General features: G+C 51.4%; 1 protein-coding gene across 6 annotated transcripts; it reads left to right on the top strand.

Moving 5' to 3' along the window:
• The first annotated feature begins 24,365 nt into the window (after window positions 1-24,365).
• On the top strand, window positions 24,366-119,992 carry Scn5a (sodium channel, voltage-gated, type V, alpha). Of its 6 annotated transcripts, none has more exons than XM_006511997.1 (28): window positions 24,366-24,547; window positions 40,718-41,044; window positions 43,016-43,134; window positions 51,321-51,410; window positions 52,662-52,790; window positions 60,206-60,297; window positions 63,642-63,872; window positions 65,711-65,774; window positions 66,815-66,956; window positions 67,386-67,583; window positions 68,662-68,841; window positions 69,362-69,733; window positions 73,307-73,439; window positions 74,246-74,484; window positions 80,745-80,918; window positions 82,026-82,382; window positions 85,605-86,048; window positions 87,332-87,493; window positions 90,295-90,415; window positions 91,101-91,255; window positions 101,601-101,774; window positions 105,193-105,315; window positions 107,608-107,889; window positions 110,282-110,335; window positions 111,210-111,347; window positions 111,831-111,935; window positions 113,377-113,647; window positions 116,578-119,992. In XM_006511997.1, the coding sequence occupies exons 2-28, from the start codon at window positions 40,772-40,774 to the stop codon at window positions 117,816-117,818; spliced, it is 6,063 nt and encodes a 2,020-aa protein (XP_006512060.1). In that variant the 5' UTR covers window positions 24,366-24,547; window positions 40,718-40,771; the 3' UTR covers window positions 117,819-119,992. The 6 variants fall into 6 exon arrangements, with proteins under 6 accessions (XP_006512060.1, NP_067519.2, XP_006512058.1 ...); NM_021544.4 differs by lacking the exon at window positions 60,206-60,297 and adding an exon at window positions 59,981-60,072 and having other exon boundaries at window positions 24,380-24,547; window positions 116,578-119,988; XM_006511995.1 differs by lacking the exon at window positions 24,366-24,547 and adding an exon at window positions 39,898-40,109 and having other exon boundaries at window positions 87,335-87,493.
• Window positions 119,993-120,368: the final 376 nt, after the last annotated feature.

Genomic DNA, 120,368 nt, shown 5'->3' with positions numbered 1-120,368 from the left:
CTCAGAAAGCCGCATTGTTAGCCGGGAGGAAAATAAAGGTTTTTATTATGTTTAGACTCTGGTAAGTTAAGAATGTGTGGCTTAATTACTAGAGTCACCACTAGCGAGCAGGGCGAGTATATAATTTCCAATAAGACAGGGAGGAGTACACTAAGAAACAATTAGAAAAGAAGCTTACAGGGCTGGGAGATGTCTGGGGGATAAATGGCTTGCCATGGAAGTGTGACGACTGGAGTTTGATCGCCCCAGCACCTACGTTAAAAAAGCTCCAGGCATGGTGGCATATGCTTGTGATCCCAGCAACCGGGAAGGAGAGATGGGGGACAAGGGACAGCCTGGGGCTGGCTGAGCAGTCAGCTTATCCTAACCAAATGAGTAGTCAAGGTGAGGGAGCCCGTCTCAAATCAGAAGATGGAGAGCAACTGAGGAAGACACCGGAGATTGATCTCTGGCCTCCACACATATGTGCACATATGCACACGTGCACTTTCACACACATGAACACACACACAATATGGTAAAAAGAAGAGGGGGATACATTAGAAACACAGAGCAAGAGGAACAAGTAGAAAAGAAACAGTCATGTAGTGTGGTGGTGGGTACTGCATGTGCATGTGGTAGGGGCAGAGGTGCTGTGGTGCACATGTACTGCACATGTGGGGGGGCAAGGTGCTTTGGTGCACATGTACTGCACATGTGTGGGGGGGCGAGGTGCTGTGGTGCACATGTACTGCACATGTGGTAGGGGCAGAGGTGCTGTGGTGCACATGTACTGCACATGTGTGTGGGGCAGAGGTGCTGTGGTGCACATGTACTGCACATGTGTGGGGGGCAGAGGTGCTGTGGTGCACATGTACTGCACATGTGTGGGGGGCAGAGGTGCTGTGGTGCACATGTACTGCACATGTGGGGGGGCAGAGGTGCTGTGGTGCACATGTACTGCACATGTGGTAGGGGCAGAGGTGCTGTGGTGCACATGTACTGCACATGTGTGTGGGGCAGAGGTGCTGTGGTACACATGTACTGCACATGTGTGGGGGGCAGAGGTGCTGTGGTGCACACGTACTGCACATGCGTGGGGGCGGGCAGGGGTTGACATAAGGTGTCCTCCTGCCTTAGTTAGAGTTGCTATGCTGTGATAAAGCAACCAAAGGCAACCTGGGGGAGGAAAGGGTTTATGTCTCTTACAGTTCTATACCGTAGTCCGTCACTGAGGAAAGCTGGGGCAGGAACCTGAAGGCAGGGGCTGATGCAGAGGCCAAGGAGGAGTGCGTCTTCCTGACTTGCTCCCCATGTATTGTTCAGCTGTTTCCTTGTGGCACCCAGGACTACACCTCAGGAGCATCCCTGCCCACTGTGAGCTAGGCCAGCCCACACCAATCACCAATCCAAAAAAAAAAAAAAGGGGGCACCATGGGTTTGCCTGTGGGCCAATCTGGTGGCAGGTAGTATGGGTTTGCCTGTGGGCCAATCTGGTGGCAGGTAGTATGTTCTTAATTGAGGTTGCCTCTTCCAAAATAACTATAGCTTGTGTCGAGTTAACACAAAACCAGCCAGCACCCCTCTTCAGCTGTCTCTACCTTACTTTCTGAAACACGGTCTCTCAGTGAACCTGGAGCTCACTGGTTGGCTAACCTGGCTGACAAGCAAGTCCCAAGGATCCTCCTGTCTCCACCCCCTACCCCCCTGCCAGTTTGGGGATACACACCAGGTGCACCTCTCACATAGGCCCTGAAGATTCCAACTTGGGTCTTCAAGTTCACACAGTCACACAGCAAACACCTTACCAACTGAACTATTTTCTCAAACAAATATATATATGCCAATAATGCCAATAATTCCATTACATAGAAAACAGATTAAATGCTCCAGAAAATAGGCAAATAATGTCAGGCAGGACCTTAACACTTTAATTATAGGGGGTTGAAGAGATGGCTCAGCAGTTAAGAGCACTGGTTATTCTACCAGAAGTTCTGAGTTCAATTCACAGCAACCACATGGTGGCTCACAACCATCTGTAATGGAATCCAATGCCCTCTTCTGGTGTATGTCTGAAGACAGCTACAGTGTACTCACATACATAAAATAAATAAATAAAATCTTTAAAAATCACAACAACAACAAACACTTCAAACATAACCAGGCATACACCTTTAATCTCAGCACTTGGGAGGCAGAGGCAGGAGGATCTCTGTGAGCTTGAGGCCAGCCTGGTCTACAGAGTGAGCTCCAGGCCAGCCAGGACTACACTGAGAAACCTTGATTTGAAAAAAAACAAAAACATTTCAAATATATAATTTCTTTAGAATGCCCACTTACTTCAAACCTAAGTTTTCTGAAAGGCTGCACATAAGACTAACGGAATCCTATAAATATCAACAAGTAACTAAAAGAGCCAGAAGAAGGGTTAAGGCTGGAAAGCGCTGCCCCCTAGGCTCAACACAGCCTTTGTGAACATGAGCTCACAGCACAGCTACCTGCACTGGGCCCCCACAAGACTGGCCCTGTTGACCATCAGTCATGGAAGGGGTGTGGCCTGTGGGCTGTACTCTTCACTGCTGGACTATAGCTTATTGATAGATATTGGGAAATCATCGTCTTCTGTTGTGTATCCACTGCTGAGCCACCAGAATCCAGTGGATAGCTCCAAACCCAGGGTCGCTCAGACAGCCCTGTTTAACCTGGTGGCTCACAAAACAACCAATAGGCATGTGCATGCGACAGAGATGCTTAGGAAGATAAGAGAGGCCTGGTCTATCAGGAAGATGGGAGAGCATGAGAGAAGAGTGGTCAGTATGCTTTATGTACATGTGTGGTACTGTCAATGAACAAATTTAATTAATAAAATAGAAAAAAAATAGATTTGAAGAGGCTCTTCATAATAGAGGAAATCTGAATAACTAATAAACATATAAAAGGGTGCGCAACCTAATTAGCAATCAGGAAAAATATGCAAATTAAAACCACCGGGAAATACCATTATGTGTCGGCCGAGTCTACAAAACAAAAATTAGAGTCCAATAAAAATCAAATGTTGGCAACAATGAAAAAAGACAAGCACTCTCGTGCACTTTTGGAGAGCGAGTAAATTGATACAGCCAGTTTCAGAAAACAGCATCACTTTAACTAGAGGAGTTAAAAGCACACAAGTTCATTTCCATTCTGGGAAGGCCACCCAAACAAATCTATGCACGTGAGATTCAAGAGCCATGCACACTGTGGTGGTTTGAATATGCTTGTCCCATGGAGGCGGCACCCTTAGGAGGTGTGGCCTTGTTGGAAGAAGTGTGTCACTGTGAGGGTGGGCTTTGAAGCTTACCTTTGTAAGAGTTGCCTTGGTCATGGCGCCTCTTCACAACAATGAAACCCTAACAAGACACGCATCATGACTTCTTATGAAGCCAGGCACAGTGGTACATGCCTGTCATCCCAGCACTACCAGAGCTGAGGCAGGAGGATCAGGAGTTCAAGGTCATCCTCACCTTTAGGGTTTAAGGACAGCCTGAGCTCTGTGAGATCTTGTCTCAAATACAAATAAGCTAGAGAGATGACTCAGCGGATAAGCCCATTGGCTGCTCTTTCAGAGGGCCTGGGTTTAATTCCCAGCACTTACATGGCAGCTCACAACTGTCTATAGCTCCAGGTTCACCCTCTCTGGCCTCTGTGACCAGGCACACATGTGGTACACAGATATACATGTTGGCAAAACACGCTATGTGTAAAAAAAAATTTAAAGTAAAACAAAAAATATTTCTTATGGATTTAATAGACCCAAATTAGAAATAATTCACTGTCTATCGGCAATAGAATAATTTAATAACTTGTGTCATTTTAAGAGTGTAATCTTATGCAGTAATAAAAAGACAATTGAGAAATAGCTCCCCACAAGTCTATAAATGAATCTTACAAGAGCAATATTGAATGAGAGAAGCCAGATACCAAACTATCCTATAGGACTCTAGGTGATTCTGGAACCGGCTGAATTAACACATACAGAAAAACAGAGATCAGTTATGAAAGCCAGAAATGAGTTCCTGCCAGGCAGAGGGGAGGCTGATGACCGCTGGCATCTGATTACACCTCTCTGGGAGCGCCTTCATGTCAAGCATGTTTGTCTAGTGAGTTTTCTGTATTTTTACTTCACAATTGCAAAAGAAGAAAGAAACTTCAAGCGTCTGAGCCTTAGCTTCTCCTCCTCCCTCATCACAGAAGTAATTAGCATCCACCTTCTCCATTGTGGCATTTACATCCCGGACTTAGGTCATCTGCGCCTGTGGGGTGAGTAGGAGTTCAGGAGTGGGTAATTAAAACAGGAAATTCTCGGGAAAGTGAATCAGAACTGCATTCAGCATGGGAGATGTGCCGGCAGCCCAGCCGACGCTGCTGTGAAGCAGGCATGGCAGAGGGAGGGAGGGAGAGAGAGAGACTGGGTAGAACACTCCTGGTGGGGATGAAGTTTGGTATCCCTGGGTTACTTCAAACAGCATGGCTGCCTCAGGGCTTCATTCTGAGAAGCCATCTACTAGCCAGGATGAGATCACAGGAGCACCTTACACAGCCTAGACATTCTACGATGGTTAGCTTCAGTTATCTGTTGACACAGTCCTGAATCACACAGAAGAACCTCAATAAGGGACTGTCTAGATCAAACTGGTCTGCCGGCATGTCTGTGTGGTGGGGCGGGTACTGATGTGGGAAGAGTCTACCTCGGAGCAGGTAGCACCGTTCACTGCGTTTAAGGTGCTAGACTGTGGAAATGTGAAGAGAACCTATCGAGCATGAGCAAGCTTGCACATTCTGCATTCTCTCTGTCGTTTTGACCGTGAGTGTGACTGGCTGCTTCAAGTTCCCGCCTTGACAGTGGTGGGCTGTAATCTGTAACCAAACAAAACTTTCTTCCTTGAAGTTAGTTTTGGCTCAGGGTATTTTATCCCAATAACAGAAACGACACTAAAGCACATTCTGACCAGATCTTAGCCTTCAGTGTAAGTGATAGGAATCAACACGCAGCTGCAGAGAGGGCTCTAAGACGACGAGCACTTGATGTTCTTGCAGAGGACGGGGGTGGGGGGGTGGGGGGGTGTCCTAGGACTCACCAACGCTGGGAGCTACAGTTCTAGCACATCTAATACCCTTTTCTGGCACGTGCACACACACACACACACCACCAAATAAAAAAATAAATCCCTAAAAGAAGAAATCCCAACCTAAAGTAGTTCATGGGGGAGAAAGAAAGGAAATATATTTTTTCTGACTAAATAAAAAAACCCCAAAAGGCAACTGATTCTATTGGGATCCAGTCTCTTCCTTCCTCTCCAGTGTACTGTATTCTACTTTCGCTCCATCCTCCGGTATCATGTCCGTGTGGTAGGAAAGATACTCCGTAAGTCATTTGTATCTGTGATCATTAAACGAAAATTTGACATTTTCCCAGTAACTCCAACCGAAACCCAGGGAGGTATTCATCATGCCCCACGAGTGAATATATCACAGTCCCCATCCAAAACAAATATTGTTCCCAGCACACCAGCTTTCTGGGATCATGACCTCATCCTGGGAATCCGGAGCTACTCTGAGAACAGTTCCCAACAGAAGAGTTCTGTGACCATTTGAAGAGAGAATGGATGCGGTATATGTTAAAAGAATACCTGCCAATCGACCCACCCATTGGCTGCCTGAGGTTGGTATACAGTCTCCTTACCAGACATGAAAATAACTTTCTAACATAACAAAGACAGCTATCTAAGTAAAACCACACTCACTCTCTCCTGGAGAGAGAGACTCCAGAGCCCTGTCCAATCGCTGTGTTTTCCTTCAAGACGGGCAACTCTGTCAACCAATCACGGTGTCTTTTTCTTTGAGACAGGCAACTGTGCCTTCCAATCACAGGCGGGAGACGCCAGATTCACAGCCTTTACAGAAAGGTTCAACACTATCCAAGTGGCCATCTACTTCCATGAGTAGTATTTTGACTTCTTTCCAACCGGTCCCATTACCACTCTTGTCTGCAACAGTCTATTTTCAAACAGTAGCCCCATTCAAACCTCACCGCGGCTTCCTTTGGTATTCTGAACAGCTGTCATTACGATGGCTTTACACATAGTCTGCCCCTCTCTCTTCTCAGACCTCACCCACATTCTTTCACCTTCCTCCTTCCTTGTTGGCTGTTCCGTAAACCAGACACGCTCTTGCCTCAGTGCGGAGGTCCTTGAAACCCACTACACCCTCAGCAGAAAATGCATGCCCCTTCTCCCACACTGTCTGTGGTTCCTTCATGACCAACCCCTCCAATTACAGGCATCTGCACTGCGCTTTTCATCTTCCCTTGAATAGCAGTATAGCAGTCTGTCTGTCTTTCCTGTTAGGACGTAAATTCTCAAGCACTCTGCCGTGCTCACAGATGTATCATTAGCAATAATGTCCAAGTACGTTCACAGACATATGTTAAATGAATGACAAATAGCTGGCACATAAATAGATCTTCACAACCCAGGCCCCAAAGGCTAACTATTCAATCAACATGCAAAAAAGTAGGATAAATGTTGGTCTTGCTGCATGGAAAAATGTCTCCTCTGTCATCGTTCTCGAGTGAGATGAGCACAGAGAAAGAGTGAAGAGGTTAGGGGTAGAACCAGAGGGAAGAGGAGAACAAAAAGAAAAGGAAGGGAAGGAGAGGGGAGGGGAGGGGAGGTGGAGAAGGACAGGGAAAAGAAATCTAACAAAAGAGAGACACTGGCTAGTCCCAGTTTCATAACATCACAGGTTACCAGCTGGATTCTTGCTTTATAAGAACCTGAATTCTGGCAACCATGACAAAGCCAAACAGATTGAACTCAGAGTGAGGGACACTGGGTAAGTGTTGTGCCTATGAAGACCGGAGCTGTGGCTTCTGTTTGGTTGGTTGTTTGGTTGGTTAGGGGATTTTTAGGATCTCAAGCAAATTGACTGAAAATAACGAAGCCTGCTCAGAGAGGATGTTCCTGGCATAACCCGAGGTGCCCACTCCTACATTCTTCTGTGCTGAGAGTCAAATCCTTTCCTTCCAGGTAAGGCTTCCCTGACCATCAGTCAGCAATGAACCCTGCACCACAAGATTATTCGTGCATCCCCTCAAGTGGAAATGCTCTAAAGTGTGCCCTCCTGAAGCACTCGAGATGAGTCAGCCCCAAGTGAGTCCAGGTAGAAAAGGCAGGGTTTGCCTGTACGCATCAAATAAGCAGCTCAGGCAGTCGCAGCTACTGTTGACCTTTAAACACTGTTCCAGTAGCACAACCAGCAACCAAAGTTGGCCACTGCCATTTGCTGGCAAAGATAACTGTGGAGGGCTGAAGATAGAGAAAGCTCATTTTCCAGAGTCAAGGCTCAGTTAATTGATGATTAGAAACTTGGCTGTTCTCTCTTCCTGCTTCCAGATGTAATTGTATTATAAAGTAAACTAGAGGGATGTGTGTGTATGTGTGTATGCATGCATGTGTGCATGCTGTGTGTGTATATGTGTGTATGCATGCATGTGTGTATGCATGCATGTGTGTATGCTGTGTGTGTGTATGTGTGTGTATGCATGCATGTGTGTATGCTCTGTGTGTGTGTGTGTGTGTGTGTGTGTGTGTGTGCGCGCGTGCGTGCGTGTGCTGGGTAGTGATGTTCCTTTGGAACAGGGAGCCTCAGAAACACTTGGCAGCTGAAGCTGTCTGAAGATGATACTACTTAGTTCATTGGCTGAGCACTGCAGTGCCCTGGACTCCCTCTGGGTGAGAAGGAAGAACGACACAGTTAGACTCTAGGCTTCAATCAGGACCTGGTCTTTCATTGGCTCTGTAATAGGAGTAAGAAGTCCTGCTCTGTCATCTTAGTCTGGTTTCTGTTTTAGTTTGCTTCTCTGTTGCTGTGAGACAACACTACTCAAAACCAATTCGGGGGAGGAAAGGGTTTGTTCCATCTTACAGATTAGAGTCCATCATCAAAGAAAGCAAGGACTGGAGCTCAAGCAGGAACCTGGAGGCAGGAACAAAAGCAAAAACCATGGAAGGGAACTGCTTGCTGGCTTGCTCAGCCTGCTCTCTTACAGAATCCAGGACTGCCTGCCCAGGGATGGCCCCACCCACAATGAGCCAGGCTCTCTTACCCTAATCATTAATCAAAAACTTCCTCCACACACACACTTACCTACAGGCCAATCTGACGGTGGCAATTCCTCAATTGAGGTTATCACTCTTCCAGTGACCCTAGTTTGTATCATTTCCATAAACCAAACAACATACCCATCAACGCACCAAAGAGATTCAAGGAAAATAAAACTGCTTTATAAGTCTAACAGGAGAAAGGAGGCCTGCAGATGGCTCCTCTGGTGAAGCAGTCACCATGTACACAGACCTGTGTAGAATATTTTAATGTCTTTCTTTGTCAGAATCAACTTAGCTATTTAAAAAAAAATTATTGATTCTTTGTGAATTTCACTTCATGTACCCTAATCCCACCCAGTTCCCTGCTCTTTCATATCCACCCTGTGCCCTTGCATCCACAGTCCCAAAAGAAAACAAAACAAAAGCTAAAAATTAAATTAAATTTAAAAAATAAAAGAAACAAAAAAATAAAACAAAACGAAAATTCTCGCTATTGAAGCTGCAGTGTGTCATGGTGCACCTTTTGCCCAAACATATACATATACATATACATATACATATACATATACATATACATATACATATACATATACATATACATATATGAGAGAGAGAGTTTATTCTTACTTTATGTGTCTGGTGTTTTGCCTGCATGTATGTTTATGTGAGGGTGTCAGATCTGGGAGTTACAGACAGTTGTGAGCTGCTGTGTGGGTGCTGGGAACTGAGCCCAGGTCCTCTGGAAGAGCAGGCAGTGCTCTTAACTGCTTGCAAACAGCTTTTCTTGCAAACATCCATTGCAATGAGTCATTGGTCTGATTCAAGACCTTTGGCTTCTGCTACCATCAATACTGGATGTTCACTGGGAGTCCTCTTGGATATTCTGTTCCTGACCTGTGTCATGGAGATCCTGCAGCTTTGGATCTGGGGGGCTGGCCTCTTCACACACTCCAGCAGTTCATAGATGGAGTAAATGTTGGGGTGGGCTAGCTCAAAGCCCTGGATCTGGGCCTGGGTGGTAGCTAAACTGGTCATCCCACCAGCTCTCCAGCACTGCCCCAGCTAGCTCACCCAGTACCACAGCCAGCAAGGCTGTGACTTAGCTATTATAAATCTGAGCCTTTCCATGTAATATGTAGGATAGGCTCAACCAAGTCTATGAAAACTTCCAGGATCTACAAGTACAATCTCTGTGTGAATGAATGAATGGGAGTGTGTGTGTGTGTGTGTGTGTGTGTGTGTGTGTTTAGTTGTGTGCAGATGCGCATAGGACCAGAAAAGGGCATCAGAATTACTGGAGGTAGAGTCGCAGATGGTTGCAAGCTGCCTGAGATAGGTATTGGGAACCAGAAAGAAAACTCCAGATCTGGTATAGTTGTTGCAATAAGCCTCTCATCTGTTTTCTAAAATGTGTCAGTTTCCCAGGCTGAGGTTTCTTTGGTTAGAAGGCATATGCTCTATTCCACTAGTCTTTCTCTTAAAAGCCTTGTAATCAGTTACTTTAGTAGCTGTGCACTACAGGAAGGGGAAGTACCGTTCAGTGATTAAAAGGCAAGGACTCTGCTTTTTGTTTGTGTCTTAGTCAGGGTTTCTATTCCTGCACAAACATCATGACCAAGAAGCAAGTTGGGGAGGAAAGGGTTTATTCGGCTTACACTTTCACATAGCTGTTCATCACCAAAGGAAGTCAGGACTGGAACTCAAGCAGGTCAGGAAGCAGGAGCTGATGCAGAAGCCATGGAGGGATGTTTCTTACTGGCTTGCTTTCCCTGGCTTGCTCAGCCTGCTTTCTTATAGAACCCAAGACTACCAGCCCAGGGATGGCACCACCCACAATGGACCCTCCCTCCTTGATCACTAATTGATAAAATGCCTTACAGCTGGGTCTCATGGAGGCATTTCCTCAACTGAAGCTCCTTTCTCTGTGATAACTCCAGCCTGTGTCAAGTTGACAAACAAAACCAGCCAGTATAGTCTTCCTGTTTGTTTGTGTGTTTGTGTGTTTGTTTGCTGTTTGGGGGACAGTTTCTCTGTGTAGCCCTGGTTGTCCTGGAACCAACTCCATAGACCAGGCTGGCCTCACACTTAGAGATCTGCCTGCCTCTGCCTCCTGTGTGCTGGGCTTACAGACGGGAACCACCGCGCACAGCTAACAGACACAGGACTCAGAGTGCTAGCACGGCCTAAGTGGGAGCCTGAGCACTTGTGGGGACAGGATGGAAAATGGAGCTATGCTCTAGCAAGTCACAGTGGAACACAGGTACAGTCAGCTTCCCCCACCACCTGGATCTAGATCTGCCACCAGCAACATATGATTATTTAAATTTAGGTTTCCATAACCACTGAATATTATACTTACTTATATTGTATTTGTTTAGGGGTTGGCAAACTATAGCATGGTAAATCTGGCCTATAACTTTTTTTGCACAGCCTGGTCTCAAGGACTCTACCTTCTAACAGAGTTAAAGAGAGGATGGGAGTGGAGGCGTACTTCAGTTATTTGAGTATTTGACAGGACGCTCAAAGCCCTGGATGGCTTCCAGCCCCAGCACCACACAAACTAGAAGTGGTTTGCCCACCTGAAATCCTGGCATTCAAGAAGTGCAGCAGAAGGATCAGAAGTTCAAGGTCTCGTGACACCTGGGATAGATACTTTTGGCAACAGGCAGAACCCCCATGTGGGATGCCAGGGCTGATGTTACAGAAAAGGCCAAGAGGAGGCCCCTGAGCAGCAGTGTTTTGCAATCTGAGCCGCACCCCATCTCGTGCAATAGCGAGGCCCATGCAGAAGGATCTCAGAATGTCTGTGGACTGCTGTGCCTGCCCAGGTAGTTTTCTAAATGCAGTATTTTGGAGGATGTAGCCTTGCTGATATAAACCAACATAGCCCCTGGCATCCAGACACAGGTGACTGAAAATTCCCTTCCTTCCAATCAAAAAGCGTCCTGCTTTTACCTGGTGTGACCAACATTATACCTGAGTAGCTTTGCTATCAAGCTCTTTAAGCCAACCTGTCTCTGCAAGGAAACAGTGTAAGAAATAATTACCTTACAGAATCTGTGACTACAAGGACACTCATCCACGTTGTGCTTTTCTTGATATTATGGTGATCGGATCTTATGATAAAGATGCAGTAGACTTTTGAGTTGCCTTGGGAATACAAATATGAACCAGAAAAGTGAATTATATGAATGATAGATGCCATGAATGCCAGGTGCCTGGCTCAGCAGTTTTAGGGGTTTGTTTATTTGAAGTATTTTAATGTATTATCTCCATGGTGAGATACTAGTAGAAATTTTCTTTAAAAGGTCCAAAAATGATCAGATACTTGGTGAATTTCATATATATATTGCTATGTATATGTACATATACATACATATATACACACATATACATACTGAACATATGTCTAAAGTACATGTCTAAGAACTGAAATTACTGCTGGGGAGATGGTTCAGTGGATAAAGCGCTTGCTACATAATAACAAGATCAGAACCCAGTAAACACCTGGTGGGCAAGGAGCCTGGCCTGCAACCCCAGCCTCAGAAGGCAGAGAGAGATAGGATCCCTGAAGCAAGCTAGCCAGGGAGACTAGTCAAGCCAGGTATCTCTGGGTTTAACTGAGAGACCTTATCTCAAAATGTAAGGTGGAAGAGAAAGAAAAACAGAGAACACACATGCATATGCACACACACACACACACACGTGACACACACACAGACAGGCACAGCACACACACACACACACACACACACACACACACACACACCAAAAGGAAAGACCTCAGTAAATGGAGACCTATAATCATGAACTAAAAGGCACAACACAGCTAAAAAGTCGATCCTTCTCTGAAATACTCTGCAGACTCAACAGCCAGAATAACAGCCAGCTCACGGTCAGAATCCCAGAACGGTGGTTTGGTTATTTATTTATTTATTTATTTATTTATTATAATTCATTGAGATCCACCTGAAAGAGACTATAGATGTCCTTAACTATAAAACCCAGAGTCACAAGCTTCATGGGACAGCACAGCTTTTAACCTTAAACTAGGCAAATCCTCTTAGATACACCATAAAAAACAAAGCCCATTAAAAAAAAAAAAAAAAAAAAAAGGACGGGGGGGGGGGGGCGTGGCTAAGTTGTTCGTTGTTCTTGCAGAGGACCTGGGTTCTATCCCCAGCACCCACATGACAGCCTACAACCATCAGTAACTCCAGTTCCAGGAAGTCCAACGCCCTCTTCTGGCCTCTGCGGGCACATACATACACACAGGCAGACGCTCATACACATAAAATAAAAATCTAAAAGAAATAGTTTAAAAATACTTGATACATTGACATTCATTAAAAATTTAAAATAAAAATTTAAGTGCTAGGCAAGGTGACACAGGACTCTAAACCCAAGTGCTTAAAGGAGCTGGGGCAGGGAGGTGACAACTTCAATTCCAGCCATGGGTACGCCTGCCTTAGAAATGACTAAATAAGAAAGTTTCTGCAAAACATACTGTTAAGAAAATGAAAAAAAAATAGAATTAAATGTAATGGTGCACACCTGTAACTCTAGCGCTTGGGAGGCTGGGGGCTGGGTCAGGAGTATAGCCTGGGTAAGGTCAAGACCAGTTTGGCCAAGGCCAGCCTTTGACTCTATCAAACAACAAGCGTGGACAAGTAGAAACAGAGAAGGAGGAAGGAAGAAGGGAGAGAGAAGGGGGAAGGAGAGGGGAAGTAGAAAGGAAGACACACAGAAAGAAAGCGCATTAACAAAGGTCTCAGAAAACACAAAGGATTCCCAAGGCTCTCCTTAGGTCTCTGGATGAGTAATACAAATGACACAATGTGGATATGAAATATGATAAATATAAAATCTATAAAGATAAATATAAAAAGCTAACAGAATTAGTGGGCAAAGAATCTGAACATTCCATACACTGAAAGTAAAAGCTAATGGCTGCATATTAGCCAGCCTGCTGGACTATTATATATATATATATATATATATATATATATATATATGTTAATATAATTCAAATCTTTAATTACTGACCTGGAACTCACAGAGATCCACCTGCCTCTGACTCCCAAACACTGAGACTAAAAGTATACATTGCCACATCCACATTTTTTTTTTCTGAAACAGGGTCTCACTTTAGCCCTGGCTTCTCTGGAACTCACTATGCAAGCTAAGCAGGCTGGTCTTGAACTCAAGGAAATCTTCCTGCCCGCATATTTCAAATGCTGGGATTGAAGGAAGGCATGAGCCATCACACCCTACTACGTAGGACCACGGTATTACAGACCAGACAGACATTTCTCTCCAGATCAGCCACTCAGCCAAGAGGAAAGCAAATACTTGTTCATTCAGAGACCTAAGGAGAGCTTGCTGTGAACAGAAAGGGGCCGCCTACTGGGGAGGGACATCACAGATGGGACGACTGCTTTGGAGCGGTGGTTCTCAACCTGTGGGTCGCGACCCCCATGGGAATGAATAATCGATACCCTGTGTATCCGATATTTACATTATTATTCATAACAATAGCAAAATTAAAGCTATGAAATGTCAATAAAATAATCTTATGGTTGAGGGTCACTACAACTTGAAGAACTGTATTAAAGGATCTTAATATTAGGAAGGTTGGGAATCTCTGCTCCAGAGGGAAAAAATTAAACCTTGAAGATGAAATAGAGCTATTCAGTAGGCGCTTCTGAAACAGCGAAAGCCATGAGCAGGGCTTCACAGAGTCCTTGGAAAGGCATATGCATAAGGTGTAGCCCTGTAGAGGGAAATGTAGCTAAGCTGGACCCCAACACTGCTTTATCAGGAAGGGACCCATAGCTGGTCCATTTCTGCTGCTTCGCTGCTGCCAAAAGTATTTGGCTAGGCTGACTGCACTCAATGGAGAGCTCCAAGGAGCTCCATATTCTGACGTGTCAAGTCAACTGCCCCCTCCAGGCCCTTCCCTGGGGTTCCCACCACAGCGCTGCCACTGATAGGCCCTGGGCGGTCCTCGCATCAGGGTGGTGACTGCAGTGTCAGCATATCTGAGCCCAGACGGGGCGGGCGTTGCGCGGGGAGAGTGGGAGGTAGTGCGTCTGTTCCTATCAGTGCTCACTTGAGGAGCCTCCTCTCCAGCCTCTGCTCTCATCTCCCTCACAGCCCGGTGCGCTCAAGACAAGAGGTAGCTTTTGTCATCCGATGCCAGTTTTGAGTGTTTTCTGGCTCCGAGCATTGATTTCCGGGGGCGGGGGGCAAAGTCGTCAGGCCTGGCAGCTGGCTTCATTCACTTCTTTAAGCATGCCGGCCCTGGGGTGGGAGGAGACACTCGGGACTCTTGACAGCACTAGACTGCAGAGATGAAGGAAGTGGTCCAGGAGCAGGGAGGACGCAGCGGAGAGGCCAGCGAGCCTCCTTCCAGTGTTAAGGTGACACTCTTCCTCAGCACTAGCTGCGAACAGCCCACTAGAGGATTTCAGAATCGATCGGCTTTTCCCTTAGGCACTGGGCCACAGAGGCCCAGAGCAGCCTTCCAGTGCTGCTGAGAGTTGATGGAAGTTGAAGGCTACGCCATGCACATTTGTCCTTCAGTGCCTGCCATGCTGGCTGTGTTTTAGGGAACTTTGGGTTCTGTGCTCCTGTGAGGAGCGGACACCTCACCAGCTTCCATCAGGGCGTGCCCTGGAAGGCAGGGACTCTGACACCCACCCTGGTCACCCATACACCCACACACTCTGACCAGAAGTGCCACTCCCATCCAAAAAGGCAAAAGTGCTCCCTGCTTACATGTTTTCACTGTTATTTATTTCTATTTTAACCGACATTCAGGCAATTTATGTATTTATGTATTTATTTTGGGATGTACATACGTCTGTGAGTTTTGAGAGATGCTCAGTAGCTTGCTCAGCATCCAGCCCCCCTAGTCGCTCCCCCAACCCCACGCCCAAGCCAGCGGTCCTGCTTCCTTCCACCCCAATCCCTGGCAACCGCAGAACGACTTCCTGCTCCACAGCTCCTGAGTGCGCAGGACCGAAGTCACATGCACAATCTTTCCGTGCTGGCTTCTTTCACCTAGACTTACACCTTTAAAGCCTCCTGTGTGTTCTGCAAAGACAGAAAATGTTTCTCTGTGTGTGCACATGTGTGCATTTGTGCTTGGACAGATACACATGGGTGTGTGAATGTGTATATATGTGCCTGTGTGGGCCTCTATTTGTGTGTCTCTCTAGCCATCTGTTTGTGTGTGTGTGTGTGTGTGTGTGTGTGTGTGTGTGTAGAACAGAAGTCAGTCTCTTTCGTCTTCTTCCTTCTTTTACCTTGAGACGCTATCTCTAGCTTGGAGCTTGCGGGACAGATTATGCTGTGGAGCCAGCAAGCTTCCAGGACCTGCCTCTCTCTACCTCATTAGCGCTGAGAGTCACCAGGTTAGACTTTTCTAGGTGGTTCTGGGGTCAAACTTAAGTACTTTACTGGCTGAACTATCTCCCCAGCCTCCCACCCCTTTAAAAAAAATGTTTCTTAAAGGTACAAAATAAAAAAAAAAAAAAAAAAAAAAAAGAAAACCTCTTCTTGGAACTCAGTGCCCACCCAGAATTTGCAGTCTCTGGCTTCTCCCTAATTTCTTCCCCCTTCTAGTTATCCTCAGCCCGGCCCCATTCCTGACCCTCTTGCTCTAATTGCACATAGCCTACCCAGAGCCCCAAATCCTCCCTCCCAGGACCTACCTGCTCTGAGTCTGAGTCTACTTCACATGGCCATACCAGGTACTCCAGAGTCCCCACAGGCAGCTGACCCCAATCCAGGAATAAGGGCCTGCATGGCCATTATGAGGTCCTACTAATAAGCAAATGCAATCTGAAGAATGCTCGTTGCAGGCAAAGCCAGTCACATGACCGTGCAATGTACCTGACACACACACCCTAGTACATCTGTGGGCTGAGTCCCGGCGCCAGCGCTCCATCTACAGTCTGACCTCTCACCCTGACCTCTTACTCCATGAAATGCAGCATTAAAGTGAAACAACACAGCGGGGCCACAAGGTGACAGAACTCCATGTGAGTGGCAGAGCTCATGATGGCTGTATGTCCCCACTGGAATGTGGGGGACCATGGGAACACAGGTGCCTAGCATGGGCTTCTGTGGGCTGTGATTGCGGGGAGGAGGGAGCCCTGGGAGAAACCAGCAATCTGTCCCAGCATCCCAGTGCGTCTCACCCGCAAAGCCAGGCCTGAGAGGCATTGCTCGATGCAGAACCATTTTCTGGTTAACCTTGTTCTTTCAGACTGTCGCCAGCAACGGCAGCTCAGCCTAACCCAGACAAGGGCAGAGGATAGGCTGTTGAGGGATGCTCAGAACCCTTGTTAGCATCCAAGTGCTGTGGGTCCTCCAGTCTTTAGCTGCCGGCTTCCAGATGAACCTCTTTCTTCACACTGCCCTTGCCTGAAACAAGCCATCCACCCAAAGTGACGGGCCTCATCAAGAGCATTGCATTGTGGTGGCACACGCCTTTAATCCCAGCACTTGGGAAGCAAAGGCAGGCGGATTTCTGAGTTCAAGGCCAGCCTGGTCTACAGAGTGAGTTCCAGGACAGCCGGGGGGCGGGGGGGGGGGGGGCAAGCATTGCACTGCCTGTCGGCAGGCTGCCGGAGAAGCAGAAAGCCTGCCCTGTCCCTCTTTGGCTTCTGTTGCACTGAGGGCTCAGCTTGACTCAGGCAGGGTCTTTCTGGAGTCTTGGCTGTTGGACCCGCTGGTATACTGAAGTGTTTGTTGACCTCTGCATCTTCCCAGCCCTGCTACCTTCTCGGCCTTGGGGATATTGCTTCCGAGTGTGCTCAGGAGAAGTCTCTGTATAATGGGCTGGGGATGTTGCTCAGTTGGTAGAGTGCTTGCCTAAAGCAGGTATAAAGCTCTGGGCTTCATTCTTATCATATCATAAAGCAGCCACGGTTGTACATACCTGTAATCCCAGGACTTAAAAGGAGGAGGCAGGAAAACCAGAAACTCAAGGTCACTCTCCCTTACATAGGAAGTTCAAGGCCTGTCAAGGCAACATGAGATCCTGACAGAAGAAAGGAAGGGAGAAAAAAAATAAAAATAAAAAGGTGGGGGGAGAAAGCTTACAAGCAAATCTCTCCCTGGGAGTCTGGGGTTCATTTGTTGGTTTGTTTATTGAGTGAACAGGCTTTAGGTACCAGGATGGTCAAATTTGACCTGTAAAACATGTATTCCAATATTTCACTGTCTTACTTCATTTTCTCTCACTGACTTGTGAGGCAGATAGACAATTACCCTGTCTCGTAAGTGAATAGAAGACACAGAAAGACCACGAGCCTGACATAAACTCACAGACCCTGCATAAGATAAACTGATCTAAGCCCCTGCCCTTCCCTGCCCCCGCCCCAAGCTCTGCGCTCTGCTTACTGCAGTAGACCAGCTAGTGGGCGAAGGACAGCACACGAGGCAGGTAAACTGAGGCAAAAGTTGGAGCCAGCTACACTAGTCGGTGCACTTCTGAAGTCAGAGCTTGTCTGTTTTCTCTGGTGTTCCCAGTGGGTCACTATGAAATCATGAAGAAGAGACATTCTCAGAGACAAATGGGCACCTCTAGACATGTGTACCTGACTTGGGGGTCTATAGGAAGTGGTTGCATGTTTCCTGCTTGACAATGGTCCCTCAGATAAAAGCAGACTTGTGTCTGTGAACCAGGATTAAAGGGGGGCGGTCAAACCAGCATTCCTCTTTGGCAGGGAGACATATTCCTGTCCTTGACTGTGAATCCCTGTTTCTTTCCCCCTTTCCCTCTCCTGACTGGGAATAAAGCAGAAGTTCGTTAGCCTGGGTGGGCAGCATCTGTTGACTATGTAATCTGGACTAGAAACTGAGAAGAGAGAGCAGCCTGCAAAATCAGTGGCATCCAGAAACCTCTCTAAGATGACAATGAAGTACGTTAACAACACACAAACTCTACATGGGCAAAACAAATCTGGGGACTGGAGAAATGGCTCAGCACGTACTGGCTGCTCTTCTGGAATACCCAGGTTCCATTCCCAGCTCCTGGATGGCAACTCACAACTGTCTGTAACTCCAGTTCCCGGAGATCCGATCTCCTTACACAGACATAGATACAGGCAAAAAGACCAATGTACATCAAATAAAAGTAAATAAATGACTTTTTAGAAACTAACGGATGAGAGGGCCAGTGAGATGGTTCAGAGCATAAAGCAATCGCTGCACAAATCTGATCACCTGAGTTCTCTCCCAGGAAACCCGGGAGAAGCAGGATGTAGAGAACCAACTCCACGAAGCTGTCCTCTGACCTCCACACATGCACTGTAGCACGGTGGCACCCACGCACGTCACATACACACCCACACACACTAGGAATAAATAAATTTAGAATTCTTTTGTGTATATGTACCACGTTGAATAAGAATGGAAAAATGGAAGCAGAACCAAGAGCAGAGGCAAAGAGAACTTTTTGGATGCTGGAGTGGGAGTCGATTTCCCCGAAGAGGGAGAAACGCTGGACTCCAGAATGAAGCTTCACAGTTCACTGTCAACGGATCAAGGTCTTTCCCCATCTCCTGGCAGGACCTTCATGTTAGAGAGGCGTTGTCAGCTCTAACCAGGAAGGACCTGCAGAGGGAGGGCACTGGCTCCACAGCTGAAGAGCTCTTCTGAGGAAAGCTTCCTTCCTGGCCATCCTCATGTTCCACGCCTGAGCTGAGTCCAGGGGAATCGGAGGGTCGAACTCCAGACGTTGCAGCCTTCATGAGAGGCATGGGGAGAGAAAGCAGGGTGGGTTCTGCTGAGGGAGGGGTCACCAGCATTTCGAGGTCTTTCCCCTCCGCTGAGTTCTCAGCGTGAGTGTGAAGTGCATGTTAAGAACCAGAGTTCTGGGGCTGGGGAGGTGGCTCAGCGGTTAAGAGCACTGGCTGCTTTTCCAGGGGTTCTGAGTTCAAATCCCAGCACCCACATGGTGGCTCACAACCATCTGTAATGGAATCAGATGCCCTCTTCCGGTGTGTCAGCAACAGCATACTCATATACATAAAATTAATTAGCTAATTAACTGAAAGAACCAGGCTTCTAGGGCTGGGGAGATAGCAAAGAGGGTTCTGTGCAAGTGTGGGGTTCTGGGTTCAATTCCTAGAAACCAGGTTAAAAAACATAATAAAGCAAATGCAGTGGTGTATATTTGTAAGCCCAAGGCTGGGCAGGCAGAGACTCACTAAGCAACCAGTTCCAGGCCAGTCAGACATTTGTCTCAAAACAACAGCAACAATTCTGAAAGGCAGATGGCTCATGAGGAACAACATCTGAGATTGTTCTGTAGCGCACACACACACACACACACACACACACACACACACACACACACAGAGAGAGAGAGGGGGGGGGTTCTGGCACCCAAAAGAATTATGGCATTCGGAGGTCTTACTAAAATCCCTCCCTTCCGGGATGGCTCCTGCCTCTAAGCTACAGATAGCCTATCCAGAGCTCAGATCCAGCAAGCTTCACCTAGAGAGCCAATACCGGACATCAGGGTGGTGCAGCCAGTGCCTTGTGTGGACTCTGTCCTGGCCCCACCTCGCACTCCATCTTCCAAAGCACCTGCTAGGGCAGTGTTTGGGGTTCTCAGAGCCAGAATCCTCACTTCTTAGCCCTTCTTATACCTCTTGAGTTAGCAAGGTGAAAGAAACAGAGACCCAAGACTGTTGCTATTCTCTCATCCTCGAGACGGCCCGAGCCAAGCAGAGCCGAGCCTCCACGGGAATGGAGAGAGAAAAGGACATAGAGGATTCACATAGGGCACACTGCAACGAATGAGGCAAGGAGCTAGCTGCCCACACAATGCCACGATTGAGCTCAAAAGCAGAACACACTAAAGAGTAGGGGTGGCTAAGAAAAGAATGGAATCTTGAACAATGCCCATTTATATAAATGAAAAGTTCAAACACACAAATGGCCAATAAACCATGAAAAAGTGCTCAGTTTCATTAGTCACCAGGGAAATGTCAATTAAACCACCATGTGAAACCTCTGCACACCCACTCAAGAGACTAAAGCAAAAAAAAAAAAAAAAAAAAAAAAAAAAAAAAAATTACAAGAATGCCCAGTGCTAGAGAACATAGATGAACCAGAGGCGTCACTGTAGTGGCGTGGATGCCAGCAGAACCAGTTTGGAAAACCAGCAACGTCTACAGAAGGTGGACACACTCTACCAAAGACCCGGCAACTCTCGTCGGGTTCAAGGGCACATGCGCTCACCTCAGTTCATGTCCCAGAATGTTCATAGCACGCTATTTATGCTAACCCTAAACTAGCAACCACTCAAACATCCATTAGCGGTACAATAGAGAAGAGCCAATGGGCTAGAACAAAGACAAAACAGCCACGTGGACGGACTGACAGATACATACTGAAAAATGAAACATAAAAGAGTTTGCAGTTTCTGATTCCTTTTTAAATACAAAGTCAAAGCAAGCAAACTCAAGGCCAGTGCGGTGGGTCCTCAGGGGAAAGGCATCAGCCAGCAACCTGAGTTTGTCCCTGGAATCCACATGAAGGTGGAAGGTGAGAGCCAGCCAACTCTAAAGTGTGCCACTGACCTGTGCAAGTGGGTCATGGCGTGGGCACCCACAGGCACACTCCATCTTCATCAATAAACATATTTAGAGCAAGCAGAACCAACAAGATGTTTGGGTAGGTAAAGACTCCTGCCTGCCACCAAGAATGGGAACCCGAGTTTAGGCCCCAGAACTCACATAGTGGAAAGGCAGAACTGACTCTTGCAAGTTATCCTCCGGCTTACAAACACAGACATTGACATATGCTCACGTGCGTGCACGCGCACACACACACACACACCACAAATGAAATGAGTAAATATGTAAAGAGGGAAAAAAACCAAACAAACAGGCAAATCAAATCTAGCCAAGAGAATTTGATGTCGTTAACCCTGGGGCTGGAAGTGGTGACATTAGAGCTGTTAAGGGAATTCTGGACTGTGGTATTGTTTAGTCTCCACGTGCTGGTTATAAAGATTTGTTTGAGGGAGCCCTAATATTAAACATTTAAGACACGTGTACTTTCCTATGTGCAGGTTTGATAGAAGGGAGGGGACACAAAAAAACAAGAGCCTAGAGCAGTCAGAGATAAACCAGATGCCCGGAGCATGCGCCCTAGGGTGTGGACACCTCTTTACAGCATGTACTTCCCTGGGAACTCCCCTTTCTATCAGGAAGGATGCTTGGTGAATAGGGACAGCAGTGGGCTGGTGGAAACAGGGGAAAGAAGGGAAGCCCTTAGTTGGTTACTATTCTTATTAATCTGACACCCAGAGGACGTACTTCTGGGCATGTCTGACAGAATTCCTAGAAAGATCTACCCTAGATGTAGACAGCATTCTTGCATGGGGGTTGGGGGAGGGTCCTGCAGTGAATAAAAAGAAGAGAGCAAGCTGAACACCAGCCTCACCCGTCTCTGCTTCCTGACTGTGGGTGCAATGTGATCAGCCACCTTACGCCCCTGCCTGGGCCTTCCTTCCGCCATGGCCAGAATAAACCCCCTTCCTGAAGTTGCTTCTGTCTGGTGTTTTGTGTTTGGCTTTGGCAATGAGACAAGAAATCGACACAGTCATAGGAGAGAGCAGTCTCAGAGCCGGGAAAGACAATGTGTCTAATTCAACTTTGAACCTGGGGAGGGGGGGAGGACGGAATAAGAATGAAAAGAAAAACCTTCCCTGCCTCTAGCTGCTCTGTGCATATTCCTCGTTTACAAAATAGAGCCTGACAAAGAGGTACCCTGGATCTGGCAGGATTTCATAGTGATGATGGTACCGAATACTCTAGATGCCTGCTGCCCTTTCTCGCACTGTGCATCCTGTCTCAGAGTCCCAGTTGTGTGTTCATGATTGAATCTCCAGTGGGTATGGGTTTTCATTTCTCCTTTCACAAGCTTTACACACACACACACACACATACACACACACACACACACACACACACACACACACACACACACGGGGGGGTGGGGGGAGGAAAGGAGCTTAAGCCTAGTGTATTGATGCTCTGTGTAGCCCACCGCTCTGGTCAACATCCCCCGGCAGAGCACTGAGGAGAAAGGATTAGAACTGCTCAGAATAAAGAGTAAGGAGGACTTTCCCTCTAAGTCCCAGTACCTTTACTTTCAGCCTCTCTCCATTCAGAAAGGCCATTTACAGGTCTGAATCTGAATTCTGAATCCGGAGGCTGGTGGTTAAAGATTCAGGGGAGGGTGGGTCCTCTGGTCTTTGATTTGCCTCCTGCCTGATGGGTGTGGGCTTCAGCTGGGCTAAGGTGAGTCCCACAGGGGGAGATCTGCAACGGGATCGTTGGATGCACTTCTCATGTTGACCACTAGTGGGAGCTGCTGGCCAACCTCAGGCCTGACAGGAGCTAGAGGCCAGCCGCTGAGTGGTAATGTGGTTCCTCTGTCAGACCCTCCCGAGTTCATCCCATTCAGAGTCTGGAACAACACTGTATACTGACTTTTTATATATCCTCCAAGGCGTCAGAAATTCCTGGAGCCCCACACTCAAGTCTCAAATGGACAACACCACTGGCCCACAGCCACCTCTTCAAAATCCCAATAAAGAAGTTGCTGGGCAGACCATGATGGTACATACCGTTTCAGGACTTGTGAGGCAAAGACAGGCAGGTCGCTGTAAACTTAAGACCAGCCTGATCCATACAGCAAATTCCAGGTGACCCAGAGATACATGGTGAGACTCTGTCTCAAAACAAAACAAGTCTGCCTCTGGTATGTGTGTGCTCACATGCGTGTGTGCGTGAGCATGCGTGTGTGCATGCTTGCGAGTGTATGTGTGCACATGAGTGTGGGTATGTGTGAGTGTGTGTGCGCTCTGTGTGTGCGTGCGCGCGCTCTGTGTGTGTGTGTGTGTATGTACGCGCGCGCGCATGTGTGTGTGTAAGCACGCGTGCAAGTACATGTATGACCCATGCATATCCTGGCTCCCAAACCCAGAACCCCAGCACCCTTTGAAAGCCAGCACCAGCTTTACCTTCCCAGAGTGTGTGTTTCTAGCAGCCTGACAACGCTGCCGAGAAGGATAACTCCCGGGGAAAAGGACAAAGTGTGTGTGTGTGTGTGTGTGTGTGTGTGTGTGTGTGTGTGTACTTCTGTGTTCCTGCGATAGCCCTAGACTCTGAGGCGCTGTCCTTCACAATAGCCAATGGAAGTAGCCTCTCGTGTTTAACTATGGGAGATGTACTCCCACTGGCCCCGTGCCTTTCCCTTGTGGGTCTGGCTGTCGGTATGCGAATGTATGAATCTGTACCTACATGTACACGGCTGTCTGTCCAAGTGTATGAGTGTTCCGGACAGTATCCTTGTTGGACAGTCCTGTCAGTGTAGGACTTGGTATCCCTCTGTGGTTCAACTAAAAGGCTGAACACAGCTCACAAGGTGAGTGTACGGAGATGCTCGTGTCTATGGGTTTGCTGCTTGTGTTTAATACAGAGTCTGGCGGTGTGTTTGATTTCAGTCTGCTCTCATGTGTCAGCATGTCCACATAAAAATCTGCAATGCATGGGTTTCTGTACTGTCATTGTGTCTCTAGAAATGTGGTTCTAAGTGTCCCGGTGTCAGTGTGTCAATGGATGTGTCTCTAAGTCACGTGGTATCATTAGGTTTATCAGTATGTGTTCCTCAATGCCAGCGTATGTCAATGGTGGCTAATGTTCATGTGCATATCTGTGCGTCGGTGTCTGTATCCCTGTGTGCATGTGTGTCAGTGTGTCTCAGCATGGATGTCAGGTCATGCCCATGTCCATGCACGTGGATAAATGAGGTGTCTGGGGTAGGGTCCCCAGATCATCGAGGAGGGGTGTGTCTGTATACTCTGGTTTGGGCAGTGTGTGTGCCAACGTTTGTCCGTGTGTGCCGGTCCAGGTCTGCGTGGGTGGCTCTCTGTAGCGAGGCGTCCGCAGGTCGGCGTGCGTCCGCTTGTCTGTCTGTCCGTGTCCGCGTGGGCGGCCGTCTCCAGCAGGGCGCGCCCGGGGTCAGAGTGGTGGGCGTGCGCCCCGCCGGGCAGGGTGGCTCTCCTCGCGAGCCAGGCGGGCGCAGCGCCACGTGCGGAGCCCCGGGCGCGTCGCTCTGGGGCGGAGCCAGCCCGGGGCCCCGGAGCCCCAGGCCGAGCCCAGGCGGGGCCCGCCCCCGACCCCGCCCCCAGCCCGAGCCCGCGCCGCCCGCCGAGCCCGGGAGCCCGAGCGGAGCGGCGGAGCCGAGACGGCGGCGGCGCCCGTGGGATGTGGGGATCGCGCCCCCGGGGCCGCTGAGCCTGCGCCCGCTGCCCCAAGCCCTACGCCGAACCGAGCCCGCGCCGCGCTGCAGCCGCCCACCCCTAGGCGCGGGCCGGGGACTAGCAGGTGAGCGATCATCCCCCGTGTCCCGCAGTCCCCCGCTCCCCTCTGTCCGCCGCCGCCGCCCAACTTTCCTCCCCGATGGCCCGGAGCCCCCCGGCCGGGTCCCCAGCCCCCGCAGCCACTATCCCCGAGGGGGGAGGGGCGGGAGAGGCGCAGGTGGCCCGGGCCGGGGTTCCCCTGGTCCTCTCTGATCGCCGCGGGTCTCCTCCCGTCCCCTCTCCTTCCGGGTTCCCCGTGCGCTGTCGAGGGCCGGGGGATGGGGAGATTCGGCCCCGGCTCCGGGACCATCGCTGGCGCAGGCTCGCCGAGGGGCTGAGATTGGGACCCGGATTCCCGAGGCCGGAGACCCCAAGGTCAGAGCAGCGACAAGGCGCGCGGAGAATGTAGCTCTTGAGAGCTGGGGGTGAAAGGGCTGAGCGGGCACTGACCAGGGCTAGGGAGCAGGCCGAGCGCTTCTTTTCCCTGGGCCCCGGGGGTGGAGGAACCAGGCACCTGGGCTATGCCCTGGGTTAGACGAGATCTCTGCACCCTAGGAAGGAATCTGTGCGCTCTATTGGGGGTCAGATCTGCGAGTGTGCCTTGTCTTTGGGAGCTCCCACCACGCCAAGATCTTGGTGCCCTGTTGTCGCCTTGAAGCGGTCGCATCTCCTCCTGTGTCTATGCGCTCTGAGAGGGGAGAGGTCTCTGGACATGGAAATTCGGGAGAATTCTCTGCCCTCCTTGCTTTGACCTGTACAGACTCGCGCACCCGGACAGGAGAGAGAGGAGGTCCCGGACCTCTGCGGTATTTGATCGTCTTTGGAGGTGCCCTGAGAGGAAGTGAAGGTGCCTAGCTTTGTCTGAGTATTGGTGGGGACAGTGACATGGTGGGGACTAGCAGCCTTGGTGCTCATGATGGGAGGAAATGCTCAGGATGCGGCCTGGCTGTAGGCAGGCCTTCCAAACACCTGTTGGAGGGCAGCTTACAAAGATCAGCCATGGAACTCACTCTTGTCTCCGTAGCGACTTCAGTCTAGTGGGACCGTGGGATCAGTGTGCCCTTGGGACCCTGAGCTGCCCCTTACAGCTGTGACCCCCATGCACCATCTAGAGAGGCACAGAACAGGACCTCCATGAACCCCAGACCTTCTGTAGATTCACTGTCTTTCAGAACTAAGGCCCCGGCGCAGCCCAGCCCTCGACCACCCCTCCACTTCTCTACCTGTCCCTTCCCACTTAGAGTTGGCTGTGTGCACAGAAAAGATGGTAATACAGAGGAGAGTGAACTAAAGGCGGGACAGGCTGCTGCCGCAGAAGCAAGAGACAGCTGGGACATGGGACACTAACTAGGTCTTTGCTAGAATGTTGAAGGTTCTGAAACTTTCACTACCACCACATGTAATGAGGCCCATGGGGGGTCAAGAACTTATCCAAGGTCACACAGAATCATTGGACTGGGGAGAACTCTCAGGGTAAAAGTCCCTTGGAATCTATTTCTTGGGGGCCAAATTGGCCCAGAACTGACCAAAGAAGGTCTAAATAGAGAGAGAAGAGTGGCCTCAGGTGCTAAGAACCCATTTTCAAAGCCTGGTGTAGCATAGACAGCTGTCATCCTCTAGAGAGCCTAGTCCCTGTGTGTGGTGGCCATCAGAGCTCCTCTGGAAGAATTCCAGGGTTGACTCACTTGGCATGAAGAGCAAGCATGGAAGAACAGTGGGAAGTACCAGAGACAGCTGGGGATGGGGGAGTGGAGGAGGCTGGTGCCCAGGCAATCCACAAAGAAGAGACTCCTAGGGGCAACCTGCAGCAGTGAAAAAACCACAGTTCCTTTCACAGGAGACGCGTTCCTGTCCTTGAGAAAGCTTTTGGAAGAGTGCAATGGCAGAGGTGTCTCCCCAGAAACACAGAAGAGGTCGCAGTTTTGATTAAGAGAGTCAAGAGTATTGTTCTAGCCAGATATCCTTCCGTCTGGGTTTTGAAGCATGAACAGGAGTTTTCCTGGTGAGGATAGTGTAGTTCAGTCATCAACCAATCAGTACAAAATACAGAGGGATAAACCAACAGTTAGTTGAGCGATCCATTGGGTCCCATGTTGTGAGGAGAAGCGGAGGCCACAGTCACGGGGGGGGGGGGTGGGGACGACGTTTGCAAGCTCTTCTTGTGAATTGGGAATTTATCCTCAGTAATGGTTCTAAAAATAACTAAAAGGCACTGAGTGCTTTCCATAGACCAGACCTCACCAGGCACTTCGTAGGGTTCATCTCCCAGAGCGTCCCGCATCAGCCCACAGTGGGGACCTCAGTCACAACCATTCTGCAGATGATGAAGCTAAGGGCCGGGAAGGGAGAGCAGCTGGGTCATAGCACGCGTCTCCCAAGTAGCTGGACTCTGCTGTAGATAGGGCCTGTGCAGACTTAGAAAGCCCTTCAGCTGAGGGGGTGCACCAGGCAGGCCACTGGTGACACCCTGTGGTGTCCTCTGCTGAGAAACCTGCCAGTATGCCACCTATGCCTTTCAGGGCACCCAAAGCTACCCATGCTTTACCCTGTGTATACAGTGAGGGGCATGGGTGGGTGAAGTCTGGTGGTCAAGTTTGGTGTGAGCAATTTGACTTCAATTGGGCATTAGAGGGAAGGATCTGGGAAGGAAGCTTCCCGAAGGAGATGGGGCTGAGGTAGATGCTGCAGAAGGGCAGCCTGGGCTGTTCATTGGAACCAGGGCTGCCTGGCCACCGGAACATCACTCACCCGGGAAGCTTTACATAAAAACATCTGCTTGAAGCTCCGCCCCCAGGCATGCTAATTCTCTCTCGGTTCTGGGGCGGAGCAGGCAGTGTCCTTCTGAAAACAGAAGACAGGTGGTTCTGATGGTGTTAGAGGCTGGAGCCAGATGCTCAGAGACACTGGACAGCCTGGTCAACAGGGAAGCCAGGAGGGTAGGTGGTACTGACCAGAGGCAGAAAGGGCCCCTCCCCCAGGAAGGGGAAATCCCCCATTTCTGCTGAGAGATTTTTAGAAGGTACCGTCTGCGCTGTTCATGGACAGATGAACAAGAATGAATAATTTAGAGAGAAGTGCCCATTAGATTGAGCCGCAGTGAGGGCACCGGTGACCTCTTCAAGAGAAACGGCACTCTCTGAGCCCACGGGATGTGGTGCCCCGCGTGGATGGGTTCTGGTGAATGAACACACTTGGGCAGGCGAGCTGGTTTGGAGTGGGTTAAGGCACGAGCAGGAGATGACTTGGGGGAGCATGGGTGGACAGCCTTCTCGGGGGTCTGACGGCTGGAGAGGGAGAGGGGGCCTGTGAGGGATGGGTCCATTCTGGCTTTAGGTAGAACCTGAGTAGATGCTGTCAACTAGGCAGTCCTGCGGTGCATCATGGGCAAGGGCTTAGGAAAAACATCTCGAGTGAAGGACCAGAAGCCTGTGGCTCAAAACTGCACCTGAGAGGTACACACATCACAGTTTGCCCATTGGGCCGGTCAGGGAGGCCAGGGTGAGGTGACCTCTGCAAGGAAGGTCATGGCGGGAACTGATTCCCGCCTCTGCGTGCCGAGTGGGTCCTTCCTCTGGGGAGAAAAGGGAATCCCCAAAGCTGTATTTAGAGACAAGAGGCAGGATGGGCTTGCCTAGAGCAGGTGTCCATGGTGACAGAATTTGGACAAGAGAGGCTGGAACCAAAGTGCCACAGCTAAAAGCAGGTGGGGTGGATGGGGGCAGAGAAAGAAGAGAAGAGAAGACACAGAAGGAGGCTGGACATTTGGGGAGCAGGGCAGCTGTAGGAATGCCTGGGTCTGATAACCACCCTGTCTGCCAGGCCAGGCTAATCACACACCGAGTTCAGAAGCAGTAGAGCCCAGCCTGGAAGGTGGGGTGGGCAGCATAGAGTGAGTGTTCAGCATCTACTCTGTGCTGTGGAGGGTTCTAAGTATCCAAGAGAGGCACAGCGGCTGTGAAGTTTGCATAGTCGTGGGGAGAGAGACTGTATACCACGGAACAGGGAGAGTATAATTTTAGGTAGTGGCAAATGCAGTGGAAGGGTGAACGGGGATTCCTGGTGAGGGACAGTGAGTCCCGCGTAGCCTGGCTGAACCGGGAGCTTCTGAAGGAGGCAGCTAGCTGATCGGGACTTGAATAGCAAGAAACATGTAGGGAGAGACTACTAAAGAGAAAGCTGTCTGTGCAAAGGCCCTGCGGCAGAAACTAGCTCAAGGATGTCTACTGTGGCCAGAGCAGAGGGCTAGGGATGGGAATGGAGAGAAGGCAGGTCTCTGTTCTAGCCCCGCCCCCTCAGTGGACTGCCCCTTCTGTGTGCCTACACCACTCTCCTTGGGCTGGCGCTGGCAGCAGTTCTTGGGAATGAAGCTATTTTTAGATACGACTCTCCTCTCCTGTGGGCCCAGAACATACCGTGTCTTTTAAAGATGATCAATATGTGCTGGCACTATTTATAGAGACCCTATGTCAACTCCTGGGGCCTGGGACCCCCCAGACGTTGGGGATAGGCATCACAATACAACCTTAAGGATATTGACATAGATTCTTTAATCCAGTCCTCAGTCTATCTTCTACTCTTGAAGGGTACTGAGGACCTTGGAGCCTGCCTATTACCCCTGGGCCAGAAAGACCTGTCCAGGACAGATAGAAGACAAGCTTAGAATGGAGGTCCACACTCCCCTATGGAGAGTTGGTCAATGTGCAACAGCGGGAAGCCTGCCTGGTGGAGACAGGCCTGGAGGCTACTGGGGGGGAGGCTGCAAGGGAGGGCTGGGCTTGGTTCTCCTGGCCTGTAGTTGGCATTGCTCGGTAAGGAGAGGTGTTTATGCTCTGAGTCCTTTTTCTCTTCTCTTCAGTCTCATTAAGTCTCCCAGGGAGTCAGTGGAAAGTGGAGTCCCTCAAGGGGTGTTTGCTGATGGCAGGGGTGGAGCTGTTCTTACAGCGTCTGCGTGGCCCTGTGTTTCTCTTGCCCACTCAGAGAGCCCTGTGTACTGAGTACCAATGACTGCTCTTACACCCCTGGAGCCAGGGACAGCTCTGGCTACCCTGGGGTCTTAGAGCCACCCAGGCAGGCTTTAGCTGGTCAGGACTTTGGGCCTGGATGTCACTTTGTGAACAGTGGAGGCTCATCTTGGATAGGGAAGGTAGAAAACACCTCTCCAGCAGGGATGGAGTCTTGAAAGGCCCTGGCTTTGGAGGTGGTTTTCAAAGAGATTATAAGGCAGGCAGAGGCAGCCTGATAGCTTAGGCACCAGAGCAGTGTGTAGACTGCACCTGAAGCAGACTGGGTGGAGAGGGCTGATCTCAGAGCAAGGGTACCCTGCCAAGGGAGAAACTAGTCTCAACAGGGAGTCCCTCTGCCTGGCATTAGAACCCAGTCTTGTTGATCCAAGCAAGGGACTAAGACCAACCTCTTGGGCTACCCAGCTAAGCTAGGAAGCCCAGCTTATTTCTTCCTTGGCCAAGGCCCCACCCAGGGGTCATCAGTTGACACAGAAGTGCAGGGAAGTCGAAGGACTGAGGCCTGCCCACACAGCCAGAGACCCGAACGGAAGGCGGCCCAGGCACCCAGCGCCCACCCCACAGAGCGCTTGGGTCGGATGCAGCACAGACTGCCAGTTAAATAAAGAGACAGCTAGTTGCCAACAGCACTGGAAACCCAGGGAAAGCCCCCACTCGCTCACTGAGCCCGAGTGCCGATTAGATGTATAATTGCTGAGCTTCCGTTTCAGAATCTGTCCAAGGCAAGGAGACGAGAAAGAAAAGAAAAAAAAAAAAAAAAAAACCTTCCAAAGGAGCTACCACCGCCTACCATTCCCAGAGAGAGCAGATGTGGGGCACATTCTTGTCCTCGCCTTTATCTGTGCCCACTTGGGTCACTTCTAGCCTTAGTGCATAGGTAGTTTACTGTGTACTCACCACAGCTTGCCTAAAACAGCCCTCATGTTTTTGTGATGCTCTCCAAGAGGCCCCACGACTGTGCTAGGCATTAAGCAGCTGACTGAAAGGGTCAGAGAATGTCTTAGTTGGGTGGCAGTACATGCCTAACTGTACACACTTGAAGAGTGTGTTTCTTGAGTTTAAATTGTCCTTCAGTTGAGAAGTGCACTGAGTGCAGTATACGGTTGTAGTATGGCCTGGATGCCTTTGTGGCACAGATTCCTTGTCTCTGTGAGTTAGTCCCTCTCCCTCTGGGCAGTAAGACACCCCAGAGGGAGAGACTCTTGGGTTTCCCTGGGGGTATGAATAGCTCCTCCGATGTACACAGTAGGTGCCCCATAAATTCCTCGGTTGCCATAGCATCCATACACAGTTCCCCTGTGAAGGCTTTTTCAGCTCAGGTATCAGAAAGATGAGTTGGAAGACACTGGACTGGGCAGAGTCAGGATGCTGGTGGCTGTCTTCTCGCAGTGTGCACTTTGAGGGTCTGCAGGAGCTCATGCAGGGCACTGTGTGTGTGTGTGTGTGTGTCGGGGGGGTGGGTATTGTTCAGAGTCTGGGATAGATGGCCCCTTTGTGACTAAGCCAGTCCTCTAACCCTGTCCCTTTGTGGTCACAGGGTGTTAGGTTTTCCAATTACCTGCCCTGGAGATCCGGGGCTGGACAGTGTTGGGCCCTTGGAGAATAGCAAGCACACCAACACCTGTCTTAGAGATTCTGTGTGCATGGGCCTATGAGAAGGCTGACAGGGAAGGCTGGGCACGGCGGTAGGGTGCTGGGTTCACAGGGTGCTGCACAGAGTGTGTGTGTGTGTGTGTGTGTGTGTGTGTGTGTGTTTAGGGGGATCCTGCAGATTCTGTGTTTCCACATACCTAGCATCTAGATACAAGCCAGTACTAGAGAGTGGAGGAACCATTGCTCCGTGCTTTCTGTGGGGGAGGAGGGAAAGAAAAGGACAAGGTTTAGAAGAGGAACTCCTGGTTTGTCTTTGTGGGTGAATCCAAGGTAGGACCAGATGAGCCAGACCCCAACGCAGCCCAGTTCTATCCCTGACTGGGAATTCACTTCTGTGGAACTAACGCGGATGGGGTTTTCCTGTCAACAGAATTAGCTGGGTGTTGGAATAAATGAGATGCAAATGTGTGCAAATTAGGGCCTCCCCAGAAGCTGGGGTGGGCGTGTTCTCCTCGGGAGGGATGGGGGTGATTGGGCAGGCCTTCCCCGAGATTTCAGGAGGTGAGGGGAAGCGGTTCCGACCTGCCCCGCTCCTCCTCGGGGTTGGACTAGACAGGGTTAAAGCCTCTGCTGCAGCCTCAAAGGAGCGACCCAGCAGGGAGCAGGTTAGCTGAGGCTCGGGTGCAAGGACGTGTCAATGTGCCTTTGATCTGGGAACAGGGACCTCTGAATGCAGAGGCCGGGGCACCAGCTGGCACCCCCGTGGAGCCTTTGTCCGAACAGTTATCCTAGAGAGCTGGGATTGTACAGATAATTGCCTGGGCAGGAGGGATGGTGTGAACACTCTGTGGGCCCCACCCCCTCCCCCATTACCCCCACCTGTGGCTTTAGCTTCCGTGGCCACCCATAACCACCGCCAGAAACCAGGTGGCTACTTTCTGGTCTACCAATACAAGTCTGTTTTCAATCGCTTCTGTAGCTCCGGCCCTACCTCCAGAGGCCTGATGCCAGGGCAGGTGGGGCCATAGTAGATTCACTTTGCTAAGTATCGATCTCCAACCAAACTGGACAGGATCCCTGGATGCCAGCCACAGATCTCAGGGGTCTCTGGTAGTTACATTTTTTTGTGTAAAGTAAAAAGAAACGAGAAGTTATTTTAACATGTTTCTTTTGACCCAGTATTTTATCAAATTAAATATGCATTTAACGGTAATCAACATTAGAAAGGATCAACAGAAGGGTCAGCATTCTTTACCTCCTAAGCCTGCGCCATGGGTCACACACAGGGTCTGTCCGCTGTAGCCCTGTCCTCAGCCCTTAGAGCCACACACAGCGAGTGAGTGACTGTTGGGCAGCGCCAGAACCAAGAGGAAAACTGCCAGAGAGTCACTTCTGTCAGAGGAAGTGCCAACGCTGGGCACAGGCAGAAACCGGCCAAGTTTCCTTAGGCACATCCACCCAGCCTCCTGGGGTGAATCGGCCCTCTTTACACACACTCAGTCCCACTGATGTCCTTTCTCTTAGTCCTGCCCAAAGGTGAAAGAGACGGGTAGTGCAGTGGTTAGGAGCTTCCTAATGTCCGAGTATCAGATTTCTCACCTGGGAAGAAAGGATAATGCCCTCCCCGCTTCGTGGGATTGTAGCAAGGATAAAACACCATGCTCCAAAACTGCAGACACTGCTGAACATGTGCACGCAACACACACACACACACACACACACACACACACACACACACATGCACAATGACAGGCTCATAAAGAACATGAGACAACTCTGGCATGGCACCCCCATGACCCCATGACACCACCCCTGCCCCGAAGGAGCCAGAGTCAAGGTGTGGCTTCTTGACTAGACAGCATTTGTCCCTTCACCCATCCAGCTCATTCTGCTCTGCTCCGAGAGCTCGAGAGATGCTGGGGTGGGAGGTGTATGTAGAAACGAGTTCTCTGCCAGGTGATGTAAGTACTCAGGTACCAGGGACTGGACAGGAGAGAGACAGGCAGGGTGGTCTGGTGTGGAAGGATCTGAGCCGGGTCTCTGTGTGAACAATAACTTGTTGTGTAACTGTACACAATGATGGTGGGCCACACAGGGGACCATGGTCTCTGGAGATTCTGAGAGAGATGCAAAATACCTACCACCTAGTGATGCTGTAGCTATTGTAACATCTCAGTGCAGGGCTGTCCTTGTGTGTGTGTGTGTGTGTGTGTGTATGCATCACAGAGCTGTCCTTGTGTGTGATCATGCACGTGTTGATACATGTGTGCTGCTGTGGAAATGAACCTATATTGTGAGCATAGAGTATATGTGCAACTATGAGTAGTCTGTGATACTTGGCAACAATCAGCAACTATGTTATTAGCTTGTGTGTTGTTCCCTTTTTTATCATTTATTTGTATGGGTATGAGCCTATGTGAGATTGTGTTCATGCATGCAGGAGCCCATGGAGACCAGAAGAGGGTGTCATCAAATCTTCTAAAGTTGGAGTTAGAGGTGGTTGTGAACCACCCAACATGGGTGCCGGGAACCAAACCTGGGTCTGATGTAAGAACAGAGCATGCCACTGAACCAGCTCTGCGGCCCTGCTTTGTGCACTCCCTGTGCTGTGTCTTATTGTAATTTTAGAGTACGGTCCTGCTCAGGTGATACCGGTCTGTGTGTACAAGCTCACCACACTACACTAAGGCTACACTGAGTTCAGGGGTGTTCTGCGCAGGGAACTGTTGTGGAGTAAGTAACCATAGTGACTAATTGATAGTGACTAATTTGCATCCTATAGGTTTGTGTAACTGCACCCTCATGTTCACAGGACAAATGGCCTAGTGATGTAATTCTTATGGCTCTTCGGGATTAAACGACACATGGTAGTGACAGCAAAGACCACAAGGACAACAGCAGCTAGTGACCACTGCATTTGTATTGTGGCTAAGACCTGGGACAGGAAGAGCAGCATACTTACACACTACAGAACAACCCTCCAAATAGGAGTGTTCTCTCGCCTCCTCCCCACCCCTTTCCCTCTAGTTCCCTCTCTCCCTCCTCCACCTCCTCTTGATTTTTTGGGGATATGGTCTTACTAATTCACTATGTAGCTCTGGCTGTCCTAGAACTCCACATGTAAACCAGGCTGGCCTCAAACTCACAGACATCTGCTTGCCTCTGCTCCCAAGAGACCACACCTAGTCTCCAGGAAAAGTTTCTCCCCTCCACTTGACGCATAGAGAAACAGAGATTAATTCACCCTAGGAAATGTGGCAAGCAAGTACCAGGGCCCAGGTTCGCCTGCACGGGCTGGCTTCCAACCCACAGCCCTAACCACTTCCTCATCCCATATAAGAACAGGAAATCTCTAAGAAGGAAGTGTGGGGAGAGGAGCCATGGAAGAGGAGGCCGAGATGGATATGCGGGAGGCTCTCTGGACAGGGTCATTTCCTCATTAACAGTCTCAGCAAGTCCGGAGAGAAAAATGTCCTTTTGGGTTAGCGTGGAGTCTGTGCTGACGGGGCCCTTTTACCATGTGATCAGCAGCAGTTGATCTGAGAACCATGATCTGGGGAAGAAACATTCCCTTTGAAGCCATTGTAAGATCATGCATACACTGGGTGCCAAATGTGTGCTCACTGAGTCAATTCTCGAAATGAGTGAGTGGAGGTATTCATTGGTATGTTCTGCTGAAGGGAGAAACTGAGTTGCCTGATGCAGGCAGGGGCCACAAGTCTTGGGTGGCGGCTGTCACATCCCGCTTGGCCTGCACCACCAACCCGATGGAAGGTTGATGACAACCCGTGGAAGACAAAGGTCTGGATGGTGACATGTCATTGAGCCACGGTGTCCTGGCCTCCCTGTCTGGGGTGTAAGTTCCTGCTCTTACAGGCACCTTTCCATAGACCTCTTCCTTAGCATTTAGGGAAAGGCAGCAGGGGAGTGCCAGGGCTAGGAAAGGTGAACCTGGGTAGGTAAGATGGCCGCCAGGGTGGTGGGTCACCCAGCCAGAGGTCATGGCACCGGGAAGCAGGAGAAAGAAAGTGCCAAACAGAGGAAGCAGGCAGAGATTTCCTGGGAAGCCCGGGAGCCACTTCCACAGAGGGCTGCACATAAATTTACATGGCAAAGAATATTCTTTGCATGCTGGGTTCCAGAGACTCAGATTCCACAACGACCAAAATGCCAGACATGACTCAGGCAGGAGGCTGGAGTGAGCCTGCCTTCAGGCTCTGGGCTTGAAGTCTGCAGGGAGGGGCCGCACAGAGCTGGAACCCAGAGCTGTCTCCCCCTCCCCTCTCTGTGGTCAGGCATCCTGAGAGTTCACTGGTAAAGCCAGCCAAGTCCCACGCAAACCAGGACCCATGAAGCAACCTGACATTGGTCTCCTACCCTGAGGACAGGGGACATTAGCTGCAGCTGCATTCTAGGTTGCTAGGATGAGTGTTCATTTCAGTTGTCTTTGGCCGCTGGTGTGAGCCGCATCTATTCAGGAAGGCTCAGGAAGACCAGTGCACAGTGGGAGCAAGCACAGTATCTCCATCTTAAAGTCAGTTAGGGTTAGGGTTAGGGGGACATTTAGGGCAGAAGCCCTGACTTGCCCTAAGCTAGACATCTGGGCCAAGTGGGCAAGGCAAATTTATCCCCAGAGACTGAGTGACCAACAAAGTCTAGAAGGGGAAAGGGCCAGGTTGGAAGTGTGAAGGAGGAAGGGATGTAACACTGAACACAGGCCGTGCTCCTAATGTCTGTTACAGACTGGGGTAGAAAGAGTGGTCTGTGGCCGTGCGGGGGCGTGGTCATTGTCGTGGTTAATGTGTTTGCTGTTGTGATGATGGGTAGAGAAGCAATGGAAGGAAGGAAGGGGGTATTTTGGCTCACAGTTCACGGGATACAGCTCATTTCAGAGGGAAAGGAATGATTACAGAAGCAAGAGGTCACTGGTCACATTGCATCCGCAGTCAGGAAGCAGAGAGGGGCGGGCCCAGGGGCGGGCCCGGGGGTGGGGCTCCGGGTGTTCCCCGCCGGTGTTCAGTTTGCCTTTCTCCTTTTTATCTAGTCTAGAACTTTATCCCCTGGGGTGATGCCACCAGCTTTCAGGGTGGGTCTCCCCGCCTCAGTTAACTCAGTGTAGAAAATCCCTCACGAGTGTGCTCAGAGGCTCTAAACGCTGTCAGGTTGACAATATTAACCCATCACAGCAGCGATTCCAAGCAGGGGTTAGGAGCATGCCCAGGGCTGTGATATTGAGAAAGGAAGTAGAAACACTGGGTGAAGGTGCAGGGCACATGGCCAGAACAGGTACCAGGATGAACACACTAGTTGGGAGGAGGCCAAACCATTTGCTCCCGCTAACGCCAGAGTCAGTGGGACTTAGGAAGACATATTCCTGTGACCTGAGGTAGAGGGATGTAGTTTGGATGGAGTAGACTCCTGGTGGTGGTGGTGGGTTTGCCAGGACGGGGGGAGACTGCACCAGGCAGAAGGGGCAGCTAGGAGAACCTGCCCCAGTTTCCAGAGCAGATGGAGTACTAGTGTTGAGATGCCAACAGAGGGGAAGCTGTGTTGGAGCAAGGCAGTGGCATGCACACCTGTCCTGCTGTGCAATGGGGACTGCCATCTTGAAACCAAATCGACCATAACCTCCCAGCCTCAGGAGTTGAACAATGGAGGCTCAACTGTGTCTTCTTCCTGCCTTCCCCAGCCATGGATGTCCCCACACCCTCAGCACATTCAGACCACTCTGGGGCTCACCTCGTCCTGGCAGCCTGTAATCCTGCAGCTGGGCTATACCAGGCATAGCAGGGTGTGGGCTCTGAGCTACCGAAGGAAGGGCGGGGCCAGAGCCAGGTGCAGGCAGAAGAACAAGAGAGAAAGCTGATCCTGCCCGCCTACCGCGAGTAGCCCAGAACACAAAGGCCACTCTTGGCCAGTTTACTTTGGAACCTGAGGCTGCGGTGGCTGGGAGGCAGCGAAGCTTCATCTGGAATCCAGTTTCAGGCAGGCCTCTGATGCCAGGGGCTCCCGGGGTGTGAGTGCTAACCCGCCTTTGGGACCCACAACCCTTTGCCAGATTGGGGTGGAGGGGCAAGAGGGTGTGGCAATGCTTAGAGTCGGTCCTTTCACCTTAGGCGATTCCTGGGGTTGCTCCCCTAACGTACTGTCTCTCACTCTGGGACCCAGCAGGACTCAGAATCTGCCAAGGTCAAGGGTGGGGGCGGCTGGGCTCCCCAGGCTATGCTTCTCTCTTTAAGACTCAGCAGAGCTGATCTCCAACCCTGCCCAGGGATGTCCCCAAAGACCAGTGAGCCAGAGAGAGGCTGGCACCCACCACAGTGGATCCCAGGATGAATTGGAGGACCCTCCTACCCACAGCAAAGGAAGATGGACCCCAGGCTCAGTGACTGAGCAGCGGCTGAGCCAGAATCTTGGGGTCCTCCACCCACTGAGATCTCAGTGTCCGTTTTTAAGACATAGCATTAAAATGGAAATCAATTGTATTGAATAAAGCTGTTGGTAGACTTAAAAAACCAAATTTCAATAGTGTGTGGGCCTCTCTAATAGGATCACGCAGGAACTGGAAGCGTTACGACCTTGAAGTTGGGGGCAGCAGTAGTGCTGAGGTGAGCACCGTCGACATATGGAGCAGCGATGTGGAGACCGAGTCCCTGAGTCACTGAGTTACAGCAGTTCACGACACCTTTACAGATGAAGGAAATACTGCCATCCCTTCTCCCCTAAATCATTTCTCTGTCTCTCCAAGAACCTCCAAACTCTATAAACAGGCCTAACTCACCAGGGAGTGAGAGGCTCCCTCGATGTTGTCTTCTGGAGGGGCACATGGGGGTGAAGGTGTGTTTCTTAGCACAGATGCTCAGTGGGCGAGACTTCACCCACCTGTGCCTGCCCTGGCATCCATTTGCACGAATTCCCCCATTTCAATAGAAATTATAAACACATCTTTCCTGAGGCAGATGCATATGCGGGTGCACGCCTGTACACACACACTCCACCATTGTGTGCGTCCCTGGGCTTCCACGTGTCTCCAGAACCCTTGCAGGCGTATGGTCACAGATGGATACCCTGATCCAGAGAACACTATTTTTAGCAAATCATCCTGAGCTAAAGGGTGGCTTCCCCGTTTACAGAGGAGCAATTGCTCACCATGGAGAGGGCTGCCCCGCTGTCCTCAGGCTGGGCTCTTTGTTTCTTACATGAAGTGAGTAATGGCTGTATTGCTTTGCAAGCTCATCATAGCAGATTCAAGCAATGAGGGGAGGTGCGAAGAAAGTTTAAAAATGGCCCAAATTCTCCTCAGCTAGGGGAAGAAAAATCACCATTCATGTTTGCTGATAAGCGCTGCGGATAGACGCCTTCTGCTCAGTCAGAGGTGGAGGCTAGACAGGGAAAGGCTCTCATGAAGTGGGGACCTACTCTCACCTGCTATTTTTAACAAAGATGGTCCTTTAACTTTGTGTGACTCAAATAAGAAGCTGCAAAAGGACGGGGAGGTTGGAAAGGGAATCTCTGTCTTTCTCGTTCTACGGCATTCATTTCGTACTGTACTGGCCCAGGGATACACACGCACATGCAAACCACAGACACACACACACACACCATACATATAGACACATATACACCATACACATGAGCACACACACAATATACACACACATAGACCCCATACACACACCACACACACACACCACACATACCATACACACATACTAACCACACCAGCTTGCACACCCATCATATACACACAACATACACAGTCACACACCATATACACACACATCGTACAGAGTCACACATCATGTACACACACACATCATATACACACCATATACACTCATATACCATATACACACACATATACACCATACCCACATACCACACACACATCATACACACTCATATACCATGTACACACGCATACCACACGTGCACATACAAACCACACACACACACCACCATGCACACTCATATACATGCACACACATCATACATATACCATATATACACATATGCACCATACACACATACCACACACACACACACCGTACAACTATATGCTCATGTCTGTGTGTGTGTCTCAGTGCAGAGACACATATGTGCCAGCCATATGGAGGCCAAAGGTCAGCTTGCAGCAGCGTCATTCCTTGGGAGCTGTCCAACTTGTTTTCTGAGACAGGAATTCTCACTAGGACCTTTATCTGCCATCGGTGGTGCTCAGGCACCCTGAGTTGGGGTCCTTGTTGGCCGTGTGCTGGCATGGGTGTCACAGAAGCTTATAGGGGTCACTAATGACATGCCCCATGGAGTGAGCTCAGGGCAAAGCCCTTGGCTGACAGGAAGAGAGTGTGTCCCTGGCAGACATCTTCAGCAGGTGTCCAGTCTGCCCTCTTGAGCCGGTGCCCAGCCATTCCCGGTTTTGATGTGGTAATTAGCGGTGCAGCCTCCTGGCTTGGTGTCATAGTCAGGAGCCCTCTGGCCACATCCTGTTTTGGTGAGCCTGACAGAAATGCATTCTTCTGCCTTGCTGTCATAGACAGAGTGTGTTCGCACCAGGTTCTGAATCTTTTGAGGCCACCAGGGGCCACATTCTCCCTGTTTGACGTCACACACATATGCCTGTTGGAAGTCCTCTTCACCAGTGGTCACCGCCTTCCGGTGCTGGGGGGGAAAGAAAAAACAACCCTTGGGGTTTGCGCTTGTATGTCCCCTTTTATGGGAGAAGAGGGGACGGTGTGATGAGCCAGAGACCCACCTGTCACATTTCCCGTCTTTAGAATCAGTCTAGCTAGGGACGGTGCTGCACTCAGGGGATCCCTATGAGATCCTCAGATGGAGGTCTACACAGTTGGGCACACCAGATGCCAACATCTGGATGCTAGTTCTTGTGTTCCTGTCCGGCCGGCCGTTGCTGAAAACCCTGGATCCCTTGGGGGGCAAATGCTGCCTCCAGTTGCTGCCTCTATGCCTCAGGTTTGATTTGCACCTCTTGTGTGAGGGCATGGGGATTGTGGGGGCACTGGACACCACTCAGGCTGGGAATGTTCCCTGGAGAGGGGGGGTGGGACCCTGTCCCGTGCAGGGCCAAATCCTGACGTATGCATGCTTCACCTTTTAATTGGAGAAAAGCCCTTCTGTTTGAGTCTGGGATAAAATGAACGGCATCTCTTCCCATCCCTGCCCTGTGGAGGCCAGGGAGCCGGTTGTGGTGGAAATGTCTTAAAGGGGGTCAGTTGAAGTGTTTTTACTTTTGTGTGTGGTGGACAGGGTAACCCCTTCATGAGGACACACCGTCTCTTGATCACTGATATTTATGCATACACGTACACACTGGGGCAAGAGTGGGGGGGGTCACTTCATGGACCCTCCCCACACACACACACCTCAGTGGAGGCGAGCATCAGCGTTTACCCGAGCCGCTGTCAATCGTATGCGCCTGTGCAGTGGTTGGCAGTGGGGGTCGGGAATGGGGTGGGCTGTACACTTTTGCAGATTGTGTCTTTCCCCGCCATCGGCCTAGCTGGCTGACTACCCTGCCCTCCGGCCGTGGCACCCCATCACACCCTGTGTTTGTCTCCCAGCTTCCTTCCAGGCAGCCTGAGGAGAGCCTGTGCCCCCAGAAGCAGGATGAGAAGATGGCAAACTTCCTGTTACCTCGGGGCACCAGCAGCTTCCGTAGGTTCACCCGGGAGTCACTGGCGGCCATCGAGAAGCGCATGGCTGAAAAACAAGCCCGTGGTTCGGCCACCTCACAGGAGAGCCGTGAGGGCCTGCCAGAGGAGGAGGCTCCCCGGCCCCAGCTGGACCTACAGGCCTCCAAAAAGCTGCCAGATCTCTATGGCAACCCACCCCGAGAGCTCATTGGGGAGCCCCTGGAAGACCTGGACCCTTTCTATAGTACCCAGAAGGTGACTGCCGCCCCCTCAGCACCCTCCTCACCCTTTGGGTAGCTCCTGGGAAGGCAGCAGACAGATGGAGCTTTGCTCCTGTGGAGTTCTGTGTGGGGCCGGCTCCCCTGGGCTTTGGGGGAGTGATTCACCATTAATCTGTATTCCAATCACCTTAATTTTGGAGTTCTGGGATACAGACATAAATCACGCCGTTTGAGCCCCTAACATAGGGGTGGGAGGACCACTGAAATGTTACCTTCTTTTGTCTTTCTCCGGCATATACCTCTAGGGGATTCCTTCCTGTCCCCAGACGCGTGGGCGCTTGGAATGAAGCCCTGAGCGGTCCCCCTCCTAACTCCTGCATGCGTTCCTCCTGTCCCTCTGGCAGCTCAGAGAATTAGCCAGGCATCCTCCTCTGAGCCAGCTGGCTCAGGCTGAGCCACAGTAGAAGTCTCCTGGGCCTCGTGGCCTTCCCTGAACCACAGAGGTCATGGGAAGGCTGAGGGGTGAAGAGGGCGTGGCTGCTAAGGCATGGAGTGTGGGGAAGCCTTGTGCTGCCCTTGTTGCCTGGAGAGAGGGAAGGGAGTGTTGTGCTGTTTCTCCAAGAGGCCCTTCCCTGCACTAATGATGTGACAGGCACACAGGTCCCCTACAGAGGGACAGGCTGCTCACACAACTGTCCACTTCTGGACCTGACTGTGGGGGTCATGGCAGGAGAACAGGCTGGGATCTAGAGGAAGGCCTTTCCAGGAAGGCTAGGCAACAGAGACCAGGGTGGCCACGGGAGTCCCTGTGGCCAGCTTCAAGCTGAGCGCAGAGCAACACCAGCGGGACTGGAAAGATAAGTACAGTCAGTGTGGGGGTCTGGGTAGCATGTGTCTGTCGGTCTGTCTGTCATGGTGGTTGAAGACAATGTTTAAGAGACTAAGAGCCTGAGTGTGCACGTCTGTGTGTATGTGCATATGCATAGGTGCATGTGTGATCAGCTGTGGGTGCGAAGGGACACACACACACACACACACACACACACACACACACACTCACTCCATCTATACAGACAGTTAGCAGGAGAGACGACCTGGGCCCTGCTTCTAGGCTGAGGCTCCAGGACCTCTCCCTGGCTCAGGTGACTGGAGCAGGGTCCGAGTGGGATGTGAGCCTGAGCTGTGAGTGAGTGAGTGGGTAGGCTCGGGTCGTGCTTGCTCCGAGCTGACAGAATTGGGATTAGGGTTAGGGACACAGCTGAGGGTGAGTCTAGGTCATGGAGGGGAACAGAAAGGACTAGGCAGGACTCAGACGAGACCAGTAGTGAGCACGGCAGGTGAACCTAAGATGGAGTCCAGGCTGGCTGGGCTTAGGAGACCCCCCCCCCAACAGGTCACCAAGGACGCCATCTCTTTTCTTAGTCTCTATATATCTGGGGATGCTTGATGTTTTCCGGGTACCCTGGGTTCCATCCTGTTTCTCTTGCCGTCCCTGGCTACACCGCCTGAGGTCTCGCAGGCTGGCACCCCGTGGAACTCCTAGTTCTGACCTCTCTGCTCACCGTGTCCCAGCAGCCAAGGTTAAATAGGACTTTGTCCCATCCCCTCAGCCCGTGAAGATGGGTGACCTCATAGCCTGTGGCTGCCATGCTCTGGTGTGCTGGCTCCCTTTGCCTCCGGCTTCTGCTCTGCAGCCTTGAGATCTCACAGCTCCCCTGCCCCATGATGCCAGACAGGCATATCTTCTAGAAACGAAGGGAGGTCCTCAAAGCCCAGACCGTGTGTGCTATTCGGAGGCTGACCTTTGACCTCAGGCAGGGAAGGTCCCAGGGAAAGCCGTGGATAGCTCTTTAGCATTCCTTCCTCACCCATAAGTCTCTGCTGCCCCAGCTGTGAGCAGGGCTCTCTGTTGCAGCTCTATGCAGGGTGGGAGAGGGGGAGGAAACTGCTTGAGGGCTCCTAGATGACAGCCGTCTCCAGACCTAACAGTTCCCTCTGTCCACAGACCTTCATCGTGCTGAATAAGGGCAAAACCATCTTCCGGTTCAGTGCCACCAATGCCTTGTACGTCCTCAGCCCCTTCCACCCGGTGCGCAGAGCGGCTGTGAAGATTTTGGTACATTCATATCCTTTGCTCTTAATCCTTTATGTCTGCATCTGTCCTGGGGTACGCACAGGTGCTGTGCTCAGGCCAGGGTGGTGCGGGGTCCCCTCACTCCTTCTAGGACAAGCAGCATAGTGAGAAATCACTAGTGGCCGGTAGTGACCTCCACCCTCAACACGCTGAGTCAGCGCCTGCATTTTTCACACGATCCCTAAGGGTTCTTCCTGTGTAGGGAAGTTTGAGAAGCCCTCACATCTCTGCTTCTTCAGGAGGAAAAATAGCCTTGGAGTCAAGGAGCGGGGCTTCAGAAGAAATGATTTCCCCAGCATTCCCCTGTCTCTGGTGGCTCCACCCGCCACCACCCCTGAGCCCTCTACCCGCTGCTGCCTTGAGACTCAGCCTAGGAAAAGCCATTTCTTGGGATTTTTTTTTTAAGTCTCTAGTTTTTTCTCATGTGGGCCTCTTTCGAAGGAGGCAGCGCTTGCTTCTGAACTAGGTGTTGACAAATGTTTGCAGTTTGAGAGCTTCTCAAAGAACTCTGGTTAGCGTCCAATTACATAAACCGCGGCCTAAAAAATGCTTCCTGCCTGCTGACAGAGCTGTTGGAGTGGAGCAGCAGGAAAAGCAGCGCCAAGCCAGCTTTGGGGTCCTGGTTCAGGCAGCACCTGAAGGGCACCGCCTTCTCTGGGTTGCATTTTAAAGATCTATTATGTGCTTATTGGGTTTTTATGTGCATGGAGAGTGTGGAGGTCAGAGGGCAAGCTGCAGGACTCAGTTGTCGCCTTTTGCCTTGTGGGTTCCAGGGTGAGCATGCTTGACAGCATGTACCTTTGACACTGAGCCAACTCACTGGCTCAGTCACCTCTGGATATCACCTAAGGGACCAGAAGATGGAGTCCCAGAGAGGGGTGGTGCAGTCCACCAAGGCAGAGGCACGTGCACCTTACTGTGGAGACCTGGAAGGCCCCTTTCATGGTCACTGGTGACCTAGATGAGGGTGTGCTTGTAGGCCGTGTCCATTGTCCTTTGGTTAGTTGGTTTTGGCTTTCTGTTGTGGTTTAAAATTTTGCATTATTTTATGTATTTATTTATTGATTTGTGTATTCAGTTATTTATTTACTTGTGTTGTTGGGGGAAGCACGTACAGATCATGGTGGGTACGTGGAGGTCAGAAGGCAGAAATTAGTCTTCTTTCCATCATGTGGATTGGGGGATTAAACTCAGGTCATCAGACTTGGCAGCAAGCACCCTAACCCACTGAGCCAACCCCAAGGGCCAGAAGTGCCATCTTTAATCTCTGTCATGTTGCTGAGCTCCAAACGATGCTTGGTACTAGTTATGGGTATAGTGGATGGGTTGGACAGAGCTCCGGAAGCCCTTCTCAACCACCCCCACCCCCTCTCTGAATGGGCACGTCCCCTGCAGAGAGCCCCCTAAGAGTGATAAGTCGGATATGAAGTTGTCATTGCCTCCAGAGTGTGGTCACATCTTTGTAGAAGGAACAGAGCTGAAGCAGAAGGGAACCGGTTTCCTTAGTGCTGCGAGCTGGTCTCCAGCCTGCCACAGGGGTGTGGCCACCCTGAAAGCATGCTCCACCCTCATTCTGGGCTGCTTCTCCAGGTATCTAACCAACCCAGTGCTGTTTGCCAGCTACAGAAATCTCCAGAGATGCAGCCCAGGTCCCTTGGCTCTCTGTAGGCACCGCCTGTGACTTGCTAGGCAGATGAGAGGCTGGGAAGCAGGCGGATGAGGAAGACAGTGGGACACTGGGGTCCTCAGCTCAGCCTGAGGTGCACTGAGGGGTAGCTCTGAGGCTGTAAGTTTCTGGCTTTGTCTGGTAAGACCAGCTGTGAGGGCCCTAAGCTGCCTGCCTGCCTCCCCCAGGGCAGCCGCCCCAGGGAAGTGATCAGCTCTGTGAGGCCCTACCCTAGGCTCCCTGGCTGCCACAGCACTCCTTTACCTGGCGATGGGCTGATCGCCCCCGAAAGCGCCACCTAGTGGACGAGGGGGCTGAGATTTTTGTGGCCTTTGGAAGCCCAGCTCCCAGTTCTCCCAGCCCCTTGGTGTGATGGAGCACCAGGCCTTCCAGTATCATTAGGATTTTGTAGAAACTGCAGAACCTTAGGCCTACCTGGGAACCTGCATTTCGTTTTTCCACCTGTCAGGATGTAAGGGTCACCTCTGTGGCACCCAGGAAGTTTATTTAAAAGTAAGATGCTCAGGGCTTCCTAGAGCAGCATCACCAGCTGAAAACCCAGGGATCTGCAAGCAGTCCGCTGACTCCTGGGAGGATGCTGTCTGCCTCACATGCCACACGACACTGAGCATTTGCTTTTGTTATTTCTTAAATTCTCTGTTTCTATCTCCGTCTCTCAGTTCCTCGTTCTCTTCCATGTGTGTGTGTGTGTGTGTGTGTGTATAAGTGTGATTTGTATGTGTATGTGTGTATATGTAAGAGTGTGTATGTGAGTGTGTTGTGAGTGTATGTTGTGAGTATGTGTGTGAGAGAGAGTGTGTGTGATTGTATGTATGCATGTGTGAGTGTGTGTGAATGTCAGTATGTATGTGTATGAGTATGTGTGTGTGAGTGTGTGTATGTGTATATGTATGTGTGAGTGTATATGACGGTGAGTGTGCATATGTGTGTGACTTGTGTTGTATGTGTGTGAGAGACTTGTGATTGTGTGTATGTATGTGTGAGTGTGCATATGTGTGTGTATATGTGTGTGATTGTGCGTGTGAGAGTATGTGTGTGTGAGAGTGCGTGTGTGTCTGCTCTATGGGGGTAAGTGCTTGTGGATGTCAGGTCCGCGTGGAGCTCCCCAGTGTGAACGCAGGTTCTTTGCAAGGACACTATTCACTCTTAATTGCTGAGCCATCTCTCCAGCCCATACAACTTATTTTAAAGTATGTGATTCAGTGATTTTTTTAAGTGTATTTCTAAGGCTGCACAATCATTACTGCTACCTATTTCTATAAGATTCCATCAGCCCCCCCCCCCCCCGCCCAAATTGGGCTGAGCCTGTGCCCATTAGCAACCACAGTAAAGTTCTTTTTGAGACAGGGACTCATTAGGTAGACTAGGCTGGCCTCGAATTCATAGACATCCACCTGCCTTCCAGATGCTGGGATTAAAGGTGTGAGTGCCACTCCCTGCGACACAGAGCAGCTCTGCTAGGCTTTTAGCTTTCTGCTGAGGGTTTTACTCTCTATCTCAGCTTGACCCAGGACTCAGAGCATCCTTCAGCCTCTCTCATCTGTAGTATCAGGAGGTCGTGGGTCAATGTGCCTGGCTCAGCGTGAAGTCAGGACTCATGGACTCATGTTTTCAATTTCAGTAAAATTTCACTGTGTTTAAATTTCCACATCCATTCAAATACCCACTAGGTCTCTCCATGTGCAGCGTTGTATGTGACAGTCTTTGGAGGCTGAGCAAAGAAACTTAAAGAGGAACAAGAATGCATCCTGGTCTCCTGTGACAATTTAGGGCTCCTGGTGTGGCATGCAAGTGCCACCACTGTTTGGCTCTGGTCTTGGACCTGAGCTCGTAGTGTGTCCCTGGGAAATGGCTGGGAAAGTAAATACGGGCACGCAGAATTGATTCGTTCCTATGTACTTTTGTCATAATTCTGCAGAATGTGTTCCTGCCACGATTAAATAAAAGAAACTAATGGAACTCCAAATTCCTGTGCAGTCACATTCAGAGACCTGGTGTTCATGCCAAGAATCAGTTTGTGTTCTTTGGTGCCCAAGAGCTGCTCACAAAACCCTCCCACGTTTCTCTACCAGATTCAAATGGGCAATCAAATTAAGTGTGTGTGTGTGTGTGTGTGTGTGTGTGTGTGTGTGTGTGTGTGTGTACATGTTCATTGAACAGCATGAAACCGTGACAGTACCCACCCATGTTTAATTCCCTTCTCTTTGGGAGACTTAGTAGCTCAAGTGTTAGGCAGTCTCCATGTTTGCACAGGCAGTATCCTTGGTTGCACAGGCAGTATCCTTGGTTGCACACGCAGTCTCTGTGGTTGCACACATAGTCTCCATGGTTGCACATGCAGTCTCCGTGGTTGCACAGGCAGTCTCCATGGTTGTACACTCAGTCTCTGGTGGCATTTTAATTGTGAGGCTGGGAGTGGGTGTTTGAGACAATGACATGGCAGGGTTGAAGACATTCTGCTGTGCACAGGGCTATAGAGCTGGCCTTAGCCTCTGCCTGGAACCAACAAAGGACCAGCCTGATGTTGGCCTGAAACTAGCAAGCAGCACAAACAGATGTGTCCTGGCTGGGAGTTTAGGTGACCCGTAAGTCTGCTATTGGCCCATGCTGGGCTCCTTGGGAGTCTTGGAGTGCTTAGGGAGGGGGCCTGAAGGCCAGAGGCTTCGGCTAGGTGGGGAGAGATGTCTCGTCACACACAAAGGCTAGTGTTGGAGCGATCCCTAAAGCCAAGGAAGCAAGGTGAAGCTTCTGAGGTGCCAGACGGAAGAAGGACATGAGCCTGGTTCACCCCAGCTCATCTCCAGACCTGGGGAACCTAGACAGTGTTCCAGAACTCCCGCGTCTTAACGTTCAGGTTTGTGCTCATCTCTCTAGCCACATCCTGATGTGGATGGGTGTCCACATCAGCTGCCCATACAGCCACTCTCTGGAGAGAAGCCCTTTTCCTACTCTGAGGAGTTGTCAGTGGTCCACCCAGAGTAGAAAAATCCTGGCTTTAACATAGAAGTCTGTGTCATTGGGACTTACATGCCTCCTCCAGGAAGCCCTCCTGCTCCGCCCCACTAGAGGTGTAATGTCCCATTTTTGTTGTGTGTCAAGGACAGGGCTCTGCTGTCATGCATTCGTGGCCTGGTGATGTTTGCTCTTTAAAAGACACATAAAGGCTGCAGAGGTGCCTCAGTCAAGTACTTGCCTTGCAAGCACGGGGACCAGTGCTTATCTCCAGAATCCATGTAAATAGGCCAGGCCTGGTGGCACACAGTTGCAGTCTCAGCACTAGGGAGGCAGAGACAGGCTGGATCCCTGGAGCTCTCTGGTCAGCCAGCCTAATCTGCTTGGCAAGCTCCAGGCCAGTGAGATTCCTTCTCCGAAAGAAAAGGTAGAAGTTCCCAAGGAATGGCACCCAAGATTGTCCTGTGGTCTACATGTATCATGCATACATGCACATGTATACCTTCACACATATGTGCACACACAAGATGACAAAACTTCCTTGCCCTTCCTGTGTGACAACTCTCCTGGAACTTAACAGGGCCCGCCTGGTTTGATTTCCATCCGGTACCATGGGTGGTAAGCAACAGCATGCTTGTTGTCAAGGGAGGGTCAAGTGCTGTAGCTAACAGGAAGTCCTCCATTCCAGAGGCAGGAGAGTGGACCAGAGTACAGCTGAGTTCCTCCTGCTGAGAGACTGCTGCAGAGGGGTTCCTGAACCTGGGAGGGGTACCCATGGGGCTCAGGCCAGCTCTGTCCTCCATCAATGCTGTCCCTTGGGTAACTCCAAGTGCCACCGAGATTCACGGCCAGGGGCACACTAGCTTTGCGGAATGCACATCTATCATTTTACAGCTTGGGAGGCTCCCACTGAGCAGAAATCAAGGTATCTGCAGGGCTTCACTCCTTTCTGGAGGCTCTAGGGGTGAGACGGGTTTCTAGGTTTTTTTCCTCTCTCTGCAGTACTGTCTCACACTTCTGAGCTCGTGCGCTGTCTGTCAGGGAGCAGTGACCAGTCAGGAGCCTCAGACCCTCCCACCCGTATTTGTCGTAAAGACCCCGTGATGACTGCAACTAGTGCTTACCACCTAAAGTATTTAAGCAGGTCACATCTGCAGTGCTGTATCATGTTTGCGATTCAAATGCACAGTGGTGGCAACCAGGGGTTCAACAGCCGGCATCTCTGGGGCAGCATCCTGCCAGATGCGTGACCTTCAACTTGACTCACTTGTGCATCCATTTTCTTATCTTTTCAGATGGAGGCAAAGCTCACACCTCTTAGGGTTATTAAGAAAGTAAGGCTGGCTCATGCGCAGAGCCTGGCTCCTAGGAGGGGCTCAGCAGGTATCTGCTATGGGCACCATCTCATACATACTTCAAACATCTTCTGAGATCTTCTATAGTTCAGCAGTGGGTCCATGCACGTGGAGGAAGCTAGCTGAGGGGTTGGTAACCGGTTCACCCAGTGAGAAAAGTTTCATCCCAGAGCCTGGCGATGGAGAGGCATCGGGGAAAGGGATGGAATCCTTCGATGAGTGTCTGAGCCCTGGAAGACACGCAGGATGGTAGGCTTGACATGGTGACTGGTCTAGTTTGACTTCTGTTGTTGCGATAAAACACTGACCAAACACAGCATAGAGGGGAAAAGGGTTTATTTCAGGTGATGCCTTACGGGTTCGTCGATGAGGGAAGTCAGGGCAGGAACTTAAAAGCCTGGAGGATGTCGCTTGCTGGTTTGCACACAGGCTCTCACTTAGCGAGCTTTCTTACACAATTCAGGACCATCGCCTGCCATGGGGATGGTGCTGCCCACAGTGGGCTGGGCCCTCCTACATTACTGATCCATCAAGACAGTCCTCCACAGGCCCATAGGCCAGTCTGGTCTTGCTAGTCCCTCAGTTGAGGCATTCCTTTTATGGCTTGGCTGTGTTAAGTTGGCTAATCAGGACCCTGCTGCATGGCATACTGAAGTAAGGACCCTAGGGCCTGGAGCGATGCCCTCTCTGGCTGGGCAGTCCTGTAGGCCAGTCCTGAGTTGATGAAACAGCCTGACCTCCCCCGTCTCTTATGAGAAACTAGGGAAATAATTATAAAAGAGGCTGCTTTTCTAATTAACTGGGTTATCTAGGAGCCTGGAGGTAGGACAGATAGTCACCTGGCTAGACTCTACTCATACACATCCCAGAGCAGGCACCAGTAAGGGCCAGCCTGGGGTCAGGAGAATGAAACTGTATACGGAGGAAAGGGGAGGTCCTGAGAGCTGGGACTGCCCTTGGGAGTCACCTTTGGCAGCCACATGCTCAGGGCTGAGGCTGGGCTGTGGTGTCCCACAGCCTGGAGACAGACACAGGGAGTGGTCAGTGCAGCATCTCTGGAGTAGGGAGGGGAATCTGTGAATTCAGCCAGGTTCCTGGGGCACCCCAGTCTCTAGGAGGCCCAGGGTCTGATCCCTCCTCCTTCATCTTACAGACGCCAAGGGAAGAGCGAAGGGAGTCAGTCAGAGCTTTGTCCAGCCTGGAGCAACAGTTAAGACGCAGCCAGCGTTGGGGATGGTGGTTTAGGTAGTACCTGGGTTCCCACAAAGATACCAGGACACAATGGTGGTGTTTGCCCCTTTCTGGCAAGCAGGCAGATGGGCTGACACTCATTGAGGATCCACAGGCTAAAAGGGGGATGGCTGGCCTCTGGGGGTGTGGTGCTACAACAGCCAATGAGCTGAGGTGGTCCTTCCTGATGAGAGATTTTAAAAAGCAAGGAGCCCAGGGTGTGGGACTGGGGTGAGAGACGGGTGTAGAGGCCGGAAGCATACTGGAAATGCCCCCCTCCAACATGGCAGCTCACCTCCAGGTGTGCTTTGAAGCTAAAGCCTGGGTAAGGGAACTTCGGACCCTGCCGATCTTCCTGGCCGGCTCCAAACTGAAGCTTGACTCCCTCCCATGTGACTGTGAGCAGGAGTCAACCCTAAGGACCGGGGTGTCTCTCCACTCCACACTGTGGAAGATGTGGTCTCCAGTTTGTCTGGTGCCTGCTAAGCTATGGAACAGGCCAGGCTCCGGCAGCAAGTGCCTGGAGGACAAAGAGAGCAGACCCCTGGGTAGGGAGGCCTTGGCGCTAAGGCCTTGCAGCACCGGGAGTGTCTTCACTGATCTTGCAACATTTGCCTGGCAGTGACATCAGGCCCAGCCCCTCGGCAGCTATGGTGGCTTAGCTAACCTCCTCCCGTGGATTTGTGTGGCCCCTTACGCAGCTTTCTTTGGCCTCTCTGTGGATTTGTAGATGGGACCTCTATGGCTTCCTGCAGCCCCTTCTGTGGCTTTCTGATGGGGAGGCGTCTTCTGTGGCTTTATGGATAGAATTTTCTCGTGGTTTCTTGTGGCTCCTACCATAGCTTTCTGAGGGATTTGTGGGTAAGCCCCCCCCCCCAACGGCTTCCTCTGTGGATCCTCTATGTAGATTTGTCACCAGCTCCTCCAATGTCTTCCTTAACTCCAGCATCACGCTCTTCAGCATGCTCATCATGTGCACCATCCTAACCAACTGTGTGTTCATGGCACAACACGACCCTCCGCCTTGGACCAAATATGTTGAGTGAGTATCTCCGGGGGCCTTTCCTCCTACCCCATCCCTCCCTTTCTATCCCATGCCAGGGGCCTAGAGTTGACCAAGATGGAGGCTCTGCCCACGCCTGGAGTCCCGCCCAGGAGGCTGGCCTTTGCTCAGCCTCTGCCTGCCTACCATTCTCACGCCATATGCCTGTTGTAACTTTGTGGCCTTAGAGGTGGAAGCTCTACAAACTAGTAATGTGGGGTATCTTCCCAGCCACTAAAGAGAGACATGCCAGACACTGTTACAAGATCAGTAAGCATTCTCTCTGCTAACCCAGGGTCAGCAGGGTCAGCAGAGCCCTGTCCCAGATGGGAAGACTGAAAATTAGAGCCCGACTGACTTGACAGGCAGCTGGGGAAACAGCAGCAGGAAGGCAGTGGGGGTCACCTCTCTGCTCTGGTGCTACACTGTTGCCTTGGCCCCCACCAGAGTCCTGCCTCCTACCACTCTTTGAGGCTTTAGAACTCTGCCTCTTGATTCTTCCCTTCCTGAAGACATGCCTACTTCCTCCAGGTTCTAAGCAGACTCGGTGGGCCCTTACCACACTCAGCTCCCGGTTTGTGGAAACCTCTGGAAGGTACAGCTGTCTCTAAGAGTGGCTTGCAAAGAGGGCCAGGGCTGATGTTGCAGTGGCTGTGCCTGGCTGCTCTGAAGCCTGGGTCACTGCCTTTCCCGTGGGCCAGCCCCCAGGAATAGAGGCATTTTGGATTCCTCGGGCTGCTGTAGGCAGAAAGGACCTACCAGCCTTACACACTAGAAGATCTGCATTCCCTCTAGGCCAGGGTAGGCAGCTAAAGCCCGCCCTAAATACTTGTCAGTGTCCCTGTTCCCCATTGCTAGTGGCTGAGAGCCCACAAACATGACTAATGGTCAGTGAGTCTCCCTACCCATGGTGTCCCACTCTGTAGACTTGGTAGTCACCATATGCGTGTGGACACGCCCCACCCCCAACCTCCAAGCTGGAAGGAGGGATACATAGGGCTCTTCCAGCAAGGGTGAAAGTGGAGAGTTCCCCAGACACTTAACAGTCTCTCTGTAAAGCAAAGGGACAGGTAGAGTTGTTTGGCACAGACCTGCAGGGCCTATTAAAGCTTTATCACAGGGCACAGGCCACTGCGATTGATGACTCTGGTGTGAGGAGCTGCCCAGGGCTCACACCAGGTGGGAAAGCTCATGAACTGAGTCTGTAGGCTCCAGCCATCCTGACAGCCCCTGATGGCCTCTCCTCCTCAGGTACACCTTCACCGCCATCTACACCTTTGAGTCTCTGGTCAAGATTCTAGCTCGAGGCTTCTGCCTGCATGCGTTCACCTTCCTCCGGGACCCGTGGAACTGGCTAGACTTCAGTGTGATCGTCATGGCGTAAGTACACAGCTCTTCTCACCGGGACGCATCACACTAGCTATGCAGGGTCGGTTCGGGGCAGGGTTTTTGTGCCCCATGTCCCAGGCTGTCTGGGTTTCCCAGCTGTGGCTCACATAAGCCACAGTATGCCACAGAGGAGTGTCTGTCTTGCTCTGTGTGTGGCAAGGTGAGGACAGGATAGACTTACAGCTCATTCTAGCAAGGTGAGGCGGCCCATCAGGGACACAAAGTGTCTGAGCACCCTGGCTCATCTGGGGACCACGACAGCCCTGTGTTAAAGGAACATCTTTAATATCAATCGTCTTTATCATAGTGTTTGGGCTAAGGTCAAACGAAGAGTCTGCTTCAGGCATTTGGGAGACTAAGACCGAATGAAAGTTTGCTGTGAGTTTGAGGCCAACCTAGGCTTCATAGTGAGCACACGTGAGGTGAGCCTGATTTATCAAGCTCTGACCTCAGAAGACGGAGTGGGCTGAGGTGGATGGATTCTGCTTTAGCAGCCTCTGTGCTCACCAAGAAATCCAGCCCCAGGTCCCACTGAGACCAATGGCCTGGCATCCAAGGCCATTAATAGTGAGACTCCAGTAGAGAAGCCTGGGGAAACAGCCAGCTTCCCCTCGAACCTGTGCCAGGAGAGTTCCTGTCTAGCATTTCTTAAAAGCCACTGACCCAGCTCACAGGATGCTGGCCCCAGCAGAAGAGGTATGCTAGAGGCAAGCCAGCCAAGCCCGGTCTTTTGACATTGCAAGATGACACAATCATCTGTAAAGTACATGCCCCAATCCACACAGTCTTGATATTTTCAGCAAGCTCACAATTTTCTGTTGCGCCTGGGCCATGTGCCTCCTCATGCAGCCTCTGGGCTGCAGGTTAGATGTGTCCCTTAGTCATGTTTTACCAGCAAGAAAGACAGAGCTGGAAACTCGGGAGCCCACCACAAGGTGATCATGCCCCGAGGCCTGCCGTAGCCCCAGCTACAGCTTTAATTCCGTTCCTAGGGGACACGTGCAGAGTGTTAGGGGTTGAGGTGCTCCCCACACAGGGTGTCAGGAGCTAGGCACCTGTCTCTATTGAGACAGCTGACTAAGGCAGGGCTGCTGTACTGAAGTCCTGGTCAAGAATTGACCTAGTATACCCCTTCTTCCAGCGAGGACCCAATATGTGCTGGGCTGAGTTTTGCACCTCAGCAAAAAGCATTCTGGGAGTTGTAGTCCATTCCTGTGCAAGTCCTGACCTCCCCTGGTGGGATACAGGCTTAGTTCGGTTCCTACTTTCTTGGATTCTTGTATGTACCTGAGCTATGTTGTAGAGGAGAGGAGCTGGGAGAGGAGCCGGGCTCTCAGGGTGCCCTCAGAACACCTTCAGACTGAATGGAGAGCATGGTGGATGGACAGTCTACCCAAAACTGTTTCTAGGTATTTGCAAACCGACTCCAGGTCTCCCATTTTCCAGATGGAGAAGCAGGCTCAGAGACAATACCACCTACCTGAAGTGCAGACACACACCAGGGTGGAGCTGAGTGAGCAAAGGAAATGATGACAGGACATGAAGTTAAAGAGCAATAGCCAGGGGTAGACCTTGCTGTCTGGCCACAGAGATCATGTCAGAGCCAGGCAGGACGAGAACTACTAGGGGAGGGGAGCTGGCCAAACTTCGAGATGATTGAGCCACTTGTGGACCACGGGCTGGAGATAAGATGTGTAGAGATAGACAGGAGCTAATGGTCTACTGTCAAAGCCGAGAGAGAGAGAGAGAGAGAGAGAGAGAGAGAGAGAGAGAGAGAGAGAGAGAGAGAGATATGCAGCGTCTGAGCAGAGCGGAGGAGCCCTGGTCAGTGCTGGATGTTTTGAGGGTGACTGCCGGGTTTTGCTTGTGGTGGATGGCAGTACCATTTGTGGAGAGGGAGGCTCAGAGGAGGAAGGGAGTCAGAAGTACCGGGGATATCCTAAGTATGGAAGGGTAAGATACAGCAGGATCTTCCAGTCTGGAGTGTGGGCAAGTGACCCAAGATGGCCAAGCTGGAGGCACTGAAGTGAAGACGTGGAAAGCCAGATAAGAAAAGCCAAGAATGAGCATGGCGGAACACTCTGTGGGACACACCATTATCCTGAGGTCAAAAGATAATGGATGGGGGTGCTCAGTTGTTAAAAGAGCACTTTCTGCTCTTCAAAAGAACCCGCGTTCAATTCCCGGCACCCCTTTTGAGTGGCTTGTAACCACCTGCAGCTCTAGTTCCAGGGGACCCGATGCCCTCTCCTGATGTCCACACACGTGGCTCACATTCACACACCCAGGCACACACATATACATGAAATAAGCACTCTCTTTTAAGGAGTAGAGGATTGGTGAGATGGCTTAGTGGCTAAGAGCACTGACTGTTCTTGCAGAAGCCCTAGGTTCAGTTGCCAAAACTCGGATAGTAGCTCAAAGCTGTCTGTAGCTCCAGTCCCAGGGACTCTGACATCTTCTGGCCTTTGTGGGCACCAGGCACAAAAGTGGTGCACAGATACATTTATAAACAAAATACCCACATACATAAAATAAGAAAGGAGGGGACTGGTCCACAAAAAACAGAGGGAACTTGCCAGAAAGCAGGGTACACACCCAGGAGAGTGGTACCCAGAAGCCAGCAAGAAAGACTATTCAATGTAGAACATGCCAGGAGGAAGCCGGCAAGAGCGATGACAGCCGATGGCCTGTTAGAGTTTGGGTGGTTGCTGGTGCTCCCACTAAGGGGTCACAGTGGAGTGGGAGGCTCTGCATCCGAGTAGAAAGGGTCTGAGTTGGAGGAGGAGTTGCGAAATACAGACATCTCATTCTTGGAGTTCCTGTGAAACCATGCAGAAAATGGCAAGGTAGCCGGAGGGAAATGAGGGTCAAGGAAGGCCTTTCAAAGAAGAGAGACTAATGGAAATGATCCTAAGGAGAGGGGACCTCCAAGGAAGGCAGGAGGGGGCTGAGGGATCGCAGGAACAAAGCCCTCGAACGTCCCGACTGAGTGCGGCTCCGGGCACTGAGGTGAAGAACTGACCTTCAGCTCAGGGAAGGCAGAGTTCTGGCTGGAGGCGGAGGTAGGCTGACAGGCTGATGAAGAGCGAAGGGGGAATTTCTCCTCTGATTGCCTCTATTTTCTCAGTGAAATAAGAAGCAGAATCATCAGGGAGAATGGAGCAGGGAGGTGAGCCTGGGCCTTGAGAGGGAGAACTTGTCAGAGACTGCAGGCCGCACTGGCTGGGCGTTTGAGTGCGGTGGCAGGCCGGGCTCTGGCTCTGGGGTCTCTGTAGGCTGCAGGGGTAAGCAGTGATCTACCAACCGTGAAGAGGAGCGTCAGGCAAGAGAGCGGCCAGCATCTGTCTGGGCCTCACCTGACTTCTGCATCCTAGACCTACAGAAAGTTGCCATGGAGATACTCCTGCTCTCAGGAGGAAGCCATCACCTGGACCAGCACAGCCCTGGTGCATAGAGAGAGCACCCTCTGTGGCCTCCAGCAAGCATTACAGGGTCCTGTCCCCTTCCTCCAGGGGCCACCATTCCTACTCTGAACCACAAAGAAAGTGTGATGTGCCTCTTCCTAATGAGTCCAGCCACACCTGTGCTGAGAACAGGCATGGTATAGTGTCTTAGTCAGGGTTTCCATTCCTGCACAAAACATCATGACCAAGAAGCAAGTTGGGGAGGAAAGGGTTTATTCAGCTTACACTTCCACATTGCTGTTCATCACCAAAGGAAGTCAGGACTGGAACTCAAGCAGGTCAGGAAGCAGGAGCTGATGCAGAGGCCATGGAGGGATGTTCTTTACTGGCTTGCTTCCTTGGCTTGCTCAGCCTGCTCTCTTATAGAACCCAAGACTACCAGCCCAGAGATGGTCCCACCCACAAGGGGCCCTTCCCCCTTGATCACTAATTGAGAAAATGCCTTACAGCTGGATCTCATGGAGGCACTTCCCCAACTGAAGCTCCTTTCTCTGGGATAACTCAAGCCTGTGTCAAGTTGACACAAAACAAGGCAGTACACAGAGGGGCCTGACTCTTACCACAGCCACACCTCTGCCGAGAACAGGCATGACAGAGGGGCCTGACTCCATTCTTGGATAGTCACTGCATTTTGGAGCAGCTACAGAAATGGCCTGTCCACCTCTGCCAGGACAGAATGGACTGCTGGAATGGCAGCTTTCTGCCACTAGTCAGACCTGCCCCCACAGCATTGATTGATGTCCACTCTGCCGGGTGAAAACCAGTTAGCTCCCCACCTCAGAGAAATATTCTGTTAGAGAGAAATGGGTCCTCAGGATGATCCGGAGAGTCTTGGGCAGGGCAAAGTCGAATGAAGTGAAACTCACCATCCAACCTTCCCTTTTACCTTTGGGGAAACTGAGGCTCAGAGAGAAGCGACGTGCCCATGATAACAGACAGCATCAGCAGCGATGCTTGGACTGAAAGCCAGTGTCCTCGCTCCTCCTCAGCTGCACTTCTAGACAGATTTCCCTCTCACACCCCACTCAGTTTAGAAGCTGCTACAAGGGGTGCTGGGAACTTTGCCAGGCTTAGATCACAGCCCAGCATCCAGAGATTCTCCGCACCCTAAACTGGGCATTACCTGCCAGTCAACACAGCCTCCCACCTTCTGGGGTTGTTATGGAAACCAAGCCCAGAGGGAAAGGAGTGAGGACACAGAGGAAGGGACCAGCCACCAAAGGTGCTAACAGCATGGGTTCCACTGTCTCAGGATAAGGGTGGGGCAGAGAGAAGCCAGCAGGCCATTCCTTGGAGTTCCATAGCTGCCAGAAAGCCTCGTGTGTGCTGGAGCTGATACTCGGTGTAGGTCTCTCACCCACCACCCTCTGCTCTTTCTTGGCAGGCCTATGATCTTACCCATTTGCCTACCACCAGCCAGCTCCTTGGCCAGATGAGAGGTTGATTGGCTTGTGAGAGAGTTTTGCCCACCCCTTACCCTGTCTATCCATGTCACTCTGAAGACAGCTCTCTACCATGAAAGGGTCTACATTGTTCTGCCACATTCACTACCCTCTCCCCCAAGAAAGGCCTCAGTGGAGGCCTGGTGTTCCCTGGTAGGAATAGCCAAGTTCTATCTAGGTAGCCACCTTGTCTTGTCTCACCGTGGTCCCAGGCTACCTGTCATTCAGATCTGGCTCCTCCTTCCAGACTTCCTCCAACCCCCAGCTGGATGTCCAGCCAATTCCCACCAGGACCTAAGTTTCATTTCCAGCCACATGGTGGTGGCAAGCCTACCAGGGGCATAGCTGTGTGTCCCCTATGCTGTCACCAGCCTGTCCTCATCTCCTGGGGTCCTGGCTCCTTTGCGTTCAGCACTTGCAGCTGAAGAGGCAGCACCATCTCCTAGGAGCCTTGAAGGCAGGACAGGGTAGGCAGGTCGTGCAGGTCTTCCCTGAGACACCATCTGATAAACCAGGCTTTTAGGGGTAAGAGGGGGAAAGCAAGGTTCCCTGTACCTTGTGCTGCTGGAGCCATATTGAGAGCACTGAGGGGAGGGAGAGGAGCAGGCATCACAGGCCCCACCCGGAGACCAGCAATGCGGATCGGTTCCTCGGACATCTGAGCCGTGTCTTCCGTGGGTCGGCCATGTCAGCAACATCTCAGGTTCAACTGCACAGTCTTGAGGCACTCTAGACAGAGGCTGGGAACAGGATGGGGACAGAGGTCTGGAGTATCTGGGCCACCCAGGAGAAAAGAGGAACTCTAACACTGGAAGAGCCTACATCAAATTAACCATCATCTGTGAGCTGGGACAAGGTAGCGATTTCTGCCCCTCGGTGGATGATGGAATGGATCCAACGGCTGCACTGGAATTTGTAAACTGAGACAAGTCTCGAGGGTGGAAAGGAAGCCACGGAGAGGCCTTGGCGGGCCAGAGAAAGAAGACGTTGGGAATAATGCGTGCCTAAGAAGGGAGCAGACATATCCACAGGACCCTGTGATGGTGGATAGACCTCAAGAGTGAACAGAGCCAGGCCAGGCTGGCCCTGCTGGTCTCAGGATATGGCGTCCTTTGACAACCTTACCTGTAGACATCAGCAGACCATGGAGAAATTCAGAAATCCTGAGCAGTGTGAACAGAGAGACCCATGATGCTCTCTATGGGTCTGGACTGTTGGGTGGACTAAGCTAATGCAGGACTGATGACCTGGCCTGACACCCACCCAGACACCTGAGCCAGACACACTTGGTTAAACATCAGACACCCCGAGTTCTACATCCTTTGTTAAACATCAGATCCCTTCAGCTAAATGTCAGATGTCCTGCATGTGAGGCCTCTGGTTAAATATCACAGGTCACCTGCCACTGTCCCGATGGCCTCGGTCACGTACTGTGCATTCGCCTCTCCGATACTCTGTGGTCATGTGGCCTGCCCAGTGCATGCGTGGCCTCACGTTATGCTGGGCAGATCCCTGCTCCTTCTCCGGACAGCTGCCTCCTATGCCCATGGACGTCAGAGATGGACTGCGTCTAAGTTCAAGATGGGAGACTCATAGCCATTCGGCCCTGCAAAGCGTCCCTCAGACCAACGCGAGACAGAGCCGGTAGAACAACCTCCCTACTCTCTTCTAAGACCTCCTCCACCTCAGGACTGATTCTCCTTACGAATTCTCATGCTGTCTCTTGTGAGATCATAGCCCGTGATCATTCCCTGCATAGAAAGAGCTGTGGTAAGGAAGAGCAGGTGGGCAGTCTCCAGAGATCCAGTGGCCTCAGCCAAGGCTTCAGAGTCAGTCAAGTACACAGTGGTGACACACGTTGGAAGACGCAGAGAAGCCCTAGGAAGACCAGAAACCCACATACTTCCATCATTGACTCCTGGAGCCATTTCCCTCTCCACACTAATGTGTCCCCAGCCTCAGACCTAGTCTTGAAGTGTTATGTTCCGTCCCTAGAGTAGTTGCCTCCTAGCACCTGTTGATCTCGGGATCATCACGGAACAAGCCACCTGGGAGCTTGCTGTGGGCATCCTTAAGACGGCTAGGCTGAGATCTTGTGTTGAGAGGATGGGTCAGGAGGAAGGCCAGGGGAGGGCCCAAGTCTACCACCTCACCCCACAATGGGACCATAGAAGGGAGAGGGTAGAGGCAGGCACACTGCCGGGAAAGGGAGACGGGTGGGGCGGGCACCCCCCGCTTTGTAACTTGCGGTAACTGTGGTTTGGTCCCACAGGTATGTATCAGAGAATATAAAGCTAGGCAATTTGTCGGCTCTTCGAACTTTCAGAGTCCTGAGAGCTCTGAAAACGATTTCAGTTATTCCAGGTAAGGCCAGGTTTGCCTTCCGACCTCAGCCACAAGTGACTCTCTCTCTGTTTCCCCGCCCTCTCCTCCTCTGACCGTGTGTCTCCTGTTGGTGTGCTGTCACTGTGTCGTGTGTGAATCTCCCTTGTTACAGATACACAACTGAATTTGTGGACCTGGGCAATGTCTCAGCCTTACGCACCTTCCGAGTCCTCCGGGCCCTGAAAACTATATCGGTCATTTCAGGTGAAAAAATCAGGTTAAACGCCAAGGCTGGAGGGACACGCCTGAGCCCTTCCAGCCACCTGGGAGCCAAAGCTATCTCCCAGAAGGCCCTTTCGATATGCCTGTCACCAGAATACCTTTGCCAGAGCCGGGAGGCAGTGAAAGAATCTCCCTGGAACCTCAGAGTGGGCTCTGGGCTGTCCACCCCAGCCAAGCCCACTCTCAGACACCAGGAGTTCAGGGCAACCCACAGCAAGACGGAACTGGTCCCCAGTGCTTCCCCAAAATGCTCAGTTCTTTCTCCAACCTGAACTCAGCAGCTTTCCTAGTGAGAAGCTGAGGCTCCAATGACAGGAAGCGACAAACTCTGCTCTGGAAAACGAAAAGGTGGAGTTTGAGGAAACCACGGCACACCCCTAGCAGTCTTTCGCGACAGTGCCAGAGCCCAGCCTTGTGTCCCATGTGACTCGTGCAAAGCCTCAGCCCCCATCCCGAGACACAAAGCGTAGTCTGCTGACAGGCATCATCGGGCCTTGGCGTCTACCAGCCCTCGCTGCATGGCGCAGTAGAGGTTTAGCAAACCATGCATGGTAGCCTCGGGAAGAAATCCTCCGTGACAGATGTTGGCAACTGTACCAGGGAAACCTTAGCCTCAGCAGGAACCATTTCACTGGTCCACGCAGGAAAACACCCAGCAGCCCATTGGTACTAAAGGGGACACCACTCGCCCTGGCCCCTAGAGCTACTCACTCCCACCGTTTATCTCAAACTCCCCAGGTTAGCATGGGCTCAGACTCCTCCTATTTTATGGATTTGTTCTGGAGAAGCAGTGACCAGAACCCAGGAGCCCCCTGTGAGTCCACAGTCCTCAGAATGGGCAAGGCACTGAAGGTGGCGAGAGAGCTGGGGGCAGGGTGTGGCTCGGTGAAGAGTATGCTTACAATGCAACCTTGAGGACCTGACTTTGGATCCCCAGAAGCCACAGTGGAAAAGCTGGTCATGGCAGCATGTGCCTGTGAGCTCATGCTGGCGAGGCAGAGCTAGGAGGATCTTGGGGGATTCACTAGATAGCCTGTCTAGCAGAAAAATGGTGAGCATCAGGTTCCATGTGAGACCCTGGGTCAGAGCATAAGGTGACAGCAATAGAGGAAGACACCAGATTGCCTCTCTACATGTGTAGCTGCAGCGGAGCTGAGGAGCTCCCAATGATAGCCTCTACTCCTAGAGGGAAATGCTGGTGACTTCCAGGCCTGCTGCTGCCCTCAGGGAGTCAGGAGCCAGAGACCCCTGGCCATAGGCTAATTTATAAGTATAACTCCTCCTGGCCATTTTGTATTTAGACTAAATCTCAAAATGTCTCTTCTCACCTCGGAACCCACTTAGTATGTCCACAGCGAGACCATGTCTTCCCAGCGTGCCACACTAGCGTCCCAGATTCCTGCCACGACTGGAGCAACCCTCCAGTAACTCCCATGAAACAGATGTCACCGGCTGAGGGGAGTCGGCAGTTTCCGCTGCCTGGGAGGCTGACAGAGGAGACGGAGCCCGCCTGAGCTACCGAATGGTTCGAGGCCAGGCAAGAACCTTGTGTCACATTCTTTAAATACATAAAACAACTGAGATGTAGACAGGTATAAAAGGTTTGCTTAGGGTGTCCAAGACCCCTGAGTCCAATTCCCAAATCTTCAGAAGACACAAGACATTAACAAGCCTTTTGAGGTTACCGGCAGCTAAGAGAGGCCACGGAAAGCAGCCCCCAGGGTGGGCATAGAAAGCGGTGTTTGCATCTAATGGGGTGCTGCCTGCAGGAGTCCCCAGCGTGAAGTCAGGGGGCAGACTCCACACACCTGCAGCTTATCTGAACCCATTCTAGACATAAGTAAACTAACGCTCTCTCTTTGTTATAAGGGAAGGTTTTAAGGGGTAGGTGACCTTTGCTGCTGTCTCCACAGGCCCGAGCAGGATTGCTTTGCCAGCCCTGACTAGAGTATTTTGGGGCAAAGATCCTTAAGCCTGGCTGTTGGGGTACAGTCCAATGTGGGCATCCAAGCTTCAGTCATATCCCTGTCATGTACCCCCAAGATACATCGTCCTGCAAGCCTAGAGGCCTGCCACCACACACGTCTCTCAGTACGTGCTCAGAGTTCTGAACTGTAAGGGACACATGGCTCCCTACCCGACTCCCACCCACTGGGCAGTTGCCAACATGTGCCAGGATGATTTCCATGGAGTCCCAAGTGCCAGAGCCCTGGGCAGGCAGCAGTGATGGTCTCGTTGTGAGAAGGCCGTGCGCTTTTCTCTTATCTGTCCGTCACTGCTTCTCTGTCTCTGGGCCGAAGACACAGTAGTCACAGGTGCTCCTAACACACTAATGGGCTGGACAATGGATGGATGGAGCTTAACCTGAGATCTGGCCGCTTGGGGGGTGGGGCTGGGGCCCTGCTGCTGGCAGCGAGCCCCTCGCCTCTCATGCGCTGCTCGCACTTGCCCTAGGACAGTAGCTGAGGGTCAGATGGGATGTGTGCACACATGCTTCTCTGTCACTCTGCTGTATGGTGCTGGCTTCTGCAAGGAGTTGAACCGTGCAACTAACAGATCACGGCCACTCCGCTTTGGGAAAATGGGAGGGGTGGGGAGGGCTCCAAGGGTCAGCAAATGAGGAAGAGGGGTACAGCTCAACCTGGTGGTCCCTGCCTGTAACCTTCCCCAGAGATGGTTCTACGCTCTTAGGACATCACCCAACCCTGCCAAACCTTCCCCCAGAGCCCCATATCTGCCCTTTACACTAGCCCCCCACAACCCAAGCCCAGACCCTGACTTCCTTAGTTTCGTTCAAATGATTGAAACCCACTGTGTCTCCAAGACAGCTGGCCCCAGCGGTAGAGCAGCAGGAAGACCCCCCACCAGGAGCAGCTGTGTCTCTCCCATTTCCAGATCAAATGGAGGCTCTTGCGTTGACTTAGAGTGAGGCTGGACCTCAGCTTCCTCTGCCATGGCCTGTGTTACAAAGGCCAGACTGGTACACTTTGGAACGTAGCAGCCATGGTGGGACCTTAAGACATTTTTCATCCACTCTATGTCTTCCTGTGCTGGGCTGGTGGAGAATAAAGTGTTCTGACCTCCTCTGAAAACACAAAGCTGGGTGGACTCTTTGCCCTTGTCAGTCAGGAGAGATTCTGCTGGTCTTAAAGGCCCAGGAAGCCTCCTTCACTTTATCCATGTGTTGTGGTTACCATCCCTATCCTCAGCCCGTTTAATACAGGACTTGGGGAGGCCCAGTGCCCTTCCCCAGGCCCAGCCTCCATCCAGAAGACCATAGAGCAGACTATCTGTGGGTCACCCCATGTTCCGTCTCACTTTCCCAGGCCTGAAGACAATCGTGGGAGCCCTAATCCAGTCTGTGAAGAAGCTAGCCGATGTGATGGTCCTTACTGTCTTCTGCCTCAGTGTCTTTGCCCTCATTGGCCTGCAGCTCTTCATGGGCAACCTGAGGCACAAGTGCGTGCGTAACTTTACTGAGCTCAATGGCACCAATGGTTCCGTGGAGGCCGATGGCATAGTCTGGAACTCTCTGGACGTCTACCTCAATGACCCAGGTATGGGCTCACTATGCCTCTGGAGAGAGTGTTGGGAGACCATCAAAGCTGGGTGTCTCCCACCTAGGCTTCACTAATGGGTAGCAGGCAGGTCTCCAGGACCATCCAATTGTGGCTGGGACTCAAGGCAGGCTAAGGGTCTACCCCAGGCTAGCTGGAGAGATGGCATTCAAAGGATGGGGTTGGGGGTAGGGAGATGGTTCAGTCAGCAAAGTGCTTGCTATAAGCATGAAGACCTGAGTTCAACTCCCAGTGCCCGCATCATAAAGCAGCATGTGATAGATGATAAATAGATAGATAGATAGATAGATAGATAGATAGATAGATGATAGGTAGTTAGGTAGATAGATAGATAGATAGATAAATAGATGATAGGTAGTTAGATAGATAGATAGATAGATGGTAGACAGATGGTAGATAAATAGATGAGAGAGAGAAAGAAAGAGAGAGGTAGACCCACCACGGGGGTGGGGGGTTCGGGAAAGTCATGGAGGCTAACTTGTCAAGCAGACTATGCAAATCAGCAAGATCCAGGTTCAGGGAAAGACCATACCTCAAAAAAATAAGGTGGAAAATGATTTGAGGAAGATACCCGGCATTGACTTCTGACCCTTCCATGAGTTCTCGCAAACACATGTAAACACACACACACACACACACACACACACTTACTTTACAGATTCACAGTTTGGGGATGGGCTGAGTCCAGACAGCTGGTAATGCTGAGGAGACCAGCTTCCCTGGAACCTGTGAGGCTTGAGTGACACCATGTCTGAAGTAAGAACTTTCACCTCAGTGTCCGTGCTGAGTGCCCAGGCTGCTACTCCGATGTGCACACATGCCCTAGAACGCTTGGAGAAGGGTGAGGTGACCTGGCTTGTATGGGTGTGTGCACCCTCCATTCTGTCACCTCTTCAGACTGCTGGTCACCTCCTCCTTCAGTAAGTACCATCCATCCAGATCAAAGGAAGATCCTGGGGCAAGGCCAGATAGCATGCCCCAAGGATTCAGAGAGCTCCCCTGAAGTCAGGGCCTCTCACATACATGAACTAGCACCCACTGGAAAACAAGCCGACAAGAGATCATGGGTGGATATGGGTACGGGTCTGTTGTGACCTCATAGGAATGAATGACTCCAAACTTCAGGAGTCATCAGAGTCGCCTGAAAGGTTCCAGAAAACAGTCTACAGGCCCTGGCTGCTTCTGAATCAAGTGTAGCTTGCATCTGGGAAGCTATAGGCCAACCGCTCCCCAGACACTAACATTACCCACCAGGACCACACTTAGAGAAATGCTTCCCAAGACAGAGGTGGGTCATGGTGACTGATGGAGAGATGGTGAGGCAGGTGGGCCGTGCCTCACCTGGTCTGGACCCAGCCCCATGGGAACAGACCACAGTGTTGCCATGGTGACCGGCAGGCATCTCTTCCACCAGTTTATGTCATGGCAGTGGGCCACACAGTGACACAGCAGCGAAGTTGGAGCTCTGCCCAGACCCTTGCCTCCTGGCTCAGGGCTCTCTTGGCCCTGGCTGGCCCCCTGAGTGGTTTGGAGCTGGATGCAGAAGCTGCCTATAGGGACAGAGGGACAGCTGAGTCCTACCCAGGGCTTCCTGCATCTCCAAGAGTGTGTGAGACGCTGGCAGAGGAGTGGCAGTGAAAAGGATGGATGAGTGACAGAAGCATCCAGGGCCACCAAGTCCTGGCCAGGCGTAGGTGAGGATCGGGACAGTGGCCAAGGAAAGTGAACAGTAACGATGTCTTTTCCAGAACTCAGTGTGGAGCAGGCACCCCGAACTGGGCCACCCAAGCCACTCACACCCAGGCTTTTTCTTGCAGCCAATTACCTACTCAAGAATGGCACCACGGATGTGTTGCTGTGTGGGAACAGCTCTGATGCCGGGTAGGTGGGACAGTCCTCCCAGTGGCTTTTGGTACTTCTCTGATGCTGTGTCTAAGACTTTCCTGGCCAGAACCCTGAAAGTTTCCATACCCCCCTCCCCTGTCACATAAGAGAGAAGTGGTAAAGACAGACCAGGGACAGGTCTGGAGGGACAGGGGAGGCCTAAAGATGGGCTGGGGTAAGGAAGACATCCAGGATACCCCTTGGCTCCATCTCTACTGATCTGCCCTTCCAGGGTGAGTGTGGCCTCAGTCTTAGCTGGATTTTGTTCATGGCCAAGCAGGACATGAGCCTGCAGCCTCACGTGCCCTGTTTCCAGGGGCAGTTTCCAAGCCTCTGTGCATGGTAGTCTGGGACAGGATGAGGGGTCCCAGGCTCACCATGTGGCAGTTGGTTCTGGTGTGAGGTTCCCAGCTTACACTTTGCTGGCTCCTTCCACCATGGGAGAGATGTCTGCAGTGCCTTGGGTTTGAGGCACCCTTAGGAATATTCTGGCACTTGCCCAGTTTCTCCAAACAGATTTCTCTCTCCTCTCATCTTCTCTCCCCCTCCTCCCACATATACACATACACGCCCTGTCAAGGAGAGAGACTGAACAAGGTGTGTGTGTCTCTGTGTGTGCAAGTGCATGTGTGATAAATAGACACTTTTCCAGATGCAACCCAGTCCAGCCCTTCACCTGACTCTGCTCACACTTAGCCAAGACGTGCCCTCTGGAGCTCTGGTGTGTTCACTTCCCAGGGGATGGACAAGCCAAGAAAGGAACATGGGCTTCCTGGGGGGGGGGCAACAGTGAAACAGCCACAGCCACCAGGAAGGGTGTGTCGTGTGGACAGAGGGGAACTGGGCGTGGGCCTTCAAAATTCCAAGCAGGTCTAGGAGAGAGGAAGATGGAGACCTGGTCAGTCATGAATGTGGCAAGGACAAGATCACGGATGTAGGACCCAAAAGCCGTTGAGCATAGGCTGGGCTGCTCAGGGAAACGAACCAGGATCTTTCACAGCATGGGACAGAGTGTGTATGTGTGTGTCTGGCTATAGGACATGTCCTGAAGGCTACCGGTGCCTGAAGGCAGGTGAGAACCCTGACCACGGTTACACCAGCTTCGACTCCTTCGCCTGGGCTTTCCTTGCGCTCTTCCGCCTGATGACACAGGACTGCTGGGAACGTCTATACCAGCAGGTGCATGGGTTCCGGGGCCAGCAGAGGGGTGCAAGGCATGGACCCCCAGGGCAGGCTGCACAAATAGCTAGCCGGAAATGTCCCCAGTAGCTTTCCACTGGTGAGGGTTATGGAGGGGGCAGGGGAAAGGGCTGGTGACTGAGTTCCAGTCCCTTAGAGAGGACACTCTATTCTGTGGATGAGCTCGTCCGTCACCCTGTAGAACAGAACATCCTTGGTTGATGCAACAGTCTCCCCGTTAGGTGAGATACCTGCCTCCTTCTAAGTGGGACGCTCTCCCACGGGTTGACACATGGTGGGACATACTTTTCTCCACCCCACCCCCCAAGCTTTAGGACACTGAGCCTTTGGCATAGCCAGACCGGTGACTTAGAAAGACCCTAACCTGGAACGTCAGTGAGGGTGACCTCTGGCCCCTTGCTCCTCCAGACCCTGAGGTCCGCAGGAAAGATCTACATGATCTTCTTCATGCTTGTCATATTCCTGGGCTCCTTCTACCTTGTGAACTTGATCCTGGCTGTGGTGGCCATGGCTTACGAGGAGCAAAACCAAGCCACCATCGCCGAGACGGAAGAGAAGGAGAAGCGTTTCCAGGAGGCCATGGAGATGCTCAAGAAGGAACACGAGGTGAGCAAGCAGTGGCTGGAGGTGCAGTGCATGCTGGGAAAGGCTGGTAGGTGGTGCATGCTGGGTAAGGCTGGTAGGTGGTACATGCTGAGTGGCAGGCAGTGCCTACTGAGCAAGGTGGGCCTGTTGGTGTGGTGTGCAGTGGGTAAAACTGGTTCCTTTGCCACTCTGTTTTTGAGGCAAAGGTAATGCAGAATGGGTGGGGTGCAGGTGATATTGGCTCAGTAAGTGTGGCCTCTGTGGGCACAGCCCATGCCTGGTACAAGATCCCTGTCTGTGCATGTGACCTACTCTGATCGAGGGATAATTCCTAATGGGGTCGTGAGGAAAGTCCAAGGCTGGAAACTTGTGCACTGGCCCTTCTGCCCTGGCTCCCCACATCTGACAGCTTCCCTTGTGGTAGCTGTCAGAAACCGAAGGGGCTGGGGAACTGGATCAGTTATTAAAGCGTCTGCCACACAAGCATGAGAATCTGAGTTCAGGCCCCAGAAGCCCCACTAAAAAGCACCGTGTGACTTGTAATCCTACCACTGGGGAGGTAGAAACGGGGAGACTCCTGGGGCTCCTGGCCAGCCAGCCCAGACTAAATCAGTAAGTCCTGGGTCATACTGAGCTATGTCTTTAAAACCAAGGTAGGGTGTCCCTGAGGAATGCCACCCGGGGCTCACCTCTGACCTACACACACAAGCTCACTCACATGGAAAAGAGTAAGAACAAAGAAACCCATCTGGAGACATCTGTGTACGCTTTCTGCCTCCATGACACACACACACACACACACACACACACACACAGCCCTCCTTGCCAGGTGAACCTTCTAGAAGACCCCTGACCTCCATTCTGCTGTTTCTTCTGTTCACCAACACCCCTCTCTCACCCATCCCACACCCCGACTTGGCTACTTGCTCTCCCTTCCAGGTTCTTTGTCTTTCTCAAAGCATTGTGGGTCTGCCTGGGATCAACTCCATGAAGGCAGCACTCTGAGTCAAGCGTGAAGACTAATGGGGCAGCTTACCTAGGCCTGAGGCTAGCCAGGGTTTCTCTGTGACCCAAACACCCTTCCCCTACCCTTTTCCAGGCTCTCACCATCAGGGGCGTGGATACTGTGTCCCGTAGCTCTCTGGAGATGTCTCCTTTGGCCCCAGTAACCAACCATGAGAGAAGGAGCAAGAGGAGGAAACGACTGTCTTCAGGGACAGAGGATGGCGGAGATGACAGGCTCCCCAAGTCGGACTCAGAAGACGGTCCCAGAGCATTGGTAATCCTGACGTGGTTCTGGCCTCTGCAAAACCCATCATGATGGCCCCCACCCCACCCCCAGTGTGGTCACAGCCTTAAGCTTAGTCTCCAAGAAAGGCATGCTTGGACCCCTCTCATCCCTTCCAGTTTCCCTTAGTCATTCTTAAATTGGGGGAGAGCTAGGGCAGGTTTGTGTGTTAATGCTGCCTCCTACCTGGAAATAGTCCTCAAGTACAGGGACCAGCACTGGGAGTGGGGGCCTGTGGTGTGGGGTGATAGGGGCCCAAGTACTGGTCCTAGCTCTTCTGCCCAGCCTAGCCCCACCCCCAGGCCCAGAGCAGCATCAGAGTCAAACCCAGAGATGCAGGGGCGAAGTGAATAGAGGACCCAGAAGATGCAGGGGACACCCCATCTCTTCCTAAGCACCCACCCACCCCCGCTGTGGCCAGCAGAAGTGCTCTCAGAAGTGAGCTGAGCTGATACTTTGGCTGAAGCAGAGACCAAGCCCTGTGGGTCACGCACCCTCCCTGTGCCCTCAGAATCAGCTCAGCCTCACCCATGGGCTCAGCCGGACATCCATGAGGCCCCGCTCCAGCCGAGGGAGCATTTTCACATTCCGGCGACGGGACCAAGGCTCCGAGGCAGATTTTGCAGATGACGAGAACAGTACAGCAGGAGAGAGCGAGAGCCACCGCACATCGCTGCTGGTGCCCTGGCCCCTGCGCCGTCCCAGCACCCAAGGGCAGCCCGGCTTTGGAACCTCAGCTCCTGGTCATGTCCTCAATGGCAAAAGAAACAGCACCGTGGACTGCAATGGGGTGGTTTCCTTGCTGGGGGCAGGGGACGCAGAGGCCACCTCTCCAGGGAGCCACCTTCTCCGCCCTATAGTGCTGGACAGACCCCCAGACACGGTGAGCCACCCCCACCTGATGAGCACCAGTCCAGATCTATCTCCCAAACTGGTGATAGGTACCAGGCTCAAAACTACTTGCTAAATGTTGATCAAGCACCTACTGTGTGCCCCACTCCCAGAACATCTCTCCCCTTATAGTTTCCATGCCAACTGGGCAGGCAGTCAAGTCAAGAGAAAAAAAGAGAAGATGGAAAGAAAAGTGTCTGTGTAAACACATTTGGTGTAGTGATGAGAGAGTCAGATTTCATACCTGGTGCATTGTCCATGCTGAAGTGCCACAGCAGACCAGTGTCCCGGAGGCCACGTGCTGTATCAAGTGCCTTCTGCATCAGCCAGACAGGAACAAGCCATCCCGGCAAGCCTGGGACAAGGGCTAGGTGGCAAAGGGGCCCTCAGAGGATTCCAGACAGCACTCACTAAGTGAGTCAGAGATAGTCCAGTACTTTACTCACTTGTGATGGACACAGTGCCAGCCAGGGTCGTAAGTGTTGGGAGTGGGGAGCAGGATGAGTGGAGAGGAACCCCTAAAAACATATGTTAGGAAGCATTTAAGCAGCAACCACAAGAAGAGGAGCCAGGCTGCTTTCTACATCTGGAGGGCTAGTGTGCAGAGTGGTTAGTGCCCAAGCTCTCGACATTAGCCTAGGTTTGGATTCTAGATCGCAGCTTACCAGCTTAGACAGCTGTTGGCACGTCTTTTTGCTCCTCTGCACTTTAAGTGTCTCATCTGTATAATGGGCGAAAATTACCCAAAGTGGCTAATATAGACAGGACCAAAGACATACAGGAACATGGTCGGCACTGTTAAAATGTCACGGTACCATGCTTCCCATACCAAAGTGTGTCACACACAGCCAAAGGGCAGACAGCCCGGGGAAGAGCCTATCTGGCACTGTGAGGTCAGTGGGGCTGGAACAGAGGGAAGCAAGGTGTTTACAATCACGGAAGGTCTCTTGTGGCACACTGGTGACTGCCCGGTTGGCCCCTGCAAGTCCACATACCCTCTCAGGAACACATATACAGACAGGAAAGCCAAGATGGAGAAACCACTGGACAATGGGATCTTGGTCAGGAAGGTAGTGTGAAGAGGGAGGGCCCAGTCCACATGGCCAATAGCTGTGGATCTTTATACGGGCTAATCATCTGGAGCCACAATTTCCTGCAAAGTGGAAATCAGATTTAACACGTACGTCAGCATGTGGTAGTGGGACCGAGGGAGCTGAAACAGGTCCAGGGCTTAGGCCAGATCTTGCCACTTGAGCATGTTACTGGTTACTGTTACTAGGTGCTGTTGACACCAGCAAGTAGAGGCTTCTGGGATGCATTGCCAAGAGTCCAAGCCCTATATAGGGAGTGAAGGGGAAGAACTTCAAGACCCCTAAGGGCTGCAGAGTCGTCTGTGTTCTTTAGGACCTGTCACCTGGAGGGTAGGGTATCTGGCTTCCAGTCGGGCTCTGGATCCCCAGCCTTAGGCAGGCAGAGCTGGAGCGCTAATAGAATTTCCTAATCCCATTAGGGAGAAAATCATCTCATTGTGCTGCACATGTCGGGAGGAATCCAAGTTCACACACTTCATTACCGGGAACTCTGACTTCACCCATTCTCACTTCTGCAGGGCCCATTTGTAACTTTAAAGGGATTAGCTGGCCTAGGCGGAGTCGTTTGTAAGGTTAAAGGAATTAGCATCCAAGATGGAGACGTTTGAAAAGTCAAAGAGATTAGCCGGGCAGAAGCCCCTGGGAATGCCTTCCCCACTCTGCTGGTCCCCTGTGAGCCCTTTTCTAGTCTGCAAACAGGGCCCTGGGTTGGGTACAGGGCCCCTGTCAGTGTTGGGGAGTGGGGGTGGGGAGTGGGAGGAGGCCTCTCTGGTTCAGGGTGGGTTAGGGGAAGGAGCCTAGAGAGGGCACGCCTGCTGCCACCAGTTAGCCAGAGCTGTCTTTCTACTTGCTCTTGGTTATTGGAGAGCAACCCAAAGAAGTTGAAGCTCGAGAAGTGAGCAGGGACTGTCACTTTCCACTGTGCCTGGTCCCTGTTCCACAAGTATCTGCACGTTGACAATTGGGTATTCATTCTCCAGATCTTTGACTGGCTCTTACATCTGTCTCGGGGATATGCCCAAGGGAGTATACCCAGAGCAGCTTCTCACTGTTGTCTGTATCAGAGTTCAGGGTTGGGTAGAGCCATGATTGATTTTAATATTCTCCCTAGTAGGCTAGACATTTAGTTACGGGGAACAGTGCCGCAAAGCAAAGTCTCTCTCTCTGCATTCTTGGTGTGTGTATAAAAGTGTTTATGAGTCGGGCGGTGGTGGTGCACGCCTTTAATCCCAGCACTTAGGAGGCAGAGGCAGGCGGATTTCTGAATTCGAGGCCAGCCTGGTCTACAAAGTGAGTTCCAGGACAGCCAGAGCTACACAGAGAAACCCTGTCTCGAAAGTGTTTATGAGGGTGGATTGAAAGACAAGGAATCTCGGAATCATTTAAAAAATAATAAGTGGAGGCTGGAGAGATGACTCAGTGGGCACAAGCACTGGCTGCTCTTTCAGAGGACTAGAGTTTGATTCCAAGCACGCATATGGAGGCTCACAACTGTCTGCAACCCCAGTTCCAGGGATCCAGTCGTGTTTATGGGCACCAAGCACACACATGTGCACCAACATTTACACTCAGGCAAAACACTCACGCATATAAGGTATGGTTATTTAAAAAAAATGAAAGTTTTCTGATTTAGACCCAAGCATACCTCCTCTGTATGACATGGTCTGCCACTGTCCTCATCTAAGCACCGTGTAGGTGTCGTGTTTCTCTGAAGGTCATCCTAGAGCATGTCAGACCTTTTCAGCCTCTCCGTCCTTGACAATAGAGAGCTTTAGTGAGGATCACTGTTGTGTGTGCTAACGTATGTCGTGTGCTGGTACTGGAGGGGCCTGTGTGGTGTGTGTATGCTGAGAACAGGGAAGGAAGGAGATGGTGGTGGATGGAAGATGCAAGGATCAGGGAGTTGTCAGCTTCTCCAAGTCCAGCATTCCTTATCCCAGCAAAACCTCTATGCTTGGGGCTATGATGTAGCTCAGTAGGAAGAGAGGTCAGAATGCTTGTCTAGCATGCATGGAGTCCTGGGTATGATCCCCAGCAGAGCATGAACTAGACGTGATGGCACACACCTGCAACCCCGACAGCACTTGGGAGGTAAAGACATAAGGATCAGGAGTTCAAGGACATCTTCAGACTCATGTTAAGTTCAAGGCCAGCCTGGCCTACATGAGACTATATATAAATCAATCAATCAATCAATCAATCAATCAACAAGGGCTAGCGAGATGGTTACGTAGGCAAAGGCTGCAGCTGCCAACTTTAGAACCTGGGTTCAGTCCCTGAGATGCCCATGGCAGGGGAGACGGCCAATGCCCGCTGGCCAAACTCTAACCTCCACATGTGCAAACACCCACAAGAATGAATGGATGAATGTGTGAATGCATTTTTAAAATTAAAGACCAAAACACAGAAACAAGACTGCCACTCTGTCTTCCTGAGTCCTCCCGGGCTGACGCATGTCTCCTGGTTGCACGCAGACCACGCCGTCAGAGGAGCCGGGTGGGCCCCAGATGCTGACACCGCAGGCTCCATGTGCAGATGGCTTTGAGGAGCCCGGGGCACGGCAACGGGCACTCAGCGCCGTCAGTGTCCTCACCAGCGCTCTGGAAGGTCAGTGTCCCACTCTCCCCCTCCACCTTTCACCTCCAGCCCCTCAGCGTCATGTCTGCCCCCACCCCAGGGCCCCCCATACCTCTCCCAGGCATCTCTTCTTCAGGCTGGGAGTGTCCTTGCCTGTTCTCTGGTCTCTTCTCTGGTTCTGCTACTTCTTTTCCAGGTATCCCCACATCCATCCACTGCCCCAGGCCCTTCCCCACCTCATCCACCCCTCTGCCAAGCATACCTCAGTCTGTCTAAAGCCACCCTGTCTCCTGCCTGCCCTTCCTGTTCTCGCCTATTGTCAGCCATTCCCATATTTTCTTGGACTATTAATTATAGTAATCCTGGACCTGTACCAGCTGGTCCCAGCCTAGGCAATTCCACACACCTTCCAAGCCAAACTGGGTCTTGTGTCACCCTGCCCCAGATGTGAATGCTTGTGCTTTAAACCCTACCCCAGCACCTCAGCTCAGTCATATCAGAACTTGGCTGTTCTGCGTCCTGCCCTCACTTGCGACTTGCCCTGTCCTGCACCCATATCCATGAGACATAGTGGTCTGACAAAAACCTACACAGCCCTAATCTGCCGTAACCCCAGTTCCCTCCATCTAGCTTAGTCTCTTATCTTTGCAGCCCTTTCTTCCCACACTTCGAGAGTAAAGAACACAGGCAAACCACTTCCCTAGTCTCCCCTCCGTGTGCTGCAGCCACTTAGCACCCCGCTGTCCCCCCAACTCAAGTCACAAGACCTTTCTAGAATGCCACCCGATGCAGATGACTTGGTCAGTAAACCGAGTTAACTCCCTGGCTGTCCCCAGAGTTGGAGGAGTCCCACCGTAAGTGTCCACCATGCTGGAATCGCTTTGCCCAGCATTACCTCATCTGGGAGTGCTGCCCACTCTGGATGTCCATCAAGCAGAAGGTGAAGTTCGTGGTCATGGACCCGTTTGCTGACCTCACCATCACCATGTGCATCGTGCTCAACACGCTCTTCATGGCTCTGGAGCACTACAACATGACAGCCGAGTTTGAGGAGATGCTGCAGGTCGGAAACTTGGTAAGGACCACCTGTCCTCGGCGCTGAAGTGGGCATCCCTGAAGGGCAAGACGCTCATGGGGAAAGGATTCTGAACATCAAAGGGGCTCTTGAAGGGGTCAGTCCCTGGAGACAGCTTGAAGGAGGGAGCTTTGGAGTCTGGTTTTAGGGAGCAAAGGTGTCTGAGTGGGAGGATGGGGTTAAAGCTTGTGAACGTGCTCAAGTGCTACAATCAAAAGTCTGGCTGAGTGTGAAATGCGTGGAGACTGGCCAGTGGTGAGCAAATGTGTGGGGAAGCACACAGGGCAGGGATCGTACAGAGGAGCATCCAGTGCTGCTGAGTGGGGGGAGAGAGGGGTGAGTGGGTGGGCACAGGAGAGAAGGGAAGAAACAGAGATGAGTGGATTATTGAAACGTAAAGGATGGATGACTCAATAGAGAATAGAACAAAAGAGGTGGTGGGGAGATGGTGGGTGTATAAGTATGGAGGAGAGAGAGAGAGACAAATGGGGTGGGTGGGAGGATGGATGGGATGATAAGTGGATGGATGGGAGGATGGATGGGAGGAGGATGGGTGGATGAGAGGGTATAGATGGGAGGATGAATAGGAGGATGGATGGATGGATGGATGGATGGATGGATGGATGGGAGGATGGATGGGAGGATGGATGGATGGGAGGATGGATGGGAGGATGGATGGGAGGATGAATGGATGGATGGATGGATGGATGGATGGGAGGATGGATGGGAGGATGGATGGATGGATGGATGGATGGATGGATGGATGGATGGGAGGATGGATGGGAGGATGGATGGATGAAAGGATGGATGGGAGGATGGATGGGAGGAGGATGGATGGATGAGAGGATGGATAGATGGGTGGATGGGAGGATGAATAGGAGGATGGATGGATGGATGGATGGGAGGATGAATAGGAGGATGGATGGATGGATGGATGGATGAGTGGGAGGACAGATGGATAGGAAGATGATTAGAGAGGCGTGAATAAGACTAGAAGGGTGGACAGATGGATAATTGGGGGGAGAAGAAAGGAAGGATAAAAAGATAGACAAATGATTAGAGATAATGGAATGAGAGATGGGTGGATAAATGCGTCAATAATTAGATTGGGAGATAGAAGGTCAGAAGGGAAGATAGTTGGATCTGTAGGTGATGGTGAGTGGATGATTAGAGAGCAGCAGAGAGTGGGAGCAGATTGGATGGGTGGGGGGTGGCTATATAGAGAAGGAAGAAAGGAAAATGAATGTGTGGATAGATGGTGGCGGCCCGTGGGCGGGTAGATAGGTGATGGATAACCGAGTGTGCTTAGTCAGCTACCAACAAGCAGAGCCGGATTTGAATTCTGACTCAGCTCTTACAGACTGTGAACCTTAAGCAAATTACTTAATCCTGGTAATTGGCACCATGAGTATTTGCTGAATTTAATAAATGTAAGAATCAGACGATATGAACCTCATTGGAAGCTAATGAGGCTAAATAAGATAATGTCTGTAATGTGCCTCCCTCCAACTTGCATGAACAACCAGCCCTCAGCATACATGGTGGATGCAGTAGCTGTTGTTATTAGACAGACTGACCCCACATATTCACTTTACAGATGGAGAAACTGAGGCAGGAGGGGTGGCATGGTGGCAGTAGAATCAGGCATGCATCCACGGAATCATGGCACATGGACACTGCCAGCCTCTCTAGATGTCCTCAGCAGAGCAGATCAGTGGATCCAGCCAGTGGAGAGGACCCTGGCTGGGTCTCAGGCCTCTCTCTGGCCCAGCTGCTCCGGTGGCTCTTGAGGTCAGGTAGACCTTGCACACACTGTGAGCTGTGGATATTTTCTTCCTTAACTGCTTTATAAACCCGGGACTTTAAGTGGCCATTTGCAGAATTTATTCAACATTTTTCCAGGCGTTTAAGCCCATTTGGCTATTCTTGGATTTTCCTTCATGTAATTCAAGGGGGAGTGCATCTAACGTGCGGTGTCTCACGGTGCAGCCGGGGGTGTTTATTGAGTGGTCTTTGGTACATCTCGTCATGCAGTCTCCTGGTGCATCTGCAGATGCTGTGTGCCCATCGGATGGGCATTGCAGGATTTAAGTGTAGTTTGCTGGGTAGGACTGGGCAGAGGCTGGTTGTGATTGGAGAACCTGCTCTCCCGAACTGTCGGCTTGTGATTGACAGCTGTACTAAACCAATGTTCGTTAGCGGCAACAGCTGCGTTTCCTGCTGTTTGGATAGTGTGATTGCTAATATGAAAGGCTTTGGTTTTCTTGAATTTTTACATAGTCCAAGTGGCTTAAATATTAAGGCAAAGAAACAAAACACCAAAATAAATAGGTAGGTAATCTCAGTGTGGTGACAGACTCTTCAGGCAGATTCCATAAAAGAGGAGGAGACTGGCTGGTTAAACTGTCCAGCCTATGGCATAATCAAAGGCAACATCGGGGAGAAGGTAGTTTGAAAAGTTTCCCTTTGTGAAGGAATTAAAAATACAGCAGGTTGGGCTGGGGTTGGACATGTGTCTCAGTGGCTAAGAGCACTTGCTGCTCTTGTAGAGGTCCTGGGTTCAGTTCCCACATGGTGGCTCACTACTGTCTGAATCTGCAGACTCCTCCTGCTCTCTCTCTGCATGTACTCGTGAGTACAGAGACAGACAGAAAGACAGGCAGACAGACAGACAGACAGATAGTCTTGGGGGAAAGGTGGCAATTTTTCTACCATCTATTAAGATATAGTATAAAACCCAAAAAGTTATAGCATCTATAAATGTGATAGATAGTGCCCACTGTAGTGTATGGCAAACATAGGTTTAGTCTTCTACTACTACTGCTATCTTGTGATAATGGATAAAACAGCATTAGGTGGGGTTTAGTGGCACACAACTTTAATCCCAGCACTCAGGAGACAGAGGCAGGGGGAGCTCTGAGTTAGAGGCCAGCCTGGTCTACAGAGTAAGTTTCAGTACAGCCAGGGCTACACAGAGAAACTGTGTCTCTAAAAACAAAAGCAAACAAATAAACAAACAAACAGAAAACTGGCATTGGAAGCAAATAAGAAAAAGATGTTAACACTTTATTGTATTGTTTTGTTTGAGGTAGGGTCTCAGGTACCTGGGCTGGCCTTGAACTCACTATAAAGCTAAGAGTGACCTTGAACACCAGATCCTCCTGCCTCCACCCCCTGGTTCTGATATTATGGGCAGACACCATCATGCCCAGCTCTTAAATTATTTCTTAACTTAAAAATAAATGACAAGTCCGGAGAATAACAGCAGTGCACGTAACAGACTGGGAGAGAGCATCCCTAATCTAAAAGGTATATTTATATATAATTCAAAAATAAGCAATCTCTGTAATAGGACAATCCACAATGAGCATGAACAGCAGTTTGGCAAAAGAAGATACACAGAGATAAAGGAATGGCTGATTAAACAGCTGCGTGTGAGGGGCAGAAACACAGGATTAGCATTGGAGGGAGACAGTTGTCACATGCTGCTCATGGAGTTGGTTAAAACCTGTCTCTGAGGACCAGTTAACCACATCAGAAGCCCCACCAATGGTCACTGACACCGTTCCAAATTGAACAATATGTCTGCAAAATGGTACTTATTATGACAGTCTTTCTAGAGAAGACTGTCTACCATAGAGAATTAGTTACAATAGTATGGCACATCTCTGCGGTAGGATATGCCACAGATGCTAATAATAATACTAGAAAAGAAAAGGAAGCTAGCTGTGAGCTGGATTTAATTAGCATGGAAAGGAGTCACAGTGTCACCCATTAAACTTGGGCTTACACTGTGCATCATGTGGTCTCATGAAAGATAAATGCTGAGGTCAAGAAGAGCCAAGTTGAGTCCTGTCTGGACTCCGTGAAACTTTGTCTCAAAAGGATCCCCCTCTTGTAAAAAAAAAAAAAAAACTTTTGTTGTTGTTGCTTTTTAAAGATTTATTTTAATATGTGTGAGTACACTGTAGTTGTCTTCAGACACACCACAAGAGGGCATAGGACACGGTTACGGATGGTTGTGAGCCACCCTGTGGTTGCTGGGAATTGAACTCGGGATCTCTGGAAGAGCAGCCAGTGCTCTTAACCACTGAGCCATCTCTCCAGCCCTGTAAAAAATATTCTTTATTGGTTGTGTGTGTATGAGTGTTTTGTCTGTATGACTGTATGTGTACCACGTGTGTGCAGTGCCCAAGGAGGCCACAAGAGGGCATCAGACCCCCCCCTAACCTGGTATTACAACTGCCATGTGGGTGCTGGGAATTGAACTGGATACTCTGGAAGAGCAATCTGTGCTTTTAACGGTAGAGTCATCTCTCAAACTCCAAGCTCTGCTGTCTGAGGTTTCCCAAAAGCCTCCCACTTACTGAGAAGTCCCCATTCGCACTGATATGCTGAGGACTAGTGGGAGGTAGGAAGCCAACTCGAGGCTCAGATAGATGGAGAAGCTGGCCTAAGACCACAGGGCCTCAGAGCTCTCTCTGTGCCACACATCTGGTTGGTATTCTGTGTTTCTGTGCACACCAACAGCTGGGAGCTTTGCTACGGTGGAGAACAAGAGCCTTTGCTGAGCACTGCCCCCTGAACTGAGGAATCACACCCACGAGCCCATCTGATAGGCCTTAGAAACCTACTCACTCTCACATGCCCAGCAGGTTCTAGGGAAGTCCACGCCTGTATCCTGAAGGAGTAGCCAATGTCCTCTCTTACGGACTCTCAGGGATGCTGAGTGCTTAACTAGGGTCTGAGTACAGATGAGTAAACACTCAGGCTGGGCACCTAAAGCTTCCATGAGGCATGGAAATGAGCACAGTGGTACCAGATGGGGGAGGGGCAGGGTAGCCTGCAGGTCAGAATCTAACTGCTGCTTATTCCCGAGAGAGAAGACTCATACAGATGGATACATACAGGTGCCCAGATTCTACAGCTGCTGTGAGGGGGGCTGAGGAACGTGCTTGAAGGGCCTGGTAGATGGATCAGGAAGCACATGGACTCTGTGCTTTTGAACAGACCTGATAAAGGCAGTGAGTCTTGTGGGTGGAGCAGATGGATGAGGAGACTTGAGGAGATGGGGTCTGTGACATGGAGAAACTATGGGAAAAGGCTTGTATGCTCGCCGTCTATTTGGGTGGAGTCTGGAGGATCTTGAGGTCTCCTCTGAGAAACAGTTCTTTCTCATCAGTGAGCATGGGTCTGCACGGAGCATGTGTGGCAAATCCTCCCACAGCCTGCTTCCCCAGAGCCCCATCTGAACAGAGACGAAAGGCCATGTGGTCTCTGCTCTGGCAAAGTTCCCGAGGGTGCCCAGGCCAGCTCACCTCCCTGCTGGACGCTGATCCCGCTGGCATACCTTCAACCCCCGTGTTTCCATGCCTGCTGCAAGCATGGTACAGTTCCCAGGATGTGCTACCTACCACCTCCCCCCTTCCAGAAGCTCCCGAGTGCCTCCTTCCATGGCCAAGTTACCAGCTCCAGCTTCAGCAGACATACCCTCCTCTGGGGATCATGCCGGTCAGGGCCTTGGGTTGTGTCATGGCTGCCAGCCAACACCACGGCCTGCTGCATTTCAAGCTCCACAAGTCAGCAAACCTAGAAAACCAAACTCTGTTCCTTCCCTCAGGAATGTCTCTGGGAGAGCATGTCCAGCCTTGGACATTGCAGCATGATACGGTCATCTAGGAAGCACACACTGAAGAGCTAGGAATTTTTTAAAAATATATATATTTATTTCAACTTTTAAGTGTACTTCTCATGTTAGGCCTCAGCCACATGTGGGCTGTAGTCCACGTGTCAAACCAACCTGTGACTATGTCCTTCAACAGGCTCTTGAGCATTCTAACTGTGTGACCCTAGACACCAGTTCAGCTCTCGGTGCCTCACTTTCCTTACCTATGAAATGGGGACAGTGAGACTTTCCTCATCCGGATTTTAGATGCGTTTTAAATACACATGGGCTGGGGAGATGGCTCACGGGGAAGGGTGCTTTCTGAGGAGAAAGGAAACCTGGAGAGAGGCAGAAGCAAAGGCCAGGAGCTCTGGAGTGTGTTGTAAGGATGCTGTAGCTGTCCCAGCTGCTCCTAGCTGTTAGACCCGCATGTCTGCAGAGGCCGTGATGAATACGGGTTGTTTCTGAGTTGATGAGCCTGACCAGTCACCAAGAGGCCTCGGGAAAGACACTGGCATGACAAGAGTCAGGAAGGAGGGAACTTGCTGGCCAGGCCAGGGTGTTCAGGACCCGCTGATTCCTGCTCTCTCTTCAGGTCTTCACGGGAATCTTCACGGCAGAGATGACCTTCAAGATCATCGCCCTTGACCCATACTACTACTTCCAGCAGGGCTGGAATATCTTCGACAGCATCATCGTCATCCTCAGCCTCATGGAGCTGGGCCTGTCTCGCATGGGCAACCTGTCTGTGCTGCGTTCCTTCCGTCTGGTATCTGCCTGGACCCACTGTGGGAGGGGCGAGGCGGGGCGGGGCGGGGCGGGGCAGGGGTTGGAACACCTCTCTACATCCACTGTCCAGATACCCTTGCTCTGCTCTGTCACATCCTGATGATGTCAAGACATTGTTAACGGCTCCTGGGGGCCCGCCCAGTGTGAGGATGTCAGGGGGAGGTGGACACACTCCTCGGGGGGGAATCAGCTGACAGTTTCGTGACCTGTCATGTACCTCCTTAGTCCCAGCAGGAACCAGGAGTGGGGTCTCCGGCTCACAGATGAGAGACAGCACTCAGGAGACACAGTCCTCCAGAGCCATAGGTTAATAGGCACAGCCAGGTCTGTGGGTGGCTCACTCGGGACGTTGTATTTTGTAAACTTGGGAGTGCTTAGAGTACCCAGACTCAGTGGGTCTCAGATGTCGCTGAATCTGCTTGGTGGATCACATTTGGAGCTCGGAATACCTGAGGTCCAGGTGGGACTGGTGGTGCGATCAGGGACAGCTTCCTAGAGGAGGAGTGTGGCAGTTTCCGTGGGAGCAGCAGGGAAAGCCTGGGTCTAAGCTCTAATCTTGGTCCCACTCCTGTGAGCCAAGGGCCTTACAGAACTCACTTTTCCTTTGAGGACTAAAAAGAGGGCAGTAGCCATGCCAACCTTATGTGGTTATCAGAAAATCACATTAAGCCAGTTCCTCCTAAGCACAGGCCTAGGACAGCCTGGGTGCCCAATAAATACAAAGAATCCGCCATTTTTCTCTGTGCTTACTGAGAAGAAAGATGCCGCTGATTGGGTGAGTCAGATGGCTCTAGCTGGCCTAAAGTGTCTGGTGGGAACAGTTCCAAGAGAGGAAGGAAGAACCAGGCCGGAGAATCCGCTAAGAAGCTCCTGGAAATGGAGAGGTGGGCTCCGACTGGAGCCCAGCAGGCTTCCCTCAGACTGTACCAGAAATCAGCAGGAATTCCCTCAGAGAAACTAGTCGGAGTGTGCGTTAGGGGAACAGACCTTCCATGGCTTTCAGGCAAGAGCTGGGGAAATAAAAGTGTCTGTGAGAAACAGCAACCCAGATCCACCACAAAGGTGCCTTCTCTCCCTCCTTCCTCAGCTGCGGGTCTTCAAGCTGGCCAAATCATGGCCCACCCTGAACACACTCATCAAGATCATCGGGAACTCTGTTGGTGCCCTGGGGAACCTGACCCTGGTGCTGGCCATCATCGTCTTCATCTTCGCCGTGGTGGGTATGCAGCTCTTCGGCAAGAACTACTCAGAGCTGAGGCACCGAATCAGCGACTCTGGCCTGCTGCCCCGCTGGCACATGATGGACTTCTTCCACGCCTTCCTCATCATCTTCCGCATCCTCTGTGGAGAGTGGATCGAGACCATGTGGGACTGCATGGAGGTGTCTGGGCAGTCGCTGTGCTTGCTGGTCTTCCTGCTGGTCATGGTCATTGGCAACCTTGTGGTGAGTCAACCAAGCGTCTCAGGATGCACCCTGACCCCCATCCATCCCATCATCCATTTACCCCCATTTCCTTCTCTCTGGCTAGTCACTTAGTGTCCCTTAAACCATTCACCTTCCCATAAGCCTCTGATCCATCTACCCCTTCACTCTTCTGCTTGCTCATTTGCCCATTTTTTTCCTTTCTACTCAACTATCCATTCTCGTGCCTGTGCGCACACTTAGCCATCCATCTATGCAATTATCATGAGCATATCAATTCACAACTCACTTTCGTCTGTCTATGCATCAGTATGTTCACCTGTGTAGCCATCTACCCTCTTATCCATCCATCCATTCATGCATCTGTCCATCCATCCATCTGTCCATCCATCCATTCATGCATCCATCCATCTATCCATCCATCCATCCATCCATCCATCCATCCATTTATCCATCCATTCATGTGTCCATCTATCATCCATCCATTTATCTGTCCATCCATTCATCTGTCTGCCAATCCACTCATTCAGTCATCTGTCTGCCAACTTCCCATTCACACACACTCATTCATGCCTGCTCATAGACCCACCTACCCATTCATCCCACACTCATCTCTCGCCTCTCTCTACCCTCCACTCATTCCTCCACCACATCCATACTTATTCCTTTTCCATTCATCCCATATTCGGCCTACTCATACACCCCTCATTCACTACTCCCATTCATTCATTGATCCATCCAGCAACGGTCACTTAGCCGTTCACATTGACTTGGTCACTCTTCATTGTTGCATTTTGCTCGTTAATTCATCTGCACACCACCTACACCCGAAAACGTTACTCACTTGTTTTTGATTCATTCACTTGCTTATTAACTTGTCTTCCATTACCAGTAAATTACTACATGGTTTTCTACCCAGAGCAACAAGTCTTGTTAAGCATTTCTTGCAGGCCAAACATTATGGTGGTGGTTGGTGGGCTTACAGAGGGAAACATGGCCCAGCCCAAACATTCGTGGCACTCAACCAACTTGAGAGATGTAGGGAAACAACTCTCAAAAAGAAATAACTGGTCAGTGTCCCAAGGAAGAATCCGTGAGAGCCATTTCTCCCCAGCTAGGGAGGTTAAAGATGGCTTCCAGCTCAGAAGAGACAAGGCTAAAGTTAGTTATTAGCTCAGAGTGGGAACCACCTTGCTGGATAAATCTATTTGGTGACCAACACGCGACACTTGCTCAGTCTGGCCCCCCTGTGACTGCCATGTCCCTTCTGGGCAGCACAATGTCTTACCAGCACATAGGCACATTTTGGGGGTGTTTGGATCCACTTTCCAGCCTGTTGTGGAACCATAATTATGGGCTGCAGAGCCATTCCCCCTACTGGATATGTCTTCAGTATCCAGGTGCCTCGGCCAGGCCAGGGCAGGACAGGGCCCAGCAGATTAATCCCCTTCTCAGTCCCCAGACATAAAGCTCGAGGTCCCATCATCCCTCTTTGTCCCCTCAAAAGCTGCTTCTTGGGGTTGAGCCTCACTTAATCCCCTCCCTGGTCCCCAAGGGCTGCCAGACTCTTTTCTGTTCCGAAAAGAAAGAAAAAGCAAAATGCGCCGGGCGCCCAGACCGATGCCAGGCTGAGCCGCCCCTCACGCAGAGTCCTGCCATTTCTGAGCGGATCTGCCTGGGGACAAGAAGATTAGAGGCTCTGGAGGAGGGACGCTACTGCCAGCCCACGCTGCCGCCTCGGGAACTGGGCCGCTGCTGGGGCCAGCCGCGTGGGTGGAAGCGAGCTCGCTGCTGAAACGGGAAGGGACCAGGCAAGGCTGGGAGCCACACATGATTGACGGGGAAGCCCTGGAAGAAACCAGATTTCGGAAGCTGGAGACGGAGGACCTCGGGTCCCGAGTGGGTGGACAAGGCCTCCTGCCTTGCCTGAAGCTTAGACCTAGGACTCCCTTCAAAGTCAGGATTTGTGGGGCCAGGAATGGCTGAGAGATGTGGGCCACAAGGAGGAAATGCATGAACATGCAGTTTGTGTTTAGATCCGGAAGACAGAAGCCAGGGGCCAAGCTGGAGGTCAGCTCTGACAGCAGTTTTGATTAATACTGAATCCTGGTAAGGACGTGAAAAGGGTGACCAGGTGTCAGAAGTGGTCACTTCTCTGTAGAGCTGTCACAGAAGCACCTTTAGCCTTGGCTGGCTGTGGGAATGCATGTTACTTTATAATCGATGGCTTCTTCCTGAGGCCTGGTCCTCACTGTCACCACCACCTTCACCAGAATGCTCACCCTCGGTTTCCTGGCAGTTATGGTTTCCCTGCAGTGGGGTGCATCCCTGAGGGGCTTGAAAGAGATAGGGGCAACGGTTCAGAGATTCGTGTGGCCACCTGACCACAGGGTCCCTTCAGCTGGACTCTTTCCTGGGGACTAACAGGAGGCGCCTGGTGCCAGGGAATGCTTACAGGCCTACTGCCATCTTCATTACCCTCCATGGGGCCAGTCAATACACTGGTCCCAGGACGTCCATCCAGGTGTGTCACACCCCACAGTCAGTCTGAGGCATTCCCGTTCCCCATCTCCTTTCCTGCTGCGCTGTCCCTTCTCTGCTTGTTTTCCTGTGACCCTCACGTGGAAGGGTGCCAAGACCATTTTAACACAGGCAGAATGCTCTGCCAGCAGCCACGGATGCTCAACAGGTAGCGCGCCTCTGTGGGGAGCCAGAGCTAATGCCTCCTTCTTACCCAACCCTTTCAAAGCTCTTTAAGTTGGGAGTGGTTTCTCTTGAGGACCTTCTGCCTTGTCTCTAACTCCCCCACTTTCCAGGAGGGAGCCCTGGGGCCACCCTCCCCTGCTGTGCCCGCTACCTCATTCTTCAGAGGGGCTGGGTGTAGAGGCTGCTGCTGTCTGGTTAAGGCTCGTCCCCATCTCCCTGTGTAACCCCAGGCAAGCCCCTCATTGTAGCCCTCTGGATGAACAGAGCTCTCCCCATGGCCCTGAGCTGAAATACAAGGGACCTGAATCTGCACTCTGGCTGCCTGACTGAGCCTTTCGCAAAAAGAATTTTAATTCGTTTTTTTCTTTTGTAGATGAAACTTCCTTACGGAAGAGAAGGAGAGGGGTGGGTGGAGCCCAGCGTCCTGGGCTCTGTGCTTCTGAGCTGTTTGTCATCAGGAGTATTGAGTCTTAGGTCCTCAGTTTCCCCTCCAGAGCCTGGCAGTGCCTGGGTGAACTTGACCCGTTGCCTCAACAGGTCCTGAATCTCTTCTTGGCCTTGCTGCTCAGCTCCTTCAGCGCAGACAACCTCACAGCCCCTGACGAGGATGGGGAGATGAACAACCTCCAGCTGGCCCTGGCTCGCATCCAAAGGGGCCTTCGCTTTGTCAAGCGGACCACCTGGGACTTCTGCTGCGGGCTCCTGCGGCGGCGACCTAAGAAGCCCGCGGCTCTTGCCACCCACAGCCAGCTGCCCAGCTGTATCGCCGCTCCCAGGTCCCCACCACCCCCAGAGGTGGAGAAGGCGCCCCCAGCCCGCAAGGAAACACGGTTCGAGGAAGACAAGCGGCCGGGCCAGGGCACCCCTGGGGATACCGAGCCTGTGTGTGTTCCCATCGCAGTGGCTGAGTCAGACACTGATGACCAGGAAGAGGATGAGGAGAACAGCCTTGGCACGGAGGAGGAAGAGTCCAGCAAACAGGTCAGCCATCTCCCCACCCGTCCTGACGGGACAGCCACCTGCTTGTATGGAGTCCAGAGAGCAGCTCCTAGCCTCACCCAGACTACCTCAGCAATGACACGGGGAGAGAGGAAGCCCCACGGCAGCTGGCCCCTCAGAAGGTGCCAACTCCAGCTTGTCCGTTTATGCCGTTAGTTAGTATTCATCCCTGGCTGACCTTACAGCCAGGGAACATGAGGCATAGCTCAGTATTCTTGATGAATACTTCCACCCCCACCCCCAGCTCTGCACATTGTCCAGCACCAGGACCAGCAGAGACAGATGTCCGGGAGAGAGAGGGCTACAGTTTGGTGTCCTTGCCACCCTCTCCTCCCCTCCTCCCATGACTGAGGCTAATTCTGAGATTTAAAAATAAGTATCCCTGAGATGGAGGTGTCGGAGACACCACTATCTTATCTCTCAACCTGTTACTTTTAACACTTAGGACCAGGGTCTGGCTAAGGCAGGGTGTCTGTCCCTCAGGTTTCCCTTGACCTGAGCTGGGCTCCGTATAGCTCCTGAGGTCCCTCGGTCAGGCGTAACCAGGTCCCCTCCATGTTGGTGGCCCTTCCTGACTGCTTCCTTAGCTAGCAGTAGCTGGGCCCAGCTCCGGGGTTCTGCTTTCTCCTGCCTCAGTTGGCCTTGTTGTAGGGGCGGTTGAGGGAGGGAGGGCTGGGATTATAGGACCACAGCTTCCGGTGTCTCCTGCACAGGAGATGAGAATTGGTTTCTGGCTGTTCCTTCTCTTCCTCGTCCCCTGGGACCAGAACAAACATGCCTGTGCACTTGTGCGGGTGCACGTGTGTGCATGAGTATGCTTGAGCGTGAGCGTGGGCGTGTGTGTGCTCGTGTGTGTGTGTGTGTTTGTGTGTGTGTGTGTGTGTGTGTGTGTGTGTGTGTGTGTGTGTGTGTGTGTGTGTGTGTGTGTGTGTGAATCGGTCCAGGCTAACTGCAGTATCTTCAGACTTTGAGAAGTCAGAGCATCCTCCTGAGGAGAGTTGATAGCAATCATAAGATGGGTATCGAGGGCCAGCTGCTCCCTTTCAGGGAGTCTTAAATATGCTGAGCTTTGGCTACGGGTCCTTTGCCCATACTTACCAGGAACCTCTCACTTACTGACCCAAGTCAGCAGAGGATGGGACCTTTAGTAGGTGGAGGTTCATGAAGAGGCCAGGAAGCAGTGGGCAGGGGCTGCAGCCCACAAGACTAGGGCCCTGGAGACCCCCTGCCCGGGTGTCTGGGCTCTGCTCATGGGGTCTTTTCAGCAGGAATCCCAAGTTGTGTCTGGTGGCCACGAGCCCCCCCAGGAGCCCAGGGCCTGGAGCCAGGTGTCAGAGACCACATCCTCTGAAGCCGAGGCCAGTACGTCTCAGGCAGACTGGCAGCAAGAGCGGGAAGCGGAGCCCCGGGCCCCGGGGTGCGGTGAGGTAACAGTGGGGTCTGCTGCTGGGGCCAGGGTCAGGCTGTGAGGGGCCGCAGCACTGGCTACGTTTACCAAGGGAAACCAGAGCAAGTGTGTCACGGGCAGCATGGAGATGGTTGCAGAGAAGAGGGTGGGAAGCCAATGTCCTGACAGGGAGAGATGGTGTCCATCCCAGCTCAGGACTCTGAGGCCCGACTAAGCCAGTCCATCCACGTGTTCACCCTTCTCACGCTTTGCCCTTGTGTTCTTGTGCTGATCGGCAAGCGTTTGTCCTGTGACTTTCCGTGTCCAAAGAGGGCTTGGATGATCTTCAGAACAGACCTCCCCACATCTGTCAACTGATGCCTCCTCCCTGTGTTCCCTGCAAAGATTACAAAGAGGGGATGGGGCATCTCAGCCTGTTATCAGGAATTACCGTGGCCACAAAAAGACTTTACTTTGAATTAACTGCCACACACTTGGGAGCTTTTGTGTTTAAAAAAAAAAAATCCACACTTTTTGTTTCTCTTGAAAACTTGAGAGTGGTACTACCCTACTGTAGACAGGAGGTAGCCATTCCCCAGCCTGCCCGATTGCATGTGTGACCTGCCTGGCTTCCTCCGCAGAGCCTCCAAGCCAAGGGCTAACCAACTGCGCTGTTCAGCCTCACTTGCTTCAAGCATGTGGAAAGGAAGTCATGTGCTCAGAGAGTGCCGGGTGACCTCCGTCCTCAGCCCAGTGCTTGGGACTTTGGTCCTAGTGTAAGACAGGCCCCAGGATGCTCCACCGTCGTGACTGATCTTGGAGCATGAGGCCCTGGTGACTGTCCTCACCATGGGGGTTGGCCTTCTCCCTAGATGGCCTAACACTTGACTTGGGTTAGGAGGACCCGGGATCCTAAGCCTCAGGAGAGAGTGTGAGCTTTGTGGCTTCTTCCCTTCAGGTGTTTGTGGTCTGGGGAGAGGAGGCGAGAAAAATGCCGTGGTGTTCCCGAGGAAAGGACTTCTTCCAGGCTGGGCCTGTAGCTGGGTTGGTAGAGGGCTTGCATAGTGCACCCCTAGCACTGCATAAACTGGGAGTATCGGCCTACAGTTGTAATCCCAGTGCTTGGGAAGTAGAGGCCGGAAGATCAGAAGTTCAAGGTCAACAGCAGCTGCAGTGAATTCCTGTTTCTGACAGAAAGGAACAGGGAGGGAGAGGAAAGGAGCTTCCTCCCTCCTGCAGTAGGATCCTGAGAACTCCATGACCACCCTCTGGGCCATGCTCAGCTCTGAGCCTGCAAAACCCCAGCTGGATAGCCAGCGCATGGGCCAGGAGACGGAGCCCTACCCCTCTGGCCACTCCAAGCAGGCTGTCCCCTCCCCTGAGACTTAGTCGCTGAGACCACAAACCTCAGAAGTGACAAGTAACAGGAGGTACAGATGTGGGCATGGGGATTCATCCCAGGAAGGGGAAAGAAGGCAGCAGGGACCAGAGCCAGGCTCCAGCATTCAATCAAGAGCCTAGGCTGGCCGCGGGCAGCCAGCTGAGAGGAGAGTGAGACAGGGTAGAAGCAAGTCGGTGGGGGATGAGGGGTCCTTTCTTTATGGAGGCTCTCCTGACTCTTCTGTCATTAAGTTCTGTTCCCCAGAAACAGAGGTAGGGACGGGGACTTCTGTGTAAATGACTTGTAGAGGCAGTGCACCCTAGAGAGGCCAGGAAGGACACAAGAGAAGCATATTTGGAGAAGAAAGGAGCTAGACCAAGGCCAAGAGCAGGTTTGACTTCAGCGTGTGCTAGTGGGGAGCTACAGAGCATCAAACTGGACCCCCTGCGCTGTCCCACATTAAGGCTGAGGTGACTACCCAAGGGCCAGTCCACTGGCTAAGCTGGAGGAGGGGCCGGCTAAGCCTCAGGTTTCACGGTGGCGGGACAGGGTGTTCTACCTACTCACAGGCATGTGACATTGCCCTCAGCCACAAGGCACAGACACTCACAGGCCGTCATATGTCCTTCCTACAGCAGAGGTCCTCACCCTTCCTGAGGCTTCGACCCTTTGATACAGTTTCTCATGTGGTGGTGACCCCCACACACACACCAGAAAATCATTTCGTTGTTACTCTGTAACTATAATTTTGCCACCCTTTGATTCAGTTTCTCATGTAGTGGTGACCCCCCCACACACCAGAAAAATCATTTCGTTGTTACTCTGTAACTATAATTTTGCTACTGTTATCGATCCTAATGTGAATTTTGTGGGCAATAGAGATTTGCCGAGGGGGTTGCAACCCAAAAGGTTGGAAACCACTGACCTGGGACCTCCCTGGGAACCAAGCAAGTTCTCAAGGTCTAGGGCCAGGGAGGGAAGGTTCCAGCACTTTCTCTGCCCCAGTTGTAGCGTGTGTGAGGTGAGCGGGATGCATGTTCTGCTGCTGGCATGTTCTCTGTATGTCTGACCTGCTGCTGTGTGCCCGCGTCTTGGTTTTGATTCTGTTCTGGATAATGTGTCTGGGTACTAATGGGTGATTCCCTAGTCCCCGCCATTTTGTCTGTCTTGTCCAAGCTAGATGTGTTCCTTCCTCTGAGTTCTCAAAAATCCCTCACTCCGGCACACCCCAGCCCTAAACCCCACACGCCAGAACCACAGACCCAGGAGTCCTGAATCCCAGACTCCACTCCACCCTCCCTGAGTGGCTCTGTGGCAGACATTGAGACACCTCCACCTCAGAGTCACGGGTGTGCAAAGAGGGAGCCATCTGCACTCAACCTAGGCTTACCCCAGATGCTAGGCTGGAGCTGGAGGCTGGTCCTCAGCCCACACCATCCCTCCCCTCCCCTCCCCCACAGACTCCCGAGGACAGTTACTCCGAGGGTAGCACCGCTGACATGACCAACACCGCAGACCTCCTGGAGCAAATCCCAGACCTCGGGGAGGACGTCAAGGACCCAGAGGACTGCTTCACTGAAGGTACCGGGCAGCTCTCGGCCACACCCAGAGGGGACAGGAGACCCAAGAGTTCCCCAGCACCCGGGCCGTGCTCACCCTGAGCTGGAGTCTGCTTCCCTTTACCATTCCCCTGTGATGTGGGTCATAGTGGGTCTGCCCATGGTGCAGGGCTGGACAGTATCCCTGAGGGACGATAGCCCCGTGCTTGTGGTATGGCAGGCACGTGTGAGCTAGTTTAACCCAGGTCCACCATGTCCTGCACATGGAGTCTTTCCCTGTCTACCCAAGTGTCTGGTATATGGCCATGTTGGTGACTGACATCGCACCTTTGTGAATGGGCACATTTGGACAGTAACTGTGGTTCTCCATCACAGGCCGCTGCAGTGTTGGTGGTCACGTAGGGATCCACCATTCCCAAGGGGGTAGATCATGGGAGATGAGTGTTTCCAGAGTTCATTTCCTAAGGGGAACAGGCTGGCACCCATGCCATCCCCAGCCCTGCCCCCTGCTCAGTCCAGCCAGCATCCTCACAGAGTGTTTGCTGAGTGTGTGGCTTTGCAGAGAGCGCCCACAGATCTCCCCACTCTGTCACCATACCATGTACCCCATCGCCCCAACCTTTCGGTCATCCCCTCAGACAGGCGGCCTTCTGCCGTCAGACCGAAGTGTTCACGGGCCTGTCGCCCTCCCCCCCCCCCCCCCACAGGCTGCGTCCGACGTTGTCCTTGCTGCATGGTGGACACGACGCAGGCCCCAGGGAAGGTCTGGTGGAGACTGCGCAAGACCTGCTACCGCATAGTGGAGCACAGCTGGTTCGAGACTTTCATCATCTTCATGATCCTGCTCAGCAGCGGAGCGCTGGTACCTCCTGGGGATGCGGGGGACGGGCAGGGAGGGCTACAAGAAGAAAGGAGGGCCGGAGCAGGAAGGAGACACCTCCAGCTAGCGCACCTGGTCAGAAAGTGGGGCGCACCTCTCTTGATGTGCTCCCCAGGCCCCTTGGAGCAGAGCAGGCTCAGAAATCCAACATGCACAGCGGCTACGCAGGCCGGAGCAGAGGGGCTGACCCCTGCCCTGTGCCCGGCCCAGTGCCTTATTCCATGAAAGGGAAATTATTTCCTCTGGGTCTCCATCCTCCCGCGTTGGTGCTCATCCACCGGCCCCTGCATCAGACATGCTGCCAGGCCATTAAACCACAGCCATGACTGACTGGGCATGGCGGCTCTGCACTACCTGTGCCTTCCGTGAGGGTCACAGGCTGAGCCGTGTGGTTCACACGTCGTCACGTTCTGTGAGTGCATCAGCTTCTATGGACACACCCATCACTCACCCCCAACATTCAAAAGCCCCAGGTCTGGTGTGTGAACTCAGGCAGATGTGACTTTAACCTTTTGTTTATTCGATGGTCTTTTCCAAGCCCTCTGTGTCTGGCCTCAGGATCTTCTACTCTACTTGGAGAAACCAGATTCTACCAGTTTGAGAGGTCAAAGATGAGCACGAGGTAGAAACAGAGTGGGAATGGAAGGGAGGACTCTTGAGTGGTGAGGACACGTGGAGGAGAGGCAGCTAGGGAGGACTCCCTGGAGTAAGCATGGAGGACTCACGGTGGAGGACAGCCAAGGAGGAGCAGTGAGACCCTCTAGAAAATTCCCATCTGGCTTACAGGCACAAGCTCTGGGCCTATAGGCCTTCTACAAAGATGGGTCAGGCCTGAGATGGTTGAGGGAGGGGCCAATGAACAGGGAGTAACTCAGAGGAGGTGGGGAGCAGACACGTGTGTTGTTGGCAACAGAAGAAGGAGCACTGTGTGAGCCCCTCCCTGCTTTAGAGTGGGCCTGGAGCCATGACTTGCAGCCGGCCCCGCTGTTTTACCATCTGCAGCCAGAGCCAAGGCTCCGTAGGCTTCAGAGAAGTATGGCTTGACAATATGTTAACAAGTTTTGTTTTTAAACAGCCACAAACAAGGGCAGCCAGAGCCGTTTAGTCTGGGCTGTGGGGGAAGATCTTAGGCTGGCATAAGTGAGGAGGAGTTTTGGCAAGCAGCTGGTGAATTTAACCAGGGTAGTCAGCCAAGCACTGTTGCTGAAAAACCACGTCAATGATATACTGGGGAAAAGAAGTCTGTGTGTGTTGTTGAAAGTTATAGACTTGCTTAAGAGAAAGCAAACAGTATTCCTTCCAAAGTGCTGAGGGGAGAAATTTAAGAAAACAGAGACCTTATTGAAAGAGAGAAAGAAAGAAAGAAAGAAAGAAAGAAAGAAAGAAAGAAAGAAAGAAAGAAAGAAAGAAAGAAAGAAAGAGAGAGAGAGAAAGGAAGGAGAGAGAGAAGGAAGGAAGAGAGAAAGAAAAAGGAGGGAAAAAAAGAGGAAGTATATAAAAAATAAAAAAATATTAGACAGCCAAGCAAGATCAAGTATATTTTAATAATAAATGTAACTGGATAAAATTCACTTTCTAAAAGGAAAAGGACTCTGATCTTAAAAAAATTATCAGCCATGTGCAAGAAACTGACTCAAAAATACTAAACATAAAACAAAATTTAAGCTGGTTGAATTCCTTTATCCAAAATGCTTGGGTCTAGAAGTGTTTCTGATCTTAGGGGTTTGGGCATTTGAGACCATTTGCATAAAAGTACCAGTTGAACGGCCTAAGCCCAAATTTCATGAATGCTCATATCTGGAATTTTGGTGTCATATTAGCTCTCCAAAAGTTTCAAATTTCATACTTTTTTGCATTAGGGATACATATTTTATACTTTTCTCCTTGATGCCTGATCAAAAGCACCTTAAGGGAGGAAGGCCTGCTTTGAGTGGGGGGGTCACACAGTGAGAGCTCACAGTCAGTCCATCACAGCAGGGAAGGCCTGCTTTGGGGGGGGGGTCACACAGTGAGAGCACACAGTCAGTCCATCACAGCAGGGAAGGCCTGCTTTGGGGAGGGTCACACAGTGAGAGCACACAGTCAGTCCATCACAGCAGGGAAGGCCTGCTTTGGGGGGGTCACACAGTGAGAGTGCACAGTCAGTCCATCACAGCAGGGAAGGCCTGCTTTTGGGGGGGGTCACACAGTGAGAGCACACAGTCAGTCCATCACAGCAGGGAAGGCCTGTTCTGGGGTCACACAGTGAGAGCACACAGTCCATCACAGCAGGAAAGGCCTGCTTTGGGGTCACACAGTGAGAGCGCACAGTCAGTCCATCACAGCAGGGAAGGCCTGTTCTGGGGTCACACAGTGAGAGCACACAGTCAGTCCATCACAGCTGGGGAGGCATGGTCTGGAGCACATCTGGGCTGATACAGAGGCAGAGAGAGGTGGCTTTGGGCCTTCATCATGCCTTTTCTTCTCCCCACCCCCAACCTATGGGAATCAGTCCACTCACTTAGAGTGAACAGGTTAACTGCTTAGTTAACCTTATCTGGAAACACACTCACAGATGTGACCAGGTGCATTTTTATGGTAAAATCAGGTCAGTTTAACAATGAAGATAGTGTGTGTGTGTGTGTGTGTGTGTGATGTATGTCCGTGTACATGGATATGCACATACGTGTCTGTGTACCTCTCTGTGTGTATCTATGTCTATGTCCACACGTGTGCAGGAGTCACTGGAGGTCAGAAGGGCTTGTCAGATCCCCCTGGAGTCCCCTGTGATAGTGAGCTGCCCAGTGCGGGTGCTGGAAACCAAACCCTAGTCCTCTACACAATTATTTCATGCTTATAATTCTCCAGCCGCCACGTGAAAATGTTTGACTAATGATGAAATTATTTTCTTCTCTCAGAACCAACTATTTTCTCTCCCATTAACAGACATGGCAACAGAAGTCAGGGCATTTTTGTTGGTGTATTAATATTAAACAATGTTTAATTTGAAGTAAAAAGCTTGAGATAAGACAATGAAGGCCTCAACCTACAGTTAAAGTACAGCTGCTGGGGCCGGAAAGGTGGCCCAGCAGTTAAGAGCACGCATTGCTCTTACAGAGGGCGTCCGTCCCTGTCCCCACAAACATGATGTGACTCACAGCTGCCTGTCACTCCAGCTTCAGAGGACTCAACAGCTCTGGCCTCTATGGATACCTGCTTCCACATGCATATACCCCCACCACATATAAGTAAAATGCATCTAGAAATGCAGTGTTGGAGCAAAAGAGATGGCTCAGCAGTTAAGAGCACTGGCTGCTCTTCCAGACGACCTGGGTTCGATTCCCTACACCTACATGGGAGCTCACAACTGTCTGTAACTCCAGTCTCGGGGGACATGCTGCCCTTTTCTGGCCTCCATGTGCACCAGGCAAACACATGTTACATAGACACACTCGATTAAAACAGCCATACACATAAAAATAAATACATTAATTTTTTAAAACTTAAAATATATTATGACTATTTCTTGGGACTGCATAGCATTTAAACCTAAAGCAAAAAACTGCTAGAGGAAAAATAGGGGAAAAGGCAATCAGGTGCTCTGGTACTGAACTGTCCCTGCGGTCGGCTTGTGACAGATCAAGTAGAAAAAGCAAGACAGCGAAAGACATATATATAAAAGAGAGAGAGAGAGTGAATAATTAACACTTAAGTAGAACTGCATACGAGGCACTGTCTTAAATGTTTCATAAATATTAATTTCAGTTAATTATCACTGAGACCTGGGAGATGAGCAACACTGTTAAAACAGTGCTGCAGATAAAGACGCTGCTATAAACACCAAACTAGAGGTCAGGGATGCTCTGCCTGGACCATGCAAGCTTTCCCTTGACCCCTAGCACAGAGATAGATAGATAGATAGATAGATAGATAGATAGATAGATAGATAGATAGATAGATACGTTCATACATACATACATACACACACCAGGTGACCTACACACACACCAGGTGACCACCACACACACACCAGGTGACCTCCACACACACACCAGATGACCTTCACACATACACCAGGTGACCTCCACACATACACCAGGTGACCTTCACACATACACCAGATGACTTCCACACACACACACACACCAGGTGACTTCCACACATACACACCAGGTGACCTTCACATACACACCAGGTGACCTACACACACACACACACAAACCAGGTGACCTCCACACATGCCAGAGGATGCACACTCACAACCCCTCTCCCACTCAGTTGTCAGTCAATTAATAAAATTGTTTAAAAATTATAAATGTAAGGACAAGACAATCCTGCGCAAACCAAAGGATGTGGTTAATGAAATAAAAATACAAATTAATGAATTGGAAAGTAAATAGCCACTTGCCATAAAAATCTATAGCTAATCCCTTGAAAATATGATCAGAAATCACTAGCTAATCTAATTTCTCATGTTTCTCAGGATAGAGTCTATCAGTCTGAGAGAAGAAAATAACTCCATTGGTATCTAAAATGTTCAGACGTGAAGGCTAGAGAGATGGCCCAGGGGTTAAGAGCGTGCAGTGCTCCTGTGCAGGACCGGAGTTGGGTTCCCAGCGCACATACGGGGCGGCTCACAGGCACATGTGACTCAGAGAGATCTGATGTCCTTCTCTGGCCTTAATGAGCACCTTGTACACATACGCACACACGCACGTGCTGGAAGGGAGGGACAGATGGATGGAGGGAGAGAAGGAGGGAGGGCAGGAAGGCCTGAGGGAAATGCTCATTGTTTAATATTCTGGTAGAGAATCTATGTTCAGTTCCCAGCACTCACAGGACCACCCTGTAACTCCCATCTCATGGGATCTGATGCCCTCTGCTGGCCTCCTTGAGCACTGCATACACGATATACATACATGCAGGCAGGCAAAGCATTTATATATGTAAAATAAGAGTAAATATTTAAGAAAAAGAAAAACTAAATAAAGATTATAATGTCTGAAGAATATGGAGAGCACATATACCTGTCAAAACTAAATCTGGTTTCATAACGTTCAAGAATATTGAAAAGAAGACATGCCAGTTTTCAGACCTCAGATACTCAGAAAAAATGGTGCAAGAATCTGGTAGAATGCAAGTGGGATCCAGTAGCAGATTTTAAAGATTAGCTATATCACATGTATACTCTAAGATGTCAAAATGCTGGTATGTCCCAGAATCTATTTCTGTGAGTAGAAAACAGATAACACACAATTATTTAATCGAGGGAATAAAACCCAACACTGAAAGATATAAAACATTTCTTTATTTTACTGAAAAACTCAGCTTCTGCCATCATTAGAGATAAATCACTTGAAACATTTTCATTAAAGTTAAGAATATAGAAAGAGTCATTTAATTGCTCTCCAGCTATTAATCATTATCTAATAGTGATCTTCAGGTACTTACCAGGATGATTAATTAGGTATATGAAAGAAAAATTGGTGACTATAAAAGCAAGAATTGAGGCCAGGCAATGGTGGTGCACACCTTTGATCCCAGCATCCAGGAGGCAGAGGCGGGTTGATCTCTGAGTTGGGGCCAGCCTGGTCTACAGAGCAAGGAAGGGAAGGGAGGGAGGGAGGGAGGGAGGGAGGGAGGGAGGGAGGGAGGGAGGGAGGGAGGGAGGGAAGGGGAGGGAAGGAAAGGAAGGAGGGAAGGAAGGAAGGAAGAGAGAGAGAGAGACCGGGAAGAAGAGCAAGAATTTAAAATGAGGCCGGGAGATGGTGTGGGGTGGGGCAGGGGTTGAGTTTGCCACATTAGAACCGGGACCTGAGTGTGAATCCCTCCCCTGAGTGTGAAGTCGGATGTGTTGACACACATCTATAATCCCAGCACTTAGCAGGATGGGAGGTGGAGACAGGAGAGCCCCTGCACACCTAGCCTGCTGCACACGAAGCAAATTAGAAACTCTGTCTCAAATAAGATGGAAGGTAAGCATTGACCCAGGGTTGTCTGACTGACCTCCACATGCATGAACTGCTCACACATGTGAGCAAGCACATACATGGCATGCACACAAAAGACTTAAAAAAAAAAGCAATCATAAAAGAACCAGAGAGGGGGCTGGAGAGATGCCTCTCATCGGTTTAGAGCATTGACTGCTCTTCCAGAGGTCCTGAGTTCAAATCCCAGAAACCACATGGTGGCTCACAATTATCTGTACCGAGATTTGACTCCCTCTTCTGGAGTGTCTGAAGACAGCTACAGTGTACTACATATAATAAACAAACAAACAAACAAACAAATCTTCAACAAAATAAACAATAAAAAACAAACAAAACCCAAACCCTGGCCAACTGAAAAGCAGGATACAAAGAGCCGCTGCGGCTGATCCCGTTTTATGTACGTGGGAAAGGCTATAGCTTCTCTGCTATTTCTTAGTTTCCTGTTGTTAAAAATGACACCAAAAAATATCACTGGGAACAGATATAACAGAAATGTATCAGAGAGGGCTGTTAGTAAGTATAACGGCTTGCAAGACATGAGAAAAAGACAAACAGACTCCACCCCGCTGTGGTCTGAGGTAAGAAGGCTCTAGAGCAGTCGACGGACAGTTAATTCTGGGCTGGAGAGAAGGCTCAGGAAGGAAAAGCTGCCACCAAGTCTGAGGGCCTAAGTTACCGCCCCTCCCCCTCACTCCCCCACCTCTAGCCCACGTGGTGGAAGGAGACAACCAGGTCCCTACTCTTGACCTCTGACCTTGACACCTGTGCTATGGCCTGCCCATGTCCCAACCCCACAAACAAATAAAAGTAACACTCTTTTAAAAAATGAAATAGTACTACATTCTAATAATGATTTTGAATGAACTTGATAAAATATCACTAAAATTTATCTTCAAAATCACCCCAAACAAAACAAACAAACCAAAAAGGTCACGGAGACAGCAACCCAGGAACAGCAGGGGGAGTGGGTGTGGCCGAGGAACAGCAGAGGGGAGCGGGTGCGGCTCAGTGACCAATAGTCTGGAAACAGGTCAGGTCCTAGGTTCCATCCCAGCACCAGAGGAACAAAAACAAAAAACAAAAAACAAAAACAAAAAACCAAAACCTAACACCAGAAAGGGTGGGGTAGATCTACGTAAATAGAGAAATGTCACACACAGTAAGATTGACTTCTGATTGGTGGATTTTGTGTGGACTTTTTAATAAAATGTTGGAGCAGTGACAAACCACTGAGAAAAGTTTATTAAAATACATATTTACTCTTTACCAAATATATATTAGATTTTTTTTTTTGAAATCACAATATAAACCATCAAACTTTAAAAAAGGAGGAAAGGAGAGAATTCCTTTTTCTGGTCTCAGAATAGGTGAGGACTTTTTTAAAACAGGGTTTCTTTTCCGTGTTTGGTTGTTTTGCCTGAGTGCATACATGTGCACCAGGTGTGTGCCCAGAGCCTGAGGAGGCTAGAAGTGAGTATCAGATCCCCTGGAAGTGGGGTTATAGACTACCATGTTTGTGCTGGGACTCGAACCCAGGTCCTCTGGAAGTACAGCCAATGCTCTTAACCGCTGAGCCATCTCTCCAGGCCCCAGGCGATGGCTTTCTTAACACTGAACCAAAGATTATGCTAAGTGAACATTATAACCAGTGATATCACTATATTAGATATGTGGAAATGCACATTTAGCATAGCAAACAGGACTTAGAGGGCACACAGCAGACTAGAATAGAGTGCTCCGTGGATGGAGTGCCAACTGATCTCTTCTGGGCTTGCTCACAGTCTGTCCCCAGACCACACCTTAGTTCTGACATCAGGAATCTAGAACTGCACCCTCAACAAATCAACATGCTGTTGGCGTTAGTACTACTCGTGGTTAAGGCGCAGCCTCCGAGAAGGCTGATGGGAATTTAATGTATTCATGTTAGTGAGCAAAGGTTGAGAGCCATTGCTGGAAATGACTTTGATGGAAAAAGTAATCTCTTTGGTTTTCTTATTTGGTTCATTAGGGTTTTGTTTTTGTTTTTTAAAGGATTATTTTACAATTTTACTGCATTGGTTTGCGTGCACACACTCCATGGAGAACTTGCAGTAAGTTTCATCTCGTAGCTCCCAAGGATCTCAATCGCCTATACCCTCTGAGCCATCTTGTTCAGCCCAGTTGGCTGGTTTTTGAGACAGGGTCTCACCATGTAGCCCCTTGTTTGTTTGGCAAGCCTCCTCTCTCAGCCAGCCCAAGTTCTGGTGTTACACCCAGCTTTTCACTTTTCTCGAAGAGGATCTAAGTTCAAGTCTCATGTCTCGAAACCGACTGTAACTCCAACTCCAAGAGATCTGACGCCATCTTCTGGCCTCAGTGGGTGTTGCACTTACATGCACCTACACATAAACACACGATTAAAAGATAAAAACAATTTAAATCCATTTCAAAGCAAATGTTTGATGTATCCAATAAAACCACACTCGGCGTATGTGTGCATACATGTACGTACAAGATTTCTCTCAATGTATGGTATCTGAATGCTTGCACCCGGTCCAGTATGTTCATGAAATTGGAAATGTCAATTTTGATCATTTCTAGGGTGTGGTGTGTGTGTGTGTGTGTGTGTGTGTGTGTGTGTGTGAGAGAGAGAGAGAGAGAGAGAGAGAGAGAGAGAGAGAGAGAATTTATGTAGGGCTCTAGAGCTTGAACCCAGAGTTTATGCATGCTTTTTACTGAGCTATATCCCCAGGCCTTGTTTGATTCCTAAGAAGCACATTATTTTTCTTTATTTCAGTAAAAATAAATTCATAGACATAAGTAGACCAATGGATCTCCTTTTATTTTGAAGGTTCCCAAGTCCATCTGAAGCCTGGATTGTATTGCCTTGCTGCCCACACAGGCCCAATTAGCCATACTGGGGCCTCAGCTGTGTGTCCCTAGGCACTGCATACAGTACTCATCCCTGGATCACAGCAGAGGCCCTGAAGTCAGACAGGGGCCCAGGGGTGACAGAAGGACGCAGCTCCCCAGCATCCCCGGTGACATGTTGCCTAGACAGGGAGCCTCAGAGCACTCTGGCTGGAGAGGAGTAGAGCAGAGGAGGAAGGGCAGCCGGAAGCCCCAGCCACTTCTCCGGTGGCTCAGGGGCGGGGGGGGGGGGGGGGGGGGGGGGATGCGCCAGTGGAGGCAGGGATGAGGAAGGGGGAGGGGACCTTTTCTCATCCTTACTGTGCGGGGACAGGTGGTCCCTGAGCCTTAGCCATGCAAGACTGGGCTCCTGGCCGAGGCTTCACCTTTGACCTCTAGATCCTGAAGAGAGCCCCTCTGTCCTGAACATCAGGGCTTGTTAAAAATCCTGCTTTAGCTGGGTGGGCGTGGTGATGCACTCCTTTAACCCCAGCACTTGGGAGGCAGAAGCAGGTGGATCTCTGTGAATTTAGTGTTTGCCTGGTCTACAGAGAGAGTTTCAGGCTAGCCAGGGCTGTACAGTGAGATCCTGTCTCAAAACAAGTGATAAGTAAATCAATTAATTAAAAATAATAAGTGCCATGTGGCTGATATTTGGGTTTTTGTTTATTAAGTGTGTTCATTATAAGGGGATCTTGGTCTTTGCTAGAATGGAGTCCAGTATAAATCCCCGTGAAAACGGTAAATATACAAGATAAGTAGATTAAATTCAAAATGGAGGGGAAGCCAGAGGAGGTTTTCGCACTGTGCCCAGCAGAAAGCCATGAGCTGAGCGCCTGTTCCCCTTCTCTGGTTTAAATGCTTGGGAAAGGTTAATTAACTGTGTTCTACATCTTATTTATTTATTTAATTCACATGATTTAGACAAATAATTTCATTTCATGATTTCACTTTTGCTGTGATGGGAATCAAAACCAAGAGCTTAGGGCATGCTAAGGGGGGGCCAACTAGAGTTACAAGCCAGCGTTCATTTATTTATTACTTTGTATTTTTGAGGCAGGATCTCACGGAGTTACCCAAGCTAGCCTTGATAGCTCTTTCCCCTCGCCCCTCTTCTCCCTCCTCTTTCCCTCCCCCTCTGTCTCTCTCCAGCTAAGGCTGGCCTTGTGGTATCCCTGCCTCCACCTCAGTTGGGATTACAGGCCCACAACACCAAGCCCAGCCAGGAAAGCAATCTTAACAGCACGCTAGCCCGGAACTAATGCTTGCTCTTTGGTGCAGGGGGCACGCACTGCCCAGCTAGCCACCTACAGTTCAGACATGCCCCTGACCCGTCTATGCCATGTACCTCCTTCACGGGTGTCTGGTCTCAGGTTCCCCACTCCCCAGCAGCTGGGAATTGTGCCCCTGCTGGGTGAACTGCTTGGCAGTGATCGGGACTCTCTGCCCTCCATCTGCCTTGCCCACAGGCCTTCGAGGACATCTACCTGGAGGAGCGGAAGACCATCAAGGTTCTGCTGGAGTACGCCGACAAGATGTTCACCTATGTCTTTGTGTTGGAGATGCTGCTCAAGTGGGTGGCCTACGGCTTCAAGAAGTACTTCACCAACGCCTGGTGCTGGCTGGACTTCCTAATTGTGGACGTGAGTGGGTACATGAAGGGACCCAAGAGGTGGGGGCTCATGACAGATGGAAAGACAGGGCCATGCAGAATCGCCACATGGAATTGGGGGTGCTAAGCTGTGTTGTATGGCAGGTGAGCAGAAGGAAACCAGGAGACTGAAGCCTAGACCTCGGGTCAGGGAGGAAGAGGGCAACTGAGAGCAGAGGCCTGCCTCGGAGCAGGATCTGTGGGAGACAGGCAGAGAACAGAGATCTGTTCAGGCAGGGTCCTGGGACAGGAGCAGTGGCTGGACATGCCATCAGGATGACCAGAGGAAAGAGGTGAACAGGTGTGACTGCGTTGTACTATGGCTGAGTGGACCATCTGACCCTTGAGGACCCTGTCTGCCCAAGGTGTGTCCCAGGATGGCAGGGACTGAGAGATCAAGGGAAGCCCCTTTCCCCTGAGCTTCCTGGACTCCAGAGACTGCAGGATGAGTGTGGGTCCTGTAGATAAAGCAGGCAGGGCAGACACAGCTGGGAAGAGACAATGCTCAGGTCCTTGAATCTACTCTCAGTGAAGAAAGAGGGGCTGAGGAGCCCAGGTGTGTGCACATCCCTGGGAAGAGTGGCCATCAGGATCTGCTGCCACTTTCCAGAAAGTATGGATTTGCTAGTGGTCCTTGGGTTTGGCACTGGGGTTTACACACCAGCAGATCTGACTCATTGGCAGGGGAGAGACTCAGCCCCAATAGTCCTAGCCAAAAGCCAGCTTAGGCCACCACCTAGGGTCTCAACCATGGTGTCTTTACATTTGGAGACCCAGTGGGATGGAGAATATACGGAGAACCAGGTGCCCGGGCTCCAACCTAGCCTTTATCTATCACCCCACCTGACCGAGAGAACACTGAGTATGTGGCAGTGGGCTGGGGTGGGTGCAGCCTGGCCCGGCTCTCTCAGCCCTGAGGTGAAGGTTCTGTTAAGAGGCCAAAGTAGGGCCTAGGATCCTCCCAGCGCTGCCTTGGGAAGCCCTGGTCTGCTTCTCCTAATGCTTTCTTGGGATGCTGGGCCACCTGAGGGATACATACTCAGTCTGGGGAAGGCAAAGGATTTCTCGGGAAGTCCACCAACCAAAATCCAGGGAACCCAGGGCTGAGGAGAATCAACAGTGCTTCCAGGCTAAAACAGGAAAAACCCTTCTGAGAAGCAAGCTGAGGTCAGAGCAGGAAATGCCCTTCCTGCTGCCATTCCAGCTTAAGCAACACTAGCCACACCGTAAGAAAGGTGGTCTGAGCCTCAGGTGGTCCCAGGTCTTAGGAGGTCCCAAGCTTCAGACTGTCCCAGGTCTCCTGCAGTTCCAGACCTCAGGTGATCCCAGGTCGTAGGTGATCCCAGGACTCCAGGTAGTCCCGGGCCAACGTTCAAGGACTGTTGTAAGTCTAAAAGTCTCAGCCTACCTAGACACATGTGACAGCAAACAATAAAGCAAATAGAACTATGCCCATTAGGGGCTGTCAAGATGGCTCAGTGGGTAAAGGCATTTGCTGCCAAGCTTGACAACCTCAGCTCCATCCCTTGAACTTATGGGATAGAAGAAAGAAACCAACGCCTCCACGTTATCCTCTGACCTCCAAACATGTACCATTATACATGTGCGCATATGGTAAATAAGTAACTGTAAAAGGCGGTTTTAAATAAATAAGCACGCACATTAGCTGGGTATGAAAGCACAGTCTATAATTCCAACACTCCTGAGTCTGAGACAGTAGGATTGCTATGAGTTCCAGACCAAACAAGGCTACATAACAAAACATTGTCTCAAAAAGGGAGGTGGAGGCAATTTGACATTATGTGTGGGGGTGAATTGGTATGGAGAACCCAAGGAAGGCCAGCTATTAGAAGTCTAGAACCCAGGGCACAGGGTAGAGAGGTGATGCAAGGCACACTTCAAATAACCTAGCTAGAGTGGGCTGCTGAGCTGCTTGGGGCAGATCTGAGGGTTGACTCCTAGGGGTTTATCAGAACCTTCCAAAGCACTATGCCTGACACATCTGAGAAGCCACCCCAGAGTGGCTGGGTGGGGGTGGGGGTGGGGGAACAGGAGGAAGAAAAGGCTCACAAGGCCTTTGCAAAAACATGGACTTCTATTTCGGTTGAAAAGGGAGGATCGTCAGGCCTATATCACACATACTCAAGCTGAGGCAGGGGGATTGCAAGTTCAAGGCCAGGTGGGTAACTTAGTGAGACCCTGCTTCAAAATCAAAAAGGAAAGGGAAGACTTGGGATGTAGCTCGGTGGCAGAGTGTCGGCTTAGCATGTGTGAGGCCCTGGGTTCAGTCCCCAGCACCACTGAAGGAAAGATAGAGAGAGGCATCTGAGGGCTTTAAGTGGAAGGACACCACACACTGGCTTCTGCTCTTAAAGGGCCCCATACTCTGTAGGCAAGGGAGAAGTGCGGCTGGACTCTGGAACAGGGTGAGGAGGCTGTAAGCCAGGGGGAGGTGAGCCTGGCCTAAGGCAGTGAGGAATCTCCACAGACAGCTGCATTGAAGGCAGGGCCAACAGGATATCCTGATGGGTCAGGCGTGACCTCAAAGCAGGTGGGGACAGTTTCGAAACTGCAGCCAGAACAGCTGGAAGGATGGGGTGACCCTCCTCTGAGATGGGGGAATCCAGAGTCCAGACGTAGAAGTGTCTGCTAGAAGGAGATGTCAAAGGTGGCTAAGGAGCGACAGGCAGACCCACGAAGACTTGCTCCACCCTCGGGGAGGTGGGCCCTGACATGTCACTCTGCCTTCCAGCATCTTCCAGGAGTGGGGGAAGCACCCTGGAAGCTGAGCTGTCCACCTAGTGCTTCCTCTCCACAGCCCTCCCGCCCACAGCACCAGGGTAATAAAGGGCCAGAGGTCCAGGAAAGAGACCTTTTCCACTCTGTGATCACGAGAGGGTAGAGAAGTATAGGCCTTAGCTCTTGGACCTTTGGCACGATGAGGTCCACAGAAGGGGAGTGCTGAGGGCGGGATGTGGGGAACAGAGAGCAGAGAGTCCTCCAGTGTCACCCACCCTGCCTAGGTCCTTAGAAGATGTTAATGGTACAAAGTTCAACTTAAGGGCAGTGTCCCATGAGCCTCTGGTGCTTATATGCTTCTCCAGGGTAGACGTTTCAGGGAGAGTGGGGACCAACAACTGGAAGGAAGGTCGGATATAGAAGCCCAGGCTTTGTCTCTGCTCAGCCATGCGGGGTAGAACAGAAGTGACACATCTTAGGTCATGGGGTTAGTGGTTGTGACACACATGTAGCGGGCTCTCTAGAGGGCCTTCAAGGCTCCGGGAAGCGTAGCCTAGCAGTTCACGGACCAGTAAAGGAAAAGTGGCCAGCCCGTCTGGATGAACCGAGAGCCTGCCTACTGCCTGTTTCTGGAGCTCTCCCTGCCTTTCCACCCTTACCCCTCTCCGTAGGTCTCACTGGTCAGCCTCGTGGCCAACACCTTAGGCTTTGCCGAGATGGGTCCCATCAAGTCCCTGAGGACACTGCGTGCACTTCGACCCCTGAGGGCTTTGTCACGATTCGAGGGCATGAGGGTGAGTGGAGCCTCTGCCAACCCAGCAGGTGGGGGAGGGTGGGGATGAGTGCCCGGCTGCTGGAACAAGAGGCCTGGCCTGAAGCTATGTGGTCTCCTCACTGACTTTGAAGGAGTGTAGTCTAGAATCTCCAGGAAAGGTTCTTCAAACCCCCGCCATCGGGGAGGAGGTGAGAACTCACTGGAGCACGGTCTTGCTGACACTCAGGCCCGTTGGCACCATGGCCCTCTCTCTGCCTCTGCTCTGCCACAGGGACCCAGGACCCTGTGTGCTGCTCTGCAGGCTGGCCTGAAGTCCCGCACTTCCTGGCAGTCACAGACTGCCTTTCCCATGTCCTTATGTGATGGTGAAGGGCAGTGTAGCGGGAGCCAAGGAAGGTGTTGTGGAGCGGGCTGTGCTCTCCCCTGCAGGTGACAGTTTGCCAAGTGTAAGCTCATGGCTTAGCAAATGCCTGTTTGCTCCCATAGACATTTGGGGGTGTTACCACATTTTACCAAAGAATGTGGGCATATAAGGCAAATTTTCATATCTTTTTAAAAATGTGTTTTGTGTGTGTGTGTGTGTGTGTGTGTGTGTGTGTGTGTGTGTTGTGAGCACAGGGGCCCTATGTGCCACTGGATGCATTTGGAGATCAGAAGACAACTTTTAGGAATTGGTTTTGTCCTTCCACCCTGGGTTTAGGGAACCAGACTCCTGCTCTCGGGCTGTTACAAGCTGGGTTGTCTCTGCAACCCTATTTCTTTTTTAAAATAATAATTTTAGTTAGCATGCAGAGTAACAGATTTCTTCATGACATTTTTATATATACTTAGCTCCCATTGGTTCCCCCACATCCCATCTCCCTGCCCCCGGCCCTTCTTGTCCCCTTCCCGGTTTTGTATCCTGTTTGTCTGTTACCCTCCCCATGCCTTTCCCTTAAAGAGTCTTCCCATCCCCCACTCCATGGCCCCTTTCCAGGTCCGCCCACACTCACTCCCACATAGATGTACATATATAAAGATTGGGAGTTGGATTCACATATGAGGGGAACAAACAGCGGCTGTCTGTCTGAGCCTGGGTTACCTCGCTTCATCTCTTCCAGTTCCATCCATTTTTATGAGACAGATTTTAAAGCCCTCAAGAAAAACAGTCCCGAGGGCTGGAGAATGTGGGTCTCTAGCCCAGCGTTTGCCTCAGTGGGTAAGGCCCTGAGCACTGAAAAGGAATTAACTATGACAGTCACTAAGAAAGAAGGGGTGGGGTGTGTGTGTGTGTGTGTGTGTGTGTGTGGGCACGCGTGTGTGTCCTTTAACATACCCAGTTCTTCACAGCCTCACGAAACAATGTCCTACTGCCGCAGCAAGTACCGTCACACAGCCCATCATCTGTGTGATGGCTTTGAACCTTACCTGCACCACCAATTAGACTTAGTCCTGGCAGGAACTCCCACCCACAAGGGAGTGATGGGACCAGAGTTAAACGTCTCTTTGGGAGCCAAGGACACTTGATTCCAGAGGGACACACTGATGCCAGGTGCCAGGAATGCCTCTGATGTGGCTGCTGGCTTCAGTGCCAGCCAAGGGCAAACTACACAGAAAGCTCGATGCCCTGGGGAGCACTCGGGAGCACGGTTTCCCACCAATTCCAGGGCTGTGCTGTCTGCTTCAGAACGTCATCCCCCCATCTCAGCAGCGGACCCTCTGTGCCATAACAGAATCCGCCCAGCTTCAGCCCCATCTGTGTGATAGACAGCCAGGCTTGGACCATGCTTGGACCGGAGTTCCCCAGATGTATCTGTCAGGAAGCCACCGTATGGAGGCTCAGGAGCCACAGCCTGCAGACACAGCGCATGGGTTTCCTGGATATACCTCAGGGGAACCATCCTCTCCCTGTCACAGCCACCCTGAAATAAACCAGAAGTTTGGCACAGAGAATTCAGGACGTGCAGGACTGACACAGGGCCTAAAGCCTTCGGTTGTGTCTAAGCCTGCCCTACCCCAATGCGAGGACAATCCTGGCAGCTTTGACTAGCAAGTAGAGACCCCATTTTTATGAAAATTGGGGGCCTGGAAGGGGGAAGGTTGGTGCGTTCTGGAGTTACCTCAGCGTTTAGGGAGAGGATAAAAAAGGCCTCTTGATTTTCTCTGACTCCCTCACTTGATACCAGAGCTCTAGCCTTCATGACTGGAAGATCCTCACCCCACCTGCACCCCCACAGCCACCTGTGGCCACCACGCAGTGGGGTCGAAGTCTTGAAAAGGGCATATGTTCTTGGCAGCCTCAAGAACTAAGTCTCCTTCTGCCCACACACAGGTGGTGGTCAACGCGCTGGTGGGCGCCATCCCCTCCATCATGAATGTCCTCCTCGTCTGCCTCATCTTCTGGCTCATCTTCAGCATCATGGGCGTGAACCTCTTCGCCGGGAAGTTCGGTAGGTGCATCAACCAGACCGAAGGGGACCTGCCTCTGAACTACACCATTGTGAACAACAAGAGCGAGTGTGAGTCCTTCAACGTGACTGGAGAGTTGTACTGGACCAAGGTGAAAGTCAACTTTGACAACGTGGGGGCTGGGTACCTGGCCCTGCTGCAGGTGGTGAGTACGGAAGAACAGGGATCCCTCCCTTCCTCCATTGGTGCTTCAGATATCTGCCCTTCACCCTGGCATGGGCAGGAGCAGGCCAGGTGGTCCCTGCAGTAGGGTAACAGGGCCCAGGGTAGTGGCTCTGTGCCAAGTCCTCAGACTCTCAGTTATAGATTGGACACATCGTCCAGGGTGACTGGCCTGGGGGCAAGGCAGCATGAGATAGGACCAGTTCCCAGCCATCAATTGAGTTGACCTCTTTAGGTGGCACAGGCTAGATACAAAAGACTGCCAACTGCCCAGACACTGAACTGTTGGTGAAATTATAACTGACCACCCTCTGTCATAAAATGTCTCAGGCTGCTTAAAAGACTACATTTGGGATGGGGATATGATTCAGGGGTACAGCACTTGCCTACCACCTGCACGGCCCTGAATCCTCAGACCGCACCTTGACCCCCAAAAGGAGCATGTCTGCTTTCATCTTTGATGTGCCGGTCCTCTTGACTGTCCATTTACTTTATGGGCAGGATGGTTTAGTAGTTATAACACCTGCCGTAAAAATCAACCTACACAGCTCAGTCAGTAAAGGGCTTGCCACACAAACCGAGGATCTGAGTTCAGATCCCAGACACCCACATCATAAGCCAGTTGTAGTGGCACATGCCCCTAAGCACAGCACTAGGGAGGTAACTACAGGACGAGCCCCGGGGTTTGCGGGCCAGCCAGACTAGCCAGACCAGCCAGCTCCAGATTCAGTGAAAGTTTGCTGACAGAGGCCTGGTGAAGCAGCTGCCACCAAGCCTAGGGACCGAGTTCAATCCCTGGTGCCCACACGGTGGGAGGAGAGAGCCAACTCCTGCAAGTTGCCCTCTGACCTCCACATGAATGGTATGGTAAACACACATGTACACACTCAGACACATAAATGTAATAAAATAACGTGAAAAACCATTGAAGAAGATGCCTGATACTGACCTCTGGCCTACACGCACATGCACACGCACACACACACACACACACACACACACACACACACTACTCTTTAGTAACAAAAAAAAAAAATTAAAGAACTCTTAGCCAGGTGGTGTTGGCACCTGCCTTTAATCCCAGCACTCAGGAGGCAGAGGCAGGCAGGATCTCTGAGATCAAGGCCAGCCTGGTCTACAGAGCGAGTTCCAGGACAGCCAGGGCTACACAGAGAAACCCTGTCTGAAGGTTGGGGGAGAACGCTTAGACACAGAATACTAGTGGGACTAGAGAGATGCCTCAGCAGCTGAGAGTGCTTCCTGCTCTTCCAGAACACCGAATTAAGTCCCCAGTACCCATGTCAGACAGCGCCAAGCTACCTTTAGCTCCAACTCCAGGGGACCCAACACCCTCTTCTGGCCTGAGGGTACGGTACCCCTATGTACATGCGCAGACCCCCAACACAGACATACACGTGTGCAAATATAAAAATAAACCTTAAAATAAGAGAGAGGGGGAGCGTAGGCAGAACCAAGCTTGTGGCTCCAGGGGAGGCCTGGGGAAGGGTTAGGTTTTGCTGGGGACCCAGTGGGACTCCCCTGGAAAGTTGGTCTCACCACCACGAATGTCTCCTGAGCTCCTTTTGAATTCTCACAGTGGGCCCCAACTGTACAGACGATGAAGAGCCAATGCCAGAGCCCCCACTCCTTCACGCAGCCTCCTTCCCTCTCGGCCGCAGCCTTGTGAGGTGTGCTAGGTTCTGCTGATGCCGGCTCACTGGACTTGAGGGTCACATTTGCAGACATGATACAAGCTGGTTGTTGAACACAACCTTTACGAGAAAACCAAACTTTATGACTAAGTGATGCTAAAACACATGAGCCTGGCGTGCTTTTTTACCGCCCGGGGGGCTGCCGTCTGTGCTGTGTGCGCGTTAACACTGTGGGTCTTGCCTCTCTTCCCATCGGTCACAGCACGGCGCTGGGAACATTTACATCAGAGAAATCGGCAAATACAGTAGGGATTTTTCTTTTCCTTCCGGAGAGCGAGTTGTTAGTCCCTCACCGGAACAGTGGTAGAAAGGATCTGTCATTACAGGCAAGATGCTGGTCCTCTGAGCGGCAGGACACAGACCAGCCTTGGGGTCTAGAGTCTGAAATGTATGTTTTTGAGCAGTGAACCATCTCCTAGCCTTACCAGACAAGAGGCCTCAACTGAGAAGGCTAACATGGCCTTCATGGTGTTTCTCCTCCATCCCCAGCCCCTACCTGAGGCCTTCCCCTAGGCCACCCAGCCTTTTGAGCACTACTGAACAGGTGGGCTGGGGCCTGCTTGCTTCTTGTAGGAGGCTGATCCTGGCCTAATTGAGATGGGAGTTCTTTGTAGCTGAAGCAGATCACCAAATCTGATGACCTTCATGGTCTCTTCCTCACAGGCGACATTTAAAGGCTGGATGGACATCATGTATGCGGCTGTGGACTCCAGAGGGGTAGGTTGCCACCAGCTGTGTGGGAGAAGCCAGGCAGGGCGGTCACCCAGGTGGGAGGGATGGGGCCACAGTGGGGTTGGTGTGTGTGTGGGGGGGGTGGTGGCTGTAGTGAGGCCATCAAGTGCATGCATGTGTGCATGCGTGTGTGCATGCGTGTGCATGTGTGTGTCTATGTGTGTGTAGCCCACAACAAAACCAGTATGTGGGCCTCCTGGCCGCCCGGCCTGAAAGCCCAGCCTGTGGATGGAACAGAGCATGCCTAAGGTTCAACTTCCTAGTGTTCAGGCCTGGCCCTGGAGCAAGGCTGTGGGATCTCTCATGCAGTCCCCAGTCTAAACACATTTCCGATCCCACCAGATCCAGCCCATCATGATTTGTTCATTGCTCAGGACAGGTGGAAGCAGCAGGCAGAGATGAATTTCTCCTTGGTCCTTGTGCCACACCCAGTCATACAGATGCTTGAGGGGAGAAGACCGAGAGAGAGCTTAGTGTCACCCAGGCCCCTATGGACCCAGGGCCTGGACACACAGATATGGGGGTCACCCCTTAGCCTGTCATTGCCTGCCATCATCTTCTCCACTCAGCTCTAACACACACAGAGACACACATAAATGCACACACACAGTCCCACTCCACCTGTGTGACCGCCTCCGCCTGGCTTCTCCCCGTAGTAAGAGGAACAGCTGCAGTGGGAGGACAACCTCTACACATACACACATGTACTTACACACACGTAGACACACACAGACACACACGCATGCACACCTGCATGCACTTGATGGCCTCACTACAGCCGCACACTCACACACCAGCCCCACTGTGGCTCCATCCCTCCCGCCTGTGTGACCGCCTCCTGCCTGGCTTCTCCCCGCAGTATGAAGAGCAGCCGCAGTGGGAGGACAACCTCTACATGTACATCTACTTCGTCGTCTTCATCATCTTCGGCTCCTTCTTCACCCTCAACCTGTTTATTGGTGTCATCATTGATAACTTCAACCAGCAGAAGAAAAAGATACGTAGAGTACTGGCTCCGCCAGGGGAGGGGGCAGAAGGGGACGGGGAGCCAGAGGTCCCCATCAGACCTCGGGGATGAACCTCTTTATTCAGATGAAATAGGGTGGGGAGGGGTGTGAGGTGGCCATGAGGAACAGAGGGGACTTCAGTGGGTCTCCGCCTGCCCTCATCTAGCTAAGAGATTCAGGGGTGAGACTGTGCAGAGGCCCAAGGAGATGTACCAGAAAAGCCATTGATTAGCAGCAGCCAAACTAAGTGATGCTCAGAGAGGAGCCTAGGCCTGCCTGAGCTGAGCCAAGGGAGAGGCTCAGGTGAACACTGGATCTGCAGGCCACAAAACCAGAAAACAGGGATGGGGGGACCCTGGAAAGGCAGATTTGGGGGGATCTCTCCAAATATACCTTTGAGACAGGAAGTTACCTTCACTTGGGAAGCAAGGTCCTGAAAACCCCAAAATTATGCGGGTGCTGTCTTTCTATACTTAGGGGGCCAGGACATCTTCATGACGGAGGAGCAGAAGAAGTACTACAATGCCATGAAGAAGCTGGGCTCCAAGAAACCCCAGAAGCCCATCCCACGGCCTCTGGTGAGCCAGGCTACCTGGCAGAGTCAGGAGGGTCTCACGGGAGCCCTGGGCTCCTCCATCAGAGAAGCCTCCCATTAAGGGCTCTTCAGGCTGCTGCTCAGCAGAGAGGGACTCTGGGATTGCTCTCCCACACAGAAGTCCGAGCCTCACGCAGATAGGGGGAAGGCATGAGGTCAGGTGGTGACATCTAGGGCACACTACATACTCACAGGAACTCAGCTGCTTCCAGTGAGCCCCCTCCTCCCTTTCAGTGGTATATATTCTTTCCAGGCAGTGTAGTGGGCATTCACATCCCTCCCCCCCACTCACAATCTCATCCTCTGAACACTGGGCTCCTTGGAGAACTGGGTTTGTCCCCTCGAGTAGGGCCAGGGTGGTGCTGGGCTCTCTGCTAGCCTGACTTTCTTGGCCCATTCAAGCCATTCTTCTTGAAAATGGGATGAGGAGTTGGGTCATGGCGGTACCTGCCAGTACTTGGGAGGCAGAGGCAGGGGGATCGCTGTGAGTTCAATTCCAGCCAGGGCTACGTATTGAGACCTTGTCCTGAAAATAACAAACAAACAAAAAAAAAAGGGAGACTTGTTCAAAGTACTTAGGTGAGCTGGCCCTAATCCACAAGCCAGTTGGACAGAGCTTTCCTCCTCCTCCTCCCTATGCATCCTATTCCCTCCTAGATTGGGGGTGGCAAACCAAGGGGGTGAGGAATGAACATCATTCTTGATCCTCCCTCTTCCTTCAGATCATCCGGGCTCCCTTACAATTGGTGGCACACAGAAGAGCTGGAGAATGGCTGGGTGGTTAGAATTGTGTTCTGTTCTTGCAGAGGACCTGACTGCAGCTACCAGCACCCACATCAGGCAGCTTCCTCACAGCTGTGTGGAACTCCAGCTACAGGGGTCCAATAACATTTTCTGTATCCCACAGGCACCTAACCTGCATTCACGTGTGTGCATACCTATATGCAGCCATACACGTGCACATTTCTAAAGTAAGATGTTTTTAGAAACACATAGATAGAATTTTACTCAATAGAATAAATAACATCTACTCCATAAGATAACATGTCGAAAATATGTTAATCTGGAGGCATATACAAGTGCTAGGATTGAAGTTTAAATTTGACCTTGAATCTCCAGATTATGAGGCCCAGGAGCAGCACATGGATAGTGTGCTGAAACCCAGGGTAGACATCTACCTGGAGGTGCATTAGGGTGGACTGGCAGAGGAGGGAGCCGGGGGCCAGGCCTCTGCCTGGAAGAGATGGAGTCCACAGGCAGGAAGGCCATCTGGTCAACCCCCATGGTTTCCTCCTCTACACATGCTGTGTGGTGAGGGTTGGGGGCTGTAGTCTCACAAAGGGTGAGTAGGATGTAAGTTGTCTGGGCTGACTGGCAAGTTTTCTAGGATCCCAGTGCACTGAGCCTCTCGCCTCTTCTTCCAGAACAAGTACCAGGGTTTCATATTCGACATTGTGACCAAGCAGGCCTTCGATGTTACCATCATGTTCCTCATCTGTTTAAACATGGTGACCATGATGGTAGAGACAGATGATCAGAGCCCTGAAAAAGTCAACATCTTGGCCAAGATCAACCTGCTCTTCGTGGCCATCTTCACAGGAGAGTGTATTGTCAAGATGGCTGCCCTGCGCCACTATTACTTCACCAACAGCTGGAACATCTTCGATTTCGTGGTTGTCATCCTCTCCATCGTTGGTGGGTATGCAAGTTGGCTGGACGGGGAAGTCCTGCCCGGGTCATGTGTGTCTGATCCAGCCCTCTGCACTCTACTTAGTGCCGTAGCTCCTCATCTGCTATGTCTTCCTTGACTTCCCCTTAGACACACACACACAAGCACACACACACACACACACACACACATACATATAAGCAAACGAAAGCAGGCACACGTACACATACAAGCACACATAAGCACACATGCACAAGCATGCACACACACACACAATATACCACACACATGTACATCCCCTCACATGCATGCTTGCACACACATGCACAGACCTATGCATCACTCTAAAAAGAACTTGACTGTCAGGGCCCATTCAGGCCTAAGTTTACCTGAAGAGAACTCAGTATCCCATCCTGACCCTACCCTCCCTAGGACACAGCTCTGTGGCTATTCAGAAAACTTAAAGCTGAGGCTAGAAAAAGGAATGGCCACTACAGAGACTCTCCTACCCTCCGAACAGAAGCTTGCAGCCGAGGCTGAAGGAAGAAGAGGCAAGGCAGGTCCCTAAGAATGAGAGATAGATCACGTGATAGTGTAGAAGACATCAATCATCTCTGGAGATGGAAAACTCTACAGTCCAACATGTGTTCTAAGTTACAGAACCACCTGCCTCCTGCAGTTTTCCTGAGGGGGGACAACACAGGATGAGAGAGTAACACAGACAAGATCCTCACCATGTCTCTTCAGCCCCAAACCCAAATTCTGTTTTGAGGGGAGGGGTTCTAGACAGGGTTTCTCTGTGTAGTCCTGGCCATCCTGGAACTTGCTCTGTAGACCAGGCTGGCCTCAAACTCAGGGATCCATCCACCTGTCTCTGCCTCCCAAGTGCTGGGACTATAGGCATGCACCACCACCACTCTGCTAGAATCCAAATTCTAATATGACAGCTTTATTGAGACGTGATTCATGTACCATAAAATTCACAGAAGGTTAACTTAAAATTCCCTTGACAGTGTGCATTCTGTGGGTTTCCATATCATTAGGCACTGCTTAACCAGGGAGATGTTCTGGAAGATGTGTCATTAGGCGATTTCCTCATTTTGTGAACATCACAGAATTTACCTAACACAAAGACGGCTGCCAGGTTACCGAGCAGTGTGACCCTGTAGGAGGGTCTACACTACAGTCTGCCATTGACTTGATGGTTGTTACGCAGAACATGACTAGATTGTCACAGAGCTGAGAAACCATCAGCAGTGGATAATGTTAGCCTCTTTCCATGCCTGCTCCCCCTCAGCTCCTGGCAGCCAGGAAATATCCAAGAGTTGCCGAACCATTTTCCAAAGTGGCCGCACCATTTGCCCAGTCACCATTGGTGGTCAGAGCTCCCATTAATCCACCTCCTCACCGCCATATGGCTGCTTATGGCCATCCTGATGATATGGCACTACCTCACTGGTGTCTGGATTTCTAATGCCCTGGTGGCTAATGACACTGAATGTCTCTTTTGTGTTTACTAGCTATCTGTTTATCTTGCATAGAGAATAGCTATCTCAAAACTTTTATTCTTTTTTTAAAATTAAAGTAATTTATCGTATTTATTGTCTTGTTCTAAGAGCACTTTATCTATTCAGGATTCCAATCCCTTATCAAATGTACAAATCAAGAATATCTCCTCCCTCTCTCTGCTTTGCTGTTTTGGTGACGCCTGTTGAAGCAGAAGTGATTTGGTTTTTCTGTTTTTGTTTTTTTGTTTTTTTATCTTAATGAGGTCTAATTTGACCCCGTATAATTTGTCTTTGTTGCTGTCAATACTTGACATACACACCCATAAGTACACATCTGTCTTTGGGGTCATTCTGACTTTGCCTTTCTGCCATAGATGTCATGTACCTCTGGCAAATGCTATCAGAGGTTAGGGCAGGTTCTTCTTTCACCGCAGTGATGGGCAGGCATTTAGAACATGAGGTAGGTTTGGAAATGTCCCAAGGCCCCACTTGGGTGGCAGTAAGGATGGCAGTGTGCCTCATGGGGCTAGAAAGCAGTGTAAGGGATGCAGGATGTCAACTCGAGCAGACCACTGGCGTCTCAGAGGCTTTGGGAGGTACAGCGTGTATTTCCGAATCACCTGCTGGTCCCGGTGCTGGACCAGCCCAGAGTGTGGCCAAGAGCTGTCATGGAGCGAGAGCGTCTAGGTCTTGTTCCAGCTTGTCACTCGGGCTAGTTAACTTCTCTCGGCTCCATCTGGGAGGGAGCCTACGGCTGACTGTCCTAGGGCTCTGGGACGTCTGATGAAATGAAGGCTGAAAGGGGCATAGCCCAATGCTCCTGGCACATGCCAACCCTCAGCACTCCTGACAGAGCCAGGAGAGGTCCCTGCACCCCCAAGTTTACCTCACCCTTTCTCCTGTAATATACCTATGTCCTTAAAGTAGACACGCCAAAGTGGAAAAGTCCAGAGCCAGACAGTGATAGGAACTGTTACAGAGACACTATACCGGGGCATCATATGCACCTGCAGTGACTGCATTTGTTAGGAGGAGATGGACTAGGGGTCAGGGTGGGGCCTGACATTTCCAGCGAGCATCCAGGAGGTCCTTGGGTTGCTGATCTTCAGAGCATTTGAATAGTGAGGAGCTGGAAGCCTTGAGCCCTGGTTCCTGCTAGGCTGATGCAGTGCTGAAGGCCCTCTGGCTTCAGAGCCCATGTATAGTTGATTTCCTGATATACCACTGTACAGGTCCATCCTTACAATTAGAATAACAGAGCTGAGAAAACACTTAGCAAAATATAGGTCTTCGTCTCCTGGGCCATAGAGGCAAGAGGAGGCCAAGTCCTAGAACGTCCCAATGACCTGGTCTTCCTGGAAGGGCTTTGTCCTTTACAGACACACTTGCCCTTGGTGAACATGGCCTGGAAGGAGAGTGGTGGCTGCAGTCTTGCTTGTTTCCCACAGGCACTGTCCTCTCCGACATCATCCAGAAGTACTTCTTCTCCCCAACGCTCTTCCGTGTCATCCGTCTGGCCAGGATCGGCCGCATCCTCAGGCTGATCCGAGGAGCCAAGGGGATTCGCACGTTGCTCTTCGCCCTCATGATGTCCCTGCCCGCCCTCTTCAACATCGGCCTCCTCCTCTTCCTCGTCATGTTCATCTACTCCATCTTCGGCATGGCCAACTTTGCCTACGTCAAGTGGGAGGCTGGCATCGACGACATGTTCAACTTCCAGACCTTTGCCAACAGCATGCTGTGCCTTTTCCAGATCACCACGTCGGCTGGCTGGGATGGCCTCCTCAGCCCCATCCTCAACACAGGACCCCCCTACTGTGACCCCAACCTGCCCAACAGCAATGGCTCCAGGGGGAACTGTGGGAGCCCAGCAGTGGGCATCCTCTTCTTCACCACCTACATCATCATCTCCTTCCTCATCGTGGTCAACATGTACATTGCCATCATCCTGGAGAACTTCAGTGTGGCCACAGAAGAGAGCACAGAGCCCCTGAGCGAGGATGACTTCGACATGTTCTATGAGATCTGGGAGAAGTTCGACCCGGAGGCCACCCAGTTCATTGAGTATTTGGCCCTGTCCGACTTTGCCGATGCCCTGTCTGAGCCACTCCGCATCGCCAAGCCCAACCAGATAAGCCTCATCAATATGGACCTGCCCATGGTGAGCGGGGACCGCATCCACTGTATGGACATCCTGTTCGCCTTCACCAAGAGGGTGCTCGGGGAGTCTGGGGAGATGGATGCCCTGAAGATCCAGATGGAGGAGAAATTCATGGCGGCCAATCCTTCCAAGATCTCCTATGAGCCCATCACCACCACCCTGCGGCGAAAACATGAGGAGGTGTCGGCCACGGTCATCCAGCGGGCCTTCCGGAGGCACCTCCTGCAGCGCTCGGTGAAGCATGCTTCCTTCCTCTTCCGCCAGCAAGCGGGCAGCAGTGGCCTCTCTGATGAGGATGCCCCCGAGCGAGAGGGACTCATTGCCTACATGATGAATGAGAACTTCTCCCGGCGCAGCGGTCCCCTCTCCAGCTCTTCCATCTCCTCCACGTCCTTCCCACCGTCCTATGACAGCGTCACGAGGGCCACCAGTGATAACCTCCCAGTGCGTGCGTCGGACTACAGCCGCAGCGAAGATCTTGCAGACTTCCCTCCATCTCCAGATAGGGACCGAGAGTCTATAGTGTGAACCTGGCCACCCGTCCGGCCAGGACGTGCCCTGTTGTATCCTGACAAACCTTAAGCAGTTGAAACCAGTGTCGGCTAAGGCCTTCCTAGCTCTGGAGGTGACAGGGGAACCTCCAGGTGGAGGAACCACACGGCAGAGTTCTGTGTGTCTGTGTTGAAGCTAGAGGCGGCTAGAGCAACCCTGGCTGGTAGAGGCCTGGCACACCCTAGTAGCCGGGTCTGGCCAGGCAGCGCCGCATGGCTCTGAACAGCAACTCTGTCCCCCTCTGAGGTGAAACGGGAAACACACTGTACATGTTGTGAACAAGCTTTCATAGGTTTATTATATTTGATATTTTTTTACTCGAGCAAAGAACATCTTTTTCCATGAACATCTGCAGCAGTTCACACGGCCTCTTCCTAACCCTGAGCAGGTGTCAATGGAGAACTCTGCTCTCAGAGCTAACGTGGAATCTTCGCACCCAAGGGGAGGGTTGTGGTTCCTGTCACCTGGGCTGAGGAGCCAGGAAGGCCTAAGCACTTCACTCACACACGCGAGTGGGCGAGTGCGTGTGCCTGTGCACACTTCACACACTGGGGCGGGACATAGGCCGCAGGGACCCAGGGTCGCCTCAGGCAAATGTGGTTGGTCGGTGGCTCCAAAGGCGAGAGGTTTTTCTTCCTGGCCCCCCAGTGTGGGTTTCTTCCTGTGAACTCACTCTGTGCCCCTGTTGTCCACAGGATTCCAGTCTCCTGTTCTCAGTCAGGCTTCGCTTGAGGTCAGTGCTATAAAAATTGAAAGCTTCCAGAGAGCTGCCCTGGTCTCCCTTCCTCTCCTGTAAGAGTATTAATGTTGGGGCCCAAGGGCTCGAGGAAGGCAGCCTCGCTCACAGCCAGGCACGTAGCTTGCTTCTGAGATGTGGCAGGCCCTGTCCCAAGGCCAAGGGAGGAGAAGGCTGTCCCACGTGGGCCGCTGAACTGTGTCCAGCTGTGGCAGCAAAGGGAGCGGTCTCCATTTCCCAGGCTCCTCTGGGGTCTCTGCCTCTGGCCGTGTGTCAAGGAGATGCCCACTGGGGCTCCAACCGTCTTCAGACACTGTGGAAGTGGGAGGGTAGCCTGGCCCTGTCTAGGAGAAAGGCCCTGCGTGGTCAGGCCTGGTTCTGTGACCTGGAAGGTGACAAGCCATCCATCCCCCATGGGAGAGGAGACAGTGTGGCATCTGGGCCCAGCCCAGGGTCTGACTATCCTAGGCGTCTTCTGAGAAGGCTTTTTCAGGGAAAACAAACAAACCGATTTTATAAGTCCAATCATCCCCGTGACCTCCTCAGCTGCTGACAATCCTATTTAGCATATGCAAATCTTTTATTGTAGAGGACCAGACCATCGCTGCTGAAGGGACAGGCTGGTGGAGCCTGAGCAGGCAGGGGCTTGGCTGCCCAAGTCTAGCTCTCCAGCAGAGCCACCCTCGGCTGGGGGCACCCACCTCACAGGCCACCTCAGTGGCGCCTGCCCACTGCGGGCTGGCTGCTCCTACCTACCTCGCCGAGCTGTCGGAGGGCTGGACGCTCCTGGCAGTGCTGAAGGAGGGGGCACTGCGGGCAAGTCAAGTATTATGTTTCTTCTTGTCACCTCAGTTCCCTTGGTGGCAGCTGGCTCCCGCCCCACCTGCCCCTGGCGGCTTATCCAATGTCCCCACGGAGTCCGGTGTGGGGGGTTTGGTTCTAACTGTCCTGGTGATGCCTCTCTGAGTGGAAATCTTATTTTTGTAGATCTGTACTTTGCTCTCGAGGCTTGGAGAGATGTGTGTCCCTCCCTGGCACTCACTTCAGGCCGCATGGGCAGGAATGTGGCCTGGGGCTGGCAGGGTTGGCAGGGCTGCCATCCCAGCTGGCCGGAAAGAGGCTGTGGTTTCGAATATGCAGATGGCCTTGGAGCCTTAAGACAGGTGCCGGGCTGGCTGCAGACAGGGTGGCTGAGGGGAGGGGCAATCGAGTCCCGAGTCCTTGGCTTAGCATGGCCTCCTTTTCTAGAACTGCACAGAGGGGAGGAGAGAGTAGCCGGTAGACGGAAGGAGGGAGGGGCATGCGTACATGTCAGGTGTTGTTTGAGGTAAATGAGCACTTCTCACTAAGCTTCGTGTATAAATGGAATACATTATTTTTCAAACAAACGAATAAATGGCTTACATGACCTGGTCTGGGACCTGTTCTTGTGCCGAGGGGTAATGTGTACTGAGGAAGGGGCAGGACGGTGGAGGCTGGAAGAGGCTGTGAGGGGGCCTTGGCCTGAGCAGGGGCTGGAGAGTGACAGTGGCTCCGGGGGCCGGAGAGTGGTGGTGGGAGAGAGTGTCCAGGGCTTGGGAATGACTTCAGGTTGTCCACGCTGGAGAATAGCCGGAAGCAGAGGCTCAGGCAGCTCAGGTGGGATACAGACGACGGTGGGGGACAGCAGACCCCCCAGGAGAAAATATGCCTAGGCTGTTCCTCGAAGACCTCCTGTTCTAGGGCACTTCGGAAAGGAGAAACTGCACCCCCAAAGTGCCAAACCAGGGACAGCCTCAGCACAGGGTCAC

This window comes from Mus musculus, chromosome 9 (genome assembly GCF_000001635.26).
Source record: "Mus musculus strain C57BL/6J chromosome 9, GRCm38.p6 C57BL/6J".
NCBI lineage: Eukaryota > Metazoa > Chordata > Mammalia > Rodentia > Muridae > Mus > Mus musculus.
The sequence above is the reverse complement of the archived record's forward strand: the minus strand, read 5'-3'. Positions and strand labels throughout refer to the sequence as shown.

Bases quoted from the DNA above. Each gene is read 5' to 3' on its own strand.
- Scn5a (XM_006511993.1), top strand. From the start codon at position 39,969: ATGGAGGTCTACACAGTTGGGCACACCAGATGCCAACATCTGGATGCT. The intron at 52,791-60,205 runs GTAAGTACACAG...CCCTTGTTACAG, and splicing joins TTCAGTGTGATCGTCATGGC to ATACACAACTGAATTTGTGG. The intron at 65,775-66,814 runs GTAGGTGGGACA...GTCTGGCTATAG, and splicing joins GGGAACAGCTCTGATGCCGG to GACATGTCCTGAAGGCTACC.